This window comes from Psittacula echo (genome assembly GCF_963264785.1).
Source record: "Psittacula echo genome assembly, chromosome: 1".
Classification (NCBI taxonomy): domain Eukaryota; kingdom Metazoa; phylum Chordata; class Aves; order Psittaciformes; family Psittacidae; genus Psittacula; species Psittacula echo.
The window spans coordinates 154,890,839-155,021,138 of NC_137735.1; the positions used below are offsets into that span (position 1 = coordinate 154,890,839).

The 130,300-nt window shown below is 39.8% G+C and overlaps 3 protein-coding genes across 13 annotated transcripts in view; 2 read left to right on the plus strand and 1 right to left on the minus strand.

The window, feature by feature from the left end:
- The window catches only part of PRICKLE1 (prickle planar cell polarity protein 1), a gene marked incomplete at both ends in the record, with an annotated part of 8,117 nt that extends 2,073 nt beyond the window's left edge, over nucleotides 1-6,044 (plus strand). The window contains 6 exons of the mRNA XM_080620956.1: nucleotides 319-432; nucleotides 1,264-1,401; nucleotides 1,634-1,837; nucleotides 2,379-2,565; nucleotides 2,707-3,570; nucleotides 5,188-6,044. Of these exons, the coding sequence (XP_080477082.1) occupies nucleotides 319-432; nucleotides 1,264-1,401; nucleotides 1,634-1,837; nucleotides 2,379-2,565; nucleotides 2,707-3,570; nucleotides 5,188-6,044 (2,364 nt within the window). The remainder of the gene's footprint in view (nucleotides 1-318; nucleotides 433-1,263; nucleotides 1,402-1,633; nucleotides 1,838-2,378; nucleotides 2,566-2,706; nucleotides 3,571-5,187) is intronic.
- A 12,177-nt stretch (nucleotides 6,045-18,221) lies between these two features.
- On the minus strand, nucleotides 18,222-87,210 carry PPHLN1 (periphilin 1). Of its 8 annotated transcripts, none has more exons than XM_080614457.1 (11): nucleotides 86,185-86,798; nucleotides 85,002-85,072; nucleotides 81,902-81,949; nucleotides 80,698-80,789; nucleotides 77,109-77,288; nucleotides 76,111-76,172; nucleotides 58,155-58,411; nucleotides 55,703-55,785; nucleotides 51,430-51,546; nucleotides 48,702-48,842; nucleotides 18,232-18,846 (listed from the first exon to the last, which is right to left on the minus strand). In XM_080614457.1, coding segments are annotated over exons 3-11 (1,143 nt in total). In that variant the 5' UTR covers nucleotides 81,903-81,949; nucleotides 85,002-85,072; nucleotides 86,185-86,798; the 3' UTR covers nucleotides 18,232-18,636. The 8 variants fall into 8 exon arrangements, with proteins under 8 accessions (XP_080470588.1, XP_080470586.1, XP_080470583.1 ...); XM_080614456.1 differs by lacking the exon at nucleotides 85,002-85,072 and having other exon boundaries at nucleotides 18,233-18,846; nucleotides 86,185-86,301; nucleotides 86,589-86,798; XM_080614460.1 differs by lacking the exon at nucleotides 85,002-85,072 and having other exon boundaries at nucleotides 18,229-18,846; nucleotides 77,118-77,288; nucleotides 86,185-87,210.
- Nucleotides 87,211-87,333: 123 nt separating this feature from the next.
- Nucleotides 87,334-101,917, plus strand: ZCRB1 (zinc finger CCHC-type and RNA binding motif containing 1). 4 transcript variants are annotated; one of them, XM_080622942.1, is made up of 8 exons: nucleotides 87,334-87,472; nucleotides 92,153-92,240; nucleotides 92,415-92,443; nucleotides 97,924-98,035; nucleotides 98,123-98,230; nucleotides 99,678-99,787; nucleotides 99,884-99,959; nucleotides 101,249-101,917. In XM_080622942.1, the coding sequence occupies exons 2-8, from the start codon at nucleotides 92,157-92,159 to the stop codon at nucleotides 101,378-101,380; spliced, it is 651 nt and encodes a 216-aa protein (XP_080479068.1). In that variant the 5' UTR covers nucleotides 87,334-87,472; nucleotides 92,153-92,156; the 3' UTR covers nucleotides 101,381-101,917. The 4 variants fall into 4 exon arrangements, with proteins under 4 accessions (XP_080479068.1, XP_080479071.1, XP_080479069.1 ...); XM_080622943.1 differs by lacking the exon at nucleotides 92,153-92,240 and having other exon boundaries at nucleotides 87,428-87,472; XM_080622944.1 differs by lacking the exon at nucleotides 92,415-92,443 and having other exon boundaries at nucleotides 87,435-87,472.
- Nucleotides 101,918-130,300: the final 28,383 nt, after the last annotated feature.

Below are 130,300 nucleotides of genomic sequence, written 5' to 3' on the forward strand. Positions count from 1 at the left end.
TTGACCAGCCCTGAAGGGGGTGGGAATAATGAGAACATTAAATGTGCATAATTTATGATCCCCCCCAATTGTCGCTGCAAATTGCATTCCAGAAAAGCAATTCAGCAGCTGGGTGCTAGTTTTATCAGAGACAATTCAGGTTTGCTGAGCTGGTTCATCTGGGTCTCGTATTTTCAGCACAAACCCTGTCAGAGGTCTAATGTAGCGTAACTTTCTTCCTTCTTCAATGAGACCTGAGATAAAACAGTAGCTGAAGGAGCTTGCAGTGCTTGGGTGATGTGTGTCCCTCAGACTGAACTCTGTGTTCCTCCCGGTCAGGTCCAGCTGTATTTCGCCTGCTTGCCAGAGGAGAAGGTCCCTTATGTTAACAGCCCTGGAGAGAAACACCGAATTAAACAACTTCTGTATCAGCTGCCACCCCATGATAATGAGGTAAATACTGAATTTAGGACGCACTGTCAGGGCTCAGGTCTCCCTGGCGGTTTTTATGTGCAGAATTACCTACCTGTGTATTTTATTACAAGCTTAAACTGTGGCCTGCAGTGGCATCTGACCTATAAAGCAGCACGGTGTGTACACTGAGCCCATTGTTTAGCTGTCCGGTTGGCTTGTGTGCAGATAAGAGCTGTCTGGAAGGACACTGCCTTTGCTTGTTAGGGAGGCTGGTGTCACTGCAATAAACTTAACACAAGTTGGGTTTATAGTGTTTGCAGCCACCCACCAATTACCAGGAACCTACAAATTCCTGGAATTGCATTGTAGCACACAAAAAGGATGCTTTGTGATAGTAAAAGGTTTGCATCTCAGATATGCAGTGCAATTTGGAGTAGAAGTAGAAATAACAAACAAGCTCTTTGTAAGGAAAAGGGGCGGGGGTGTCAATACTTAAGATCTTGTGTGTACTGCAGTACTTAGTTGTGGGCACTTAACCATAAATCTAAAGGACAATATTGTGGCTGATTTAGGTTCATTCCATGATTTTAGGGTAGCAGCAGGTTTTGGGTTGGCTTTTTAAAATCTCAGTTCCTGCCTGGGCAACTTCTTAGTTCAATATGGGAGATTTTTTCCCTGTAGTACAAAATCTCTCTGTACTTTGTGTTGTGCCGTATTAGCTGAATACTAAGATGATAGAGAAGACAAGTTGCAGAAGTTTAGTGATGATTGTCAGCATGCCTGATGAATTTCTTGCATATAGGCACTTAGTGATCTGTTACTTTAAAAGCTCAGTATCTAAAATAAGTTCTTCTGTGTTTTCACTGGAAGGTGAGATACTGCCAGTCTTTAAGTGAAGAAGAAAAGAAGGAACTGCAGATGTTCAGTTCTCAGCGCAAAAAGGAGGCACTCGGCCGAGGCACTATTAAACTACTCTCAAGAGCGGTGATGCATGCAGTGTGTGAACAGGTAATACCGCTGGTGCCACAAGCCAGCTAGCAGGCTGAATAATGTAAAACTACAGTATCTCAATATTAAATGTAAGCTTGTCTCTCTCTGAACACTAGAACCCTGCCTCATACTAACGACACGTGAAAAACTGGCATATGCTGAAAAATGTTTGGTGTTTTGACTTAGTTTAAATGCTAAAAGCTGATAGTGTGGGATGGGAAGTGTGTTCACTTTCTGGTTTTGTTCCTAGTGTGGTACAAAAGTAAACGGCGGTGAAGTTGCAGTTTTTGCCTCGAGAGCAGGGCCTGGTGTGTGCTGGCATCCCTCGTGTTTTGTGTGCTTCACATGTAATGAGCTGCTCGTTGACCTTATCTACTTCTACCAAGACGGCAAAATTCACTGCGGCAGACACCATGCTGAACTCCTCAAACCACGATGTTCAGCCTGCGATGAGGTAAAGAATTCACATTTTATAGCCAATCTGTGCTCCTGTTGTTCAGTCGACAGATTGCATCACTTGGGCAGTTACTGACTTCAGATCCATTCGTGCAAGAAGTCAGGACTCTGTTGCATAGATGTGCTTGAAGGCTGAGGGGTGTTTAATTTCTTGTCAAATAGGCAATATTATAAGTGATGTGATGGTATTTAGTAAGCATGTATCTGTTTGTATCTGTAGTAGATACAATTGGAAGAAGGATCTGTACAAATGCTCCCAAATACCATCCTGATAGCAACGTCTCCTGAAGGTCTTATGTTCTGTTTATTTGTTTTTGCTTTAAAAAGTAAAGTTGGGGTTTTTTTGTTTTTGTTATAGAAAAGGTCAGAATGCCGTAGTTGCTGTGAGAGGTTGTTGCTTCTATCTTTGTATTCAAAAGACAGCTAAATAAAACTAAATTTGGCATACGAATTGCACAATTAGGATGTTTTTCATGTGCTAACTCCCAAGGTGAGGTTTTGGCCGCTAAACTAAAAGTTTACTTTTTATCTCTGAAAAGATCATATTTGCTGATGAGTGCACAGAAGCTGAAGGTCGCCACTGGCACATGAAGCACTTCTGTTGCCTCGAATGTGAAACAATCCTTGGTGGGCAGAGATACATCATGAAGGATGGGCGACCATTCTGCTGTAACTGTTTTGAATCTCTCTACGCGGAATACTGTGAGACGTGTGGGGAGCACATTGGTAAGTATGTCCCTTATAAACATTAGACTTACAAATTAAGGGAAAGCTAATTTATGAAATTACTTCACATTCCAGAAGCGGGGATTCTGCAAGTCATGGTTTTCAGAGAAACCCAAAGGATTGTTTTTATTCCTTTTCCAGGTGTTGATCATGCTCAGATGACCTACGATGGACAGCACTGGCATGCCACAGAGACTTGCTTTTCTTGTGCTCAGTGCAAGACCTCTTTGCTTGGCTGCCCATTTCTTCCAAAGCAAGGGCAGATTTACTGTTCAAAAACCTGCAGCTTGGGAGAAGATGTTCATGCCTCCGACTCTTCAGATTCTGCGTTTCAGTCTGCTCGATCCAGAGATTCCAGGAGGAGCGTCCGCATGGGAAAAAGCAGCCGTTCAGCCGACCAGTGCCGCCAGTCTCTCCTCCTGTCGCCAGCCCTCAATTACAAGTTCCCTGGCCTTTCAGACAACGCTGATGATACGCTTTCTCGTAAGCTGGATGATTTAAGCCTTTCAAGGGAAGAGGCAAGCTTTGTTAATGAAGACTTCTGGAAAGGAAGAGTAGAGCAGGAAACACCTGAAGACCCTGAAGAATGGGCTGAACATGAAGACTACATGACTCAACTTCTCCTGAAGTTTGGTGATAAAGGCCTCTTCCAGCAGCCCACTGAAGTAGACATTAGATCAAGTGAACACTGGATTTCTGATAGCATGGTCAAGAGCAAGCTGGACTTGAAAAAAAATAATCCAAGCCTGGCAAGTAAGAAGTATCAGTCAGACATGTACTGGGCCCAGTCACAAGATGGCTTGGGTGACTCTGCGTACGGCAGCCACCCAGGCCCTGCCAGCAGCAGGAAAATCCAGGAGCTAGACATGGAACACGGGGCATCGGGATACAAACACGACCAAACGCCGTGGTATGGAGGTTCACTCGAATGTTTGTCAGACCTGAAGCAGCAAGAACAAAGTGTTCGAGACTCAATGGATTCTTTGGCTTTGTCCAATATAACAGGTAATGGGGGGAAGTGGTTTTGAGTTAGAGGTCAGCCAAAGCAGAGTATTTTGAGCTAAGACTTTTCAGATCTGTGATTTGTAAAAAGCCTTACATGCCTTACTTTACATGCAAGAGATGCATGTAAAGTAGGCAACTGCTTTTATCATACACATATCCTTTGACAAGATACATTTCTTCTACTTACATTCTATTTAAATTCTTCTTCTTTCCCCTTGAATCCTCTTTGCTTATTAAAAGAAATCCATAATGTTAAACGGACTAAGAATGGTCTTGAACTATGCATTTGTTATATACAAATCAGGCTTTAAGCAAAGGAAATTGACTTTTTTTTCCATACCTTAAGTGCAAGAAGTTGCATTATAATACTAGGATGATATTAATCTGCAGAACACTTCTGGTAATTTCCTTGCTTGTAAAACTATGGAGAAAATCAGAAAGGATGGTAAACTTCTTAGCTGTAGGAAATGAGGTTTATGAGATTATCTTTCTCCATTGACTAAAGAGAAATTGATAATCCACTTTTGTGAACCTCCCTGTCAAATGCGATTGAAATTAGCCAAAGGGATAAAAGTCAGATATGCAAGTGTCTCTGTGTGTATGTATGCATGAGTGTGTGTATTAACTTCCCTTTCTTATTGCCCTACAAAAAGCCCTGAGAGTTAGGTATGAGGGACTCATTTAAAAGTTGTCCTGTCCTCTTCTCCATTCCTATCCTCCTACAACCTGAAGTATTGTAGCTACTTGTGTAGCTCAGGCCTGACCACAAACTGCATTGCCCGAGTAGTAACAAAGGAACTCACATGGGGAGTTTGGTTCAGGGGGCACAGGAGGAGGAGGAACTAGAGATGTTGCAAAGCAGTTTAGCAGTACAAGAAACATGAAATATTTTAGCCTTAAAAATGGCAAGCATGGACTGTAAAGCTAAGTAATTCTTTCTTCTCAGAGGCTTAGCTGTATATGTGTTAGAGCTGTTTAAACTCATTAAACTTCTTTCATTCTTGATATCCTAATGTTAGTGAATTCTTTAGTAATCAGAACTAATCGTAGAATCATAGAATAGTTAGGGTTGGAAAGGACCTTAAGATCATCTAGTTCCAACCCTTCTGCCATGGGCAGGGACACCTCACACTAAACCATGTCACCCAAGGCTCTGTCCAACCTGGCCTTGAACACTGCCAAGGATGGAGCATTCACAACCTCCCTGGGCAACCCATTCCAGTGCCTCACCACCCTCACAGTAAAGAATTTCTTCCTTAGATCCAATCTAAACTTCCCCTGTTTAAGTTTGAACCTGTTACCCCTTGTCCTGTCACTACAGTCCCTAATGAAGAGTCCATCCTCAGCATCGTTGTAGGCCCCCTTCAGGTACTGGAAGGCTGCTCTGAGGTCTCCACACAGCCTTCTCTTCTCCAGGCTGAACAGCCCCAACTTTCTCAGTCTACTTCAGTGTTTTAAGGCAAAACAAAGCTTACTGCTTTATGAAGCTAATCCTTTTGGTAATAGTTCCAAAACCCACTAATAAAATCTGCTTTAGTGATAATATTTGGTTATAATATTTATCTCTTCAATAGTGTTTTCATTTTCCTTTTCCTCTTTTCTCCATTCCCACCGCAGGGGCTTCAATGGATGGAGAAGGCAAACCACGGCCATCTTTGTACTCTTTGCAAACTTTCCAAGAACTGGAGGTAGAGGACTGTGAGAAGATGAGCAACATGGGAACTCTGAATTCTTCAATGCTCCACCGGAGCACAGAGTCCTTGAAGAGCCTGAGCTCAGAGCTGTGTCAGGAAAAGGTCTTGCCAGAGGAAAAGCCAGTGCATATGCCCGTACTGAGAAGATCTAAATCCCAGTCTAGACCTCAGCAAGTCAAGTTTTCAGATGATGTTATTGATAATGGAAGTTACGAGAACCTTGAAATACGTCAGCCTCCAATGAGTGAAAGGACTCGTAGGCGCGTTTACCACTTCGAAGAGCGCGGAAACCGACCTTCTCATCATCGTAGAAGAAGTAGGAAGTCTCGTTCAGACAATGCACTTAACTTGGCCGCAGAAAGAAGATGCTCTCCAAGAGAGAGATTTCGTTATTACTCCCCTCAGGATCATGAAAAATTTATTCAGAACAGAAGCTCTCGTGAGCTTCGGGCATATATTCAGAATGAGGAGCTGTATGGGCAGTATGCACATAGTAGGTCTGATTATGCACTGCGGAATCAGGTGGTGGATAAATTCTTTGGATTGTACGGTGAGGATGATGATTCCTGGTGCTCAACTTCATCATCCTCATCTGATTCTGAAGAGGAAGGATATTTTCTAGGACAGCCAATTCCACAACCACGATCACTGAGGTATCCGTACTATACAGATGACCTTTCTGGTCCAACTACTGCATTGTCTAGTTCTCAGTTTGGACAAAGGACAACCAAATCAAAGAAGAAGAGGGGACACAAAGGAAAAAATTGCATCATCTCTTAATTTGTTTTAACAGTTGGGAAGACCAGTTAGCTCTGTAGCTACAGTTTGAACCACATCTTTTTATATTCCTAATGTACTTAGGCAAGTTGCTAAGGTAATTAATGCTTTGCCAGCGTAAATGATAACCCTGCCAGAGTTTACATTGTACAAGTAACGTTCAGAAATGTCACCACGCCAAATGATGATCTGCTCAGATATTGCTAGGTTTACATACTATGTTTCAGATGTCAAAATACTGTTACTGCAGTTCTTGATACAGACTTTTTGTAGGCATTTTATTTTATGCTCGCTGTTCACTTATGTTGAATTATCAGAGAGGGGGAATTCAGCAAAGATCAATCAATAAAGTTGTCAGTCCTGTGCTGTAGCTATACCCACACAGGGTGATCTTTGACTTCTTCTCACTGTCAAGAAAAAGAAGGCTCTGTACTGTGCCCTTTCTTCATTGATAAAGTTCACTGTTCCTCCTTCGGGTTCTGTTACAAAAACTGGATTTTATGGTTGATTTTCATTTGGGAAAATTCTCCGTTTCCAAAGAGTCCACTATTAAGGAGGCAAAACCAGAATTTGGGAGCGGAAATGCTTGAGGCCTTGATATATCCTAAAGCAGCAGTAAATGGTTTATACTTTTAACTTCCATGTTTTCCTTCCACGGTTGTTTAAGAATTCCATCCCTCTGTAAGGGCTTGGGGGGGGTTGTGCCTGTTGAAAGGAAGATGTTAATTCAGCTGCTGGAATTGGACTTAGCTGCCAATGAATGGTGATGTCTTTTATGCCATGCCCCCCCTAACTCACAGTAGTGAAGGAGACAGGTACAACTGCTGGAGTCCTTTGCTCAGGCATGGAACCCCATTTAAGTCAATGAATCTACTTATGTAACAAATATTTTCCTAAGGACTTAAAGGATTAGGCTCCGGAATTGTGTCTTTTCAAACGCATCATCCAGGTTTTAAAATGTATTAGCTGCAATTCTAAATCGAAAACATTGATATTTATAATGTAGTATTTCATAGGCTTAAATGTATTCATAATTTAACAGTGCAAATACTAATGTACATATTGTACAGTTAAGATTTTAAAAGCTGAATATTTTTATATCCCTGAATTTGAAGAAGTTTGTTACAATATCAAACTAGATTTGTTAGGGGTTTAACAGCAGCATTATGGATGAAATATTGCTTGTATTTTAGTCAGGGGTTTTAATTTGAAAAATATGGAAAAACGTTTAGTGCAAAACAGCTTAATTTTGTCTACTAGGTATTAAAAGCTCTGTATGCATGGTGGGGCTATGTAAATACTCTCTATGGCCCTCTTAATCTTGCAAGTGTTATTTATGGGTCAAGCAAAATGTAAACTATATAAATGTAAAAACCACACAAGCCTGGAATATATCAGTACAACAAATGTGCACCTCCTGTGGATGTGGAGTTTTTTTATTGTCATTGTTCCCTTCCTTTCCCCAAAATAGTTCCTGAGGAGGACAGATGCTGGGTGGTTCTAAAAGGCAGGCTAGCAAAAAACTGTGAAGTAGTAGGTACCCTCAAAAGTTGCTTTGAACTCCTGGATGGAGTAGGAGCTATTTAAAGTTCTAATGCACTTCCACTGTTTTAAATGAAAGACAGAGATTTGCTAGTTGAATTCATGGAGACATCCACCAGTTAAGGTAGTAAATGCTAAGGCCATTGGCTTTCTGACCACCTGATGAAGAAAGGTAATTAATGAAATAATAGATTTTTTTACCAAAAAAACCCTGGCAAATTTAACTAAGCCTGCCCTTGTTGAGGATGTAGAAGTTTGGAAATAAAACCAGCTACAAGTAAGGGAGGGAATGGCCATGTGAGTATTGGCTTACACCAGAGAAAATGAAGTTAACTAGCAGTTGCTTGCTTGTGTTTCTCAGCATAAAATAAGCAAAGGTCTTTTACTCCCAGAGGTGGTATTCACCATGTAAGTCACTTTTCTAGCACAAACAAGTCTTGTGTATAAGAAAGCTGATCGTAGTATCATACTCCATCGCATGGGCCAGTGGGTGGCTGATGGGATGCTTCCAGGTGGCAGGCTGCTGCGGTGGCTTGGGCAACATTTGCTTTCCTTGCAGCCAAACGCCTGTTGTGCTTAAGTATATTACAACCACCAGCCTGCCAGGACTTACAGCACTCGAGGAGGGATGCTGACTTGTTAACACTTAGACCATACCAGGACCGTATGGTCCATAACACAGGACCATAGAATCACGGAATGGTTTGGGTTGGAAGGGACCTTAAAGCTCATCCAGTTCCAACCCCCATGCCATAGGCAGGGACATGTTCCACTAGGCCAGGTTGCTCAAAGCCCTGTCGAACCATTGCAGGGATGGGGCAGCCACAGCTTCTCTGGGCATCTTGTGCCAGTGTCTCGCAATCCTCATAATGAAGAATTTCGTACCAATGTCTAATCTAAATCTCCCTTCTGTCAGTTTAAAGACATTTCCTGCTTGTCCTGTCACTACAAACCCTTATCAAACATCCCTCTCCAGCTTTCTTATAGTCCCCTCTAGGTATTGAAAGGATGCTCAAACAATGCCTGGGACCTTCCATTCTTTCCTGCATTTCCAAATATGGGTAACCAAGATCCTCAGAAACAAAATACAGTGCTCCTACTGCTGTGTCCTTTTTGTAGCGTACAGCTGTCTCATGGAGAAATACCTCTACCAGTAGTTGTTACACCTAATCCTGAGATACAGCGTATGTAACCTCCCAAAGTGCACTGTGATTTACTAAATGATAAAAGTTCTTCATAGATGTTTAGTTCCTTCTTAATACTTTCTGCTTAAAACAAAACACTGTTCAACACCCACCTCTTAAGTGTATCTGAACTTTCACGTTCCCTCCCTCTAAGCCTCAAAATAGATGAGCTGAAAGATGTATCTCTCCCCTATGACCTTATACAAATCCCAAAGATGATAACTTAAGGCTAGAGGTGTTACTGCTGGGGCACTGTGAACTCTGCTCCTGAAAGGGCTTTGGGTACTTCAAAATGAGTGATGTAAACAGCAAGGTCTCCCACCACCACTGTTTATTGTTAGCTCTCAGCTGGAAGCTTCGGCAGTGGGTAAGGGCTTCTCCTTGTCCTCTATTTTACCCAGAAAAAAGTGAGAGGCACATTTCTCTGTGCACGAGGTGATAAATCCCCTGTGCTTGGTGCTGCTCTCCCTCACACAGCCGCAATGCCTCCAGCCTGAAGCATGAGCGCCGACCAGACTCAGTCAAGTGAGCACACTCACAGTGCAGTGCCGTGGGGAGCAGTGCTCTGGTGTTGGTGGGTTCTAGCAGATAAGCAGCTTGTTCACAGCCAGTTCAGGTACCTCTGCAGGGTGGCACATCCATCTCCCTTATGTAGGCTGGGCTGCAGGACCACAAGCCACTAAGTACATTGGAAAACATTCAGAAAGCTTTGTTTTGCTGAGGCATGGACTTAAGAGACGTTCAGGTGCAGGGGAAGACTAACAGGTAATTGTAACCACGTATAACGAACCAGAGGCAAACTTGTATTTTTATCCACTGTAAAAGTCACACTAAGTTTAAAGCTGCCTGTATGACTTGGTTTAGTTTTTTCAGCTTGACGTAAATGATTTCTACTCCATTATTTTTGACCACTTCTCATGAGAAATGTTTCTAATTGGTTCTTCGACTTCAAATATACAGACAGTGGTATAGGATGTAGGGTCTGCTACCAGCACAGACTCTCAGTCACCAAAGCTGTAAATTCCGTTTTGTATTATTAGAAGTAGTATCTGTATTCCAAGTGGAGCTTACACCCTCATATGCACCTAAGCACTGCACAGCTGCTCACTCAGTACCCGGCAGTGGGATGGGGGAGAGAACTGGAAGGGTAGAAGTGAAGTGAGAAAACTCTTGGATTGAGGTAAAGGCAGTTTAATAGGGAAAGCAAAACACCCTGAACAACAACAACAAAACACACACACAACCCAAACACAAAAAAAATCCTGAAATGATTAAAACCTTCAGCCAGCTGATACACAGCCTTGAACAGCAGCCCCAGCAAACTGCCCCCATCCCTTTCCCGCAGCTTTTTATGCTGAGGATGACATCATATGTATTTAGGGGGCCTATAATGATGCTGGGGAGGGATGCTTCATTAGGGACTGCAGTGACAGGACAAGGGGTAACGGGTTGAAACTTAAACAGGGGAAGTTTAGATTGGATATAAGGAAGAAATTCTTTGCTGTAAGGCTGGTGAGGCACTGGAATGGGTTGCCCAGGGAGGTTGTGAATGCTCCATCCCTGGCAGTGTTCAAGGCCAGGTTGGATGAGGCCTTGGGTGACATGGTTTAGTGTGGGGTGTCCCTGCCCATGGCAGGGGGGTTGGAACTGGATGATCTCAAGGTCCTTTCCAACCCTAACTATTCTATGATTCTATATGGTCTGGAACATCCCTTTGGTCAGTCGGGATCAGCTGTCCCAGCTGTGCCCCCTCCCAACTCCTTGTGCACCTCAGCCTACTTGCTGGTGGGGTGAGGAGCGGAAAAAGCCTTGACTCTCTGTAAGCCCTGCTCTGCAATGGCTGAAACATCAAGGCTGCCCATGAGAGCAAGGACAAGTTTTTACACTGATATGAAATCAATCCGAAGTATGTGTTTGTTTCTACAGGAATCAAGGCTAGAAGCCATGTTCCTTGCTCAAGTTAAGGGACTGGCATCAACAGAAAGCATACATCACACAAAAGGTTAAGGAAAAGCCATCACCCGTCACCCATGAATGTGAATGAAACCTTTCACAGAAACAGCGCTTATAGAAAATCCAAATGACTCCTTAGTTCCTGAGTAAGATTTAATCCATTAAACCACCCCCCCCAAAAGTCAGCTTAAGGACAACCTAACAGACCTTTGAAAGCTCTTACTGACCTGCTAGCTGGTTTTAAAACCCCAAGAATACTGGCTGGCAGGTTGGGCTCAGACAGTAAATGGGGTTACATCTGGCTCAGCAGCCAGTCACCAGTTGAGTTCAGGAGAAACCTGAGTTTAATGTTCTAACAAATGATATAAATGAGACACAGGAGCCGAATGTACATTAAGTTTGCTGACAATACTGAACAAGCAGGAGCTGTGGACTCCCTCAAGGGCAGAGGGGGCCTTACAGAGAGATCTGGATTAGAGCTGTGCAATCACCAACCATATGAAATTTAACAAGAGCAAGCGCCAGATTCACCACCTGGGATGGGATGATCCTGTGGTACATACAAATCCAGGGACGAGAGGAGGGAGAGCAGCCCTGTGGAAAAAGACCTGGGGGTTTGGGTTGAGGGCAAGTTGACTACGGGTTAATAGTGTGCCCTGGCAACCAAAAAGGCCAACCATGTCCTGGGGTATACCATGCACAGCATGGCTGGACAGTCAAGGGAGGTGACTGTGCCACTTCACACTGCACCAGTGCAGCCCCACCTTGAGTACTGTGTACAGTTTGGGGTGCCTCAGTATAAGGACATCAAACTATCATAGTGTGTCCAGAGGACGGTGACCAAGTTGGTAAAAAGCCTCAAGGGCAAAACTTACAAGAGGCTGAGGTTACTTCACTTGTTCAGCCTGGAGAAGAGAAGGCTGAGAGGTGCCCTCATTGCAGTCTACAGCTCCCTCAGGGGGGGCAGTGGAGGGGAGGTGCTGATCTCCTCTCTGGAGGCCAGCGGTAGGATACAAGGATATGGAATGAGGCTGCATCAGGGGAAGTTCAGGTAGGACGTTAGGAAATGGCTCTTCACTGGGAGGGCGGCTGATCACTGGAACCGGCCCCCCAGGGAAGTGGTCACAGCCCCAAGCCTGTCAGAGCTCAAGGGGTGTCTGGATGATGCTCTTAGTCATATGGTTTAGTTTTAGGTAGTCCTGTGAGGAGCAGCGAGTTGGACTTGGTGATCCTTATGGCACCCTTCCAACTCAAGACATTATTCGATTCTGCAATTGTAAACTTAGGTCTTTACAGAAGGACACTTGAAAATCAAACACTTCTATCATAATAAATTTAATGAGGCTTCTAACAAAGGAGACTCCTAACAAACTGTACAGTTATAATGAACACTTTTAACCAAAAATATATTAAACATCATTTCAGGATTTTTCCACTCGCATTTCTAACCCAAAGCAGAAACTTTGACGCAACAGCCTGGAGGCTCTCAGTCCTGTAGACAAGCAGTGAAGTGCTTCTGCCTCAGAGAAGACTTTGCCTGTGGTTTCATGACAGAACTTGGCAAACCAGGTTGCTGCCAGAAGGGGCAGGTCATATCTGACTCCTGTGCCACAGCAGGTTGCCTCTCTTCCCTTCTCTCCCTCCCTAGATTAGCATCCTGTAGGATCCCGGAGCTGATTCCCACTCACTGCGCAGCCCACACAATGCCGGGTGCCAACAAGGTGAGTTGCAGGTCGTCTCCTTCGAGCAATGTGAGCTCTTGTAGAAACCAACAAAAGCCAACTGGGAAACCACACCCTGACGACACTGAAGCTAATCGGGCACCTCAGGAATCTGATGCAACACATTTTGAATATACCCTATCAAGATTTGCATGTGTGAGATGCTGTGACACAGACAGTACCTTGCACATGCAAAATCGTTGCTATTTCCCTTACTCTTCTGCACACCATTCTGGTGAAACCTTGGAAGCTCTCTTGATAAAGGGGCTGAATTCAATGACTTTTTCATTTCAAAATAATGTGCACTTTGGAAGTCTTTTTATAGAGTTTCACATGTTTCTAAATGTAAATGTATACAAAACAATCATGCTTATACTTACATCTTTGTGTTTGTGACACAAATTATCCCCTTCCTAAAACATTCATGAAAACAGAATGCTATTACATGTAAAGCTGTAAAGAATTCAACAGTCAGGATATTACCAATGAGTCTTAAGTATTTTTCACCTCTGAAAAGTAATCATGTAGCACTGGCAGCCTCCCGACCCTCCCCAACCTCTCAACCAACTATAATCACTCTATCAGGTCAATAGCGATGCCAGACATTATCCAGAACCACCTAGGTTTGAAATGATGATGAATCTGGGGCCTTACACTTCACCTTGACATTATAGAATCATAGAAGAGTTAGGGTTGGAAAGGACCTTGAGATCATCCAGTTCCAACCCCCCTGCCATGGGCAGGGACACCCCACACTAAACCATATCACCCAAGGCCTCATCCAACCTGGCCTTGAACACCGCCAAGGATGGAGCATTCACAACCTCCCTGGGCAACCCATTCCAGTGCCTCACCACCCTCTCAGTAAAGAATTTCTTCCTTAGATCCAATCTAAACTTCCCCTGTTTAAGTTTGAACCCGTTACCCCTTGTCCTATCACTACAGTCCCTGATGAATAGTCCATCCCCAGCATCCTTGTAGGCCCCCTTCAGAAACTGGAAGGCTGCTATGAGGTCTCCACGCAGCCTTCTCTTCTCCAGGCTCAACAGCCCCAACTTTCTCAGCCTGTCTCCATACAGGAGGTGCTCCAGTCCCCTGATCATCCTCGTGGCCCTCCTCTGGACTTGTTCCAACAGTTCCATGTCCTTTTTATGTTGAGGACACCAGAACTGCACACAATACTCCAAGTGAGGTCTCACGAGAGCAGAGTAGAGGGGCAGGATCACCTCCTTCGACCTGCTGGTCACGCTCCTTTTGATGCAGCCCAGGATACAGTTGGCTTTCTGGGCTGCGAGCGCACACTGAAGCCAGCTCATGTTCAGTTTTTCATAGACCAACACCCCCAAGTCCTTCTCCGCAGGGCTGCTCTGAATCTCTTCTCTGCCCAACCTGTAGCTGTGCCTGCGATTGCTGCGATCCAGGTGTAGGACCTTGCACTTGGCATGGTTAAACTTCATAAGGTTGGCATCAGCCCACCTCACAAGCGTGTCGAGGTCCCTCTGGATGGCATCCCTTCCCTCCAGCGTATCAACTGAACCACACAGCTTGGTGTCATCGGCAAACTTGCTGAGGGCACACTCAATCCCACTGTCCATGTCACCGACAAAGATGTTGAACAAGAGCAGTCCCAACACCGATCCCTGAGGGACACCACTCGTTACCGGTCTCCAGCCGGACGAGCCATTGACCACAACTCTTTGTGTGCGGCCATCCAGCCAGTTCTTTATCCACTGAGTGGTCCACCCATCAAATTGATGTCTCTCCAATTTAGAGACAAGGATGTCATGTGGGACAGTGTCGAACGCTTTGCGCAAGTCCAGGTAGATGACATCAACTGCTCTGCCCCTGTCCATCAATTCCGTAGCCCCATCATAGAAGGCCACCAAATTGGTCAGGCAGGATTTCCCCTTAGTGAAGCCATGCTGGCTGTCACCAACCACCTCCTTGTTTTTCATGTGCCTCAGCATGCCTTCCAGGAGAATCTGCTCCAAGAGTTTGCCAGGCACAGAGGTGAGACTGACTGGTCTGTCATTCCCCGGGTCATCCATTTTCCCCTTCTTGAAAATGAGGGTTATATTTCCCTTATTCCAGTTGTCAGGAACTTCACCTGACTGCCATGATTTTTCAAATATGATGGCCAGTGGCTTAGCAACTTCATTCACCAGCTCCTTCAGGACCTGCGGATGGATGTCGTCAGGTCCCATGGACTTGTGTGCGTTTAGGTTTTTAAGATGGTCTCAAACCAGATCCTCTCCTACAGTGGGCCTAGGGTCCTCATTCTCACAGTCCCTACATCCGCCTTCCAAGACTTGGGTGGTGCAGTCAGAGCCTTTGCCAGTGAAGACTGAGGCAAAGAAGCCATTAAGAACCTCAGCCTTCTCCAAATCCGGGGTAGCCAGTTCTGATAGCTTCCAGAGGGGGCCTACTTTGTCCCTAGTCTGTCTTTTATTCACTACGTGCCTATAGAATCCCTTCCTGTTATCATTCACATCCCTATTCAAGCTTAATTCTAGCTGTGCCTTAGCTTTCCTAACCTGGTCCCTAGCTTCCTGGACAACATCCCTGTTTTCTTCCCAGGCCGCCTGTCCTTGCTTCCACCTTTTATAAGCCTCTTTTTTCCCTCAAAGTTTCCTCAGCACCTCCTTATGTATCCAAGGAGGTCTCCTGGCCCTCCTGCTGCACTTCCTTCTAGTTGGGACACAACACTCCTGAGCTTGGAGCAGGTGATCCTTGAATATCAACCAACAGTCTTGGGCCCCCCCTGCCCTCTAGGGCTATATCCCATGGAACCTTACTCAGCAGGTTCCTGAAGAGGCCAAAGTCTGCTCTCTTGAAGTGCAGGGCAGTGAGCTTGCTGCACGCTCTTCTCACCGTCCTGAGGATCAAGAACTCAACCATCTCAGGATCGCTCCAAGCAAGGCTGCCCTGGAACATCACATTTCCAACCAGCCCTTCCCTGTTGGTGAGCACGAGGTCAAGCACGGCAGCTCTCCTTGTCGGTTCCTCTATAACTTGCAGAAGGAAGTTGTCTTCCACACAATCGAGGAACCTCCTGGATTGCTTGTGCCGGGCCGTACCGTCCCTCCGACGAGCATGAGGCTGTTCCTATCTGCCTATAGAGCACTTCATCCACAGAGTCCCCCTGATCAGGCGGGCTGTGACAGATCCTCACAGTAATGTCTCCCATCGCCGTTCTCCCTTTAACCCTGACCCACAAACTCTCTGTCGACTGCTCACCCATCCCCAGACACAGTTCCATACTCTCCAGCTTATCCCTAACATAAATAGCAACTCCCCCTCCCCGCCTGCCAGGCCTGTCTTTTCTGTAGAGCCTGTAACCTTCCATTCCAACACTCCAGTCATAGGAGCCATCCCACCGTGTTTCTGTGATGCCTACTATATCATACTCCCATAGTCGTGCACACATCTCTAATTCCTCTTGTTTGTTTCCCATGCTATGGGCGTTTGTATAGAGGCATCTGAGCTGAGCTCCAAATGAAGCCGGCTCATTGGCTGGAGCGGCTGGAATATCTCTGCATCGCTCCAAGCATTTACTGTAGGTGCTGGCAACTGACTGGGTGTGTTGGGATGGAACGATGCCCCCCTCCCCCAACACATCTAGTTTAGAGAAACCTTGACCAGCCTGGCAAGCCTGCTACCAAAACCACTCTTCCTCTTCTTTGTCAGATCAGCTCTACCAGCCCCCAGTAGACCTGGCCTACTAACTTGGGTCCCTTTTTCAAAACACCCAAACCCCTCAATATGGCATATATGGAATATATTATATAATATATAATATTATTATAATAATCAATATTATATCTTTGGATTATATCTAATCCAAAGCAACCTGGAGTTCCTAAAGAAACGATCCTGCTCACTTTCCTTATCCCCCTGAATTCCTGCTCCTTCTTGATGCCAGAAATAAAGATTACACACAGCCTCCTGATTGTGAAAACTGATGGATGAGAAGTGGTGAGAAGGCTCAAGGAGGGAGACAAGAGACAGTAGGAGAAGGGACCCTTCCCTGCTCAGTGGTTACCTGCAGTTATACTCTGTAAGGTGCAGTCAAAAACATAACAAAGGAAACATTATTAGCAAATAGTAACAAAAAAATGGAATTCATCCTACATAAAACTCAAACACAAGCAGGAGATACACAGGTGGAAGCAGCGACAGGCCACCTGGGATGAATATAGGGATGTTGTCAGAGTATGCAGAAATGCGACAAGGAGAGCCAAGGCTCTTTTGGAATAATATCTGGCTAAGGATGTCAAGGACAACAAGAAAGGCTTCTTCAAATACATCAGTAAAAAGAAAGCCTGCTACTAAATAGAGCAGGGATGCCCCTGGTGACAGAGGACACAGAGACACTGAATGCCTTCTTCATTTCAGTCTTCAATGCCAAGGTCAGCCCCTGGGAGTCCTTGACTCAGGAGACGAGGCGGAAGGTCTGGAGAAAGTAAGTCCTTCCCTTGATTGAGAAGGATTGGAGATCATTTAGACAAACATGACATCTACAAGTCCATGGGCTCTGACAGAATGCACCCGTGAGTGCTGAGGGAGCTGGCAAACCTTATTGCTAGGCTACTCTCAATCATCTTTGAAAGGTAATGGAGATCAGGAGAGGTGCCTGAGGACTGGAAGAAAGCAAATGTCACCCCAGTCTTCAATAATGGCAAGAAGGAGAAGCCTGGGAGCTACAGGCCAGTCAGCCTCACCTCAGTTCCTGGTAAGGTGATGGAACGGCTCATCCTGAAGGCCATATGGAAGGCATGTATGTGGAAGGCATGTGGAAGACGAGGCAGCTATCAGGAGTAGTCAGCATGGATTCACCAAAGGAAAATTGGAACTAGCCCCAGGCACCAGTAGAGGCTGGGAGCTGACCTGATGGAAAGCAGCACTGCAGAGAAGGACCTGGGGGTCCTGGTGCACAAGTTGCTCATGAGCCAGCCATATACCTCTGTGGCCAAGAAGGCCAATGGTATCCTGGGCTGCATCAGGAAAAGCACTGCCAGCAGGTCAAGTGGGGTAATCTTCCCTCTACTCACCTTGATTATTGTGTCCAGTTCTGGGTTTACCCAGTACAAAAGAGACACAGAGCTCCAGGAGCAAGTCCAGTGAAGGGCTACAGGAATGATGAAGGGTCTGGAGCGCTCTCATATGAGGGAAGGCTGAGGGAGCTGTTCAGCCTAGAGAAGACTCAGGGGATCAGATCAGTGCGTGTAAGTATCTGAAGGGAGGGTGTCAAGAGGATAAGGCCAGACTCTTCTTGGTGATGCCAAGTGATAGAATGAGAGGCAATGGGCATAAACTAGACCCCAGGAAATTCCATCTGAGTATGAAAATCTTCTTTACTGAGCATTGGAGTAGGGTGCCCGGAAAGGTTGTGGAGTCTCCTTCCCTGGGGATATTCAAGAGCCATCTGGACACAATCCTGAGCAATGTGCTCTAGGTGACCCTGCCTGAGCAGGGGCGTTGCATTAGATGACCCCCAGTGGTCCCTTCCAACCTCAAGCACCCATGGCTCCTTGAATACTGCTCACTACAAATGACTCATGACATGGAAAACACCAACATTTAAACAGCACTTGCAGAACCTGCAACAAGAACACAAGTACAGCACTTACACCAAGTAGCTAGAGTTGCTCTGGCAGTCAGAGACTAGAGATAAACCCCAGTGCAATTTTACAGAATGAATCTGAAGTTTAAAATTAAACTTTTATATATAATTTAAATCATAGTTGCTACCAATTTTGCAAGTCTTCTCTTCCTATAGTATGTATGAAAACAAGACTTCTTTCTGTGTAAGCTGAAGAATGAAGAACTGCTTTTTTGTTACTTTAATAAAAAATACAGTGTTTGAAGTTACACTTATAAACATCAAAATGTAAGTGTACATACATCGGACTGAACAGTTGTTCCTAGGTAACTGTGTAAAGGCTTCAAAAATAGTTTGACTTTACAGCATTTTTGAAAGGACACCCTTTCAAAGGAATATATGTCAACAAGTACAGGTAGGAAGAATACAATTGTGGAGACCACAGTGAACGTGATATAGCCACCTGAGCTACTACAAAGGAGCGCAGGCCTTGGGTTCAAATCCCCAGCAAGATCTCCTCTTTCCCAGCAACAAAGCAGATTTATGTATTATGGCATACACAATGAAGAGGATCTAAAAGCATATTTCTGTCCTTAGTATGAGCCTTCTTTGAAGGATTCTGATAGATCTTGATTGGCAGCATCGTACTGAGCAATGAAATGTTTGAGTTCTTCTATACACCGTTCACCTATTTCATGCAAATTCTGCCTCAGGGCAAACTGAATGGACTTCTCCAATGACGGATCTTTATCAATTAGCATCTTCACTACCATGCCAAAGGTTTCACAGTCTTGTCGGTAGATCTAGAAAGAAGACATTTTTGAAAAGAATTAAATGGAACACTTTTTACATTAGCACACCAAAAGCCCTCATTGAGTTAGGTGCTACTGCAGACACAAACCAAACAAAGAATATTGGATTTAAAGGAGTTTCAGCTGTAAGATGTTTTTGCCTTTTCCTCTCTTATGGTCCGCAGTAATACAAATTTAAGTAGTTCAGAACTATCTGGATACAAGAAATCACTCTTCTTGGAAAAAAATGCCTTAAAAAGAAAAATGAAGTTCCTCTTGCAACAATATTTAATACATAATGGCAGAGTGAAGTGCAAATGCTAAACCACATCTTCATTGCAAATATGGATAAAATTAATCGTGGCATGTCCAGCAATCCCAGTCTTCATACAAAGCATCAATAACTTAGATTGTAATCTTTCCTAATACTTTAAATACAATTTGTGTTTAAATAATTTCACCAAATTACGTTTGTTTGGTGGATATTTGTTCCTTGTAGAAGCTCTTAACAAATATGATTTTAATTACTTTGACTGCATTGGTGATTCAACCACTAAGGGTAAGAGCAATCCTGGCAGTGGTTTATATGAACCTGTCTGATCTTATACTGCAGGGAACGAAGAGTTGTGAGTCAGTTACGTACCACAGTTGAGGAGAAGTAACTTCTCATTATCACTGCAACTGTTTTTCAGACCAACATCCAACGATGCTTTTAGGTAGTTTTCAAAGTGAGTCAGTGGCCTTGCAACTTTATTGTACTTTTTTCAGATTCCAGCCAAGGTTATTAATCTAAACACCCACCAAAAAAGGAACTTGTCAAAGTCTTCCAGCTGCCAGATGCGGTTCTTTTTCACACCTCTTTGGCCAATTTCCATTTAGAAAATACACTGGCTTTCTGAGTGCAGATAAGTAAGTTTTATATCGCTGTACTTTCTTTTTTGCTGGAGGGGGGGGAGCTAAAATGTTGATATTCCTCAAAGTGTGATTATCTTTTAGCATTGCGTTCTTGGGTTAGAACTTCTTTTTTAGAGAGACGCATGACCTTCTCCTTCCACATTTATCTCTATTGCGGACACACAAATGATACAATTGTATATACGCAATTCCCCATTAGCAAAAAAGAAAGAAAAAGACAAAAGAGCCCTCCCCCAACCAAACACCACCACACTGTTTTATTCATAAGGATCAGTCCAAGGGCAGCTCAAGCATATTCATTCCAGAGGAACAGTAAAATAAACAAACGAACGAACAAACATTCTGCACACAAACTATTCTCAGAAACATGATGATTTAACATGATACCCTTAATAATGACAGTTCTCAAATTGATGGTATATTCTGTAACAACAGTTTAAAATGAGACCCACTTTTCAAATGCTGGTTGACAAATAAAAGAAAACCTTTTGAAAGGAACTAATTTTCAATGGAGATTAAGAAGCCAAAAAGAAGACTGCAGTCCAAAACAAACCACAGCTAAACATCTTAAGTGTGGAAACAGTGCGCACATGGCATTCTTTCTGAGGGGTTTGTTTCCTCCTTTGTATGCTTTGTTCTTCGGTAGTAAAATATCAGCACAAACCCCAGACTCTCAGAGTTCATGTTCCACAGCAAGTAAACCACGATACATGCTAAGAGAACTTCAAACAGAGCAAATTTGAGTTACCTTTTTTCTGACTCTTTCCAAAGAAAAAGCTCAGGAAGAATTGCTGTCTCTGATTAGCCATATGACAGACAGATGGTATTTCACTCTGGATAACTCATGCCTTTCAAGTACTTGCAGCATGCTTCCTAGCACCTTCACAGAATGATCTCTGAAAGTTTTTTCTCCTCAGAGCCATTATGTTTGGGGGGAAATAGTTAAAAACCTTTTTCTTCTCCTCTTCATTTTTTTTTCCTTATTGCAAGTCTATTTGTCCTAGTCTATCACCTTTGAAGTGGTCAGACCAAGGATGTGTGAATGATCTTCCACAGGTAGGTGAACCTGGTAACTGTCAGTCTTCAGAGGACGCTGTGCAATGAATGAATGAATGTGCAATGTGCAATGAATGAATGTGCAATGAATGAAACCCTGACACTAATAGAGAACACAGACACATTATCCCGTCTTCTGCACCAGAAGGCACCCATAACTACAGCTGAAGGAAATGCTCTACTTTTAATTGGTCTTCAAATTAATAGCAAACTGTGATATCTGCTATTTCTCTTGCACACCACCAAGAACTAACCCAGATGAAATTCTCTGACCCTTAGCATATAAATATTAGCTCAGTCTACACACATTTGTCCTTAAAACTTTCCCAAAAGAAGGCATGGAAGAGAATCAGGAGAGCCATTGTTGTCGCTGTGTCTGGAGTCAGAAGTCACTTTGCTGTCACAACAATCTGGAAACCAAACACCTTCATGTATAAGACAAACACTTTCAATTCTTTGTGACAAAAGACTTAAGAAAACCCCCAAAATAGAACTGACCTAAAACAGGGGAAGAGGGCGAAGGTGGGGCAGGAAGGCAGTTCTAACAACAGAGAACAAAGGAAACAGCTCAGCTCCTCTAACAATAATTGAGCAATTTTCCCTCAACAAGCTTTCTACCCCAGCTGCTATTTCTAATCCTCCCCGTGCAATCTGCCTCCTTCTCAATTGTGCTGATAAACCTATTTGTATAGCTGCGACATAAATTGCATCATTGAGATGATCCCTTTTTAAATTACTTCCCCCCCAATTAATGTGATTCAGTGATTCAATTCTAAAACCAGATGCATCAGCACAACTGAAAGAACTGCGAGCCACAGTTGCGAAGCGGTAATAACTTCATAAACCAGTTTGTATCTGAAGTCAGTGCACAACTACCAGCTCTCAAACAGAAGTTACTACGCTTTGCAGAAGGGAGTAGAGATTATAAATACAAGAATATCAATTACAGAAGATATTAGCAGCTCAATGGTACAATCAGCTATTTTTAAAAGTGGTGTAAGCACTCAAAGTTCTTGTAAAAGAGGATGGTGGCACGGCATACTAAAATCCATCCTCTCCACAGAAGAGAGAAGAAAGATGTTTCTGGAAAATAAGCCGAGAATGTAATGTTTGAGGAAGAAAGAAAACTGCAGAAAAGACTCCAAACAAGCAAAACATCTCTCTGCAGGAGAAGAATATTTAAAGAACTTGTGACCCAACAAAGTCTGAAATTAACCCTACATTTAAAATTCCAGCTGATATTGATTTTGAGCTCGGGCTATGGAAAGCTTATCTGTAAACATCTGGAACTAAAAGCTGAAAACGGTTCCATGTGTGGGGAAAGAAGAAATAACATTTTTATATTGAAAACCAAGAAAGGGAATGATACCAATGACATGATTATTCTGTCTGATATATACGGCAGTTAATCCTGAAAACAGCTAAAGCCATGGGGTGAGCATTTACCAAGGCCCTAGCATACTTTTATTCTCTGACCTAAACTACAGCACCAGCATAATGGAAAGAACGTGTAACACTTTCGTAAGCAGATGAAGGAGAAACAGAAACAGCTGTTCTATTCCCAAATATATAAAGGTACTTATATTTATTTTACATACACACACACTATGTAGTCTTGATTTTTCTGAGAATGAGAAGTATATAAGCAGAACTCAAGTTCTCTTTGAAGAGTTTTCCAAACTGTGAGGTCAGAGGATCCCAAATATGCCTACTTTTATATTACTGTCACGGCATTTTAGCTCTTTTATTCTTACACGATAATCGCATACAGGCTGCAGCTTAGATCAACCCTTCACATGCCAGTTTCTGTATAGCACTTAGGCCTTGTCTAGATTCAAGTCTGAAGTTGTGGTGCACCTGTGACACATTAGTGAACACTCCTTATATATTTGGGAAAACTAAACCAAAATCTGCGCTTAGATCTATTTAAATATAGATCTAGCTAAAGCGATGGAGATGTTGGTCTCCAAGGTTGGAGGTGATGAGGCCCTAGAACTCGCCAGGCAGAATGAAACTTTCGAGAATTTCTTAATCTGTGTCTGTGCAAAGTTTCACAATTAACCTCAAAGTACCATCAACAGTGACTTAAATTAATTACAGCATATGACACTGACATGACAGAGATGAAGGATACTACACGTTCTCTTCTTCTAGCTCAGCTCTGGGGCATTAACCTCTGATGGAGAAGAGGGGCAGAAGCAAGCTCATGAGGACTGCTCACGTCTTAGACTGCTATGTACCTTCTGCAATGATAATGCAAAAATGGTTCCAACTTAAACCAAAGAAAATATACTGAATGTCTCAGATGACAGGTGGAAAACACTACCACCAAATCTTTGTTGTAAATCTGAACTCTGGGTGTGGATGAAATTATACCTAATTTGATGAGATGTCTGCTATTCACTGACAAAGTCCACATCATTTCCTTTCGCTGCTTAGCACAGCTCCATCTTCTTCTCCAAAACTTTTCTGGACCTGCCTTTGTATTTTGCCCAGCAGAGCTGCGGGATGACATAAATAGCAATGAGAAAACCTCCACAGAACTTAAGATATCTTCCCCTGCAAGTGAATACAGTCTGCAAAAGAGTCAGAAACTCTGTTATCTTCGTCTCAAAGTCTTGCATATCTGGCCAAAAAGCAGCTTCATTTCAACAGCAAGAGTAGACACAACATTCAAAGGAGATGAGGCCAGGAAAAAACATAATAAAATGGAGATATTCGTAACCCTTATTTCAACCCATACACCAAGCCTTCCCTGCTTAGCTCTACAGTCTGTGCAAAGAAAGGCTTTTTAACTTCTCAAGGTGATTCAGGACAGCTAAAACTACAGCTTCTGCTCTAAACAGCCTTTGAAGAAGATGGAAACCAGAGAGAAGTTCCCTGGTAACTGAAAAGACCCTCAGGAAAACTGGTCCAACCAGGCTATGAGTTAGCCTCTTTACCTGCCATGTCCACAGCTGGCAGAAAGTACAAATGAGTTGCAAGTGGAAGATGCAAATTTCTCCTCTCTGCCTCAAAAGACTCAACTGAATTGTTACTTCTCATTTATGGGAGAACTGCTGTAATGAACATGCTTTATTCTAAATATAAGTAGGCAACATTAACTGTCTTCTCCACTATGGCTTTGGATGAGTATGACTGTGGCACTTACTTTTAATCCTCATGGCTTGAACAGGAAACATCCGGAGACTTGCACATGCAACACTCAGGCAGCTTTATGCAAGAGGGACAAATTAATTTCAGTGCAGAAGGTGGTACTACTGCCCACAAACACAAGCAGGACCGCCAGGCACAGTGAGGACCATGTCCATTAAGTGGATGTGATGATTTAGCAAATGAAATTGATGTGTGTGATTTAGTCTGTAATTTCCAACCTCCTGCACTCCTCCTTCATCACAACCTTTCCTGCATTTTTGAGTATTTTTATCATTCCATACATTTACAGATTCATCTAACACTCTCTCACCTCCACCAGGACCCCTCCTTCACAGCAACACGATGCAACTCCAGATTCTCTGAGCAGCTCTGCACCATATGTACACAGCCCACCATCAGTGCTTGTGAGTCAGTGCTCATCCTCAGAGATGCCTGTTCTCAGCTCCTCATCCAGAAGGCCAAAGATCCTCAAGGCTCAGTTCACATGGGGAAAGGAGGTAGGGTTGTGGCTCAGAAACAGCATTAAATAGCCTGCAACCCTTAGATACTAACTCACCCTTGAGAAGACCCGACATGCCCAGCAATCACAATCTTGTATCTGTGATTCATGCACGTATTCATTTAATATATTATCTTCCAGAAAACAGAAACTTTTCAGTTACTAAGGGCACATTTCCCACAAGTATCAAATACCCCATGCAAGGAGGAAAGAAACCACATAACCACATGCTCGCCAGTAGCTGTCTGATTGAACTTGCAGAGCATAAGTATAGCACAAGCTTGCAAGCTGTACCACATCCCCTCCAGACACCCCATTAATGAAAAAGCAAACTGCCTGAAATCTCTCTTGCTTCAGTGATGCCCGAAGGCTCCTCTACACCAGACCCAGGTAACAGCTTTTGCTCCCCTAGCTAAGCCAGGACAGCAAGGCTGGTATAGCCCTCTGGTGGTATAAGTCACTTTCTCATTTCCCCTCCTCAGCAGACCTAAAGCAAGCCTGACAAAGCACTCTTCTGTTAACACAGCCACATTTATGTCAGGTTTTCCCGACAAGGGCAGACAGACAATGGGGTCTGATTTTTCCTGTACTCCTAACTATGAGCAATACTGAAAGATTTTGTAATGCAGACCTAGCTCAAAGCTCACTGCATATGCAATAAGATTTGTTTTATAATTGTGCATGTAAACTTAGGCAAATTGGGGAACTACAAACCAATTACTTCAATATCACAGTATTTTCTTTGCCAAAGACATCTTTTACAAGGAATTATTACCTCTCCCCAAATCACTTATTTTTAATTTATTTACATACCGTCTTGGATTGTTCTCAACCATGCAAATTAGGCTTTATTAACTTACCCGAAATTTCATCTCCTCAAGTACAATAAGCTAATCCTCTACTGAAGGAGTACAGAGAAATTTTCATTACTGCAGTGGCAATGTAATTGTATTGTTATGTTTATGAGCACAGTATATAAATTTATAGCTTCACAGTGCAAAGTATGCTCAGAACTGTCATTAAACCACTTGCAGACAATTCTCATGATCAAGATATTTAAAATTGGTTTTCAGCCAAGAAGGACTATTTTTCACGGCTACAAAAAGCTAAATGAATGTACAACGGATTTAATGCTTGGTTGCAATAGCGGTATATAATTTTTAATTATAAAACATCAACAAACCTATTCTATTCCTTTCTTAAAAACACGCTAACAATTTTGCCTTGAATCTATGCAATAGTTTCTGCACCCATTAATCAATCTGTTTATAGACCAATTAGATATTCATTGAATTGCAAATTGGGGGAAACAAGTTATTTCATCTACTATGTAGTAACGAACAACTTCATGTTAATCTGACACTTACTGAAGATACGCAAAATATTAAAGTTATGTGCACTCAGTTTCCCTTTCCAGTGAAAGTTTCAAGCACCAGATAAGCCTGATCTAAGCCCATGATTTCCGGCAGCTAAATACCTGACTGAAAGGTCTGCTGGAAGTCTCTCATATGGAACAGATGCTGATACAGTCATCATATTAAAAGCAGTGTGAACTCAGAGCTGAGCTCTGCTTTGCCCTCAAGGACCAAGACTAGCAATGTGGATGATGGTGCCTGAGCACAGTGCTGCAGGGAATAGCTGCAGTGGCTGGGAGGTAGCCCCTGGGAGATGCAGCTAGGGCCACCCAGCTCTGAGCTCCTCAGGGCCAACCACTGCTCCCCACATAGGGCCACAGTGTTTCTGTTCAGCTGGTCTACAGCACTCGTTTCTAGGACACAATATCTTCTGCCTGCTTTTTTATTTATTCCTTTGATTAAACTAATCTGAAAGAGGAAGATGCAGTCTAAAACAATGCCACTGCAAGGCTTCCTGATTAATTTTAAAGTAGGATTCTAGTATGAAAAGAGATGGGAGGTCATCTGTAAAACTGGGGATGGGTGTCTATGTCTACAGTAACAAACTCTTTGCTAAATTTAAATGTGCAATTTAAGGCTGAAAACCCTGAAGAGTTGGCTTCGGTCCTGAGACACAAATCTGGCCTTTTCCATACAGTCATAGAATGGTTTGGGTTGGAAGGGACGTAAAAATCATCTAGTGTACATCCATCGAGCATCACATCCCTTCTATGTAATACACTGGGAAGTAAACATGCAGACCAAATTATTTACTTCCACGAAACCATTATCTGCAGTTTAAGCTCAAGACATCATCTGCATCCTCATTTGCTTCACATCATGCCCCTGGTGACACCTCTGCAATTACAGTGAAGCCATGGGGGCTGCACAGGGTGGAGTCCATTGCAGCTCAGGAGAAGCCTATGACTGACTCAGGCATGCCGTGACTGCAGCAGTGTTGGAACAAAGCCAGGCTGCCTCATCTTCCCCATGTCAGCCTCATCCTCCTATGGCTTCTATTGTGCTGGGCTCTGCCCCATAGCAATTATACCTCTAATCATCACCTCGGGATAGAAGCACCATCCCTGCTGGACTCCTTTTTTCCCTCCCTTCACCATCCAAACAACAAATTACACATTTTGGTGCATTTACTCAATGTTTATAAAGCAATCTAAAGATGGAACATTCAAGCTTTTGTAGGACTCTATTGAGCAGAGTAAAAGTAATAAAAAGAAAAAGCAGTTAAAGAGAAGTCCTCAACAACTGTAGCAAGTGTTTACAGCTCCAGTTACACAGCAAGGACAAATCTGTAAAGCAAGGCTACAAGGTTCTGAACAATCATAGCAAAAGCCAACCAAGTTAATACTATTTAGGAAACTGTTCACATGAACTATTGAACTATCTCAGCAATCTTTTAAAGCCACAGTGACTAGGGAAAGCATCACATACAAAGCATTCAGGACAGTGCAAGATAAACCTTAAACTGCCATCCATGACTTGTCCTGTCTTGACAATTAAACTGGCATCTGGAAAGTTCAACAACACTTTTCATTTATGAAAACTTACATTTTCCAAATAGTTCCCTAATGCTTTAAAATGATAACAAGTTTTCAATATGACACAAGAAGTTTACTTTAAATATATTGCTAAGAAATCCATATATTTACTTGAACTGCTTTTAATACTACAGTGGAGGACTTTAAGTGAATGTTTAAATGAACAAGAATTGATATGCAACAAAAATGTACATGACGATACACTTCATTTAATGTTATGTTTTGGCAAGAGCAAGTGCATTATTACTTCTTCAAGAAATGTCTTGTTCAGTCAAGCAGAAGTAGCTCCCATGTGGGAGAGCAAAGACTATTATGTTACATGGTTTTACTGGAGATAATTCTTTACTAAACCAATCAGACCACATAATAACAGCATTCTAACACCAACTACAGGCCCTTGGAGACCAGTTTGTGTGTGGCCTAGATTTCATAGGCTTCTTTACAACAGATGTGTTGGATGAGGGTAGTGTTACTTCATATATTAACTTCTGTGTTCCTTAGGTAGAACAGCAGTATTAGTTTAAGTTCTCCCTCTTACGTATTCTTCTTAGAGAAAGCGTGTGCTTTCTGCAAGCAGATGATAAATCTGAATTCAAATAATCCATTGCAGTTGCAAGTCACCAGTTTCTAAACCTCACTAGAAGTACTGACGATCTCTCAGAGACACATCAATGACATGTTTTCAGCTCACATACAAGAATACCCAGCCGTATGTTTAAAATGCCCGGCTACAAACAGCTGTAAAGCTAAGTCCAAAAATTATCTGAAAGAGCAACAAGTTACACATCTGTTAGTTTTTCTTTGTTCTATAATGACCCTCTAGTATAGAAACTGCATTTTCACAGGGCCATAAATGAAAACAGAATCCTAAAAGCTCTCCTCTGTGTCAGATGCTAAAAAAAATCCCATTACTTGAAATGCACCAGTTCAGGATTAAGCAGGAAATAATCAGCTTTATGCCAAAGGAAGGACCTCACCCTGCGACTTTTTTATTTATAAAACACAGAATTGATGGAAAGCTATTTCCTAAATCTGCTCCATGGTAAACTTATTGCTCCATCCAAAACAGGAAGGGTGAAGTTTATCTACAAAAGACTCTGTCTATGGTAATTCTCTTGTTAAAAATGCTTCAATAGCTTTCAGTTATGTCCACTGACCACAAAGGAAAGCGATATTCATTTAAGCTTCATCAGAATGGGCTGTGTATTAACAGCAACAATTACATGATAAACTAACCTTCCTTGTACAGAAAGTACAGTAGTTTAAAAGCCACATACATGGACTGTGCTGCAGTCAAGATCAGCAATGATGCATTTGCTTTCACCAGAAAGTGACTTGTGGTGATTTAGTTTTCCCTGAACAAAAGTCGTCACAGTTTCAATTTCAACAAGTATCTTCAGCTACAAATACTCTCAGACTCAACATTCTGCACTGAGGGCTCAGTTTTGTTAATGGGCAAGACAGAATTTTACCCTGAGAAGTGGATCACCTGCATTTTCTTCAATGGCACAATATAAACAAGCAGCAAGAGAAAACAAAACAAAACAAATCTTCCTTTTCCAATTGAGAGCAACTCCCAGCAGATCAGCTGCATGATTAACCGGCGGCATCATTGTTATTATAAACTCAAAGTTAGTGGATTGATAAGTTTAAGAACCAGTCCTTAAATGAGAAGACTCTCACCATCACTGCTTAAAGAGCAACTTCTTTTCGTTTTCCTCCTTTAATGGTTCAAAAAAATGCTGAAGTCAAAGGTTTTTTTTAATCACACGTGCAGCATAAGGAACATACAACACAAAATAAGTAAACTACTGTAATGGACAACTTCTCAGAAAGGAAAAGCAACAGCTGCAAGAAGAAAAAACAATTACTTCGATTACCAAGGTTTTATTACTTAGGTTATGTTAAAACTTAAGGTTTCTGAAAGTTTAGAATTACTTCACACATTATACTAGCCTCACAAATCAGTTTTATTAGTGCATCAATAATGGATCCAATTGTTTTCATGTCCAAGTCATGGTCCTGTCTCTACCCTCTAAACAGTCACTCTCATCATTTACTTTAAGTACTCATTTCAAATATAAAATCAAATAAAAGAAAAAGCAAATTAAGGCCATGTTTTTGAAGAATTCTATAAGCTCTCCCCAGCTTGTGGATGGGTATCTTTTTCCACATGCAGCTGTGATGGCTGAAAATGCTATTCCCCCTTCCCAGCTGTCACCATCCCCATGCCAGAAACCCTCACCCACTTGTTTGTGTGAGCCAGCAATATACAGGACTACTCCTAAAATTCATTTTTAGGCACAATCAGCATAATAAGGTCACACAGTAGCACATCAGTTGGGCTGCAGGGAGGAATCACCTATTCTGGGTGAGAAGGTGACAAGAAACTGTGGATAACCTCCAAAGAGGACATTTATCTACAGCCTTACTAATGTGTCCAGTCTCTTTGAACTCATCTGGGACCACTCTCAGAACTGCTACCTAACCCAGGCAGGCAAAACACACAGGATCTGTGTTTTAATGTTTCTGTATCTTCAGTCAAATACGAAACATATAAAGAAACAGAACATAAACCTAACACAATGGCTGGAGGTGGAATAGGTCAGAAAAGCCATATGATGAAGCTTCATTTCTTACTGCAAATATATTCATTCCTTCTGTATTTTTAGCATTTAACACCCAAACTATCTCTCCCTCTGAATCTGTTCCCACAATTCTAGCTATTTCCATTTCAATTTGGGAGCAGAAATCTGATCCAAAATTGGTAAAAATAGAAAGCATGTCTGTCCCCAAAGAGAAAGCCACAAGGAGTAGAGATTGTCTTTCATGGCTAGTAAATCATATGTCTTAGGGCAGCGATTACCAGTTGTGGTTCCAAGAGAACGTAGCAAGAGTTCTGCGTTTACTCAGTGCACATACCACTAACTGTATCCCACAGTACTTGGAATTAATTATTCAGTCAGTTTGGGTTACAGCTCATAAGTAATACTGAAGAATCCCAGCGTTTAGCTGGTTCAAAAAAGCTTGGGAGTCACTGTTGTTTTTCATGGTGAACTATTTTTCCATGTGATAAACAAGCCTATTTTGCGTTTAAAAAGATCTTCTACAACTAAGGACATTGGCTTTCCAGTTCTTCGTTACAAGCCTTCATTAAAGAGATAGTTAAGCAGCGCTGCAGCATTTCAGCACAAGAACTGTTACCTATCAAACTCATTAAAGGAATGCCTGCCCTGTTCACTCCAGTGTCACTGAACATTTTCCAGAAGTTGTCTGATGGGGGGAACTGACAGAGGACAGATTTGGAACAAACTTGGCAAGATATGTGAACACACTCATGACTTTCTGAAGTGTTTGCTTGTCTTCACTTTCTGGCATCCACTGAAAAGCTTTGATTCTTTTTGAGTCTGGCTTCAGTCAGTCCTTATAAAAGGTATTATGACCATTATAAGAAAACTGGGATCATCAAATACTGTTTTGTGTGCCGTTTTTTGAAATCTTTAGCTCTGTCTTCTTCAGATATCTTAGAGCAGCTTTATGCAATCCTTGACTTCTACAAATTGTGCTACCAGCATGATGCAACAAATCACAGAATCATAGAACAGTTAGGGTTGGAAAGGACCGTAAGATCATCTAGTTCCAACTCTCCTGCTATGGGCAGGGACACCTCACACTAAACCATGCCACCCAAGGCCCTGTCCAACCTGGCCTTGAGCATTGCCAGGGACGGAGCATTTATCACTTCTTTGGGCAAACCATTCCAGTGCCTCACCACCCTCACAGTAAGGAACTTCTTCCTTACATCTAACCTGAACTTCCCCTGTTTTAGTTTAAACCCATTACCCCTTGTCCTATTGCTAGAGTCCCTAATGAAGTGTCCCTTTCCAGCATCCTTGTAGGCCCCCTTCAGATACTGGAAGGCTGCTATGAGGTCTCCACGCAGCCTTCTCTTCTCCAGGCTGAACAGCCCCAACTTTCTCAGCCTGTCTCCATACAGGAGGTGCTCCACTCCCCTGATAATCCTCATGGCCCTCCTCTGGACTTGCTCTAACAGCTCCATGTCCTTCTTATGTTGAGGACAGCAGAACTGCACGCAGTGCTCCAAGTGGGATCTCAAGAGAGCAGAGTAGAGGGTCAGGATAGAATCATAGAATGGTTTGGGTTGGAAGGGACCGTAAGATCATACAGTTCCAACCCCCCTGCCATGGGCAGGGACATCTCGCACTAAACTGTGTCACCCAAGACTCCATTCAACCTGGCCTTGAACACTGCCAGAGATGGAGCATTCACAGCTTCCTTGGGCAAACCATTCCAGTGCCTCACCACTTCCTTCAACCTGCTGGCCATGCTTCTTTTGATGCAGCCCAGTATACCAAGAGATACTTCTAGTACTGAGGAGACAAAATTTACAATCATAGAATCATTTAGGTTGAAAAAGACTTTCAAGATCACCGAGTCCAGCTGTTACCCTAGCATTACCACTATAGACCATGTTTCTAACTGCCACATCTACATGTCTTAAATACCTCCAAGGATGGTGACTCAACCACTTCTCTGGGCAGCCTGTTCCAGTGACTGACAACCCTTTCAGTGAAGAAATTATACCTGCTATCCAATCTAAACCTCCCCTGGTGCAACTTAAGGCCATTTCCTCTTGTCCTGTCATTTGTTACTTGGGAGAAGAGACTGACACCCACCTTAGCACAGCCTCCTTTCACGTAGCTGTAAGATGAGCAACAAGATCTCCTCAGAGCCTCCTTTACTCCTGGCTGAACAACCCCAGTTCCCTCAGATGTCCCTCATCAGACTTCTGCTCTAGACCCCTCAACAGCTTCATTGCCCTTCGCTGGACCTGCTCCAGTATCTCCATGTCTTCTTGTAGTGAGGCCCCAAACTGAACACAGTATTTGAGGTGCTGCCTCATCAGTGCCGAGTACAGGAGGATGATCACTTCCCCAGTCCTGCTTCCTATGCTATTTCTGATGCAAGCATACTAGAGGTCTAGACTCAGCCCTCTTAAATTTCATGAAATATCTTATTTACTCTAACTGTAAATGAGAGAGGATGATTATGGTACCAGTATTTATTTATTAGTAGCAATAGTAAAGCATCATGTAAATTAACAAGTCAATGAAAAAAATATAGCTAGAACATATTAGTGGCTGCCCAGCAATTCTGTCAATGGCCTGCAGTTAAAGATTTGTTGAGTATCACCAGCAGCATAATGAATTGTGGTCACTTCAGAGATACAGCAAGTTCTGCCTCTGGCCAACACTCCAGCGAGTAGAACTTCACTCTGGCAAAGCACACTGACAACTAAAGGTATGGAGGAGTTGACCCTTCCACTAAACTACTCTCCATAAGATTTTAAATTACCACCAACATCTTGATAAACTTGAAGATATCCTCAAATGAATAATTAGGATATCTGTTAATATCTGCAAGCATACCTTGCCATATTAATCTTATCTTATAGGCTATTGTTTAAATGGCTAAAATAATTCACTTTAGGGCAGACACCAAAACAATAATTTCAAGTCAGACAGCTAAAACTGAGGAAAAGAATACACTAATAAGGAGGTAATACAAAAGATCTAAAGCAGATTATGAAACTGGAAACCACAGAACTGTGTAAGAATGTATTTATTGAATAAAATGTACTGTTACAATATAAATAAACATTTTTATGCTGCATCTCTGAGCAGAATAATAGCTGTTGCTGATAAAGTCTACTGATGCTGGATTGATACTGTGTGTTTTGGATAAGAACAGCAAGGAAAGAGAGCAGTGAAGTCTCTTTTGATAAGCAGAACTAAACAGTTTACTGCCTAAGATAAAAATAGGTTGCTAAAGGTCAAACAGTAATGCAATAGCCAAAAGAAACAGTACCATGCCATTTACCTTTTAACCTCACTTCACAGAAGATTACCACGTGCTCTCAAAGATACAGAAGAGACAAGGGTTATTCGTACAAACATATCCTGAAAAATAAGACATTCCTTCCTTCATGCAGCCTTCCAGAACTTTGATTTTTTTAACAAAACAGTTCATGCTAACAAAGATCCGGCTGAGCTACGCTCTCTGGAAAGAGAATTAAATGAGGCAAAAAAGATTTAATTACTTAGAATAGAGCAAGCCAAATTAAATAAGATAGAAAAACCCCAAACAAAACCACAATTAAAATGAATGACATTTTCTCATTTCATTTAGAAATTCCAGCAGGCTTTTTTTTTTTTTTTGGGGGGGGGAGGGAGCGGGGGGGCACAGGGGAGAGGCTTCATGTTTGGTTTGGTTTGTTTTAAATCACATGAGGGTATAAACATTGCAAAATTTCTATTTTCAAATCAGTAGGTAGGACATCTTGCTATTTCCAGGATTAGTATCCACGAAGAATTGATTTACACTCTAAACAAAGGATTATTTCATTTATTTATTTCAGAGAACCATGGACTGGGTAGAATGAGAACAATGACTGTTTCATTAAAACAAAAAAAAAAGAGAAAACGTTGTCTTCTGCAGAGTAAGTTAGTAGCTTACGCTCTTATACTCTTAATGAAGAAAATGCGACTGACGCTTTTCATTTGTTGGCTGCAATCCACTGAAACCAGATCTTAGAACTATTGTTTAGCTTTAATATAGAATTGACTATTGACTCACTTCATCTTACATCAACTTAGTATTAACCTCTCTTTCACTTGTCCATATTTCCTCTTTATTCTCCTTAGTTCTCCATTGCTCAGCAAACTACACTGTGGACAAAGCCAAATCACTCTTCCTGCTCCAAAGACCCTGCAGTTGGGCAATATGTACATAATAAAGGAACCACAACCACCTCTGACTACTTTCCCTTCTGCCACCAAAATTTTATCCAAGTCCTCCCCACTCCCTTGGCAAGTCTTCGCTCAAGCTCTCACATTAGCCTAGCTCTCTGAAAAAATCAGAAATTCATTAAAAAAGATCAACTGAATTATGTGAGCACCTCATGACATAAACGCATTGACATTTCATGCATTTCTATCAAATACAGAAACACAGGCAGAAGGCCTCTTTCATAACTAGATGGAAACATCATTTAAAGAACAAAACCAAACACTGCCCACTGTATACATTACGTACACATGCACATGCACACACTTCAGAGCTTGAATACATGCATAATACAGCAGCTTAAGGAATACAGTAAAAAGCTACTTATTTACCAGTTACACATGCATACTGAGCAATTTGTCTTGAAATAAATTGCAAGGATATCTATGAAAGCTTGTATCCTTGTATGTATAAAACCTTACCTGAGCCTAGGCATTGCACATTCAGTTAACATGCTAAATGACCTTGCCTCTTTTAAAATCTTACAATTGATCCACAACAGACAAGAACAAGCTCAGCACCTTATCCCTAAGAGTTTTCTGTCTATCCTAATATAACTCTTCAATCTTAATCTTCAGTAATATGCATACACGTTTAAGAATACTTAGTCTTACAGGACGGAAACAGTCAAACAGCAACAGACGGAAGAGAAACTGAAGCCTGGGATAAAGAAATAAGACATGAGCCCTGTTACTATAAAGGCACTAGACTTTCAAGTTATATCCCGAATATTTTTTAACAAAAGCTTTAAAAGTGATTGAATCCTGCTTTTCCTAAAGTACCACTTTTGCGATAATGATTAAAAAAAATGACCAGTTTGGTCCATAAGCAGCATAAAGAGAGGCTTGTGCTGCAAAGCAGAGGTTACATTCTTGAAAGTCCCCAATGTATAGCACAGGTCTAAGACAAGCAAGGAATTACCTTACATTTCCACCGCACTGTAAGAAATACATACATGCAAAAATTATGTTTCTCTCATTAATGGAAAAATGTATCTGCGTCGATATAAATGAATAAGGAGAGAATAATTTCTACAGTAGATGAGATACTTCTCTTCAGAATCACTGCTCTGGCTGCTTACTCTGACATGAGTAACACCTACACAAATTAAAAGGCTCCAGAGCCAACTCATTATAATGATACATGCTTTTCTTGGTAGCAAAAAGCCCATCCTGCTTAAAATTGAAAGAAACACTCCTAAACCAGTTTCTTTGATAGCTTATCTGGGCCATAGGAGACCATATAATTACCTTAAACTCGATATTTTTTTGCCCACCCCTGTTCCCCAAACACTGGCTGACAAACGATGTAGAAAATTCACACACCAAGAATGCAAATTGTATTTAACTGATTTTTTAAAAGTCTGTCTTATCAAATTACATATAAATTTGCAATTTTAGATTAATCACATCTGGATTAGGTATGTTAACGACCCAATACTACAACCATTTTACTGTAATTTACTAGTGTACAGATGATAATTGTCACATTTGGAATGCAGATGCAATTCCCCATCCAAAAGGAGACTGCAAGAATAACAAGGCCAATAATTTTGTAGTATGTATTATGAAACACTTTGCTCTGTTATTAAAAGCACCAATCACTTATACATAGGCTTAAAAAACCAATAGCCTAAACCAAATCAAGGGTGAGTCAGAGAGCTCTTGAAAGCTCAGTTAAACATTTAGGTATCCTATTACTAAAAAATCAAAGGGAAAAAAAAGCATTAACTGACCTTAGTGAAACAGGAAACAGAATCTGAGAGTTTATCTTTCTTCTGATTTTAGCAAAAACATAGTTGCAAGAAAACATCCTTCAATAGCAACGTAAGGAAAATTATACAGTGAGCTGTAGTTATGCCTAAGAGTAGATTTGAGGAAAAAAAATATGAAACTATGAGAAGTGTTTAAAAATTAATCAGGGTAGTTTTGAGTTATGGCTAGACCTATCTGGGTAAGAAGACTAATAATTTCATTTAACACTCATTTTTACATTAAGAAATTATTCACATTGGTTTTATTTGTAGTTGATGAGAAACACAGTAAACTGAACCAAATGGACAACAGAACGATCAGCAGTGACTGACGTGTATCAAATTCTTCAGTAAGTGAATTCAGGTACTCGATGCAGGAACGCTGTGTTTCCTGCCTTACCATCGTAGCTTCTGCAGATGCCTTGAGGGCATCCAGAGGGGAAGACACCAAGCTGGAAGCACCTGACTGCTCCCCCGACTTGTTTCTGGCACCAGAAATAGCAACCAGTTTTCTTGCATGATGTAGCGTCTCCACCCTCCAGCCAGGGAGAAACTCCACTGCATTTGCCCATGGGCTTTAGAGCTTCTGTGGAATTAATTCCCATCTCCACCCATGTTCCTCTTGATCCCCATCTCATTCTTTTCCCCACCCTCTTGGCTGCAGTTCCTGATCTTGGCACAAATCATCCTTGTTCTTTTTTTTTCAACTGCAAATCCAGTCCCACCCTTGTTTGTTGCTTCCCACACTCCCAATTCCCAACCTTACCTCTCCTGTCACCACAAATGCTTTCATCTCTTCCAGATTCCCTCCACCCTCCAATTCAGAGGTCACCTCGCTCCTCAGCTAGACATAGTTCCATTCCGTGATCATTCCTCCGTGATGTCTAACGAGATGCAATCACATTATGGTATTTCTCCACTGCAACTCGTAAAGTTTCTGCTACTGCCTGTTTTCATAATACTTGTTAATCTTGGTTTAAGCTCGAACTGAATTTAGCTGAAACCTGACAATAGAATCAAAAGATGCACAGCACAGATACTGTCTGATTGCATAAGCTAGTTTCTCCAGGAAGCCAAGCTGAAAAAGAAGTAATAAAATGGGCAAATTTCCAGTTGAAGATGATCACTGAAAGGCTTGTGTCAGCATACCCTAATCTATTTCTGATTTTGTGTTTAAAAATGCTTATACGGAGATTTTTTTATGTAGGTAGCACATGACCGAAGAAGTTAATACATAAATTATCTTCTATACTAAGGTTGTGCTTGTGGGGTGTAATTATGGTCACGTAAATACACACAGTCCTCACACAGGTACAGCATTTCATGTTGTAATGAAACCAAGTATTTAAGCTATCTGGGGAGCAGGAGAGGGGGAAAGATCACTAGCAAGCCAATTAAACCATGGTGAAACAGTATCAAACCCATCTATTAAAGGCTCTTTGTGTCATTCACAGCAATACTCAAAGTTCAGTAGTTCAGAAAATTAACATATAAACAGTCCTTCTCAAGAAGCTTAAGAAGTTGAAGAACCAGGAACAACATGACCCACTTGTTTTTGTCAGTATTCAACTTCTCTGATTTTGTAAGTCTGGATATAAGACTCTATTAGTCTTTCAAAGTGAAAGTGCCAAGGTAAGAGAGGCACACTATAACCTTCATCCTGTGGGGAATCTTGGCCCTTGCTTTTCTGCCATATTTTGTGAAGTCTTTGTGAAACGCCATTGTGATACCCATACTAGTGTATACCTAGACAACCACTGAGGACTGAAAGTCACAACATCAATGCAAATGAGTCAAAACAGGAAAGTGATCCTTGTGGGTTGGTGACAAATGACCATGTGCATTAGTCATTTACACACCAAGATAAAAATCTAATGTTTTTATAATCTTAACTTACAGAAGAAGCACATGCATAAGCAACTTATGCAACGAAAGATCTTTTCCCATAGCAAGTTCCCAACTCTTGATACTTTTTGGAACTAAAAGATTACCTTGTATTTTAAATGTTGGAGCAAATGAATTCTCTCTATGCCAAGCTTTTAAGACACAAACCTATATAAATACTATATGCAATCAAAATAATTGGAGCAAACCCCATGTAACAGTCCTCTGTAAACTGTAGCTTTCTAATTTCAAATTATTTCCTTGCTTTCCAAATGCTACCCAATTTCTGGCAGTCAAAGCACTATCGTTCACAGAAAAGAACAAGCTATTAAAAACAAGTGTAGCCTACCCATCTTAAAAGCATACTGAGTTTAGCTTGCTCAGTGAAACAACTGCCAGAAGAAAGTAGACATTAGGCTAGGTACTGAGATATAGAATATAAACGTAAGAACCAGATGACAAATGCAACCTCTCACCAAAGCATCTTTGGTCACAGATGATCCCATACTTATGTAAGAACCAGTGTTGCATACAAATTGGATTACAAATGGATTAGAGGATTAAACTACATGCACCGGCAAAACGACCATCTACAAAACCAGTTTCTGTTACATTAAGATCAACCCAACAGTCTGAAAAAGATACATGAAAAAAACATAAAATCGTAGATACACACTTCAGCAGATTTTCCCTACCTACAGGTTGTCAGTGTGATACTCTTCTGTCACTGTCTACTCCAACCTCCTGAAAGCTCTTATCAGTGCAGGAGCTCCCACGCCAAACATCAAATCCCTCCTGTCACCTACCTTCCTGCCACTAAATTTCATTTCCCACTTACCAGGGGTTTTCGCATGTTCGCTCAGTTACCACCTTCCCATCATCACATATGGTTTTATGAAATCTTTATGACACTGTTCTCTGTTTGCCCTACACACATCCTGCTTTAAGCACCACTTGGATTCCTGTTTCAAGACTTTCAGAAGATCAACGCTCAGATAGCATTGGGAACACTGATAGAACTGATGTGAAATCAGTGCTGGGGGGGAATAGACAGCAGTCCTTTGAGCTAGGGCTATTTCTGAGGCAATTTAATTTTCTAGATCTAATTATTAGGTATATGGGACTGATCCTATTCTCATTCTGCTTCAATTCAGGAAGCAGCAGGTTTCACCAGGAGCAATGCTGAAACAGTACTCAGAAATTCAAAAGATGCCGTGTTCAAGAGACAAGTTATAAGAAAGAAAAATACTAAAAGGTTAAAACTTTAAGCCTCAATGCATTGCACCAGCTAAGAGAATTTTATCTTCCAACCTTAAAACAGTTACAAAATAAAATCGAACAACACTGCTAAAACCACCTCTCAAGTCCACCAATGCTATTCTGTTAAAGCAAGAATTAGCTGGAGACAGAGTTGGAGAGGTGGCTCTCTTTATTCTCTAAATCAAATTCAAGTTATTAAAACCACCACCACCAAAACCCCACCACAAACAACAAAACCACACACACAATAAGCCTCACTCCCACAGAAACTACTGCCTTTATCAAGACTCAGACAATTCATCATTTCTGGTTTTGTCCTTCAGCTTTCTCAGGAGGTTTGCCATTGTCAGCTCTGCTTATCCTTCCAAGCATCTCAGCTTCTGACAGTTCTTTCAGTAGGCAAATTCTCATAATTAGTTCCTAATTATATATCAAGGCCCACACATTTTTAGAGTTTCTTCTCTTCGTAACGCCTCTTCCAATCCTGTTGACATTCATCATCTCTTGAAACTGATCTTCCTTCTTCCCAGCCTACTCAGTGTTATAGTTTCCAAGTCTTCTTTCATCCTGTTGTTAAGTTCTTTTGGTTTCTCACAACAGACCAAGAAATGATAAATCAAACAATCACTGCTAGCTGCTGATTGAAAAAATACTGCTTAACAGACAGCTCCTTAGATCTCCACTTTATCTGATCAAGAAGTGGATTTTTGTCTTTCAGATTTGAACAGGTGGGCACGGAATCAGGTACAACCTTCTTTCACATTCTCTCTGGTTTCAACTAAGTCCACCAATTTGATCAAGTACCTAACTACGAACCCCCTCTCATTTAAGTCTTCCGGAGATCTGCCATAAAATTATAAAATCTATAAACAATCCCCTTGAAGACTGTCTCAAAGCAAACAGCCCTCTGCAATCTTGCAATCCACAGCACTGCTTGATAACATAAACGTAACCACTACATCAAACACTAGATCAATGGCTACCTTTGTCAAAAGACCGAGTCCCCAGCATTCACAAATTTCAACAGAATGTGTTCAGCACAGGCCTAAAAATGCTTACATTAAAAAACATACAGCAAAATAAATTGTCAAACACAATATCTTCCATAGAAAGGTAGTGATAGAAATCTAAAGGTGAATTCTACCTAAAGCATTCAAATCTCTCTAAGAAATAACCAACTGTTACTGGATACATGCATATATTTCTGGTGTTAAGTTCTCCTAAAAATACTGCCCTATGAGCCCTGTGAGCGTTACATATTAAATAACACTTTTTATCAGCTTCCCAATGAAAAAAGCTGCTGGCAAAAAGCTGCAATGTGGTAATACACTTCCTTATTAAACCATACCTTCAGGTGCTGAAGTAAAATAAGTTACACTGATTTTGCATATGCAGTTTGTAATTATGAACGTTGCAGTGCATACCGAATAACCCATTAATGTCCATGGAAAGGGAAGAGAACATAGCTAAAAAAATGGAAAGTGAAGGACTGCAACTTCTAAAGCATGGTGACCCAAACATATGAAAAGGAAAGTAGCTAAAGGTTTTACATCCTTTCACAAATATCCTGCTTTAAATTAATGTATCTGTAGGAAGAATCAATGATGCTGTGAAGACATCAACCAAAAGCTTCTATGTTTTCCATCTCGCAGTTTCATAAACATGAAAACGCAGATTTCTAACAAACAGCTCAGCTTTAGAAAAATGAAAGATCCTAGCACAAAAATACTTAAGTGTGAACTATAACAATGCAAATAAGCATAACAACTTAACTGATTTGATTTTGCAATGGCAAAAAATAAGGTCTAGAGTAAATAAAGATTATAGAAAAATCAGCAATGGAAGGAAAAGTGTTTTAAGAATGTGTAAAAAGTAATAAATGACTTGTATATAAGGAGATGGGTACTGATATGAGGAAACTAATAAACTACAAAAGGATCAAACAAGATCATAGGCAGATGATACCATTAAGGAATCATCATCAATTTTTCTGAGAAGCCTAAGGCAAAACACCAAAACCTGAGACAAATGCTTTCTCGTTTAGGAAAAAATAAATTAACACACTTAATTACATCTTACTTTTAAATAAAATAAGCCTCAGCTCAGAGGAGGCATGATACATACCATGCTACCAACCAAATTAGTCTGACGATGATGATGAGTCCATCATTAAGCCCTTGCTACTGTGTATTAAGTACACAAGGTTTGAAGGAGAACAGAAAAGCTAGGAGGCAAGCAGAATCTACAGCTTCCCCGTCTTTACTCTCATCTGGCCAGTTACTCTTGTCTGGTCTCCTCCTTTCAGAAACAAAGCTTGTCTGACCTCATCCATAATCAGAAATAATCCTTTAATGTGTTTTCTAGCTACTGTTCCAGTTCTTTCAGCATCATTTAACTTACTTACCTCTTAACTCATATTTTAATTAGGGGATTTTTTTCTAACCTAGACAATTTTACCTGAAATGAGCAACCAACAAGCTAACCTAAGGAACAGCAACCTGTTTCCCTGGCTCAGCTGAAGTCAAAAGAAAAGGTACATCCAAGGCCAGCTTTGACACAGCCTCCTTCACTCCTACCTGGATTCCCATTAGTGCAGTTTATTCACTTACTTATTTTCTTACAACTGCTAAAACTTAAATGTTTACTCTAACATTAATATCCAGAATTTACAAAGCTAGCAATGGACACAGAGGGGATTGGGAACAGCGAGGAAGGCATGCAGTATACTTCTATATATTACAGAAATCGTAACTATCATGCCAGAAATGCCTTATCTTTTTATGATCTGATATTAAACCCAAAAATTTTTAATTAGGTAAAGTTTCACTTTGTGAGTTGTCAGTTTTCTCTCCAAGCAGCACCTCCAGAGAACAGAGTCTTATTAAAAAGTGTTAAATACAGACAAAAACCAGTTATTGCTGTATAGATGTTACCAGAACAAGAGATCTGAGAACAGAACTCTACAGAGCATGAGAACAAAAACCAGTTCTTCTGAAACTACAAACACTGAAACTGCTAAAACCTAACTGTTTTGCTTACTTAACTGCTAGGCCAAAGATTTAAGTAATTTACTTAAAAAAGAAAAGGAATTAGACAGCAGATCTGGAAACAGAATCTGGACAGACCGTTCACTCAGCCACACACCTGTTTTTCCTTCTTTCTCTGTACCGTATCTATGAAGTTGCAAACGCAAGCTTTAGAAAAATCTGTGATTTTCAGCATCTTCCACAGGAAGGCTGTCCAATTAGGGTAACAGTTCATTAATACTACTGAGGCCTGTTAACAGGTACTATTTACAAAGTCAAGTAAGCAAGCAATTAATGAGAAAGTTTAAGTATTTAAAATGCTATTCTGCTGAATATTTAAAAATATTGTTGAACTGAAAGCAACCAGTCAGCCAGTAATTCCATCGAGAAAAAAAGCCTTCGCGAATGTAGTAATTCCTACACTTTCTTCTTGGATGCCAGAGCTCTGTGGTCATAGACAAATTGAGGTCGGAGTGTCAAATCTCATTCAGAAACTGAGAGGTTTATTTCTTCCAAAATCAGGGAAGATACTGAGCTCATTTGGTAAAATTTGTCTATAGAAAATAATAGATTTTCAGAGGTAACCCGCGTCACTTCAACTTTCATATGCAGTGTTTAAGAAACTGGACACATAATAATGGACTAATTAACACACTGTTGCAGACTTGATGTCTAGACAAGATAAGACATTTCAAGAATCCCTGCTACTCACCCTCATAAAGGAACAACAAAGAGATAGCCTTTTGTGTAACACCAATGCTGAATTGCTCCAATTGTGAATTTAACACCAGGGACATATTTGTCATCACTTCCGAAAGAAAACACACTTCAGCACATTACATGCTCAAAGCATAAGCTGATCCTTAACTATCTAAAACCAGAAACTAAACAACTCCAAAGCAATATTTTAATGTATACTAAATGTTATTAAACACAAAAATAATAAAAAAAAAGTGCATGAAATTATTCCAACAGCAACCTATGGACATCCATTGACTTTGATATGCCAATGCAAAGTTCTTGCTACACTATTTTCAAGTACCAAGGCCGATCTTTTAAACACCTACTTAATGGGCTCTGACCCCATCGCACTCAGACAACATACAAAAAGAGGGAAAGGCATGTTCAAAGGCATAAGGAAACCCAAACAAACAGAAAGCTAATTACTTCACTATTTTTGTTTCTAAAAACTCTCCAAAGTTTCTGATTGCTTATACACAGAGCATCAAAGACCACATCAGGATCTAGACCCTACTTCAGGGGATATATTAAAGCATGAGACACACATTAATGCTGCAGAATTTTCATTCAATGCAAAGAGGTACAAAGATAGAAAAGAAGATGCACCGGGATGGCAGGGATCACTTTTCCCAGTACCTGCCTTGTGGAAGTCCCAGGAAAGATCCTGTTCTACAAACCACAAAGTGGCACAGCTAGAGGGTGCCAGGAACTCACCCATTCTCTGAGGGCAGCTATGAGCAGCTGGAGCTGGTCTCAATAGGCAGGTGAGGCCACCCAAAAGTTGGGGACCACAGCAAGGAGCTGGGAGTCCATAGTTCAAGACTGAAGACAGGAAATTGCCAAGAAGAGCAGGGAGCAGAAATCTTGTCATTGGTGGAAAGCAAGCATGTTCTGGAGAACAGCGTGAAGGACTGTGACGGCAGCTGAGCTCAGAGACAGAGCAGTGAAACACCAAAACAGGCTGTCCAGAGAAACAGTGGAGTCTCCCTCACTGGAAATACTCAGGACTCAACTTGACAGAGCCCTGAATGACCAGATCTAAGGCCCTGTTTCAGGAGAAGACTGGCTCAGGTGAGGTCCCATCAAACCTAGACATTTCCATGATACTGTCACTACACCTGTCATTTCAAAGACGAGACCAGAGACTTCCAGTCCCAGTTTAGCAATGGTCTCAAGCTCCCATGCATCTTCAACCATATACTTCCCAAGTAATATTGCCAGACTTCAAATTAAGCATATGCTTCTGAGTTTTTCTAGTTTGGGAGTCACACAGATAATTTTGGCTCTGTTCAAACAGTGTCTGGATTTTCCCAAGTGCCCATGAGCACTTCTATTCTCCTCTCTTTATGTCAGCTTCAGTTAATACTTGCAAAGCAACTGCAGACTCTTAAAAGGTAGTCACTAATAGCAAGTAGCAACCAGCAACTGTTTGATAATATTTGTCCTGCCACAGCACACAAAGAACTTTATTTCTTTTCAAATTACATGATTTTAAGTGAACGCTTGCAGTAGGTCTCCCATCAAACAAATAACGTACAAATATTTTGTTGATAAGACAGAGTGATTGCTTACAATCACATTCCATTTAAAATTCTGAATTTGGCCAGTGGTTATTGCATTAGGGGGAAAGGCAGAGGGAACTTCACAAACAGTGATATGAATCATTAAGTAAGATGCAGAGATGCACTTACTTAAACAGAACAACCTCGGTGAATATTTCATTCAATTGCTTAAGGGATATTTTTTTTGCTGTTTTTTCTTTAACAGAAATAACAGAAATATATCACAAGCTGCCCCCTCTTCTGCCCAGGGCATCAGGATGCCTGTTTGCTGTACAGCAATGAAGTTGCTCATAGCATCACTGTACGTGTTCTATCAGTACGGGGTTTTACCTGAAATAGTACCATGCTATGAAGTACATATTTGGGTAATTTTGTTCTTTTTCCTGGTTGAACTTAGGATATGGATATGGAGAAGACTAAGAAAAGAGAGCATTATCAGGAATTGGGAACAGCAAGATTACCTGGGAATCAGGATGAGAATAAGTACAAACTGAAAAGCAAACATCAGAAGATCTGGTGCTCCAAGAGAAAGCTGAAAAAAATTCAGAGACAAAACCCCAAGAGGTCTGGTGGGTCAATCCTCCTAATCAAGTCTCACTTTCTCAAACTGAGCTCACCAATGCTTAGACACATACCCAGTTATTTCTACCCTGATTTATTTAGTCAGTTATTTTAAACACTTCAATAGCTGTCCAGTGAAGACTGAAAACCAATCTTTTGGGAATCTTGCTCTGCACATGGATTGCAGCTTCACCATTTTGCAGCTCAACTCTGCAGTATTTTATTAATCCAAAAAATTACATACCAGAAAGAATACATCAAAACTACTTTTTATTTTAAACACCTGAATGAAAAAAAGACCACAGAACAAAAGATTTTTCTGCTGTTATTTGAGTCCTCAAGACAAATAATCAGAAATGTATCATGAAAAAACTTTCATAAAAATGCATTCTATATTTCAAGTCAGTCTTCATATTCCTAAAGCATATTATAGCCTACAGGTCAGTTTTAAGATTCAAATGTTACATCTATATAAGCAATGCAGCATGACTACTGATATCAAATTTGCATGGTAAAGACTGATTTCACTGTGCAAAAATCAGAAACATACTTTCAGTTAAACAGCAGCAAACTCAGTATAAATTATATTGAGAAGTTAATCCAAAGAACCTTCTATGAGCCATACGACCATAGGACTACGTCTTAGGACCATAGGACTTCAGGTTTAGTTTCCATTCCACTCTTTGCTCCCTCTCTCATTCCTTGTCAAAGGCAGAGAACCCAAGCCACACAGAATTAAACTAGATTTACTTTCAGATGCTGACAACTCAAAGTCAAGGGAACGGTGTATAAATTTATCCAGGGAGACAGCTTCCATATAGAGTAGGAAGATTCACAGTATTTCACAATTATGAAAATCATTGTAATTTTCACAACTGTCAAAAACTTTCTGGATTTTTTTTAATTGCTGAAGCATGAGTTACTTTTAATCATTTATCTGAAAAACACAAGTCATTTTACAGCCTAAATTTAAATGATTAAATACATATCTTCTCTAGCTCTCAACAAATTCACAGTACTTGATTTCATAAAAAAAACACAAATCTTGTTCAGTTGAATAAAATGTATTGAAGATGTTTCCAGTATCATTCTAAAATCTTATTTTAATTCTTTAGAAGCTGACAGCTTTAATATTCAAATCAACAACAGGAGAAACTGGTTCTGTGAAATTAAATACAAATCTTTTTAAGTTATTCCTCAAGCCTCTCTGAGCTAAGTTCCTAAAACTATTCTGTTTTACAGAACATAGTCTAGATTTCTTTAGTGGTAAGTGCAAACTCTACCAAACATAACAACACTAGATCATATTGAAAACAGCATTTGGGTTTTATGCCCAAGTTTTCATCTGTTTTCACTACAAGCCTGTCCTTAGGACCTAAGGGAAACAAACCAATCACAGATTCACCAGCATCAGGTGAATCAGGCAAATAATCACAATTGTTATTTATTTTAAATATGGTCCTTGTCATGGTTTAAGCCAGTCGGCAAGTCAGCCGCGCAGTTTCTACACACACACACACCCCCCCCCCGACGGATGGGGAGGAGAATCGAAAGAATGTAACTCCCACAGGTTGAGATAAGAACAGTCCAGTAACTAAGGTATAACACAAATCACTGCCGCTACCACCAATAATAATAATGATAAGAGAAATAACAAGGGAAGAGAATACGATACCACCCGCCGGAAATGAGCCCGACAGAGAAGCTAGACGTGCCCTTCCGGGTAACTCCTAGTTACATCCCCGGGCATGACGTGCTGTGGTATGGAATACCTCTTTGGCTAGTTTGGGTCAGGTGTCCTGTCCCTGCTTCTCCTCTTCCCTGGCAGAGCATGAGACTCACAAAGTCCTTGGTCAGGGTAAACATTCTGACCAGCAACTGAAAACATCGGCTTTATCAGTATTATTCCCAGGCCGAAAGTCAAAACCACAGCACTGCACTAAGGAGAAAAACTGACTGCTGCTGCTGAACCCAGGACAGTATCCACCCCTTATTCCATACCATTCATGTCCATTTTCCATATACCCTCACTCTCATCTCAGTGCACTGTTATCTTAGTGCATGGACCAATTCCTATAAAGCTGCTGAATCCATTCGATCCATGATGTTGGGTTCCATCTCTTGTGACAGTCTTTCAGGGCAGGAGAGGCTGTGTGCAGTGTTGGATCAATCTTTAGTTTTTTCAGTTTGTCATTTTTAAATAGTCCTAAATTCATGCATCTGGCAGAGCTGATTTAGGCCATGCACAACCCGGTGATCAGACACATCAGGATAAACAAACTGCATCACAACCCTCATAGCTCTGGTTAACTCCAATACAGCCAGACCCAGCACACAGGCAAAGCCATGCTTACCAGGAACACAGTTATGCAAAGCCAACATTCACAAAAAGAAAACAGAAAACCAAATTGAGTATAAAGTTGTTTTTCACGTGTCAAGAAAAAAGGAAAAACAGTGTTACAGCATAGGAAAGGGGCGCACAGGCAGCAGAACAAAGGCCACCAGGCATAAAATGGAAAACGGAGAACCAGAATAAGCTTATTTCAATCAAGACTAGAGACCCGTTTTCTTGAAGATGTTATTACGAGATTATCATGAGGTGGAAAAATGATCTATAATTCCCTTCCACCCACTCCAGGCATACACTGAAAACACTGTAAATCAGAGCAAGTTTGAAGAAAGTAATCTCTTTCTCCCACTCAAATTATAAACTTTAAACACAATTTCCAGAGTTGGGTATAACTGCATTTATGTCAGACAGATCACATCAGAAAAATCTCCCAACTCTCCATTTAAAGGAACAAAAATATGGAAAAAACCCACTTTGATTGTTTATGACAAATGAAATTGAAGACAACTGTACTTAAATTCCTTACTGTGAGGTGACATATTAAAGACTAATGCATGAGCAAATTTCCTTTAAACCTCCTCAAAAACTCAACATAACAAGAGGAACAGAAATCTTGTTTTGTATTAAAACAATCCCCAAGTACTCAACACAACAGAGAAAAGAACACAAATTTTCAGGACAATATCCCTCCTTCACTGAGATGTAAAACATGGTAGTCAAAGCAGAACTTAAAGGTTCTTAATCTTCAGGGAACAACAAAGACACTAAGATTCAAAGCTATTTTAAAAAAAAACAAACACAAAAATCCAACAAAACAAGCCTTCCCCCCCAAAAAAAAAACACGACAAAAAAGACCAACCAAAAAACCCCCAAACCCAACAGGCAGCTTCTAGTATTCAATCCCAAACTGTACATATTTAAGGAAATTACAGTGTAAAAGTAATTTGTGACAATTTGGTCTCACATAAAGCCTTACTTTTTAATTACATTTGAAATTATTTGTATTATATGTGATTTTAAAACTATTATTCAAAAAAGAAGTAATTTTCTTGGCCTGTAAAAGAGCGGGTGTTGCATGTAACTTATAGAAAACTACCATTAATTCCCACATGCAGAGAATGCTTCAGAATGAAATAGATGGAGATGTTACCATCACATCATCTCAAGAAATCAGATTACATTCATATTATGCTCCAAGAAGGAGGAAAAAAATAAAACAACATATTTCTAGCTGATTAAACCATTACACAGGTACTGTGTCAGTGACAAAATGCCAAGAGGACTCACCTGTTCAATCTCCTTTGTCTTAGTTGCAATTGCTTTTGAGCGACCAAGAAGCTGACCGTCCTCATATAATTCTGTACTATCTATTATATTTGTCTCTGCTTCCTCTGTTTGTTCGTTGTATAACGGAGCTGAAGACCCAGCCTTAAAAAAATACAAGCAAAATAAAAACCTCAAAGTGCAAGAGCAAAACTAAACACCCCAATACAGTCATTCAGCTACTCAGTTTGCTTATCAAGACTACCAGTGAAGCATTATTGCTACAATCTAACACATACAGAAATATGGATTTTAAACTTGTAGAAAACATGGCATCATAAAAATCCTTTGACTCAGTGTTAACTGTATAAAGACAATGATGTCAGATAACCTTTACCTGCCCTTCCATCTAGAAGGAAGGCTGCCCTAATTTGTACATGTGATATTTAGAACACCAGCTAGCAAGAAAAATCCACAAAGTGGGATTAGCTCTCTAGGAAAGGATAAAAGTAACAAAATCAAAGGTAAATAGGCATCAATAAAATCAAAATGCTGCCAGAAATAACTCTTGCAGCACTCAGGACCACAGGTTTACTATCAAATAGACATAGATACCTATTGTAAAGGAAAAGCCAACAAGCACTTAGAGCATTCCTGATAAGATGGGAAATCTTACTGAAGTACCAGAATTGTATAAGCTTCCCTCTAAACAGAAATTAAGACAGTATCCCTGCCCAAAAGCAAAAAAAATTCCACTCCAAGGAGTCTATAAAGAAGATAGAAAGGAGAAAAAATTAGCATAGCCTACTGAAATCCAATATTATGCAGGAGAATTTTAGAGTAGTAATTTGGTTTTGGGGTTTTTTTATCAGATTTGAGAATTGAAGATGCATAAAAATATTATCTACAATTCCAAAATAAAGAGACAAAAATCCTAAGACATAAACTAACACGAAAGAGAAAATCATTAGACCTAAAGGAAAAAAAGCTTAAGTGGTCCTAAGAGCATCTGCTCAGAACTTAGCAGCAATACAAACCATTAAGACTGAATCCCAAATCTTATTGCAGCAAATCATGAAATGCCTGAGATTGATTGAAGGCTGCTAAAAAGTTCAATGCAATGCAAACTTTAGCTACTAAGAACTATATAAGATAAACCGGAAAAAGACAAAGTGTTGCAATTCATACATGACAGCCCACTACTAATCAAGGTGAGAAGTATCCTTTCTTCTAGGACTCAGAATGATATACTTCACTCCTTCATTAGCATTCCTACAGTGCACTTTCTGAGTCAATAAATCATCTCAGACTCTGCCATAACCAACTGCAATTGCTTCATTTTGAAAATTGCTTTAGTTGGAATCTTTCTGCCACTCCAATTTTCTCTGAGGCAGTGGAAGCTTTAAAGGACTCTTTTCCATATGGCCTACTCTGTTCTTTCCTCCCTTACATTACCTTCCCCTCACCAAGAACAGAGTGACATTTCTCTTCACTGTTACTCTTCTGAACCTCTCAGAAATGTCCACGCATATGTTCTCCATATGGTATTCATGTTTGAACACTTTGCTGCTGCTGCTTCTTCTTCACTCCAAGCCCTCACCTTCCCTCCACCCCACACCTCCTTTTTTATCAGATTTATTTGTCGTGGAGGGAAATGAACAGTTTATTTATCCAACTGGATCTTCTTGTACAGTATCAAGAAGCTGCTGGTGCACTCAGATACAACATCAATGAACAGGACTTCAAAGTTCATATGAACATGGACCCAGTGAGCTGATTTCTCTAATCCAGCCCTTAAGTTCCACAAGTGTGAAACACAGAGGAAATCTGATGCTTCCCAGGATGCTTTTGTCTTCCCTCAAATTATTTGCCAACAAATCTAAAATACACATTAATTATGATGTTTAAGACATGTAATTTCATAGAGTAGGTACTATTTTGTTTTTGTAAGAGTGCCTGAAGCAAAGTTAAAGTTGAAGATAAAATGATCACAGAATTAAAACAGACTGGTTTACAAAAAGACATTACATGACATTTGGTTTGTTTTAAATGACAAATACATCATCCACTAACATAGCAGAATCCGTGACATTCTATCCAAGAACAGCATAACAAAACAAAGACTGAAAAGGGCTATAATCACAGTTCAATATAGCAAGGGGTAGAAGAGGGGCAAGAACAAATGGGTATTAACCAGCAATTCATTAATGCTGATTACTGATAAAAGTTCTGGGGAAAATATATCTATCCACTGCAGTACCGAAACAAAAGGTTCATTTTTAATATAGAGCAGAACTACTTTCTGGAAAAGAATAAATGACACGGTAGACTGACATGACATGGAACTGAACTCAGTATACCAAAGGTTCTCTACTAGTCTTATGTTTCATAGGTACACTTGTATTTTGACTCAGAAGTCCCTCACTAATTTTAAGGAGTTCAGTAAGCATACAGATTTACACTAGTGCAAGAGCTCCTTAGAGAATCCCTGGGAGAGCTGGAGCCTTATTTTGTCAGTTGTAACTCAACATGAATTTAAATTATACTAACAAAACCTACTTTGTTTTTGTGTACTCTTAAATAAATAAATCATGGGGCTTTACTCTCCCTCTCACTCACTTTCAACAAACATTTAATAGCATAGGCAGACAAATTCAGGGGTAAATTACAAAACGTGCCTTTCAGGAGAGAACAGAAAAACAAGAGGCTATTGTAACAATTTAAAATAAATTGATTAATAATCCTGTCTTACTTCACACTCTATTTCAGGTACACTGCTTTCATCGGCCTTCTCTGACATTTCAGCTGCCCACTTGCTTGCAGCTTCTGCAAGCTCCTTTTCCGATGGTCTGCTGCTCTTATCCGAGGCCTGTACAGGAACATTATAGTCATGGTTTCACATGAAATATACTTACACATGGCAAAACATCTTCCAAACCAATATAAACAGTTATTCAGATCCCCCCAAAATTTTGAAAGAGGAAATAAGGAAGATGGAGAGAGCAGAGAAAAAAAGAAAAAAAAGACAGAAAAACCAAAAAGATAAATCAATGAAGTTCAGTAAAATGTTAAAAAAAGCACCATACTTTCAGAATCAGTTTTATTAAATTCGTGGGACAGAGAAGCAGAAAAATTATTTGAGACCAATTGAATTTAAGGAGACATGGATCAAATGGACACTAAGAAGTCATATACAAGTGTGGAGGGATCTAATATTTCAAGGTGTTTTTCAGGCATGAAAGGTTGCAACTAATTTAAACTATTAAATACTGTGTAGGGTGTAAAACCTGAGCTAATTAGGGATGAAGTATTTTAAACATACTCTGAATTATCAGAGCTGCTTCCATTAAAATTCATTATTTTTTATTGGGGGAAACATTGATCATTTATAATAGAGTCAGTCATGGCTTTATAGCCTTTTAATCCACCTTTTCAGACTGAAATACTGCTATAAATAATATTTTAAAATTAATTTCTCTCAATTTGGCTTTTACTAACAGAGCAACAGATGACAAATAACCATGTACCAAAACCAGTTCAGGAACAGCCAGCTTTATAAATCTTGTTACCACTATGTCAGTATTTCCTCTGAATCAACAAACATCCATCCAAGAATCTACACAATTCTAGTATTAAAACCTGCAACAGTAAGATGGATATCTAAAAGAAGATACAAAAAACCTCCTGCCTGAAAAATGTCCCAATTTCTACCCAATATCAGTTCCATCCCAGCAAACAGGCGGACAAAAAAAACCAAACAAAAAACACCAACACTCTCCCCTCTCATCACTAGCTCATTCTAAATTACAGAAATGGCCAGCAGAAGCAAATCTTGTGAACCGTTATAAGACTGCTTCATCTTCAAACCTTTTATACTTACCTCAAGTAGAATATTACCCAAACATCTCTTTGTGCAGTAGTATGGCACTAGTATATGATTCACAGAATCCTTCCAGGATTCAGTGTCATAAGAACACCACATTAATCCAGTTCCAGAAAAGAAGTGCAACACAATGTTCAAATAGGAATCCCTCTTTTCTACTACTGTAAACTACAAAATTATAACCAGCAAAGTCAGGAGGTGATGAAGTTCAATGTGCAGGGCAACAAAAAGGGTTCTTAAAAGAAAAAGGTAATATAATTCATAGAATAATTTGCCCAGCTCACCTTTCCAAACTACACTATTAATCTCACACTAGTCTCACTAGAAACTACCTGCTGCCAAGGTTTTCTTCTCCCTTCAACGTTCTCATTTCCCATAGTATGCCTTTTACCTTTAACCTCACCTATCTGTAGCTGCCAAAAAACTCTTGTATTGTGGTTCTATTATGAATCTCTTCCTTTCCTCAAATATGTCTCTGGCAAATACTAACAAAAATACAAAAAAGACCAATATCTTTGTCACTGACACTCAGTTTTGCACAAAATAAAGGTAAATAAAATCTCACACGACCTACAGTATTTCCACAGCCATAAACAGAAACTAACCACTCTAGTATCTGCTGGAATGCAGCAAAAAATCTGTGTAATTTAATCTCAATAAATTTAATTCTGTAAGTTGCATGTCAATAATACATATTATTAAAAAATCCTGAGTATGTTTTATGTAATAAAGTAACGGTATTTCCGCAGGTACACTACAAGTGAACAACACAAACATATTTCTCAGAGAACAATATCTGCAGCTAGTTAAGCTGCAAACTTACAAGAAATGAACAACCTATCCTATATCTTCTGAAACCCAACCAAACTTCCCCCCACCTCAAAACAGGGGTATCTTTTTTCCTTTTTCTGTTACCTTATGCATAACATAAGAACAGCAAAAACCTGTCAGTTTTCTGCTATCTTCGCTGCCAAGCTTTCCTTGTCTCACACATCTGCCTTTTGCTCTAATTAGGTGGATACAGCCTTCAAGGCCTGCAGTCCAGACAGCTATTAAACTAAAAAAAACACAAAAGATTTCATGCCATAGTCAATTAAACAGGTGGTTAAGATCAGATAGCACCCGCATGTGTTAATTCACATGCATGAATATGTAAAAAAATTAATTATAAGACAGATAAGAATATCTTTTCAGATTTGCATATAGTTACTACAGTGAAAAGAGATATTGCTACAGAGGCATATAGCTTTGTAAGTATTTCAAAGCTAAATTATAACTTGGAGCATTGGAAGTTATCTCCTTTAATCTATAAAATATATAACTCATTTCTCAAGTCTAAGAAGATTATAAGATTCTGGCCCTAGAGATGTTCATGTTTTGCCAAGACTACTTCTGTTGGTATAACTGAACCACTAATGTAACTGAACTGGTTAGTGTAATTCAGCCATCATCCCAAAAGTCTCCTCTGACACAGGCCAGTACGTTACAGGCAGATTTGGAGACTTCAAGAGAAAAGCAGTAAAAGGTCACTGAAGTACTTCCATTTCTGCAGCTGATGCATACCCAATAAATATTTATGTTGTATGGGAAAATGATTTCCATCAAACAGAAAGTTTCATTTTGTGTAGCTGACATCAAGTGGATATCCACTGCCAGCAGATATACGCAAAGTGCTGGCAAAACCCCACAATATAGAATAGATCAAGACTGACTGAAGCAGAAAGGAAAACATTTAAAGAATACTTCACAGTTTAAGCACACACTGCACATTAATACAAGTGCAAGAGATTTTGCAATACCTCCTTGTTCTCAAAGGTTTGTATTAAGCAAGGATTTGGTACTAAGCTGTAGCATGCTGAGTCTGTAAACAAAATAGGTGAACTAATTATGAAGTTTATTTTATAATCCAAATCATCGCAACTTGTAACAGCTTTTATCTTGCTTTCCTTATTTACATCACTGAAAATATATCGCTTGCCTCCCCCCTTAAGGACATTGGCAATTAGCTAATGCCTAGCACAGCAGTTCTAAAAGAGCTGCATAAGGGATAAGTATTTGGAATGACAGCACAACCAAAGCCTGTTTTTTTCCCCACCTAATGATTTCCTTCAGTCTCACCTTCTCACAACAAAAAGTACCTGTCTTTCCTCTGATTTCTTTTTTGTTTAAGCAATCCACCACTTTTATTAAAAAGACCTCAAGAACCAGGCTGGTACATCATGCTACTTAAGAGTGAATACTACTTTCTTTTGGGCGCTGGACTAGTTGGTCTCCTTAAGTCCCTTCTAACCCTAACGATTCTGTGACTCTAATAGGGCCTTATTTACTTAGGCCAATTTAATGCACTGTTTCTTTCTCAGTAAAGTATTACTCAACTATGTAGAGAAAACACTCCAATGGAAGTGTTCATTTTAACCTCAGATATAATTTACAGGCAAGCAGTCTGTGATGTGAAAATGTTTTTGCTGCCACAACAATCTTGAATGCTGCCTGTTCATCAGTGTTTATTAGCCTGTCCGTTTAACTAATTAGCAAGATCACATAGTTGGTGCTCAGCTCACAGATTTGATGGGAAATTAAACAGCATCATTTAGAACATAAAATTACATTTATCAAACTACCTTGCAATGTGGCTCCCTTCCCAAGTAAATGCTATCATTCTTGCCACATCCTCAAACAACCCTGCTTCCAAGTCAATTCTGCTATCACATTAGCTTCCCACATTGTTTCCAAATCCAGTAACAGCTTAAGAATCACTGAATGATGGAGTTCAGTGCGAGTATAGGTTTGTCCAATTCATTTGTTGCTCCTAAGACTGCTTCCCCATTTTTGTCCTTGCTATTCCTTTTCTAGCACACTCCAGACTTCGGAAAAAGACAATTTTAAATACCTACAAAATTCCCTTTCTCTTAAAATGAGACAGTGAATACAGTACAAAAAGGTCTGTCAGTGTTATCATTAGACAGACAGCACTATCAACACCTTCCTGTCAGATAAGGGAAACCTATCCTCTGCAGAGCAATTCAGGATGCTCCTTTCCTTAACAGCTACATACATTATCTCCTTCCAACTGAGGAAAAAAATTCCAAATCCAGTGTATAATCTGAAACCATGGTGAGAAATACTTGAAAAGAAAATTCACCTTTGATGAGGGTACTGCTATGGAGCCTGAAGGTGATGCATCTCTTGATGTTTTCAGTGATTGACCTGATGCCCTCTCTTTACCTACAATTAAGAAAAAAAATAACAACTGTGAAATTATATTAAAACGTATGTTGCAAATATAATTACTGGCTTAGAAAAATTGCAGTGAAATTCGCTCAGGTCAGACACGAAATCTACAGGCTCCACCGTCTGATAAATATTGGTAACACTTCTCTTTACAAAGAGGGAAGAGATATAACTGTATTATTTAATATATTTAGAAAAACCCGCTGTCCTTTTTCCAACATTAACTGACAGGCTGTGTCAACATGACTTGGTAAGATGACGTGGTTTTACTTTTTAATATCCCTGTGATAATATAAACACATGAAATATTAGACACCAGTCAATCACTCCAGGAAACCAGGTTGGTAGGAACTGGTTTAGCAGGCCACAGTGTGGTGACAAGTCCTGCCACGGCAAACAGTCCTATACTGTATCAGCCACAGACTAGATGCTCTTTGTATTATCAGTGTTTTTCTTATAAGAGTCAAAATAGAAAAAAATGGCAATTCAAATTCACTGTGCTAATCAATCTGGGCATAGCCTTGCCACAGACTGGCCACAGCCTGTAGCAGCAGAACTGGTTGCAGTGTGAACTACTAGTTTTCAACCTGTGGTCCATGGATTACATCAAAGGGATCTGCAAAAGGTAAACACGAAAAGCACATATGCTGTCAGTAGGTCTAACTTAACTAGACTATTCACACTTACTGGGAAAATGCATGATTGTTCACAAATGGAAAATAGTGCAGACTTCCCTTGGCTTCCATCAAATAAGTATCAATACAATTAAGAATGGGATAAAGAGTTTATCAAATACTTAAAGATAAAAATTATAATGTATCCTATATTAATATTATATAAATATAAATTATTTTAATAGAACTATGAACAAATGTGGCTTTAATTTAATGAGTCAAAGAAATAAAGAGCAAATATGGCATCTCAAAAAGCTGAAATACTTTCCTTTTTTACTTAATGCCATAAAATATGACTGCATCGTGCTGTGTATTTAAAAATACCACTACCTACACAAAACACGTAATGGAAAGTCCATACAAAATGCATACTTGTTAACAATAGGAAATGTTTAAATAGTATTTGAAAATTGGTCTTCTACTCTTTCCCTGCATTTTCATACTACATGTATAGCACAGACTTAATACAAAATTTTAGGAAAACCCTGAAATTTTATACGGTTTCTCAAAACATTTTTTCCCATTCCTGATAATTATGATCTGTGTATCTACAAAACTTCTACAAATTTAGTTGAATATCTTATTTTTCCCTTCCTCTCCTACACTTTAAGGAATTCGCACTCACTGAGTATTGCTCCAAAGTGTTAAAAGAATTGCAGTGATGAGCTAGAAGGATCATTTATATTCTACAAGGAGTGAAACGATTCCTCAGTATTTAAACAATGTTAACTAAACTCCACCAGATCTCTTCTGGCAGTAAGTGCTACATAATGGTCCAGTATGCCACTCTGCAAACTCACAATATGCCTACCAGTGAATAAAAAAATATCTAATTAAACTTTTCAAAAGCTGCCAAAATGAACAGTGGGTTTGGAGAGTTCACTAGAAAGCATTTGCAGAGAAGGAAATCAAATCAGATTAATTTACATAAACTGTACAAACAGCAGTGGCTAAGATTGCAGTATACTAAAAAAGGGCAATTTTGCCTTTCTTTTTTTCCCTAATTATTTAAATAGGAAAATCTTAAATATTTTCAAAACAGATGATTCATTAGGCTTCAGGGAAAGATTAACAGCCAAGCTTTTAAAAGGCAGAACATACACAGTACAGACTTAACTGCATTTCACATTTTTTTGAGGAAAGCAAGATTTGAGAGAATCTGACAGGAGATGAAATTGTTAAAAAGCCCTCAAGCCCCTAATATCACAGATCTGAGAACACTTTCAGGAAATGTAACAAGTAGCAGTATATGTACTTTAGTTTCTCCAATTTTTTAATCCTTCTTTTCCCCTGGCTGCAGGAAGAAAAGTCTTCATTTGCTATAGATGACAGTAAAGTTTCTTGTAAGGGAATTCAATAAAGCACATAAGGCACGGAAGCAGTTGAGGCTAAACAGAAAATAACATAGGATACCAGAAAAAGCCGTGCTGCTCAAACTCCTACAGTCAGTCTAGAGCTGCTACTGAAACAACACCTACAACCTCTCACATAAAATACATAAGGGAACAGAGACTGCAGTGAAACAACCAAAAAGCAGACACAACTGGTACAAAGTGTCTAGTTTTCTCATTATAAATACAGCATGTAAAGAATCACAGACGTGCACACATCTCTAATTCTGTATAAGAAAAAGGGCTTATGCAGTGAGTTGCAGTTTCACTTCAGTTCTCATCATTAATCCAGCATTACCTTGCTGAGAAGAAGTATTTCTTTTATGTAAAGATGACATATTTCTGCTGTGCTGGGACTGGTGGAAAGGATAAGATTTGCTTCTTTCAGGAGAGTAGCTCCTGCTGCTGACACTAGAGCCAGATCTGCTGTGTGGAGAATCCCTTCGGCTCCCTGGTGATTCCCTGAAGAGAGGAGAGTCCCTCTTATGAGGCGATCGTTCTCTCATGTAATGAGAAGGATAGAGGCTTTTTCTTCTGAAGCCATCTCTGACACCCCTTCAAAGACAACAGAAAAATAAAAGTCACTTGGTTATCCTTCCAACGTTTGTGGAACAGCACTAGATAATACAATGCCAACATTTTATATTTGGTAAATACTAATAGATTAGCTGTCATCTGCAGAACATGTCTGAAATCTTCAGTGTTGCTAGAATAACAGGCAATGAATGAAAACCAAGTAGGAAAATAGGAAAAATTTGTATATGTATGTAATTATTTTCAGATTTCATTCACCTGCTTCATTGCTAGAAGCTAATTACTTTCTATTTCTCAATAATACAGCTAAAATGTAAGAGAAAAAGACATTAAAGAAATTGGGACTTTCACATTTTATTTCTTCAGATTCACTCAATTTCACCTGGAAATTAAACCTTCATTTACAAGAACTAAAAATGCATATGCAAATAATTGCTCACACTCTTTGGCTGTTTTTCAACTCTGTTTTTCCCTTACCCTTATTTTCAAGGGAGTATGAATTAACACACCTTGCTATGGGAAACACCATTGAGGGATTTCAATTTATATCCAGCAGAGACAAAAAGAAAACTGTAGAATATCTATCCTCATGCCTGTGTATCCACCCAAAGTCAAACCATGAATGAAACCATGAAAATTTACACCTACTAAAGAGTCTATGTCTTCCACAACACACAATACACATTTTGAACTTTACTGTAAAACGCCACAGACTCAGTTATTATATGAAACCCAACTGATTTGAAACCATAATCTAGTCAACACCAAAACTTTCTACTACATGTATATATTGTTACTCCAGACCATACCGCAAATGTCCTGGTTACCTGCAAATTATATTAATTTACATATATATGTGAAGGTCAGAAAAACAGCATAAAATTGAACTTTTCCTAAAGAATCTCAAAGCTAACATGCAAGCAAACTTGGTCAGAAGACACACTGCCAAGAGAAGCAAGTAATTCTCAGCTCTTCCACAGCACTGCTAAATAAAGACTTCATGGCATTTATAGTAAGCCAGAATGTACCTTTTTTCACTGCCTTTCTCTCCTATTTCTCACCACAGTCCAATATTTTATATAAGGCAATGTCTCACAACGATGAGCAAAGATCTGGTGGTCTCATTTAGCACAATGTAGCTATAGCTAATTTTATGTTGGTGGAGAAAAGGAAAATAGCCCTCTAGCGCACAATTCCCATAGCATGTTGCAGGCCCACATTTATGACGGGTAACAAAGGACTCTAGCATGTAAAAAGTGTTTTGTACTGCTGAAACTACACAGGTAGCACCACAGTAATGCAGACACTATTACACTGATGTGTTTTATACAGTGCTGATTCACTTTTTGCATGGAAAGCACAACTGCCTGAAACAAAGCCAGGTTTTACAGCTAAACAGTTATTTCACCGTTAACAGATCACAGGCTTTTTACAAGTATGCTATCTTACAGAAAAGCATATTTTACAAAACTACATACCAAAACTGATACAACGTTACACAGATTTATACTTAACAGGGGTGCTAAAAATCAACATTCATTTCCTTTCTAAACACCTTTTCTTCTTCTATTGCGACACATTCTTCTTCCCAAGCAAGCCAGCAAAAGAAACAATTAAGGAATTGCTAAATAATACTCTATTTAACAGCGTCTATACAGTAGCCATTGTATGCTTACATCAAATAATGAATCACCCCAGAATACACAGAAGGATAATCCTCCTGTTTTCTTCAAAGGCCTAAGAGCAACGTGCTCACCTTTGGACACTACTCTTTAGGAAATGTGTAGATTAACACGAGACTTTCCAGAAAGAATAACTGAAGTTATCAGAGTCTGAGAAAACGCATTTAATGACAGAACACTCAAACCTCTTTGTCCCCTTAAATTTAGCACAGAGAAATCTAAAGAAGCCAGGCCAGTTCGCTAACCTATGAGACACAGCTGAAAATAGGGAACTACCGCTTTATCTGCATTACATGTATAAACATTTTATGTAGCAATAGAGAAAGAGTTCAGACTTTAAGAATAATTGAAAGATTTACTCACCACTGAACTAGTTTGTCTAGTTAAGTAGGGTTTTTTTAATTTATTAAAGAACATACTGATCAAATATTTATCCAGAATGAGTTATGTACAGCACATTTTTTCTTCAATTTCCTTCTAAACATCTCTTTTTAAATAATCCTATTTATTTTTAAAGCACAAGCTTTCTGGCAGACCAGTACACACCACTTTTACACCCAAAACTAGTTTTCATGACCGAGTTATGAAGCCCTAGTACACAGGGAAGTTTATTATGGAAACGTGTACAGCGCCCCAGCCAATGCACACATAATAAATGCTCTAATATCCACATAAGAATTTAGAAAATACCACTGAAACACACTTTTAAACAGGAAAACATTTAAAAGCCTCATTCTACAATGACATTATGCACAAAAAAGTAGACTCTAACTTTCATTTTCTAAATTTTCATTTCATCACTCCATGTTAATTCTTAACTGGACCCTATCTCTTACTAAACACTCAAACCATTAACTATATTTAATCTTGTTCAAACAGCATAGCAACAGCACAGCATTTCTGATGCTTTCCATTAATATAACAAACGACACTGAACAGAACAAAATAAGCATTGTTTTACTTTTTTTTTTTTTTCCTTAAATACTTAAGCTAACATACACCTGCAATTTGGTAATGAAGGCCCCAATTCAGCAAAGCAGTTAAGCACATGCTTCAGATTCCAACACATACTCAAAAGGTTTACTGAGTAGGGACAATATTTAATAGAGATGCAAAATTTTGTGCTCAGCTCTAACATTAAAATAGAACTACTGCCCTTAATAAAAATACAGGATTAATTGCTTTCATATAGGATCCCTCTTCTCTTTATATTTCATATTCATATCTCGCACTTAGTCCCAAAAGCGCAATATAATTCTCTCGGCAGTATTGTAACAGGAAGCATTAGAATGTTTAACCTCCACAAATCTTGACCATTAAGTTCTCACTGAAGCTGATAATCTTGGATGAGCTCCTGAAATTTTATAACTAACCAGCCATATCCTGATATACCATCCACAAAGGGCAGCTGAGGGAAGAACACAAGCCTAACAGTTATCACTGCTAACCAAGTTCCAGTTTCTTGGAGGGAAAAACACAAATACAGAACAAAGGTACAGCCTTCTGCATAGCAGGAGACCAAGGGAATACAACACAGATTTACAGTTGCCAAAGGATCAGAGACACCATCTTTCCTAAGCTACCAGTACCACACCAAGTACTTCTGTTCTCACCCCTCCCTGCCATTTTAAGGCCTGCAAACCATTAAGTAGCAATGCTGGGGGGAAACTGAGAGTGGAAGCCTTCTCATTTACAAAAGGGAGTGGTACAGCTTAAGCTACGTCAAACAAAGACTAACACAAACCAGTATAACAGTTTGCGTTTTAAGAATACATAAAGGCAAAATTAAACTACTTGGCAGATGTGAAATGCCTGACAATGGAGGTGTACTTGGGAACATGAAAGCACATCATATGCAATACCGGAAGAAATTTTGTTTGCAAGAGGAATCTCAGTTTACTCTCATTGAATTCATGCTACTGGGCAATGGGGTACAATACTATATGCTTAGCATTCTCTTGGACTTCTACATCCCAATACAGACATCCATCTTTTCAGTTAAAACATTAATCTACGATGTGGTCCAGCCACAGAGGACATAACTCACACTTCTGATACTGCATCGAACAGATTAGCAACTCTACAGTGTACCGCTGTGGAGCAGAAACTGTAGGTTCTTTCAGTAACTCACAAGTGAGCACAGTTTATCACCTAGATAAATAGTCAACAGAGAAGTAAGTTTATGTGACCCCTTCCACCTGAGAAAGATTATTACTGGTGTCAAAGGGGTTAGACATTCCATTTATAGGCTTGGGCTTGATTACTAGCCTTGCCTAAAAGTAACTCACACTATTTTATAAATAGAGGAAATTATATATATCTCCCAAGACATGAGACTTCAGTGCAAAGAGAGGAAAAAGAGAAGATTTGAACCATGCTTCTTAACTCAATACACTTCCCCTGTCTCACAACACACAGGCAAGGGGAAGGAGGAGGAAGAGTGAAAGAAAAATAAAGCCTCTTGCCTGCCTGTCAGGACACTGCAGGGGCTGACAGAGCTAGCAACATGATTCAGATGATGTGGAAAACTTTAATAAAGTGTACTACACCCTGACCTCAAAGTTTCTCAAATGATTTGCTGTCTTAAACATCCGAAAAGCAAATACAAAAAGTCAAGAAACACCTCTCCTTTTAATATCTTCAAAGTAAATGTAGGTGGTTGAAGATTACAGCCACCATCCTCTCTCCCAGAACTCATTCCATTCCCTTTCTTTCCAAGTACCCAGTATGTCCGTGCAACAAACCAACAATTTACTCTTTAGTTCTGCTTCACAGACTTACGATAATCTCGTTATTGTTCAAAGACCTTTATGATGATTTATCATAAGCTAAAACAATACAGTGAGTTACACCACTGGAGATAAAACTAATTGCATCTAGTTCCATTGGCTTTCATTTGAATGTTTGAAATGATGACAGATTTCTTACAACTGGTTTTCAACATTTTATGACTAAGCAAGTACCTGTAGTACTGGTAAATGGTATCTGCATTTGTTTTAAACGAAATTAATGTAATTAGGGCTAGACAACGCAATCTTATTAGGAGCTTTCTGCATGAAGGCAAAAGGAAATAAGCATTGCAAAATACTGGTAACTCATGTAGAGAAGGGTAGCACAACACACCAAATGTACAACAAAAATTAAAAACACATAAATGCCTCATGATATTTATGTTGCACGTAGTACCGCTTAAATCATCATCTGCAAACACCAAAACTCCCCACTGATGCTATTTGTCCAGCTCACTCAATATAAAAGCTACTAAACTCACCTCCCCATCCACCTCGGGATATTATGACAGATCAGGGAATAAAATCTAAGACAACTTGAATATCATACATTAGAAAAGAATGCCTCTATGTCCTTTAACTGAATAGTAAAGCTATGCACTTCAATTGAAACCAGAAATCAGATTACACTGCTCTTTATCCTTAGTAAAGAGTACCTTCTTTCCTACTGTCATCAATAATGTACTTTATTAGACTTGCAGGAATATAAACCTGCAAAATGAAAGTATATTTAAACTCAAGCTCTTTATTATCTGACACAGAGAAACTAAGGTCAAGCATACAGGTAAGGACAGAAGATCAAGAAACAAATAAAAGAGTTAGAGGCCAGGAAAACACAGATTTAAGTTCCAAAGAATTAAGCAAAACCAGCTTGCTACAACGGTATGAAGAATAAAGACAAAATATATTAATTAGAAAAATGAAGAGCAAATTAGACAAAACAATTGCATTCAAATGCATGTGATCTTGGCTTCTTTTTGAAAGCAAGTCCCTGCAATTTCTCTACAACAGAAAATAAATCATAGGTCTAAAGCTCCAGAATACGTATTTGCTTAAAGTGATGGACTAAGTTACAGTTTCTGTTAACAGCTACAACAATTACAACAGCAGAGAATTTAACTGATAAAATATTTACTGACATACACTGCTGTTGGGCCAGATCTGAAACGCTCAACTTTCTGAGCAGCGTATCATCTCAGAAGTCAAGCAGTTCAGATAACTAGCTTGAAGAATAGGATTCTCAATGTAGCAGCAACTGAATCCGTTCCTAAACAGACTTAATTCAAAATGGAAACCGTTCAAATCTTGTATCTCAATATACAAGCTTAAAATTAGAAGGAAGACAGGAAGCACAATGCTGCATCTTCACATACCCATACCCCCCTGCCCCAATACCATAACAGACCAGAGATAACTCATCATCCCTACTGTTCTAGAGAAAGTTCTAACTGGACAGACCTTCCTAAACAGGTGCTTGCACATTTAATGTCATCCTGCCTCAGGCACTGAGACCAGCACATGGGAAAGAACTTTTTCAAGTTTCCCTGTGGTACCACGGAATGTGGGGTTGGTGGCGTGAGAGATGAAAAAAATTCCCAAGTATCACCCAAAGCGGACGTAAAGGTACCAAGAACAAGCATTTGTGGACAGTAACATACTATGAAACACAAGTAACAAGTAGCAAAACTTCATAAAGAAGTTTATTTATTAAAAGACCTTCTAAATCAGTGTGGGAAATGACATGAAACTGTGGAGAAAAATACGTGCTGTTTATAGAGTCACACAACTTTAAATTGCCAAATGTCTAAACAAAAGAAGGTGGAGGAGGAGAGTTGGGGGGGAAGGTGGTGGATTTGGTGGGGTTGTTTTGTCCGGTTTGGGGGGTTGTTTGTGGATTTTATTTGGGGCTTTTGGGTTTGTTTTGATTTTTGCTTCACAGTCAGCGCTTGCCAAGCAATTCAATGTAGGCAAGCATTTGTCTAATGAAAGAAGGAAGTATTTTTGCACTGTATTTTTAGGTGCACGAGTGGATTTTATGTTCAGCAAGCTATAATGCTTTTTCCCAAAGGCTATCTTTCAAATTTTTAAATAGAAGATCCCAGAAACCATGAAATATGAGCTCTTCAGGCTTCTCATCTGTATGCCGCGGAATGCTGTTAGTTCACTTCCATTAAGAGAAAACAACAAGTAGTGTACTGTAGTAGTAGCATATACTTGATTTGATCAACCCTTGTCGCTGACTTTCTAACACTATCAATAAAAATCTGCAAAACGAAAGAGTGAGTTGTGGAACAGGTTTGTAAGCACTAATATCTTATATTGACACACAATATATTCAGTTTTCTTCTTTTTCCAAATCCCGTAATGAGATCTATAAATCAGAAAAACACTCCATCTTTCTCTGTATCAGAAAAACTCTCCACAAATAGCTATATTTTTATTCTTAAACAGAGATATAAGCAATCAGGTCAGTAAGTTTCATTTGCTTATACTTCAAAGTTTTGTAATAGTTACACAAACTTCCACATTTAAATAAAAGTTAGCAAACTACCTCTCCTTCTGGATTTCTCAAGACATTTTATATATATGAAGAAAAAAAATCATGGTTTTTTTTTTCCTGTATTTGAGCTTATTCCTTCCTGTCAAGTAAGTCGTTTGCTCAAAATCAGAAAGCCCCAAGACAGACATTTCCCATTTCCTCCTATAAATTATTCAGCCATGTAACTTTATCTTTTTTTTTCCAGTTTGCTTTCTCCCTTCACTTCAATTACAGTTTACAATCACTATAATATACACTAATATTGCTTGTTTTTAATGCCATTTCCTATATATTACAAGTATCACTTTCCTGAATCTATGTGACACAGAGACAAGCCATGCTACTCAGGCAATTATTTATTAAAAATCCTTTTGCAACTATGGTATGCCTTCAGATATTTTAGTGATTTAATAACAGGTAACTTCAAGGCGTAGCTTCACGAGAAATCAACTGATCTAAACTGATGCTGCTACAATCCTAACCCTCTCAACCTTCCTTGAATCCATATTTCCTGTCCATGGCAATGGCATTTATCTGGCATTGATATTTTCTCTCAGGCAACCAAACTGGTAGATAATTATTTAATTGATTGCAGTGGGTTAGCAAGCAGGAGCAGCTCACTGAAGAGTACAAACACCCGAAACAGTAACAGGGAGAGGGAAAGACCTGAAACTAGCTTAGCTAGGTTTAAACTGCTGTGGAAATACAGTTTTTACTGTAGTAATATCTATCCCCTTACTGCATTCACAACATTTATTTATTATTAAAAAAATAGGTCCCTTGACAGAATTTTATAGTAAAGTCACCATCATTAAGACTCAAAGAAGTAGTATTTTTTCCCTAAAAATAATATACATACATAACTAAGCAACATTGAAAGCACAATATTCTGGCTGTAAGTAATAAAGGCAGATTCAAAGATACATTTTTAAACAGAACACTATTTAGCAGAAATAAGTTTTAGTAAGGAATAAAACAGTAACTGAAGAGTACTTGAAGAAGATGATGCATTGCTTATCACTTCAATCTCCTCTGTTAACATAATCTTAGATAATCCTTGCTCAAAATTCTTCCAAAAAAATGCAACTAGTAAGATCAAGTTGTAGAATACATACTAAGCTTACTACCTCATGAAACCTGAGTTGGTTTGCCCCTCTATTCCCCCTGGTGAGACCCCACCTGGAGTACTGCTTTCAGTGCTGGAGTCCTCAGCACAAGAAAAACACGGACCTGTTGGAGCACGTCCAGCAGAGGGACAGGAAAACGCTCAGAGGGCTGGAGCACCTCTTCTCTGAGGACAGACTGAGAGAGCTGGGGTTGTTCAGCCTAGAGAAGGGAAGACTCTAGGGAGACCCTACTGCAACTTTCAATACCTAAATGGGGCTTATAAGAAAGTGACAAGACTTTTTAGCAGGGCCTGCTGCAATAGGACTAGGGGCAATGGTTTTAAACTGAAAGAGGGGAGATTCAGGCTCAATATAAGGAATTAGGTTTTTTTTATGATGAGGGTGGTGAAACACTGGAGCAGGTTGCCCAGAGAGGTGGCAGATTCCCCATCCGTGCAACCATTCAAAGCCAGGCTGGATGTAGTTCTGGGCAACCCGATCTAGTTGAAGACGTCCCTGCTCATTGCACAGGGGTTGGACTAGATGGCCTTTAAAAGGTCCTTTCCAACCCAAACTATTCTGTAAGTCAACACATTAGAATACCTCTTCAATTCCGCTTCCAAATTGCATAAACACACTCTTAAACATTATTTCCAAAAAATAATTAGGCATACTAGACTAGGTATAAGGTAGGACTTCTTTTAACCCATGGAACTGTTATAAGTCAGATTTCAGAAGAGAAAGGCACTTCCTCAGTATATTGACAACTCCGTTACATGTCATGGCATCAATATTCAGTTCCACTTGGACGAAAGCATTTGTTACCAAGTCACAAACTAATACTATAAAGCTTTGTATACAAGGAAAAGAACCTTTGTGAGGATATGCAAATATGTATCAGGAATAAATGTCAAGACTAACATTAAGAATCATTTGTTAGCATGCAAAAATAGCATCACCTTTCAAAAATAATACCAATGGCATGAATTATGCAATTGCTGTATTGATTAACTTTTCCTCAGATGTAGATAATAGCACACTCAAATGCAGCAGTAGGTAGAAATGGCATATCAAAAATCTTCTCTTTGTAGCAAAATGCTTAACAAAAGGATGCCTATACTGAAAATAACACCAAATTTGTCCCTCTCTACTGTATCCTATCATTCCCACCCTCCCGCAATGGGAATTAAATTCCCTGAAATGTTTAGTGCATTCAAAATACAACAAACAAGTCCTTGGAACTTAAGCTTCTAGAAGAATTAGGTTCCATGAAGAATTTATTTTCCTAAGGGAAATTATGTACAAGTCCTCTGTGACAATATTCCCCACTCTGAGAAAGCCATGACTACATTCATTAAGCCAATTTATTGGTTGGTGGTTGAGATGATTTAGTTAGATGCCATCTTAACAGTAGTTGTCTGGATAGAAGGGAGACTCCCCTCTCTTTCCCTCCCCAGTGTCTCTCAGTACCTAGCTGGTTTTCAACGTATTTGTTAGGAAACTTTTCCAGATTAATCAAGTGATACCCATGGGAGTTTACCTCATTATTTCCCAATACAGCATTAACTTGCTAGTTTGATACCATCTATATCCTGATTATAATGTTAGCCATAAGATGGGATCAGACAAGCTTGCTTTTTAAAGTCTTCGTTAAAGTGAGATGTTAGCCAAGACCTTACAGTGTAAAGGTATGTAATCTTATCTTCAGGCATGCTGCCCTATCATATATTGTAAACAGAGAATTTCCTTACAGTTTATTAGCATAAACATCTTTTCTCAAAATGTGATTTAGTTTTAAGCAACAAACCGATATTATAAAATACAACTGAGTTCGTACACACTACTGAATTTTTCCTTACACGCATACCGTAACATACTAACAGCTGTAGTAAACAATTCTCGCACAATAACCATTGTTAAAAAATATAATGATGACACCAATCTCATTTGACAATTTACAACCTTACAAAAACTGAAGTGGGAAATAGTTATACACTCTAACAGCCACAAAACCTTAAAACATAACATAGCTTTGGATCAAAAGCAAGTTGAATAAAGACACGAGAGCAGTTGAGAACTGCGATGATGAGAACTTCCAGGTTTTTAGTTACCAAATCTGCTGTCTTCATTGTAATTCTAGTCAAATAAATACCTACAAACCAATTTACTACCTAGCTGTTTCTTATTCAACAATAATTCAGACTGGGTTTTTAAGATGATCAAAACATTCTTTAGGAAGATTCTAACTACCTGTCTTTAGTCAACCTTTAGAGTCACAACATAGAGAACATACTTAAACATAACTGAAATATTTCAAGTATAAGCACAATATCATACACACAGAATCAGACTGAAATTACCTATTTGCAATCATCCTTTTCAAAAACAAGCATACCCAATTTTCTCTTACGGCTCTTAGGAGTTAAAAATCAAGGTTTAGAACCAATTTACACTTCATATAAAGGGTAAGCTCTACTGCATGAGGCTGTATATTTACAGGCTCAGCAGGAAAAAAAAAATCAGGTAGTGGGAAGTTCTGGTAATTTGACAATTTCCATATATAAGAAACTTTGAAATGTTTTCATTAGAAAAACAAAGCCTTCACGACATCATTCCGAAATGAAACAGAATGGCCAGAACTCTCTGTAATCAACGACAATCAAAGGAGTCTCCCACCAGCTTAGACTCCTGCAGGAGGTTCCAGGGTCCTGGCTGAATGGCAGAAATATTGGCACTGACCTCAGAAGCTCATCAGGAGAAATGAACAAGAGAAAAAGAAATCAAATGATCAATACATCCATACTCAATACATAAATTTATTACTTTAAACTCCTTCCCCTCAACCAGAGATGGAAACTGCAATCAAATCAGAGTTCTGCAAGACTATGCAGAATGAACAAAATTATCAGCAAGTAATTTTTGAAAGCAAACATGGTTTAGAATTGCAATGAGAAATTCTGCAAAGAAACAGAAAATAGGCCTTCAATAAAGGTCACAATCAATCGTTATGCAAATTAAAATATTTTAAAATTAAAAGCAATCATTTAACAACTACAACTACCTGCCAGTGAAAGCAACATTCATCTTACAGAATAATCCCACAATTAGCTGAAACATGCAAAAAAATACAGTTGAAAATAAGAGACATTTTTACCTCCTCCCCATATTTTTACAGTACATTGTGGGGGCCAAAAAAAGTTTAAAAAAATCTACAATTGAAAGCTTCGGCACCAACATCTCCTTTTCTCCCCATTCTCTCAAGTGACAAACATTTCAGAAGTGTAGTGACAGCAGTCTTGCTTTGAATGAAGCTTCTGTATAATTCCAGATGCAAACACAGCGGGTCCCACCAACATTAGTAACAGCAGAAACTCAGTTTGACATAATATTTTTGGTAAGAAAACAGCCAGTGCTCACACATTTTAAGCCTCTGGGTTCTAAGTTAAACAGAGGAAAGAGATTCATCATGGCAACAAACTTAGACTTACCTGAATTGAAACCTTTTTACTGTCAACTGCCTTGACCTGCAACAGTGGACAGTTCTGACCTGTTCTTAACTATACACAGTCATCAGCACAGGGCAGTTTTAAAATGCTAAGTGGTATCTGCATGAGAAGATTCGAGTTCTTAGACTCCACTCAAAATAAAAAGCCATGGTCTAAAGGAACCCAAAGCATTCGTAATACTATTAGACGTATAAAATTTTGTCCAAGCAACAAAACTCAAATTATAAAACATAAATCTCAGTTTGCAAACAAACTGGTTGTCCCAAGCACAAAAGAGCTAGAGGTGGTGAGCAGAAAACAGCTCTCAAAAAAAATGTTGCAACTACTGAATCAGTAAGACTGCTGCATAAGACATGAAGCGTATCAAGAAGTCATTACTTAGTGTAAACCGGAATCAACTTTTAAGTTATCTATTACCTATTATCTTGTTCCAAAAAGTTTTAAGTCTTCCCTTTACCCCCCCTAAACATCATAAGCCAAGGTAAACTAATTTACCTAGCAGACTAATACAATGGGTCTTCTGAACTAAAGATTTCAGTAGACAAGTCTTTGCCTGGAGTTGTAGACAGGTATAATGAATCTACCACAATGACCTACTATAAGGAAACAGTAATTTCGTATATGAATAAACAAGTTACTTTAGCAGTTCGTGTGAATACCTGAGAGGTTCAATGTTCTGGCAGTGATTTTATTTATTTATTAAAAGGAAAAGGCATGTGCTAATGAATATGATTAGAACTCTGCTTATCAATCTCTGTCAAAAGCAAGACCATTTACTTTGGGTGACTGCCATATTTATTTCCCTCCACACAGGTTTTTTAATAAAGAATGAGCTTCTTGTATGGTGTCCCTTAAGACCTGTGAAATACTGCAACAGAACAGCAGACTTACGTACATTTTTAGCACCATCTCATAAATCCCTTTGGCTACATTTCTCTTCTGTAAGCAAGACAAAGACCAGTTTACATTGTAAGAGAGTTTAAATCCAAAGCCTGAAGACCTCCCACAATATAATATTCTGCTTTAAATGAGCATAAAATATTTAAACAGGTTCACTGTTTCATTCGTTAAAGAAAAAACAGGGAGAAAAAAAACCCAAGAAACAAACTATCCCCTGTAATTCAAAAGTGATTGCACAGTGATAACGTAAAGATAACTGCCTTGGCCTATGACACATCTGAACTCTCAATATTAAATCCTGCTTTACTGAAAGAAGAAGTTAAGGGTCACTGACTCTATCTGGAGACTCTTTCATCAATGGTTTTTGTTCAAAATAACCATTCTTGCCAAATAGCAATTTTCTTCTAAATTTAAAATCTTCAGACCACTCATCTAGAAACATCCTGTCATCACGTATTGCACCTGCAAGGGTTAATCACCAAATGGAAGGGTACTTAAAGCAGAGATCAGAAAGCCACAACTGCCTGGCTTTAATGCCCCACCTTGCTACCAATTTTCTCCATGGTCTTTGGTAAACACAATCTCAGTGTGAAAGTTCATGCATCTACAAAAACTGGGGTATATTTAGCTTTAGGACCCTAAAGATGTAACTGCAAGATAATGTTCAGAATGCCATATAAAATGTGCCATTGATTTAAAAGATTTCCAAAACAAACTATAACTCACTGATCAATCTTAGCTGTTCACAGACCACCAATTGTTTAAAATTAAATTTCAACATTTTTGTCAGTTTTATTTCTAGAATCAAAATTACTTTATTATTTCTACTTATTACAAAATATTTCCTGTGCACTCCACAGATGAGCAGAATTTGTTTTATATATACAAATGCAGTATTAAAAGACTTGACTAAGACTACTTCTTAATTTCATGAAGGACATAGGGAAAAAAACCAACCATCCCCAATAAAAAAAAACCACACATAGTAGCAGTAAGTTTTCTTCATTAAAAAAACTCATTTTTTATCAACAACTTGAGAGAAGAAATAAGAAATGTCCTACATGAGCCACTTCTCAGGAGTCTATGTTATATGAACCAACTTTACTACTGATGCAGAGCACTTTGTCTACAAACACGGCAATCCTTATTTTTACAAAAATCTGGACCTCAGATAAATTTAAGGATCAAATTTAATGTCTGTATAGCTTGGATTTACAAGTGCGTTATTTTGTAACTTCCCTTTGAAGATGAGTCTTGCTCATCTCAAGTTGCCAAGTTTCACATATTTCACATCTTACGAACAAAGTTTGGCTGAAAAAAAAAAAAAAAAAAGAATGAAGTAATGCTCGGTGCACGCAAAACGATTAAAATTTGGCATGACTAAAGCGAACAGCAGCTAACAATCTTCTAAAGCATTTCACACTGTTCATCCTACTTTGTAAAAAAGAACTTGTGTGAAAAATCCACTGCTACGACGCCCGTACAGAAGTACCACAAAATTGGAGTTCTTCAACATGTAACAGCCCAGGTCTCCATAACTTTTCAAAAAATCTGATATGCATAACATAATTTGAGTGCTTCGACTAAATAAGTTTGATGTATCACTAAAGACAAATAGTAACACATCCCCGGAAGTGATCAGCATTAGAAAAGATAAATGTACAAAGAATGTATTATTTGATCTCTACTCCTCTCATAATTTCAAAGTTTCACAATTCTTATAGCATCAGTAAGCAAAGCATCAAAACTGTCATAATGTGTGCAGAAAATCCTCTGTTCTCTAAACTAAGAGCTTCCGCTTTGATGTACAATTCTTTATGTATGCCAAATACGCTCAAAGCAAGAAGCACTTCAAGCCACACTATAACTGTTATACAGGTTACACAATTACCATCAGAATCCCTTACATCAGAATGAGAGAAAAAGGGCTGGAAACTCATTTTGAAATCTATGCCCTGCACATCTTCTGAATTATTTTATTTTTTTACAAATAAAATATATTACCATCCGATAAAATATATTACCATCCAGAAGCCATGGTCACGACGACAGCTGTTCCCTGAGCATAGCATTAAACAGGGCTAACAACTCACAAAAACGGAATGGTCCAGAAAAGAGCAGAAGGATCAGTAATACTCTGCTCAGTGATAGACTACTGGCAAAGAACAGCAGCTTAGAAACTAGAGCACAACTCCCTAAGAATCACAGAATAGTTTGGGTTAGAAAGGACCTTAAGATCATCTAGTTCCAATCCCCTTGCCATGTGCAGGGATACCTCCCACTAGACCAGGTTGCTCAAGGCCCTCTCCAACAGCATTTGTTTAACCGAAAGCAGGCAAGAAAAGAAAGACAACTAAGCTAAGTGGTAGATCTTCAGCAATCCTCCTGTCACTCTCAGAGAACTGCTGCTGGTCAGTGGGCACATAGCAGCTCAAGCCACAGCTACACAACTGCTAAGTAAGTATTTTTAAGGAAAAGACAAGCAGCTTAAAAAAATCCACAAAAGAAACAGCAGCAACATAAAACAAGATCAAACAAACAAAAAAAATCCACAGTGTTTAAAAATCCCTAACAGCCGCTTTATTCAACATAGGAAACTTTCACACATCCCCAATTCTGTATCATTTAAGGGTTTTTGATATCTGGAGATAAGCAGTTTTGGGAGAAACTCAAGTGATGTTTATTCAGCATTCCAAAGAATGACAGGGGGAACAAAAATGGAAAGAGTGAGATATGAGAAACTACTTTTTGACAGTTGCCAAAAATCGAAGCAGGAAAGTGTGAAGGATTAATGCTAAAGAGGAGCTGCTGAACATCTTATTGAAAACAACTTACAGCACGTTTAGCTGCTGAATCAGTTTTTGAAAATACTCAAGAAAACGGATTATTTATGTCAATAAAAGAGCTATTCTTTTTAGAATTTATAGCCACGGTACTGCCTACGAAAACCCATTAACTTTACAAATCTCCCGAGTGTCTTTAACTTCACAAATCTAACTTTGCACTATGTTTCAGCCATGTTCCATGCAATTTTTTAAAATGTTCTTCTGGTTAAATAATCTTATATCTCCTTTTACGACTTAAAAAAAAAAAAAGATAAATTTATATATACTCCAGAAAAACTTAACCCAAATAACTTTCATCATATCCAAAGAGAAAGCATTTTCACATGTAACCATTTTTAATCTCATGTTTTATACTGCAAATGTATTTGAAATAGAAAGTAATCAGTATTTTCACCACCAGAGACAACATGTACCAATTACCGTACTTCAGTTTCCTCTGTTGAGATCCCTTACACAGCTCAATAGCGAGCAATATGCACAAAATCATAATTAAGTTTATTACAAAGCATGTAATGCTACAAGTGCTTAGCAGTTTGATCACTGGATTTTACATCCAAGGCTATTCACTATTCCTGCACTCTTCGGTACAATCAGACTTCTGACATACTAATGAATATTTATATAAGAAATCAGTAGGGCTTCATTCAATTGCAAATACATTCCCATACTCTCATCTGAACCAAGTACCTTTACAGGTTCTTCCACAGTGTTATTACTGCAGTTATTGCAGCCTCAGAATACTTACATATTCTGAAATATCAAGACTCAGATAGGACTATCACTGGTCACACAATACATTTTTAAAGCCTTCAGGAAAACAAGCTGACATTTTATCCTCACATTTTAAATGGAAAAAATCAGAACGCATTTCAGGCAATCGTTTTGACCACTGGGTGCCACTCTTGTTCTGTGTAAAAGAAACGACCTGGTACCGTCTTCACCATCGTCTGCACCCCACCCCACCCCCCCCCCAGTTTTAACTAATTCTGATTCTTCTGAAGTGGAAGGAAAAGATGAAAGAATTTTGACACTACTTTTCAAAATCCTTTACTATTGTTTCCAGCTGCAAGAATGCAATTTTGAGAGAAGCTTAGTGGACAGAGAACCTTATGGTATATGAAGGATTTTTTTAACGGTGAGGTTATGTAATAACCTTGCTATGCTATGTCTAAATCATCACATTCACAGGAATAGGTATCTGCTGCAATTGCTTAGTGCTGCATTGTCATTGCAACTAACAGCTTCATATTGAGTCTGCAAGGCCTCAAGACTGAGGCTGTAAGCAAGCATAAGTTAAGTTTGCTGTCCAAGCTTTTCCTGACCTGCCTGAAGTCTTTTATTTTTTAACTTGGTACAGGTTTAACAGTAATTTTTCTAACTGACCATGTGTCTATAACTAACTTGGTTTACTTTTGTTGATCTCTGTACGGTACAACCAGTTTTACATAAACAAAGAGTTATTCTATGTAGAATGAGGTATTTATGATGAACACCATGAGTCAGTACATAGAAATACAGGCCTGGTATAATAAACACCTTGAGAAGTGGAAACACAGGATACAGCATACGAAAGTACGGCCATTCATAGACTAAGCTGTTAATATTTCAGTTATATTAACAATAAATTCTTGTTTGAATATTTAAGGTGAGTTTCATCCTTGCCCATAAATTTTGAGTGTAACATTTCTGTGCACTTCATTTATCACATCAAACGATCATTGCAGGCATGCATACATTAGAGCCATGCTGTTTAATACCATTCCTTACATTTAATAGATGAGAACGTGAGGTACAGACTAAGGAGTGCTCACAGGACTTAATAAAATGTATGATGGAAGTATCTACTCATCAGTCCAGCTGAGAAAATGAGAAGGTCAGAAAAAGGCTATGGTAAACTTCACAATCCCATTATCCACTCCACCAGCCTTTAAAAAGGTTCAGGTATCCTTCCACTGTACTGGGGCCCCAAGGTACTGCAGTCACAGAAGCAAATACTAGACCAAAAAATTCTCTGAAGTCACGTAAAAACTGTGTCTGATCAGGGAGATGCACTACATTATTTAAAGACCCAGGCTAACAACCTAAAGATGCTATTATTATGCCTCCTTATCCTATCCTTACTAAACAAATACTAAAATAGAGACTTTCACGTCGTACCATTTATTTAATCTGCAGTTCAAACAACACAACTAGAAACCACTTTTCCACTATCAGCTTTTACTTCAACAGATGACCTTTCCCACATCCCTGCCATTTTACTCTTCTGCTCTACAAGCTGTTTTGATAACAAACAAAAATTACCTAAATAGTCCCGGTCTATGCAGAACAGTACTGTAAAGTCTTACAAAATACCTGTATTCAGGCTGCCGACTTAGAGGATGATCATCCCTTGGCCACCTGTATCCTGATTCATCCTGGAAAATATACATGCAAAACAACTGTGTGACATGTATCTTAATATCAGATGTCAGGTACAGTTGGTTGCCAAATGGTACTTATTTACTGCAAAACCAAAGCATTTAATGAGCTAAAAGAAAGTATTAGTCATTCACAATAAAGCTCCTCTCTACCCCATTCCTCCTATTTTCTTTCTTTATCGATACTTGAAGAGAACACCTTTGCAATACTGTACGAAACAAAAACTACAAAAATTTCCAACTGCATACACAGAAGTATATAGACATATGAATATGTAGAATCATATACATATTTTTAAATAAAAATTTCCCCACTGACATGTAAATTATCACTCATAGTTTGAAATTACAGAATTTCAAAAAGCTGAATTGGAGGAAGCAACAGAAATGATCTGTCAAAGGGACCATAAATTTTGTACTTAACTGTAGCTACTGGGGATAAAAAAAATGCATTCAGCATCATGCCAGAATTATTAAACGTGAACAACTGGGTGAATTAGAAGGACAGGTACACAATATTCAGCAAGTTGCATGTGCAAGCACTTGTTAAATAGAAAGACTTTCCAATCATTCTTTTATTCGTCCAGGTAACTTTGCACTGCATTACTGAGAGGAATTCCAGACACTTCTGTTTTCCCACTTCAGGCTCTGAGCTTCTCACAGAGTGAGACAAAGGCTCTTTTCTAAGTCAATAAAGTAGCTAGGAATCACAAGAAGCAGCAAACAGGTATTACCATGCAATCACAAGAATTTTAGAAGCACAGTAACTGCAAAAAAGCACTAAGTGTCAAAACCTGGATGTTTTTTCTATTAATTCTATTACAGTTTATGATAACAGCAGTAACATCAATGCTCTGTCTGAAACTATTTTAATTGTTCAATATTCAAGCATTAACAAGAAGACAAATATCATAAACATGCAAGAAGAATCACCTTACGTACACCTCGATGTGGAGGGCCACTTCTTCGATCATGGCCAAAACTGCGACCCTCTTCATAGTCTCTGTACTCAGCGTGACCGTAATCATTATACCGACTGTAATTCCCTTCGCCAGGTCTTTCAAGCAGTGGTGGCTTCTTGGGTGCAACGTTTACTACTCTATGGTAATTATCCTAAACCACAAACCAAACAAAATCATATTGCTTTTAACGGCTGGAAATCTGTAGTGAATACGCAAAGTAAAAACACAATGTTATTTCCAAATATGGCATTATAATAATCTTGAAGCTGAAACAGCACAGGGGAGCAAACAACATAAGAATCATGCCAGTCTGGTGGTGGCATAATTTACTAAATCTAATTGGAGAGCATTCAGATGTAATCCTAAAGCATTAAAAGTTCAATTACAGAGGGAAAATTTTTAACATGATTTAAATTTCTTTTCAAAGTTTAAAGTAGTAGCATCAGCTAATTTATTTTTGTAATCATTAGCTACATACATTCCTCAGAGCCTTTTACATTAACTTAGGAATTCAATAGAAATTAAACCTGTAATGCCTGCAAAACAAAGAACCCATTTAAAAGTACTAACAATTTTCTTAATGTCAATAACATCCTCCACACTATGGAGACTATAGAGAAGACAGTCCTTGCTTCACATCTAGGTGCTAATCTGAGTAGATAAGCACTTTCTCAATGCAATGCAGTAGGCGATATGGTTCAAGTGACAAAGTTTTAAAACTCAAGTTTTCTTTTAATGCAAGTTTTGTATAGCTTTCTGCTAGAATGCAAAATTAATTTATTGTATTTCCTTCAAATAAGATGTCATGCACCATTTACCAATTAAATAAATTATACAATGCTTAGGGTTGGCCCTATCATCCAGTTCCAACCCCTCTGCCATGGACAGGGATGCCTCACACTAGACCGTGTTGCTCAAGGCTCTGTCCAACCTGGCCTTGAACACTGCCAGGGACAGAGCATTTACCACTTCTTTGGGCAACCTCTTCCAGTGCCTCGCCACCCTCACAGTAAAGAGCTTCTTCCTTAGATCTAACCTGAACTTCCCCTCTGTAAGTTTAATTAAACGTAAATTGCACAGTTGCAAAAGAAACAAATTCAATTTTCTAGAACCAAATACTATACAAGCCAACTGCAAATAAAACGCAAACAAAAACATGAATGCAAGATCTTATGTTTAATGTCTTCTTCCTCTAGCAAGATGATTTTTCTATGGGCCTTAAAAACTCAAGCTATAAATGCAGATACATGAATTAACGTGCAATTTGTATGGGGGGAAAGATACTTAAACTATTTTTTCTTTTTTTAACAGTAGAAGTCAAAATCTAATGCACCAAAGGTTTTTGTCGAAAAAAAACATAAAATTCACAAACTACTAAATAGCATCATGCAAAAATTAGTTAGCTCTGAGTTCAGAGACCATCCCAACAAATTCACTAGAGGGCAATCCAAAGCCAGCCTACAGACATACTGACGCAAAGTAGAGATTACATACACATTCATACGCAGCCACACTGCTTCATCTACCCTTGCCTCACTGAACATCCTCCACGTGTATACTTTTTCTGAGTTTGGTGTCTTACAGAGACATGCTCTGAAGCTAAAATAAAGATGCTCCATGCTTAAACATTACCCAGAAGTCCCCATCACATAACTATACTGACATACAGGCTAGTTACATGAAACCTCAAGGTGTACCCACTTACGGTTACTTGTGCTAAGTGCTTGCAATTTCATGCTGTTTAGCAGGATCTGAAAGCATGTGTTTCAACTACAATTTATACTTGATATATAATTAGCACCCAGATTAGATGAGGACAACTCTCTTGCTCTCTCAAGTAAGAGATACTTCGTTCTGTACCATTGTAATGCCCCAACTAACCTATCAGCAAATGCTAAGCACATTCATACATTGAATAAATTAATTCCACTTTACTTGTCTAGTCAAAATTAAGTCAGAGCTCTATACATGCACACAGATAAAATGGCACAGGCTTACAAGGACAGAAACTGCCTGCCAACTATTTTGAATCAGCAGAGCTGTATGAGAAGGAGCTTCATATCCACCTTTCAGTAAAGCAGAGTGACACCATGTCTTGGTTTGCCCATCTACTGAGGGTATAGTTTTGGTGCAGATGGACAGCATTGATTGTGATAAATGAGTGTATTCAGTTAGTCCCTCCATCCCCAGTTTCAAATGCATGTAATATAAAGTTAGCATTGAAATATCAAGTTAATTCTCCCATCAAAATGAGCTCATAACATCTTTCAAATTGTGAATTTTCATAACGTATATGCCATCATTGTTCCCTGGACAGCTTGAAAGACTGCAAGAATTTAGGAATGCCATTGTTGCAATGGTTAGATTATCAATGTTAGTCAAGTCAAACATTGACTAAAAAAAAAAATCTGTGAAAATATATTCTGCCTTTCCTTGTGTCCTATTGCTGATGATAAATAATTTGGAAAAGCAGCTAAATCTCCTATGCAAACTTATCTGATTCCCAGTTTGCTGAAAATGCAGAAATGTTGCTGCTGCCTATAAAGAGAGATAAAACCATCACAGAGTAGCTAAACACTAATACAGTACTCAATAGAGAAGACTACGTAATTAGTTACCACATTATCAACACTGGCATGCTTCCAAAACAACAAGCTGAATGTATGGTAGAGGGAACACAGAAAGTATGCTAAATCAGCTGTGATAGTATTCCAACATTCAGAATTAAAAGAAAAGCCAGAAAACAGGCAGAGGTACCTGAAATTTTACTTTGCCAAATGTACATTGCACAGCATGCAAACAGAAATACCAAAAAGTATTCTTAATGATCTATTTAAGGTGTAACAGCTCAAAAAAAAAATAAATCACTCAACCCTGGCACAGTGATTTTCTAAAAGCATTCAAAAGTTATTCTACAGCACAGCAAGCACAGCTTCTGTAGTTGCTTTTACAAGCATAACATACAGTGGAAGTCTCCATGCCTATAAAGTAGATTTCCATCAACTCTCTTCTTGATAAGCATTTCCCTTACAATGCTCCAAAACACAACTTCTTTAGCAAGGGTATATTTTCAACATTTTTTATAAACATTTCCTTCTATACTTTAAGCATCATGATAAAAACTGCATCGATGACAACAACAATACCGAAAGTAGGCATTCTGCCATCTCGCAGCACTTCAAAGATGCATTAACATAAATAAAAAATCTAGGGAAAAATACAACACAGTATGGCCTTTGGTTCTCCAGAAGTTATTAAAAATCCTGTGTTTAATAACAGAAAGAATTACACATATCAAAAAGTCAATACATATGTTCTAAAACATTTTCAACAGATTTGAAAAAACAATAATCCCCAAAACCAAACAGATAAGTTTAATTTTGTAGGCAACCTATTATCTCTGCAAATGCATTTGCTAGACTGTTGGCTTAAATGAATGAAAAAAGAACGGATCTTGGGGTATACTAGGAATTTAAATATGTACATAAATCCAGCCCTTATGGTACAAGTCATGGCATACAGGTATAGTATAATATTAAATAAAAATGCTACAGACTTACATTAGGATGCATCCTTGGAGGCAGACGTTCTCTTGGAACTCTTTCATAGTCATATCTCCCTTCAGACCACATTTCATCTCTTCGATATGCCACTAAAGGCAATAAAAATTCAATTAGCCAAAACCAGACTCATAACAATCAGAAGAAAAGATAGTAAGCATAGAAATAAAGGGTCCTGGACTTCTCCCAGTATAATGTATTATTCACAAGCCCTGTACATAAACTTATTTTTCTAATTAACACTTTTAAAAGTGAGTCTATCTATTTACAGAAACTAATGAACTCACAGTACATGCAAGAACAACCAAAAAACTGGAAATTAGTGTGGTATAATCAGGATAATTACAGGACTTAGGTACTATAAACAGATCTATTGAAATATATGCACATTGCAAATACCAGGTGTACATATAAATTCATACACACATACCTTATAGCAATTTTGATATTGCTCTGCTAAAAATAGAGGACTTCTTTTTAGAAAGAGTTCAACTCCTATTTATTAGATTGAAGAATATCTACATTTTTATATAATATAATAACTTCAAATTATTTCATCATCTCAACCATCTGGAAAGAGGTTAAAACACAACACATCACCCAGTTAGTACAAAGCTCCATGTTTTAAATACGTAAATGAAATGCATTCTTCACATGCAGATTTTTCCTGGTTTAAATTGGGAGCCAGCAGAACACAAAAATTCCTCTTTCCAAAGAAAGGTGACTTTCAAAATCAAGATTAGTAACTAAGTACAGGTGGAAAAGAACCATTGCCGTAAGAGATTCTAGTCATGCTCTGTTAGACAACAAACTTGAAGATCTGAAATCTTTCTGATTATGAAAAAGGTGACAAATTATATACTATAAATCACTGAAAATAGGAAAGAAATTGCTAGAACTGTATTTTTTGACATTTCCCTTCACAAAGGTAGTTCTAGCTATTAAAAATGATCAGTAAGAAAAAGAAACAGCAGTGCACATTCAGAAAAAGAAATAACATTATCTACTTTCACAGAAAAAAACTTCACCGGATATTAACTTATGAGGTTATATAAAAATATTATTACAGATGTTAAGAACCAACATGACACAAGGGTTTATTTACTGTCAACAGAAGTAGCACTACCTCAGATATGTATTTTTGTGAGGGGGCAAAAAAACCCAAAAACCAAACCAAACAAAACCAAAACCCTCACATACTTACTTTTCTGTCAGTTTTAGCAACTCTGCTTCTGAATATCCATTCAATTATCTACAAACAATAAGAAATGGAAGTTAGCAAAATATGCATATATATTTATAAGTGCATTTTTTTCTTTTAAGTAAACCAGGCATTTAAAATCAAAATCTTTCAACTGCCCCCCATGATCTGTCTGAATTAGTACAGAGTAACCCACTACACTCAACAAGGAATATGAACTATTCAGCTGAACTCCCAGTATCAAAAACCTTGCCATGACAAACTGTTATAGAAACAATACTTTCCTAATAAATTCCAGAGTTTTCTCTCCCTTTTATCATCTTTTAGTTACTACCTCAAGTCTCAGTTTTCCTTCCATTTGTTAGCAAAAGCTTTCAGAAACTACTATACCTGCTTTCTTAAAAACACTCAGAAAAATATTTAATATATTCACTTGATATGAATTTAGCTATCTTTGAATACCATTAAGAACAAAAAATAAGACTCAGCTGCATGTGACGAGAGGCTAATGAAAAGTTTGACTTAAGAGAAGCTCTTCCTTTGGTAATAGTAAATCCTGATGAAGTAGCTCTTTCCTCAACCGTTCTAAGCCTTCATGACCAGAGATTTTGACCCTACCAGTGGCACAAATGAACCAGAGTATCTTCTTAAAACATTGTTCCATTTTATAACAGTCTTGACCTAAGTATGTTCCATAACCAAGACACTGCACTAGTCTGATGTAGCCACAGGTCTATAAATCAAAAACTGACTAAACCAGTTGAGTTTGGTTGTTCCTGGTTTTGGTAAGATAAAAGCTAGAGGGTCTGCTGTCCCTGCTCTCTCCAGTAATTCTGAAACCACTGCTATATTTGTTGGTCAGGCATATCCATCAGGAGCACCTTCCTGCCATTTTCACAGTAAATGCCTCAACTTTTTTTCATTTAGCTTTTGTGAAAGCCTTAAAAATTCACATCAAGGGCTACACGTGCATTAACTGTTCTTAGGCCAACCCTGTGCCCTCCTTCCCATATCACCAGAAATTACGTGGGATATGGGGTGGTATCACCCATATCACTCTACCCGCTCCCACACTGTCCCCACAGTCCTCTTCTTTGTACCTGGAACAGCACCTGGAACCTCCTGTGTGTTACATGTACCAGGGACAGGGGACAGAATTAACTGAAGCAAGACAAATCATTACACTGGCACAGCATCATGTGCTTCTTCTCAAAACCTTTGCCACTGGTCCCTCATGCCCAAGCCTTGCCCCAAGGTGGACCATTGCTTCTGTCCGTTCCTGCTCAGGGCTGGAGAGCACCTGAGCCTCCCCCGGAGCCCACCCGGTTCTCATATGCCCACAGACAGTGGTACTTGAGGGCCAGCCTCACTCAGTTCTTCGACCAACAGCAAATATCCAAAGCTGGATTCAGATAAGGTTTTTAAGCAGGGTGGTTTTTTTTGGCATTTTTGATATATACAGTAGTGTCCATACCCTGCTGCCTGAAGCAGCTCCTTAAAATAGTTAATTGAACTCAATATTCAAAAAGCAACATGCTTCAGTGAAGTGCCACTGAAGTGAGTGCAAGCTTCCACATCCTGCTGCTCTGTCAGTCAAGCCACTTCCAACATCCCAACACAAACCACCAGCAGCAGGCACCAGGCACTGACATTCAGGTACACGCTCTGTTATGTTATCAGGCAGCAAGGCTGGAAAAAAGCATTGCAAATACTCTCATTTTTATCACTGTTGACACACCTCGCTGAAACTAGCACATATTATCACCGGTATTTTGACAAAACAAAAGCATAAACTGGAGAAAAAGTAGAGATACACTATCAGAAAAGTCAACAGACTGAATTAAAAAGAATCACAATTGCATATAGACAAGTAGTAAGCATGGAGGTGGAAAAAGAGAATACTTTGCACTGAGGGGAGTGAAATGAAGAAAATTAACCAGAGAGAATCAACCATAAAGCACATTGCTCAAAATGCCGGTAAGGAAAAAAAGTAGGAGGAAACTAAACAACATGGACCAATGACATAAAGTAAGGATACATTTGAAAATACCAAAAGAAAGAAAAAAACAGAGGAACATGCATTTCGCAGGACCTTGAGCACATTTAATCTGTTTCTAAGGAAAAAAAAAAAAAATCAATTTCTTAAATGGTGTGACCTAACCCAGCCTTAGTAACAATGAAAAGACTGAACTCCTAGGATTAGTATGAGAAGATACCATTAACAAGGTTTCAAGAGATCAAGCCTCAAGTTTACTATGCTGTAATCACATCCATCTGTTCCCACAGTAAAAAGTTGTTTTACGATAAAGATTAAAAAACATTAAGTTTTTGTTTCACACCTAACACCACTGTCACTCATATTAACTATTTTATATTAGTATACACAGCAAAGATAATTGATATTTCTTTAATATAGTGACATACAATCACTTGCTATATCAATTTAAACAACCTCTTTCTGTTTTTGATCAGAGATGATGGTTTTCCCTAAAGCAAGGTCTTTATTTTCCTCAAATAAAGACACCCCAGCATATGCAGAAGCCAATCTATTAACACAGCACAAGCTACTCTGCAGTGGCCAGCTGCCAAGAATGGCTTTGCTCTGATTATCTCAGCAATATATCTTGTTCTGTGCTCTATAACTGATGTAATACAAAAGTGGTTTCTTCATCAAGCAGATTACATGGGTCACTCAAACTTTAGATTTTTTTGCACAACTGGATCTTCTTTACCTATCAATCATTTTTTACTTTTGTTTCCTAAATAATATATGCTAAAGAAAAATCTGACACATTTGCAAAAGCACCCCAGTATTCTGCAATGTTTTGTTCACAATTCTTGTCTGTTTACACTTACTCAAGACATCAGTTTTCATCGTGGCTAGAAATAGCTACTTCTCCAGGATTCGCAATTTTTCAGTGTGTGCTATCAGCCTTCTGCAGATCTACATTTTTGTTTCAAAAACATTCAGCTTTCTAATCCAGATGTTCACATCTTGCCATGTGTGAACAAAGCATAAAACCGATGCTGTGCTCTAAACACAGAGGCAGGCAGTCACCATATCTCTGATGCTACTGGGATATATCTGGCTTTATATTGTTACCTTGACAAATGTAGGCCAGCTGTGTCTCCCCTCTGCTTTGAAAAGCTCAGATGCTTTTGTATGAGTAACGCCTAGGAGAGATGCTCAGAGAATTGCAACTGCTTAGAAATATCACGGACAATTTTGCAACAGTTGCTGCTTTGAGGACAAAGACAGGCAGAAAACACTTTTTCTTCCAACAATTAGAATCTCTGTTTAATAATGCTGCAAAGATATCCCAGTATCTCTTACCCAGACAGGAAGCAAGACACAAAACTGAGTCTGGAGGAACAAACAGGTAACTTTTTCCTCCCCCCCACACTTGGGACAGGCAGAAAACACTGAATAGACATACTCCTCTATCGGTAAGATGAAAAAGCAGAAAAGCAAAGGGAGAAATCCACCATGACAGTACATAAAATACTCTGAGGGGGGCACCGAAAAAAACAAGAATACAAAGAGAATCCATCTCCTTCTAATAACAAATGTTAGGCTGTAAGATTTTCAAAAGCAATTAGAAGCATTACTGCAACAAATCTAGGTATGAAATAGCTTGAAGAAAGAGGCTTTTTTTCCAATCTTTCCTGACCTGTTCACAATAATTTGACTTAAAATCAGACCAAAAAAAAAAAAAAAAAAAAAAGGAAAAACAGGAAAAAAATATTTAAAGAAGCACTGAACACAAAAGTCAAATTAACTCCCACCTCAAAAGGGGAAAAAAGCCACAAATGTGTAAACTGAGTGAAATTATCAGCAGCAGCAGCACTCTGATGAGGATTTACAATCCCACTGGTTCAGTGTTCTTACCACATCATTCTAATATATCACTGGGAGCAAAAGAAATGAAGGCAATCAGTTGGAGGTTATATTAATACAATGACTGATGTATTAGTGCTTATCTTTACCTGAACACCTGCAGTTACCAACGTCCCATCCTTCATCAGTGTCAATGGTACCAAAAGAATATTCTACCAGGCTCAAATAGGACTGCTACGCTAGCAATGTCAATGCAAATAACTGCATGGATCACTGCCTCCAATGTGACTTTCCATCTTGCAGCACAAACATATTGACAACAAAATATGTCAGCTCACCATTCTGTTGCCATGACAGACCAAAACTGCAATGCTTTCTACATTTACTCTTGGAAGTACCAACCAACTCTGAATATTTCACCCAAATAATAGTATTGGACTCTACTCACTGCTTGCACAGGTTCGGTGAGTTTCCACGTCCCTTTGCGTCGTTCTGACAGAGACTTTGTTCCCTTGAAGTCCAAGACACCTCAGATAAAGAATTATTAAGACTACCCATGAAAACACTAATGCAGGGCAAAGAGAAATGTGGATGAGAATGAAGAACCACGGAAAGCACACCGATAGTGTTTAAATACTAATAAAGGCTTTAAATCTACTACAGACACCCTGTTGTTAAGCTAAGTTTAAAGACTTATTCTAGCAGTTCTAAGGAAATCAGCTGAGTGACACACTTATGTCTTGTTTATCCTTCTAGAAGTATAAAGACACTGATGCTGCACCCTCATACCCACAAGACACCTCACTGGAAGCATTTACAACGTGGTTTATACAGCCTCCAAACATTCCTCACCAGTTATTAAAGTTTAAATTAACTCTCGGGCGTACACACAAGCAGGATCATCTTTCCCTTCAAAACAAAACCACAAATTAAACTGAAAACCAAAATCACTTGTGGATTTAAAAAAATGTGAAAAGATAACGTTTACAAAAGCCATTCCTGTTGGCATGCAGCGACCCCCGCCCACGGGCGGTTTTCCCTCATGGTTCCACACCCACCACCCCCCCCCCCCGCCCCGTCCCGCCACTTCCACGTTCCCAGCCTTCCCAGAAACACAGGGGAATAAGGAACCAGGGCGGGCAGCCGGACGCAGCTCCCGAAGTCCTTTCGGGCCGCCCCCCCAGCCCCAGGAGCGGCCTTACCGACGCTTCCGCAACCACCCGAGCACGTGTCCGCAGCGCGACTGCGGGGAACAGGGAGGAACAGGCCCCCGGGCGCCCCGCAACGCCTCACAGGACAGCCGGGCGGCAAACCGCTGCCAGGGACCGGGGGCCCACGTTGAGCACAGCAAAGTGTCACGTTCACTCCGCGAAAGAGGGAGGTCAGGCAGCAGCTCCGCAGCAACGAGCACGGACCGCGACCCCAGCACCCCGCTCACCCGCCTCTCCCTCCCGCGGCGCGGCACGCAGCTCCCTTCGCTAGCGCCGCACCTCTCCCGCCACTTCCGGCGCTCCCCGCACGTCATCGGGAACACCCTTATTCCTTCCACCATTGCCATCATCTATTGGGTGGGTGTTGCGCTGGGCGTTGCTCGTCAGCGGAAGAGTACCGTCGTGCTGAGAGAGCGGTTGGAGCGGCGACGGTGGTGTGGGAGGGTGCGTCGCGTCCTGTCATCGTCTCGTCCGGTATCGCGTCGCACCATGGGCGCCCGCGCGGGCTGAGCCCCGCCGTGACGGGTAGGCCGGGGCGGGAGCTGCGCCGGGGGCCGCGACCCCTTGAGGGGAACGGGGGGGGAAGCCGGTGCGCGGGGGAGCCCCGGCCCGCTCTCGCCGTGGTTCGGTGGTGGCCGGAGCGAGGGCCCAGTGGGTGGCTGGAGCGGTTGTTTGCAGCCGAGGAGGTTGTGCGGTTGTGGCGTTCTGCGCGGGCCTATGAGGATGCCGGAGAGGGATTCTTCATCAGGGACTGCATCAATAGGACGAGGGGTAATGGGTTCAAACTGAAACAGGGGAAGTTCAGGTTAGATATAAGGAGGAAGCTCTTTGCTGTGAGGGTGGCGAGACACTGGAATGGGTTGCCCAGGGAAGTTGCGAATGCGCCATCCGTGGCAGTGTTCAAGGCCAAGTTGGACAGAGCCTTGGGTGACATGGTTTAGTGTGAGGTGTCCCTGCCCATGGTAGGGGGTTGGAACTGGATGAGCTTAGGGTCCTTTACAGCCCTAACCGTTCTATGGTTCTATTTGCCCTGTACTATCTAAGTGACTATGTAAAGAAAAAACAGATTGTGCTCTGATAGCTTACTACATGCCCCTTGTGTAGGACAGAGTTGTAGCAAATGGTTAATACCCTTCTCTGGGACCAAAGAGAACATTAGTTTGAACTCCCCGTTTACCACAGATTTTTGATACAAGCTTGAGCCAAGTTCCCACCACAACTAATGGTTGTTGATGTGGGTCTAAACTCTGTTGATACTCTTAAATTGGGGGAAAAAACCCATGGTTTTGATTTTAGGGCTCAAAATAGAACTCAAATTAGTCAGCCTGAGAGAGCACGATGGTTTGTGAGTCACTTTAATTGGCTAAATCACAAATATGACCTTGCTGCTGTGCACTTAAAAACACACACAAACAGAAGTTCATGCTTAAGTTGGAGTGTTGATATTAAGTCATGAAAGTATCAGTAAATTCACTTGATGCTTCAGAGGCATCTGAACTATTTTGTTGGTCCTTCTGTGTTCTGGGACAGAGTAGAAAAGCCAGTTACTGAAAGTTGTCATTGTCTTTTGTGATGCTTTCAACATGAGTGACAGATACTGCATTAAGCATATTGGATTCAAACAAAACATGCTCATGTACCCAAAATATTTTCCAGGAGTCTAAATCATTACTGACAGATGGCTCTTGTTAAAAAATGGCTTCTTTGAGTTGTTAAAAGAAAAAAAAAAAAAGATGACTTCAAGAAGTCTTTGTAATGAGAGACAACTCTATCCTGAAAGTTAATATGTGAAAATGATAAATGAAGAAAACATTAATACTATAGAGAGACTATTACATCAGTGGGAGTTGTGCTTAACCCCATGGAGCTAATGTATAGGCTTCCAGCTCATGCTTTAAAGTTAAGCAACCAGGTATACCCTGAAGATCAGAGAGGCGCCATAATAGCATTCACTATAAAACAAAAATGTTTTGATTTGTTGGAGAGCTCTAGCAGGGTATAGAAGCCCAGTTGTGCGTGACTCTCTAGTGAGTCACCTGCAGCAAGTAGAAAGCTCAGATTTTTGGGGGGGGGCAGAGGAAAGCGGATATTTTTTTCAGCCTGGGAAGTGAAAACCTATAGAGCAGAGAGACTAGTGAGCAAGCAGAAAGAATGTGATGAAAATGTTAAAATTGTATTGGGCAGTTCTGTGAAGTTAGAAAGTTCCTGAAGTATAAAGTGTCTGAGCCTTGTAATGATGAGGCTGCAGATGAGATGTGTCCCAACTAGACAGTTAGCTTAAAGCTGAAACTAGCAAGTTTTCAGCTTTTATTCCCCTCTTGGCCTCCCCCTCAGCTGGAAAACAGACCAGTCAATATGAAGCTGGTCTGGCAAGGTTGGCATCCATACATAAAGGGAAGCAGGAGCTATTGTTCATATGGTGTTGGCACTTGGTATCCCCAGAGGGGCTTCATGGTGTTTTAAAAGACTAATGGATTGGTTATGGCACAGTAAAAATTAGCATGTGATGTTTTCAGTTTTCTGGTGGTGGGAAGAATTGTGCCAGTGGTTGAATCTAAAATTACATTTATACTACTATATTCACAACAGTTAACCAGAAATCTGCATGTTTACATGCTCAAGCTGTTTGAGAGATTGCTTTTGGTAGAATATTGTTTTTGAATGTTCTGCAGAAGAGCTAGTAAGGAAGACCAGGCTTTTAAGTAGACAGGTGAATGACCCAAATGTTACCATTGGGCAAAGCTGCCAGTATCTGCTGGGTTAAATAAGATTTTTATAAACTACCCCAATGACCCCTTAGTATTTGGAAGAGAAAGTCCTCCTGCAGATCTGTGGAAATATTCTTTCCTGGAGTACTAAATGTAAACCTTTGCCATCTCAAACATGACCATGGTGATAGCCTTACAGTTACTGTACTTGCTCTTTTATTAAAATTGTGCCTGCTTGGCAAGTCAGACATTACAAGTAAGAAATCTTGGCACAGTAGTCCTAAACAATAAAAATTGCTAAGAATATTTGGGCAGTCAAAGGCAGCAAGGCTGTTCACTTGTATGTGTCCAGGGGACTAGAAACAAAGCTTGGCCTCAGCTGTCTGGCAGCCAGCTGTCCAGGGTGCCACACTCTCAGCTTGCTTCTGAAGAAAGTAGTGTGCAGCTGAAAATGGCAGTTCTGTATCTTGCATTCATTAATAATTTCCTATCAAATAAGCTGTTAGACCTGTAGTAATCTTCATGTGACATATCACATTCTCTTCAGAGAGTTGTACTGTGATGGTGTGGAATATGTAAGCTGATTGCTCTCCAGTCATGCCATTCTCACTGGCATCTGTTCATTAATAAGGTGCTTGCTTCATCTCCTGTTACAAGGTGCCCTAGCTTCTCTTGTCTTTTAGGCAGAGTAAAATTGCTGTCTACGGCCACATGAGGTTCACCTCTGCTGTTTTCTCTTCTGCTATTTCAATATATTAGCCATTTGCAATATACCACAATGAAGGGCTATGGAAGCTCTTACTGAATCTTTTATATCCACTGTACATCTGGATAACTGCACTTCAGGCCATCTATTCATGTGGCATGTTGCCAAGTCAGTCTGGTTAGGCTTGTCAAGGATACTAATGCCAAGCAGCAAGGAATCTGGGATAATGAATCTACTCTGCGTAACACCAGGTGCAATGTGTGGCCTTTTACTGCAAATTTATTCTATTTTCATTTGCTTAACCTTTATGTTGCCATTTCTGCTCATGCCAAAAACCCAGTCTCTGAACATGGAAAACCTCAAAATTCAGTCACTTGGAAACTGCCACTCAAATGAATTGCAATACAGTAAGCGTGTCAGGAAAGAGAAGCAAAACATTTGGGTAATCAGTGTCTACTGGGAATATCAGGTCTTCAGATGACTGAATCATGAAATACCAGAAAATAACCGCAGCCAGATTAGAGTGTGATACTAGTTATTTTGTTGGCACTTGGCCAGGCAGTCTGTTCAGACTCACTACCAAAACATCCCCCTAAGAAACTGTGTACTGTGACAGATGTTGATTTTTAATACTTTAGTTTCTTTTATCTCTTCATCAGCTTTTGTCTTCATTTTTTTAAACGAGGTGATCTTGCTGGAGAAATGGCTTGTTCCTCAGGAATTGGCTAGAGGAGCCAAGAAGCAGAAATAAGGCTGTAGGAAACTGGATAACGAGATAATAGTTGGACTGCATAGGGAACGTGTTTGGTGTGCTCCCTCCTAAGGACTGTGCTTTATTCTGATCTTGAATTTTGCTTCTTGAATTGAGCCATGACTGCAAAATGGGTCAAAGGGAAAAGAAATGTTTTGCACAGACTTTAGCACCACTTCAAATTTTGGGAAATGTCCAAACATGAGGAAAAACATAGGCTGTTCTTTTTCAAGTTATTTCAGTTACTCTTCACCTAGCATTAGATGATGTGTATGCAGTTATAACAGTGTTTTGAGTTGATTCATTGTTTCCAGACACACTTAGTTTCAAGAGGTTGAAAGACATTGGAAATGAAAATGGCTTTGCGATTTTCCTGATTCCTTGTTGTAGAGCAGCTGCTTGATCAGGAGGAGGAGGTGGGGGGGAGAATGTCTCTAGGGGACATGCTATGATCAGCTCTGGACGCTTGCAGTTCCTGAGCAAGAGATACAAGAGGAAATGTGTGCTGCTTTAGCATCTTTAGATACATTTTAAAGTCAAGTATCTTCCCCACTCCTACCCTCAATAATTAGGTCTGACTTAGGGAAGCTCCCTCTTCCCCCCCCCCCATTGTGATTTATTCTTTCGTGCATGCAGCTGAACTGAAACTTGTATAAAGAATCAGATCATGAAGGTACTTGAACAAAGGTCAATTATTTCCTATATTTGCCATAATGTTTGGTAAATGGACCTAAACTTTTATTTACTGCACAAATCAGCAGAGATTTATTTTAAGTGCAAATATGTCTGTTTTGTCATGACTTACAAATTGACTCACATGCAGCAAAAATATACTTCGGATCCAGGAGAAGAGGAAGGAATGTACTAATTTCATGTAAAACGATGAAAAGGGAATAGAATCTATGCTTTCCTGCAACTTTATAATGGATGACTGTCTGGGCTAGGTTTGAAAAACAATTTGGAAGTTCTGCAACTGTGGGGTTTTTTTATTGCTTTCTCTGTTGAATATAATGTAAGTCCTCTCTCTCTCCTTTCATCAGAAAAATGAGTGGTGGGTTGGCACCAAGCAAAAGCACAGTGTATGTGTCCAATTTACCCTTTGCTTTGACAAACAACGATCTGTACAGGGTAAGTTTTTTTAAGAGCTGCATTGATCAGATTAAAGTTGTTGACAACAATTTTGAGTGTAAATACGATACTGATATATAGCTTTTACTTAGAAAAGTTTGTCTTGATAAATTTATTACTAAGGAAATGCAATTATCTATTGCTAAACCTTTTTATTTTTTTTTTGTATTTCAGATATTTTCAAAGTATGGGAAAGTTGTCAAGTAAGTGACCTGACATGGCCTGCTATTTTTGTAGCTTTCATTTTAAGTATTTAATGTCTTTGCTTCACTTGACAGCCTTGTGCTTTTTAAAATTTAAGAATGAATGTGGAACTGTATTGAAGTGCTATCAATTTTTAATGAAGTATAAATTTAATTTAACAACTGTAAGTTCTTGCGCTTACATGCATGGTGTAAAAATATTGTGATGGGACAGGTTTCCTACGCACCTCTTATGAGCAAGAGGAATGTTGTTATATACCAATGCTCTTTTCTTTTCAATAGTTGAAGCAATATTCTTCTCGTGTTATTTCCTTTCCACCAAACACTGCCTGGGACACAAGAGGATTAGTGTAAAAGTGGGAGCTTCTACTTATGTGAACTAGACATCACAATTCCCACAAACAGTTCCCACAATTACCATATACAGCTGCTCTATTTGCAGTTCTAGAAGGACTTGTTATTGTGACTGCTCAGTATTATACTGAAGATTAGGTGTAAGGCTGCATAGTAACAGCTTTTAATATGTGAGGTATTCATGAACAGTACGTGGGAATACCTGCCTCTGTGTTCAAGTGGTAGACATGATTGTCACAAAAAGAATTTGCTGGTTTGCTTTGTTTCTTGTTTTTTTTTTATTTTCTAAGTGGTCATAATAGCCAGACTCAAGACCTCAGTTTTTAACCCTGCACCAGCAAGTATCTACTCTTAACTTGTAGTAGCTGATGTAATAATCTGTGAGATACAGAGGGTAGGAGTCTGCTACTGTCCTGGCTTTTGAGCTTGTTTGATAGGAGAATCAGAATTGTATGAGGTGTTGGCTGTATGATGCGTTGCTTATTACAAAGATGTTATAGCAGCATTCTCTTTTTAAGACTTCCTAGTCTTTTATTTGCCTTTTTTTACTGTCATAGACAACAGAAATTGTGTTTTCCTGCACTGCAACCTGTGTGAAAATAGCTCATTTAGAACTTGCAATTCTTGCTGCCCTGTAACTGTTTTCCCCCATCTATATATTGTTTTGCAAAGAAATCACTTACTGGTACTTACTTTTTCTTGTAATTTTGTCTAGTCACTGCCAGAAGTTAAACCAAATGCAGAAAGTCACAGAATATCAAGTGTAAAATACTACCATGGGGTTTTTTATCTAGCAAAATTTGTTTTGTGTTCACCCCTTTGCAACCCGACCTGACTATAAACAGTGTCAATACTGTGGGAGTCTACTGGTATTCCATTTCACTGTGAAACTGAGGCTAACAAAGATCAATTTTTCCTATTTGTAACTAGTCATTAATTCCCAAGAAAAACCTTTTCAAACATTAGCCTGATTTCTGTAGAGTCTTTGTTCAGGGATTTTAAAACACTTTACAGAAAGCTTTGTGATGCCATCAAGGTCAGCTTTAACTTAATTAAATAAGCTTTAATAGACTTTTTGGTTTTTTTCGTTGACTTAGGAAAAACACTCTGGACTTTTTTTCTGTACTCCCATTTCTCACCCCAGGATACCCTGGCTATGATGATTTTAGCTTGCTTTGTTCACTGAGAAATCAGACTTTCTAGGGCTTCAAAAAATTGCTTCTTAAAGATTTGTCATGCTTAGAATCACAGAATAGTTAGGGTTGGAAAAGACCTTAAGATCATCTAGTTCCAATTCCCCTGCCATGGGCAGGGACACCTCACACTAAACCATGTCACCCAAGGCTCTGTCCAACCTGGCCTTGAACACCGCCAAGGATGGAGCATTCGCAACTTCCTTGGGCAACCCTTTCCAATGCCTCACCACCCTTACAGTAAAGAACTTCCTCCTTATATCCAGTCTAAACTTCCCCTGTTTAAGTTTGAACCCATTACCCCTTGTCCTGTCACTACAGTCCCTAATGAAGAGTCTCTGTCCGGCATCCTTATAGGCCCCCTTCAGATACTGAAAGGCTGCTATGAGGTCTCCACGCAGCCTTCTCTTCTCCAGGCTGAACAGTCCCAACTTTCTCAGCCTGTCTTCATACAGGAGGTGCTCCAGTCCCCTGATCATCCTCGTGGCCCTCCTCTGGACTTGTTCCAACAGTTCCATGTCTTTTTTTATGTTGAGGACACCAGAACTGCACACAAGTGAGGTCTCAGGAGAGCAGAGTAGAGGGGCAGGATCACTTCCTTGGACCTGCTGGTCATGCTCCTTTTGATGCAGCTCAGGATATGGTTGGCTTTCTGGTCTGTGAACGCACACTGAAGCCAGTTCATGTTAAGTTTCTCATCAACCAACACCCCCAAGTCCTTCTCCGCATCTCTTCTCTGCCCAACCTGTAGCTGTGCCTGCGATTGCTGCGACCCAGGTGTAGGACCTTGCACTTGGCATGGTTAAACTTCATAAGATTGGCATCAGCCCACCTCACAAGCATGTCGAGGTCCGTCTGGATGGCATCCCTTCCCTCCAGCGTATCAACTGAACCACACAGCTTGGTGTCATCAGCAAACTTGCTGAGGGCACACTCAATCCCACTGTCCATGTCACCAACAAAGATGTTGAACAAGAGCAGTCCCAACACCAATCCCTGAGGGACACCACTCGTTACCGGTCTCCAGCCGGACATGGAGCCATTGACCACAACCCTTTGCGTGTGGCCATCCAGTCAGTTCTTTATCCACCGAGTGGTCCACCCATCAAATTGATGTCTCTCCAATTTAGAGACAAGAATGTCGTGTGGGACAGTGTCGAACGCTTTGCACAAGTCCAGGTAGATAACATCAACTGCTCTGCCCTGTCCATCAGTTCCGTAGCCCCATCACAGAAGGCCACCAAATTGGTCAGGCAGGATTTCCCCTTAGTGAAGCCATGCTGGCTGTCACCAACCACCTCCTTGTTTTTCATGTGCCTTAGCATGCCTTCCAGGAGAATCTGCTCCAAGAGTTTGCCAGGCACAGAGGTGAGGGTCATCCATTTTCCCCTTCTTAAAAATGGGGGTTATATTTCCCTTTTTCCAGTCATTGGGAACTTCACCTGACTGCCATGATTTTTCAAATATGATGGCCGGTGGCTTAGCAACTTCATTCACCAGCTCCTTCAGGACCCGCAGATGGATTTCATCAGGTCACATGGACTTGTGTACATTCAGGTTCTTAAGATAGTCTCGAACCAGATCCTCTCCTACAGTGGGTCTAAAGTATTCATTCTCACAGTCTCTGCATCTGCCTTCCAAGACTTGGTCAGAGCATTTGCCAGTGAAGACTGAGGCAAAGAAGCCATTAAGAACCTCAGCCTTCTCCAAATCCGGGGTAGCCAGTTCTGATAGCTTCCAGAGGGGGCCTACTTTGTCCCTAGTCTGTCTTTTATTCACTACGTGCCTATAGAATCCCTTCCTGTTATCATTCACATCCCTATTCAAGCTTAATTCTAGCTGTGCCTTAGCTTTCCTAACCTGGTCCCTAGCTTCCTGGACAACATCCCTGTATTCTTCCCAGGCTGCCTGTCCCTGCTTCCACCTTTTATAAGCCTCTTTTTTCCTTTGAATTTTCCTGAGCAGCTCCTTACCCATCCAAGGAGGTCTCCTGGCCCTCCTGCTGCACTTCCTTCTAGTCAGGACACAACACTGAGCTTGTAGCAGGTGATCCTTGAATATCAACCAACAGTCTTGGCCCCCCTGTCCTCTACGGCTATATCACATGGAACCTTACTAAGCAGGTTCCTGAAGAGGAAACGCTTGTTTCTTTCTATGCTTGTGTTATTAACTGGTACATTCAATATCCCAGTTAGAAGCCTGACAGTCATATTAGGGCTCATTTGTAAATCTTGGTAGAGTAACTTGAAGAAAGAATTGATAGTATTGTTGTAAAGTCAGTTTTACTGACTCTTCAACTCGGTGCATTCAGTTAGATACATCCTTGTCCAACAAGCTTTGGTAAAAAGCCTGTACCAAGCTCTGTCTTTCTGTGCGTGTATTTGGGGGAAAATTGAGCTTCTGTATCGAGCTTTTATTTAATACACTTTTTACTATGTAGGTCATCTATTGCTTATGCAGGTTCCCTGGTAGGCCTTCTGCATTGGAGTGGAGTTTGTTTGTTTGGGTTTTTTAAAATTGCTCCATTACTACTTACAAATTTGGCTTGTTTTATGGATGAACCTTATTCTGTCCATGGTGGGCACAAGGAATAGCTTATTCCCTACTTTTTTAACATGTACTTTTTTTTGTTTGTTTTTTGTTTGTTTCCTAGGGCTAAAGACAATTGCTATTAAGATTGAAAGAATTGAAATAATTCCCACCCCTTTACCCCTTCACCTCTTGTCATTCTTTGTCTGCTGTTTTTACTGGGTTAAGAGGTTTCTTGAGTTTCTTGATGTGCCACTGGAGCTGTTGATTCCCATGCTAGGGTGAAGATTTGACTTTGTATGTTACGTAAAGTAACACATGCATCTACAATCTGCTTGGATTCCACTTAGAGATATTTGTAGAACAATACTGTATGTATTTATCATTTCCTATCATGAACCTGTTTAACTGGTTAGACTTACATGTACATAAATTCCTCAGTTTGGATGCAGTTCGAGACACTGTGTTTTTCAGCAATGATAACAATGGTAACATTACTCCTCAATTTCACCTTCAGTATGTGTAGCTCTCTACAGTTAGGTTGTCTGCAAGTCTATAGAGTATGTTCTCTGGTTTTCAAGTCATCCAAGGGAATAAATTTTTAAAAATCATCTCCGCTCTATCTGTACAGAATCATTAGGGTTGGAAGGGACCTCTGGGGATCATCCAGTCGAATCCCCCTGCCAAGGCAGGGCCACCTAGAGCAGGTTACACAGGAATGTGTCCAGGCAGGTTTTGAATGTCTCCAGAGAGGGAGACTCCACAACCTCCCTGGGCAGCCTGTTCCAGTGCTCTGCCACCCTCAATGTAAATAAGTTCTTCCTCATGTTGAAGTGAAACTTCTTGTGTTTTAGTTTATGGCTACTGCTCCTTGTCCTGTTGCTGGGCACCACTGAAAAGAGCCTGGCACCATCCTTCTGGCACCCACCTTTGAGAGACTTATATGTGTTGATGAGATCCCCTCTCTCTTCTCTTTTCTGGACTAAACCTTTTCAGCTCCTGCAATCTCTCCTCATAAGCAAAGCTCCAAACCCCTGATCATCCTTGTGACCGACCCTCTGCTAGATCCTTTCCAGTGGCTTCTTATTTTTCTTGTGCTGCGGAGCCCAGAACTGGGCACTACTCCAGATGTGGCCTCATCAGGGTTGAGTAGAGGGGGAGGATCACTTCCCTCAACCTGCTGGCCACACTCTTCTGGACATACCCCGGGACACTATTGGCCCTGCTGGCCACATGGCCGGTTTAGCTGTTCCTTTGAATTTCTATTTAAGTGAGCCTTTCTATTGTTAAATATGCTTTTTCTTTTTTGCTATATAACAAAGCTAAGATCCCACCTATATCCTTAAGGAACAAATGTCTCTGAAGTAATTTCAGTGTATCAATAATGTGGTTATATGTTTTCAGAGTTACTATTATGAAAGAGAAGGACACTAGGAAGAGTAAAGGAGTTGCCTTTATTTTGTTTTTGGATAAAGAATCTGCACAGAACTGTTCTCGGGCACTTAATAACAAACAGGTAAATTGTGGACAGTTGTTCTGGCAGGAGGGTTGGGTTTACAGTTCCAAAATACTTACTGATTTTTTTTTTCCTAATTTGCTGTAGTTGTTTGGAAGAGTAATAAAAGCAAGTATCGCCATCGATAATGGAAGAGCAGCAGAATTCATTCGCAGGCGTAACTACTTTGATAAGTCTAAATGTTACGAATGTGGGGTGAGTAAAGCCAAAAATTAAGTAATATACTCCATCTTTTGACACTGTTGTGGTTTAACCCCAGCCAGCAAATAAGCGCCACGCTCGTTCATTTCCACTCCTCAGCAGGATAGGGGGAAGAGAATTGGAAGGGTAGAAGTGAGAAAACTTGTGGGTTAAGAGAAGAACAGATTAATAATTGCAATAAAATAGTAGTAATAATAAATTGCAATGAAAATAAAAATAAAAAATAAACCTCAAGAAAGGTAAGTAATGCAAATAAAAACAATTGCTCATTGCCAGCCAATCAATGCCCAGTCAGCTCCCCTCCACCAAACTTCCCCCTAGTTTTATTGCTGAGCATGACATCATATAATATAGAATCTCCCTTTGGTCAATTGGGGTCAGCTTTCCTGGCTGTATCCCGTCCCAGCTTCTTGTGCATCCCCAGCCTACTTGCTGGTGGGGTGGGCTGAGGAGCAGAAAAGGCCTTGACTCTGTGTAAGCACTGCTCAGCTAAACCATCCCTGTTATGAACACTCTTTCCAGCACAAATGCAAGACACAGCCCTATACTAAGTACTATGAAGAGATTAACTGTACCCCAGCCAAAACCGGCACAGGCTCTTGGCTTTTTTCTTCAGTTTGGCCATTGCTGTTAAATCCTGCCAATGCTGTTAATTTTTTTTTTTTTTTTGTCTGTAGACATTACCAAGTAAGGGAGCAATTTTGCCATTTCCAAGAATGATAGCACCCCTTTTGTCTTTTATTTGAGGTTTTGAAGGGGGAGAGGGAGTTTGTATATGTAATTGCTGCTTAACCTGTTGATCAGCATACTGATCTGAGTATCAGTATGATGCTGTTTGGGAAGGAAAACCTCCTAATCTTTGCTTCAAAATACCTGCTTTTGTTATACTTTTGGAAATTCATGGTATCACTGGCAGTAAAATAAATACTGAAAACAATTGATTTTATACAGAAGTAGCGTATTTTAAGTTTCAGGCAAGCCCTCACTTTCCCTAAACATAATAGCGTAGGAGATTGAGATTTGGGTAGTATTTAATGTCAAATACAGCCTTGATTTATATTCATAACACCTTTTAGAGCAGAAATGTTGACTCGCTCCTGTTTCTTAAACTGTTAATGCTGAGGTTTATATCTTGACTTGAACATAAGTGGTGCTGTAGTGTATTCAGCTATTGCAATAGCAAGAAAAAAATCTACTTTGCTTATAGCTTGTTCTCAATTTGCAGTTAAACATGCATATCGCCACTAATCTCTTCGTTTCCATGGCAAGCTTATAGAGAAGAGTTCGTCTTCTGTGTGCTAATTCAGCATTCCATTTATCTTACTAATTGCTTCCATTTTTTTCCCCTGTGAACTGTCTTACATTAACTTTCCTCATGATATGTTTTAACAGATAGTTGTTTGTAATGGTTTCTGTTAAGCAATATTTCTTTTTCTCCAAGGAAGCAGGACACTTAAGTTATGCATGTCCTAAAAATATGCTAGGAGAGCGGGAGCCACCGAAAAAAAAAGAAAAGAAGAAAAGAAAGAAGATAGTTGAGCCAGAAGAAGCGTATGTATATTTATTGACACATTACTACTTTTTTTAGGAAGCTTTTTCATACTGAACATTTAAAGAGCTATATATTTTTCTCTTTGCACAACAAAGTGAGGAGGAGGAAGAAAGCGAAGAGGAAGGAGAAGACCCTGCTCTAGATAGTCTCAGCCAAGCCATAGCTTTTCAGGTACAAAATTGAAGCATTGCATATTTATTGTTATTTAGATGCAATTCTACTTCTTTTTTGAGCTGCTTTGCGAAGCTCTTAGATAAAGCCCTAGGACTGTCTGCTCTGTAACCCAGGGCACTCGGTGGTTTCTTTTTTCTTTTCACTTACTGTTTTCATTATTGATGTGTTTGTGCGTTGCAGGTTTCTTTTCTTTTTTTTGTCCTTCAAGCTCTTTTGCTGCTTAGTTTACTCGTGTCATCTCCACTGTGATGTTCTGTTAGGTTTTTGGTCCACAAATCCCACTTTACTCTGTTAACTGAGCATCCAGAAAAACAGTCATGTATAAATGACTAGGTATATTCTCTATCTTCACTCACTACCTTGTCCTTCAACAACATCTATTTCTGGAGCATTTCCTTTGCCTTACGCAGTCCATTGTGGTCTCTGATGGACTTCTTTTCTCAAAACATACTTAATGTATTTTTTTGTTATGTAGATAGATAGTTTGACAGCTGTCAGACTATCTTCTTCAATACGTCTTTACAAGCTTTTGCTTCTCGACACAGACCAAGGCTGACCTGATCTTCAGATTTCTTGGCTCCCTGGTTCTCAGCTGTCTCCTTGTATGCCCTTGTCCCTCCAAAAAAACCTTCAAGAGTTTTTAAGATAGCTTTGTTCTGAATATGAGTGTAATGAGTGCAGAACATTTAAATTACATAGTCCAAAAAAATCCCCAGTGCAAATGTGCATAGTTATCCTCCCATGACTGGAAAACTCCACGATGGAAGTAAAGCCTATAAACAAGCCAAGAAACTTTCTCATTTCTCTTGCCATCCAAAGTTTTTAACTGGAATAGCATATTTCCCAGTAAAAATAGGAAGCATCTAGTTGAATAAACCTTTACATCCCTGAAGACATTCATTTCCTGAATGAATGATTGCGAAAGATAACAGAAGACTTGCTAGTGGAACAAAGCTGATTTAATCATGTCTGTTTAAAATGTGATGGATTCTTTGCTTCAGATCTCAGCTGCTCTATAGTTCTGTATGTTTGCCATGGGCAAAGGTCCTCTCTTTAAAAATGGAGAGTGCTCCATGTGGCCTGCAGTGGTGCAAAATTCTTCCTGTTTGCAGATGAGAACTACTTTCATGAATGTTTTCTAGTGCATTCATTCCACAGTTTACCTGGAAATGGAGATAAACTCTTTGAATTCTTCAATAAATTAAATTATAATTAGCATTATTATTTATGCAATGCATTGTACTTTTTCTTAATCCTACCTAATACTTTTCCTTCTTTCATTGTAGCAAGCCAAAATTGAGGAAGAACAACAAAGATGGACGCAGACTGCAGGGGAATCTTCAATTTCAGATGAATCAAAACGTCCACGGATTAAGAAAAGTGCTTATTTCAGTGATGAGGAAGAACTTAGTGATTGAAATAATGCTTGTTTATATGCCTATGTAATATATATATAGTGTACATTTTGTAAAGTGCTACGAAGTTTTCTGTAATACAGGTTTGTCTTGGTGTTGAAGGAACTTACTGAACCATGTCCCCCAAACCTCCCTCTCTTTCTTTTTCAAAACTTCACCTTTCAAGGCAGCATCTTAAGAAAATTATGTGTTTCTACAGTTAAATCCAGAAAAATATCTGGGAGAATGCTTTTTGCGGTTAGTATCTAGACCCAACCCCTGCAAGTGAAATACTTCATAAGAGAATTTCCTAGATTTTTTTCCTAAAAGGAGTTGCTCTTAGCATCACTGTTATCACCACCACTGAATTTTTAGGTATTGGTCTGTTTATTGTATGTTTGGAAGCAGTCCTTTAGTAGCATATGAATCTTGCACTAGTTCCTGGGCACAGGGTTGATTTTCAGCCTTAAGCATTGTACTAGTCTTTTAACTCTTTATGCACTAATATAATAAATTAATGTCACATCAGTTCAGTCTGTGAACTCATTTTAGGCAAACAATACATCTGTCTGTTTACAAAAAGATATTAAGATGTTGAACTTCTGCCTTAAACACAGTTTTAGGGACTTGCTCCACACTTCATAGTATTATATGGACTGTCTACAGTGTAGGCTTCATAGGAGATGCAAGTTGAAAGTGATGTGGCAATTAGTTCAGTCTTGAAACATACGTAATATTTTTTAAGAGTGATAGTTCTGTTGCTTTTTCATTGAAAATGAGAATAGCCATATGTTTTAGAGATAGGAATGTACATGTATGCTTATGTGCTCAAATATGATCTTGAAAGTCTCTTGCTGTCATAAGGGCTTATACTGCATTCTTTCTCCTGACTGCAGTTTGAGTGCTTAACATGATAATTATGGTTATGCACAGGGTTTTAAATATACTTGTCTCTAACATGGACCACAGTTTTGTCTTCTCAGGCATCTGAACCTGCTGGCAAAATCCAAAGGGCACAAAGTTTCCCACGTACTTGAAAATCAGCTTTCATGTATACTTGGAACTGTCGGGGTCTCTAAGCAAAGCGTGTTGGTGCCTATTTTGCACCTAAAGCTGTTCAGATCTTTTATATGGGGTCTGCATCCTTAAATCTCTGTAGTGTTCTCGTCACGTTCTAAAAAGCCTCGTAGACACGTTAGGAGAACAGTACAAAGCCCTGCAGCAGTGATCACTCCCAAAACCACAGACACATGGTGGTAGTGGTAACCCTTTTACATTGATCACTTCGTGTAGTCAAACTTTTAACTTTTAGGAGGCACAATATAAAACATGTTCACACTTTCACACTTCAAAGAAGAGACCAGCTGGCCTCTGTTTCTATTTTCAGCTCTTCATGTTGCTCATCAGGATTTTATTTTCTTCCAAATATAGAAAATGTAAATTCAAATGTAGCATTACGTAGTCTTGATATACTTTCAAATATATAGCTAGGTGCAAAGTAAAGACACTCTCTAATACAAAGCAGTCATATTAAGAAGATTATTCTGGGGTCTTCTGTTGCTACTTTCACAAGAATTCAGAAACAAGAATAAGGTAATAAAGGAAAAGATTTTTCTGTACAAACTACTCAAGCCACAGAATGGGAAGAAATTACTGAGCATTATACATACAAAGGGCTTGGGCTTGGTAATCCAAAGAATGTTGTTAAGACTTTGTGATTTACTGCTGAGTTTCAGAAGGATCTCTTCATACTGAAGAGCTGAGTGCCAATGTGCCAGGTGTACAGTGATTTCCATTTTTTAACTCTAAGTTACATCTTGTGTGTAATAATGAACACTGAGGACTTCTAAACTCTGATAAGGAAGAAGACCTTGCTGCCATTGTGCTTCTTTGCAAATGCTAGGTTAGGGCTTAATGGCAGTAAAGTAAATAAATAAATGAAGGGCAAAACAAATAAAATCTACTTAAAATCAGGGTTTGTTCTCTTCTCCAATACCATCTTCAGTGCTGGTTAAAAAAAACCCACAAAAGAACTAAAATGTGACAGAGAAGCAGCTTGACATTGTCCATGACTTTGGTTTGGGAATGGTTGGTAGCTTACAAGCGTTACGATTTAAATGAAGTGATCAGGCAGCAAATTTCAATGACATTATGCTGTGTAATGTAGTAGTGGAGCTCACTGCTATGTGACTTCTTTTCAGGGTCAAAGGGTCAAAAGTATTAGACTTGTATGTGGAATGTGATAGTAATAGTATTAGTTTAAATACAGTCTCCACTCAGAAATACCTAAATTAGTGACTACTTCTAACTGTAAAATATACAGACATATTAACAGTCTAGGAATGTTTTATTCTTACACACTTTATTGTTTCATATTTGCTACTGGTGTCTTGTCAGAAAGAATAAAAACAAAACTGACCTTTGTTCTGACCTAATACAGTACTTCTTTAAGGGTTCCATGAGCTGAAGCATGCTGATATATCTTTCTACTCTGCTGCTTCTGCCTCACTGCTTTACCTGTAGGATTTGCTTCTGTCAGCATGAAGCACATGGTAGCTCAGTCCACACTATTACAACTGACCCAGTGGTTTTCCTCTATAATCTTTTGTTCCAAGTGTAAAGCCACTTGAGGCAAGTGACACTGGAAAAGAAACAGATAAAAATGAGCCTGCTTCTGTGAACAACTGGCATCTAGAATTCTTCACCTTACATCATCTTCCATTAAGTTTTCTTAACTCTGAACTTCTATTGATTAGCGCTACTTCCAGTTTTTGGCTTGGACTCAGGGTGTAAAGAAGAAAGCACCTGGTGCCTAACACAGGACCTAAAGAGACTTTGGAGGAGTAGGATATTTTGCACTTTGGTCTCCTGTAGCATTTTTCAGTTTCTATTCTTTGTTGGCAGGATAACAAAGTGTATGTAGGTGAGTAATTCTGAACACTAGCATTAGATAACCATTAAGTTGGATAGCATGAGTACCAGTTCTGCTTGCTTAAATCCAAAATTGTTGTCTGCAGCACTCCCTGATGTAGCTGCTTCATCCTGGAGAAAGGCCAAAACTTGTCAGGTTTTGGAGCAGTGGCTGGATGTTTGCACTTTGGGAGCTGGTTTCTGGGATACCTGAGAGCACTACCCAGAGAGGCAGTACAAAGAAGGGAGTTTTAGGTGGGTAAGGGTGAATATCCATGTTGGTAGCACTGTTCCAGAGCTCACCATGTGTAGGTGTTGCCCAGCACCAGCTTCCTGTCCTGGCACCTTAGGCTTAGGAGCAGGGGCTGGATGTTTGCACTTTGGGAGCTGGTTTCTTTGAAGCCAAGGAATTTGCTCTTGTTCATGCCCAACCCCAACCCCTCCAAGCAGCATGGCTTCAGGTTTCCATGTGAGTCCGATCACTGCTGAGAAGCTCGTCAGTGTGAACTGGGCTCCTAATTTAGATCAGGCCAATAGGATGCAATTAGTTTTCAAAACCTGAGCAACAGAGTGGTGCTTTTGTCATTTTAGCGTATTAAAGCACCGGCTCAGGAAGCAGAAAACAGCTTTGGTGGCTGCAGGCCAGACAGATGAGGCTATGTAGCCATGTTATCAAAAGAGAGAAGGATAAGACTCCTTGTAGAACACCTTCCTGTTAACAATAACCACAGGAGTTTAGGGAGGATTTAGAAAAACCACAGGAGTTTGGGGAGGGGAGTTGTGTTGCTTGGCAGCAGACAGGTTGGTACTTTGAGGACCTAGCTTAGACTAGCCATTTGAATGTTAGTTTTTTAAGTATATATAATGTAGCTCTGATTATAGAGAAATGACATTAAGTGGCAGACTGATTTTTATTAAATCATGTCAAAAATGTGGATCTTGCTGCAAACATCCACTTAATAGATTTTCTCTTCTTTTTTTTTTTTCTTCAAAACAGCTTGGAAATTGTCAAAATAATGCTTTCTGTGTCGTAGGACCTTTTGTCTCCAAAGCCACTAGATGGCCTTTATCTGTCCTTGGGCAAAAAAAGGGGTTATAGAAGGGGAGTAAGGATGATTATTTTAACTGATTATAAATGGTGTTACTCATACTGTGCCTGCGCAGCACTTGTTAAACAATTGTAGCTATGAGACACTGGAGTAATTTTAGTCAATGTTTAGCAGGCTTGGCATATTCAGGTTACTACCCTCAGCAGAGCAATAGAAGGGGCTGTAAGTACAAAGAGCTATGTGTAGCTAAATAGGTGATGTCTGGAACAAATTGTAAACACTTTATCTTTGGCTTCTGGGTCACCGTGTTCTTTAGGATAGCCCTTTTTTAACCTGCAGAGATGACTTGTAGCATGGGAAGATGAATTGTGTATGCTGCTTGGCTGCAGTCTTTTGAGGCGCAAAATGTTATATTGCTTAGAAAATGTAGGTGTGAAATGTGATTTATTAAGTGCTACTGTGAGCATTTAGAAGTAATGAGCATAGAGACCTCTTTGTTTCAGCTTTATATTCGGTATTTGCAGTGTCTATATGATATGATAACATGTATCACAATTCCACCATTGCTCTTCTATAAAAATATTACAAATAACACTCTTCTGTATGCGTTATCTTAAAGTCACTGGTGTTGAATAGCTGATTGCTTCTTTTTAGTATAGGTTGCAAAACTGTTTTTAGGTGTCCTGAAAATGTTCATACTAAACGGCTTTGTTTATCTTAACAGGGTGAGCTTGCTTCTGTAGCTGTTGATGGCAATATTAAAAATTACTACACTGTTCCTCTGTAGAGAAAAAGGTGTAAAGTGGGGGGTTTAGTCACTCTCAACGTAGATGACCTTGTTTCTTGTATCTGTCCTGGTGTCTGTAAAATGTATCCTAGAAGGGATAAGAGGAGGACATTTGGTATGTAAAAAAAGGCAATATTTTTTAAGTTGAAGAATTGCACAGGTTTGTGAAATAACATTTTGTCAGTGCTAGGCTAACCCTGACCCTGCTGGGCATTCAGACGGATGAGATGTGTGCTTATACAGGTATTTGATGGATATGATAGGTAATGCAGCAAGTAAATAGTTACAGAAATTGTGGCAGTGAAAATGTGGTCGAAGTATGTGTGAAAAACCTAACCAACCCAGTGAGGCAATGTAGGTCAGAGTGGCTTGAAGAAAAACCACAGTTACTAATATGAGAACTTCCTTGTCTGATTAATAGGATGCTCCAGAGAATCAAATGCAGCTCTGAGATTATGAGTTCATCAAAGGCAACAGACACGAGCCTACATTAAGATGAGCTGATCCATGAAAACTCAGTTTTATCAATATGCAGAGAAAGGAAATTAGAAGGCTTCTAAATTTAGACACTGCATCAAGCTTGGCGCAGTACAATAAAAACTACCACTTGGTTGCAGGAGTAAAGATGCGTTATTGTAACTGCGTATGTGGTGGCAGAGGGTGTAGACATGTTCTGCCCAATGAACAAATGTGGCTATGGAAGAAGGACTGTGGGATATTGAGGACTGTGTGGGTAGGCTGTGAAGTTCCAAGGCAATGAATTGTATTTTTAGAGTGAATGGAATAGAACTGCTTGTACTATGTTGTGTTTAATTGAAGAGTGTCTTGTATCTGAAAACTATGAACCTTTTGGTAGTACAATTTTGTACTGATGTGCAAATGTTCAAGAAAGGGAGAGGAACTAAAGGAGGCTACCTTTCTACAAAGGACCTCACTTGGGATGCCCTTGATGTGCAAATTTGATTAGGTGGCAAAGAGCCATCTGTCCATGAAGCCTGGAGCCATGAGGGTGCGTATAAAATGAAATGACTTAGTAACATATGGCAGTTAGGAAAGATGAGAACATGCAGTACTTGGATGTGATGGTTTTGAGTTCATGAACCATGCATCTGGAATGAGTGAGTGTGGTCCTTGAAATTACATTATTTCAAAGAAAGTTTCTGAAAACTCAACAGCTAGATTTATTTTGATCTGCTGCAGCATAATGTTTTTAAGAGGTGTTTTTACTGTGGGAGGCTTTCACAGGAAAAGCTGAACAGAGCAAACTCAGTTAATTAAAATCTGGAGCACAGTTCTGCAGCAAGGGTGGATGCTCTGCGAGGCCCATGCCTGTGGCATCCCAGAGAATGCAGGGCTCTGGGGCATTATTCATGTTCATATTTAATTTAGCTGAAGCTGCTGGAGAATGGCCAGAATCCTCTTCATTTGCTGCACAATTTAGGTCAAGCCCATGATGGAATACTCAAGTCCAGGACAAAGTAGTTCATGCAAAACTTTTACCTTTCTTCCACTCGATGACATTTGTACTAGGATGGCAGGGTTTGTAGTATACTGCACTCATGTTGTATGCCCACTAAATATTAAGAGTAAATGCTACAATATGTTATTACTCCTGCCAACTTACTGCAAATTTGGTGTAGTGTTCTTCCTTGGGATTTCATATGTATGCAGTCATTACTTAGACCTTTGAAATGGCAAACTGGTTGATAGGAAGGTACTGCATTCCCTTGATCTGAATGTGGTAAGAGCACTGCACATAGATGACTCTGCTTTTTAAGGATGGGACAATCAGTAATTATTGTAAAGCATTCTCTGGATGCAACTTCCCTGCTCCTAGGGGCTGGGAGCCAGAGGAGAAGGGAAGGAGGCAGGGGTGGCAAAGAAATGAGTAGGCCAAATGTCCATCCAGAATAACTGTATATCAATTATGCTACACATTTTCGGTTCCTTTCCACAGATTCCCCTCTTAACCGTACTTCAGATCAGAATTTATGAAGATGAAAATGATGCGGCTCTGTGGAGTACATAGGTGCAAATTCTAACTGCAAAGATTTTATTTCAGTCACTTAGAAGTATAACATGAATTATATTAATGCAAATGGGACTTGCCACATCTTCACATTGAGTTATCTTCCTGTTTTAACTGGCTTCTCCTGAGGAACAATGACACCTGCCTGTTAGTAGCACTATTTATTGTAAACTACTTTTTACATAGGTGTTATATTTAAATAGATTCCGACATGAGAGGCTTGAATGCAGACAGCACAGGGGCTTTGTGAAAATGAAGAGGATGCATTATACCTGGGAGGAGAGGAAGGAGAGCTTCACAAGTAGGGAGAAAAAAAAGAAGAAGAAAAGAAAATTGTCAGGTGAGGCTGAGAATATTGGTAGATCAGAGACCAGCATCAGAATAAGGGGCCAAAGGGAGCAAGAAAGGTCAAATAAACCAACATACACAATGGTCTGTAACATTTATTCCCCTCTGTTTAAAGAAGGCTTTTACAGGAAATGAGCGATTTTGCAGTGAAGGTTTGTTTTTCACATTCAACTCTGACCTCAGTTATCTGATTTTCCCAGGTGCTGAACTTCACAGCAATATGGAAAGGTGAGTGCAGCTCAGCTGTTTTTGACAAATACAGCCAGGAATGACTTCCCAATCCATCCTTTGTGTCACCAGTTATTGCTGAAGAGTTCTTTAGCCAATAAATGACTCCTAAGACCTAACGATGCTCCTGAAAACCAGTGTCTCTTAAACTCACTGCCCTGCTCTCCTGTCCCTCCTTCCCCCATGGGATTGTTATTGTTCAGAGCTTTCTCCAGATGACAGATTCCTCCCATCTCTACTCACCTCACCATTGATATGATTTATGCTGAGGTTTTTTTCCTCATTCATAACTTTCTGACTGTTCTTCTCCCTGTGATGAAGGTTTCCTCCCTGCATTTCTGACTCTCTCAGATGGGGAGATTTCTGTTCTGCGGGGTTTTATGTGCTCTATCCAGTCTGCAGACCAGCTCCAGGGTGTCTCATTGGAATTGCACTTCACCTGCAAGATGCTTTTTAAAAAGAAGAAAAGTGCTTTCCAGCTCTGCCATTCATTTAGTTATTCTGTACAATTGATTTTCCACATTCATTATCATTGGCTAAATTTAATACCTAAAGGCCTAGGTTTACAACTGAATGAGGCTTTACTCATTCAGGTTCTTTTTCCTTCAGTAAACTGCTAACAATATGAGGGGTTCTGTTATCTTCTGTCACATTCCACCCATCTATTTTTAATTAAGCAGAAAACCATAGAATGTTTAAGAATGGCCGCGACCCTTGCAAGCTGAAATGAGCAACTCATAATAAAAGCTCAATCTTATGTTTTGGTCTAAAATTACTCGTATTAATAATGAATAAGGCACAAGAAATTGATTCAGAAAATTTGCTGCTTGGAAACTTTCCTCTGCCATCTCTGTTCCTCTCTCTTCTTGCAATAGAATGGTTACAGTTCCTTGACACAGTATGAATGAGTTAAATTGAATTCACCAAGATGATTAAAATATATATGGTCATCATTAACTGAATTATAGCAAAAACAGCAATGAATCACACGGGCTAATGTTTGCTGCCATGTTTGATGACAGATGTATCATACTTAGGCTTCAGCTGATGAAAGAGGCCAACAAACTATATTTCAAATGTCTAGACATATTCCTTTGGAGAATACTCAAGTATGAGTTCCATACACGCCTCCAGTCTGAGTGATAAGTACATTATTCATTGACAGCTGGCTTTAAAAGATGTATTTTGTGCCACAGTGTTATGATAGGCAGTATTTTTTGCTGTCATTATCTTTAAAGGTTTATTAGCTCTTCCATTATTTTTTTTCTTTCTCCTTTTCCTCCCCATTTTCATGGGTTTAAGAGTTCACTGTGGAAATCTGCTGATGTTTGGCAGAAAATACTCACTTTAGAATCTTATCTTTATCTCTCAATAGAAAACAGTGTGGTGGAGAATCTCTGTAATACTTTTATATGACTTTAAAGATACTGTCTTATGCTTATGCCGTTCATTTATTGTACTTTCACTTAGAAATAAAAATTAGCTGATCGTCCCTTTTAATAAGAATAAGCCAACCAGCAGATGGTTATTCCATATTTTGATTCATATTTCTGTAGAACCATACTCAGGCTGTTCCCAAATGTTCGTATTTCTCACTGGTACCATGACAGCTGAATATTGGGTTAGAAAAACTGCATTTCAACTCAAATTTCAATCACAGGAGGGAACTGAGAGACTGGGAGGAGCCTCAGTAGGCTGCTATCATTTACATGGCGTTAGTAGTTTGTTATGAAGCAGGAAAGTTATATGAAGTAAAGAAGCCACCTTGCTGAGGAGAAATTCTTCACTCTCACTGGTTTCTAAACTTATTTTTCTGATCCAGAGAAAGTTTTACTCAGTAAAAGCCCTGTTGATCCCATTAATTTTCAAATAGTGTCACAACAGAACTGTAGCAATAAGGGATGAGAACTTGGAGCTCCTGGGAAATAGTCAAAAGCAAAAAAAAGGTAATTTCTTCAAGAAGCTGTGATAAAGGCATTACTGCAAACAATCTGAAAGTGGAATAAAATAAGGAGTGAGATAAGAGCCCAACTTAACCAAACCATGAAATCTTCAACAGTGTTAAAACAGAGAAAGAAAAGGGGAAGCTAGGTCAGTTTGCAAGCACAATTAGCACAAATATACAGAGTCAAAATCAAAAGATCAGTCAATCAAACCAGAAACAGTACTGAGGGTTGTACATGTAACAGGGAAAGAGGATTATGTTCATAGGAAGGGTAAAACCCTTCAACAGGCAGGAGTCCTCAGCCGCAGCTGAAAAGGCCAAGAGGTGTTTCAGCCCTCACTAACAAAGTCAACTGTAATGCTGGCAACCATCTATCAGAGTGGGAAAGAAAGGGTATGGGGTGCTTAGGTTAGTTAGACATTATTAAAATGGCTGAGCCTCCTGGAGTACCCAGAGGCCCTGGGCAATTTTAGGAGTTGTCTTTGAGAATTTGCATGTACAAGCAAACATTCAGATGCTGGTGTTAAAAAATGGGAGCTGTGGAATTTTAGACCCACGGTTTAAAAAAAGCCTGGAACAAGATTACTGAGCAAAGGGGTGAGGGGTAAAACTCAGTATAAACTGTGATCAATCTGATGTCTTTCTGTACAAGGGTGTAGATTTTACATGTAAAAGAGAGGTGGTAGATATCGTTTATCTTGACTTCATTAAGATCTGTGGTATTTTGACATAGTAACAACAAGGTCTAACTGCTACTACTGTAACCTCAGTAGTTTACAGACAAGCTGATGAGATGTACTGAATGGGGTGCTGCAGAGATCTGTCATGAATCTGATACTGTTCAATACTCATTTTAAACCTTGGATGGTGGAATGGAAAATATGCTTATAAAACTTGTGAATAACAAGCATAACATAGGACACCAGCTGTCTTGGCTTTCCATCTAATACTGCTGAATATTGAATGGTAACAAGAATAGCTCTTCTTTCCTGACTGTTCCTGAGCTAATCAGTTACCTCCCATGACCTCTGCAAGCACCTTCTGCTCAGTCCTCGCTTCTCCCCATGGTTCTTCCACACTGACATAGGTTTCTGCCCCTCTGCTCATCACAGTGACTTCACCAGCTGAACTGACCTGTGCTCAAGGCTTATGTGGCTTTGCCCTGTGGGGACAATGATTGGTAAATAGGCAGAATATGTTATTAAAAGCTTTCTGGATAAAAATGGGACTGAAACCCCTAAATCCGGATTCACACACCTGACCGTTTTCCTGGCTGATCTGAGTTTTCAGTAGATTCCGTATCTCTTTCCCAGAGAATGGTAGATCTGGTGATGTTTGGTTCGCAGGCACTTTAATATTCCGGGAAGAGACCTTTTAAAGCTGAGTGTGGTGGTTTTTTTCTTCTGTTTTGGGGAGGGGGGCTCTTTTAGGAGGTTTGCATTTTCATTGTTTTGGGGTTTTTTTTATCTTCAAAGGCCCTGTCTAGCAAAACAAGACTTGCTTTTCCTTGGAGGCAAGTTATAAGATCTTCAAAGCTAATAACTGTCCTCTGTCTTTCAAGGCTCTGTTGAAGCCTGGGGCCATAGACTGTATTTCCCACAGCCCCCAACAAGCTCCATTATGCCTCTGTCTGTGATGTTCCTCTAAGTATCAATAACCTCCCATCACTAACAAGGTCAAGTACCACATTTATAAAACACTTCAGTGTTCTTGGACTGTTCTTTGGCAGTCTGGCTTTTATACTTTACAGGAGGAGAACGGTGCTCTGGTGAAGTGGAAAGGGGAGACATCCATTGCCAATATAGTAAATGTCGAAGCTGAAATAAAACTGTTCGGGGCTCATTTGAGTTCACCCCCTCCAGTCTGTCAGCATGGTTTATCAGCATGTGGGGGAAAGAATGAGAAACAGACTCTTGAGCACAAATAAGTGACAAAACTGAAAAAAAGGGCTCTTCCAATGTGTTCTTACACTTCAAGGCTTTTTGTAATTGGAAAGAGAGCCTTGAGTGGGATTATAGTTTGGAAAGCAATTTCCATTAGACTCCAAGAGACAGTAAACTTGGGTGAGGTGCCATGTTGGTCATGCTCATTACATTTCTTATCTAATTGTGTGATGCTATCAAGCCCTACTCACTGGAAACGCAGCCACTGTCATTATGTATAGAATCATGGTGCCAAATAACAATGTGCTTAGATGAGAAGAGTCAATGCTCTGACAGTTTTGCAGCCTTCCTTGTATGTTTGCAGGGCAGCAAGATGAAAATTTCCAGGTCCTGCTTTGATAGATCACAGCTTATAATTATAGTCACGTTGCATGGAAACGTGGGCACACTGCTGGCTAGATTAGAGAAAGAGACAGACAAGATCGAAGCCTCCCTGTTATTTTTTTCCCTCTTCGAGTGTGCTAACATGTGCCTACTTTAGGAATTTTGATGAGAATGTTTTCATACTTTTTCTCCTTTCCTCATTTTTATAGCTCTGCAGGTTTTGGTGGTTCTGCTTTGTTTCACTTCTAATAAATTCTTCTTCTGTTTGACCTTTATCAGTTTCCACTGTTCATTTGGCTGTACTGTATTCCTTTCCTCCCTCTGCCACAATCTGAGCTCTGCACCCCCTCCAATGCTGTCTCCACCTCCTTCCCTGGAGGCAGCCCCTGTCATTATCACCTCTCCTTCACTCCTCTCTTCCCTGACATAAGCGAGAAGCTCGATGACAGACAGTTTCCTGCATAAGAGGAGGCTGTTCGTCGCCAGCTTTTATTTATTTAATAACCCCCTTCCACAACGGTGCTTTGCAGTTTACTGTAGAGGATACAGGGAGGAAAATCCAACAGTGATTTATAGAGTGGAGAGGCAGAGCTGTGAGTACACCTGCGGTCCCTGGGTCCTGCACTGTGCAAGCAGATGTGGCAGCGGTGTGAGAACCCCATATTGCAGCTACATAATACAAGATACCGATCACTCCAAAAGGTGAAGTGTTCCCAAAAGGGTCCAAGGTGCTGATGAGTCTCATGACAGATCGCATTGTTTTCTTTTCTCACCAAGGTTTTCTCTCCTCCAGTCTTTTCTTGGTCAGTTCTTTGTCCACTTATAACTGTTTTGTCCAAGAGATAAGGTGATTCCTCAAAGTACCCATTCTCAGCCCTGCCCATCCTTTTCCTGCAGCTACCACAGCTGGATTTCTACAGCGCTTACCTTGGACCTTGCCTTAAACCATGGGTTTCCATTACTATAGTCACCAGCAGTGGCCCTATCACCCATGTAGAGCCCATCAAAGGCCATAGAAATGTCATTTGTTTTCAGTCTTGTCAATCAGCTGTGTTCCAAAAGTGATCTGAGAAGAGACCTGCTGAGGCTCTGGAAAGGAGCTTATGTGCAGCAAAAATTGGCCAGGGATAAGGAATACAGTGCCGGTGCCTTGTGCAGGTTTAAGGAGAGGCATCAAAAGGACTTGGACTAGTGAGGCATCTAATAAAAGCTTTGAACAGGGCTTATAAAAAGTCTAATAATATTAATACATGGTCTAGTGCCAGGGGATGTCTTGTTTGTAGCAGAATGAACTTGGCCGTTGTTGATGTGGGAGTGAGGATGCAGTTCCCAAGTACAGCAGGGATTTAGTGGTACAGCCCCAAGCCTCCCTTGTATAAGAGCCACTTCCCCTCCTCTGAAGATGGGCATCCATCTACCCTGATTGGGGTATTGTGAGAGCAGCAATGGGGGGGGGACAGTAGGTAAACAAGACTTCCTCAATTCCAAGGTACCCTTGGGAGGTTAACAGGGGTGCAAACTGAGAGGGACAACCCCCTTTGCGGGTGCTTTGCCTCCTTTCCATGGCAAGTCTTACCTTCTGAGCACACTGACAAGCAGTTTTCCAGCAGGGCTGTCCAGTCTTCTCATTTATCCCACATCCTGACCTTTCCACAGCATGGATGCTCACTGTTCTGACCCAACCCACCTCAGAGGCTTTGATCAAGACCATGTTACATCCCCATCTCTCGGTGGTTGGGAAACTGCTTCTAAGCATTTAGTTTTTGCTTGCTCCCTCTCCCAAAACCTTTCCCACTGAACAGAGACACGAGTTTTGAAGTGATGGCATTCACACATTGATACCATATGATGATACATTCACACATCTCACAGGAACCCAGCACTGTTTGTTACAATCAGAAAGTGTTCTGGCAATGGATGGACATAGAAGCAGCCTAGTCGCCCATCCTTTGCCAGTTTTTAATGATCAGATATATTTGACTTAAGCAATACCAGAAATTAGGTGGGTGGTTTTTGGTGAAACCTGGTCATACTGAGGTACCTGTGTGACCCAGTGTTTGCTTGTGAATTGCTTCATTTACTTATGTGTTTAATTCCACCCAGAACATAGTTTAGTTACCTAATAGGTTTCATTATTTAGGTTTAGGTTTGATTACTAACTCAAAAGTAAGAACTACAGAGTTTACTTCTTATGGAGCTACCAAGCTCCTTACAGAACTTCCATTTCCTTTGGATTTCATAGTAAAACCCATTTGTTTTCCAAATACCAACCTCAGTTTAGAATCAGCCAGGCCTTTTCAAGGTGCTAAGCAAATGCACCTAGACAATGCAGACACAATAATTGCCCACAGGAAGATCAACTGAAATCCTGCCTCCCAAGCTATGTTGCTCTTATCCCTAACCTCCTAGGAGAGAAGGAGAGAGGTACTGCAATTTCACCCAGGTATCCTATTCCATACCTGAAATTACCCATGGCAGCAAGAAATACAAGGGGGAAAACGCTGAATATGCACTTCTAAGAGAAGGATGCCCTGAAGCAACAGAAACACAAAGCAGCTCTCACAGGAGGAGAACAGGATTAATGATCTTGATTGTTTTATAATGGCCTCTGGTATGTTTTTTCCTGTTACGAGGTAAAAAAAGATGTTTGCTACACAAGAGAAAAAAAAGCTTACCTAGCGCTAAAAGGCAAGGGCATGAAGTATAAATAACTTAGAAAGTGAAAGAATGAGCATGGAAAGAGTCCTGCATGGTTTCATTCAGGTATGTGTTAGTGACACTGTAAGAAAAACTTAGTTGGAAGGAACTTTTACATGCATCTCATTTCTGAAGTGCATAAACTGTGACTCCAGCTCCGGAGAGGGGTAAGCCAGTGAAAGCCAAATTTACAAACCCAAAAGAAGTGGGAAGTAGCTCGTGTTACCTCATGATATTGGTTTGGAACTAGATGATCTTTAAGGTCTCTTCCAACCCAAACCATTCTATGACTCTGTTTTCCCCAGTAGAGAGATTGTGGTCAGCAGGTTCTTCTCCAAGAGTGGTCCATGCTGCACTCAATCTGGTATAGCTGTGGGCTGCCAAAGATGGCAGTCTTTCTGTTTTCATGTCCCCACTCCTATCTGCGTCCCTGTTCTCTTGCTCGCATCACACCAAGGGATTATGCACCTTCAGGGTGAATCAGCTCCCCTGATCCAACAGAAAATGAACAGGTTTTGGTGGGATAGTTTGCTCTGGCTGACTGAAGGCAACTGAGCTGGAGGGAGATAGGAAGGATGGGGAAGAAACCGATGAGTGTGTGGGGCAGTGACCTCTTTACCTCCATCAGCTTGAGCCAGAGCAACATTTCTGACTGCACTTTTACACAGCTTCAGAACTGGAAAGGCGCACAGTGAGAGCTGTTTTCTGTCAATATGCCGCTGGACCAACAGCAAAGATCCGAGGGAGGAGGAGGTGACAGTAAATGATGGAAGAGGCAGAATTCAGAGGGTTTGAATGTTAAAGCATACGGGACATTTGGAGAATGGGAAACCACCATCTCAGCTCTTTTTGGAGAAAGGAAGGAGCCAGACTTGTGCATTTTCCATGATCTAGTGACTGAGGAGAGTTTTTAGGGAGAAAATTAAAATCTCACTGAGCTTCAACCAAGAAATAGTAATTGTTTTCTCATTTGCTGCCGTTCAGATATTTGCCACTGATCACAGTCTAGCAGATGATGTGCTATGAAAGGTGGAGGCAGCATAAAATGCCTTGCTGAATAATTGATCACCACCCCTCCAGGCTACGTCCATGGATGAATGCATATGCCAGTTAGGAGGACTGTGTCCCCAGTTAATGCTCTTAATTTACAAACCACTTGATCTGAATTACAATAGCATCTTTAAAGGCATCTTATTTATGTCAGAAGGGTTTTCATATTTTACAGTGTTTCTTTTTTGTGTGTTGTTCTGATTAAATGCAGGCACCTTTTGGCTCTTTTATTGTATGGACATAAAGAAACGGATGTGTTTTTAAAAGAACAGCGGTGTAAATCTTGATCACACCAAATCAATGGGAAACCTCTTGTTCACCTTCCTGCTGTACTTTTTCATCCAATGTGCATTGCTACCAACATGTTACAATTCCCCCATTGTCTTAATAGGAATAGGGGACCAAATAAAAGCCGATACCAGGTCCCTGTATTTCATCCACAACACGAAACAGTAAAGAGGCAGAGGGCTAGACAACAGGGATGCTGAACTCAATATATGTCAGAGATTTCCCTCCTTGAAGCCTTTTCCACAGATTTCTTTGCCTTCCACAAGAATCACAGGAGTATCATGAATTTTACCTGAAAATTGCTCTAATTCCTAAACATCCAAATTTTTAATGTGGCTCATGTTATGCACGTATTGTTTTCTGCTATTTACTTCTGGAAGAAGGGAACAAAAGAGGTGGGGGGGAAGGCTGAAGGAATGAAGAGAGTTGGATAAAAGGCAGCATTAGCACCAAATGGTGCCACTGTACTTGAGCTCTCCTCTCAACTTTCTGCCTCTCCCCAGCTTCCTCAGTGCTACTTCTGAAATGCACAGTCTGGCTTCCAGGGGCCTTAGGCTGTTCTCCTGTCTGTTCGCCTCTGGGAGGATTAATGGTTATTTGGAGGCAGCCGCCTGGCTTTTCTCTCCATGTGATTGTTCATGCGGTCATACCCAAACTCGGTCATATTTGTTTTACATTTGCTGTGATAAGCTGATTTACTATTTCCTATATAAATTGTTTAACATGACCTTGTAGGGCCAAAGTTAACATAAATTGTCAAAGGAGATCAAATCAAGCCTCACTAGTAATTATTTTATTTTCCAGTCTTTTTTGGGTCATTTTTACTTTTCTTTCAGGTGAGAGCCTGGTACAAAGTACATACAGGTGTGTCCACGTATCATGCATATTATATGTGACCCTCTACATTACATGAATATTAATTTGGATATAGGGTCCAAGGTGAAGCTTTTGAATGTTAGAAAGTGGCAAGTTTAAGATCCCCTTATAACTCCTTTTTCATCTGTATTCTGCACTGAACCAGACAGAGATCCCATGGAGGAGCAATACGTGCTGATACTGCGTAACGCACTTTGCGCAGGGGACCAATTCAAGGTCATATAGTCAGCTGGCATCTTCTCACTTTTGGGTAGCTGACTTTGCTACCCACATAATGTTCTTTTTAAGTAGCTTCCTTGCTTCTTTTCTAAGAAAAAAATAAAAATTCAAGTTAATTTTAAAGAAGATACAACCATATTATGTGTGGCCCAGGCCCACGGACAGATGCTCTTTTTCAGATCCAGATGTGCTAGGGTGAAGAGTTATCCCCCTTGCGGCTAACAGTCACACACCCCTTCCCCAGGGAAAACTCCTGTACCCGCAGGTTGAGCCTGCCATCTGCCTCCAAGGTCGGAATGAAATCACACCAGGTTAAACAGGGTGAGAAGAGGGCTTTGCTTATGTGCCTCATTCGGACTGAAATGATCAGAGGAAAGTCAAGGGTCCCAGGGTGAGAGTTTGTAACTCTCTCAGCGGACCTTAAGAAATGGTACCTGAGGACATGGTTTAGTGTGAGGTGTCCCTGCCCATGGCAGGGGGGTTGGAACCAGATGATCTTAAGGTCCTTTCCAACCCTAACCATTCTATGGTTCTAACTGGTGCTCCTGACAGCGAAGGCTGTGAGTGTGCTGGTGTGCTGTTTGCACACAGGTATTTGCAGAGTGCTCTTCTGCCTACACCCGAGCAGCCCAAACAGGAGAAGGGCAGTGGTCATTTTTTATAGCTGCGTAAGCTATGTAAGCTATGCAAGATGTTTTTGTGACAGAGGAAAAGCAATGTGTAAAATGTCACAAACTTTGTATAAACTGTGCGACTTCTCAAAAAAAGAGAATAATTTTTCAAGGCAAGAGAGGACAAAACCCTGTGCAACCCAGTCTGACTTCAAGCTGAGCCTGCTTTGAGCAGGACGTTGGAGTAGAGACCTCCTGAGATCCTTTCCAACCTGAATTATCCTGTTCCTATGATTTTCTTAAGCGCAAAATGACCAGCTACAGGTTTGCTGTCACCAGTGCTATAAACTGAATGCGAATCATTAGCGCTTGGGAGAACTGCTGTAAGGGTTCCTGTTAGAGCTGAGACAATCGGGTGCTTTGCTGCCGCAGAAGGGTGGTTTCCACTCTGCCAGTCTTTCTGCTTTCTTGTCACTGCTCACATGGCCCCACAGTGCGCTGGATCCACTGTCTGAGCTGGCAGAAAGCTAGGTTAGTGAGCTGACCTGCTTCACCCATGGGTCAGACACTGCCAGAGGCAAGGAAACGGGAAAATGTGGCCACATGGCCAGGATTAACCCTGAAAAGCAAGGCTTTAGCTTCTCCCTTCAGCAGCTCTGAGATAGTACAGTTTTATTCTTGTAAGTTAATGTAGATGTGTCTAATCACTGTCTGGGGCAGTTTTTCCGCTATCATGTTTAATTATTTAATATAGGACCTGATCCTTCAGGACTGCAACCCCACGATGCAGGCTGGTCTCTGTGCCTCTGTCTTGCAGTGTACAGGGCAAGGGTTTAGACTCTGAATTGCCAGGAACCAAGCTCTGTATCTGTGTCTGCTATTAAATAAGTGATGATCTACAAAGAGCTTTTTGCTTCCCAGTTTGTTGCCTGCTTGGAGACTTTTCTGTCTTCTGATCATAGGTCAGATTCACGTCCTTTTTGATGTTAGGAAAAATTTCCAGTGCAAACTCCAATGCTGCTTATTGCTCAGGTTACTTATTTTTATACTGCTGACTTGTGATGTGTGCAATGAAGCCTGATTCACTGCAGCCTAGAAAGAATGGTCCAGCTCTCTCCTCCTTGCCTCTGGTCACAAGCTCTTGCTGCTCCCAATCCAACAGCTGTGGGCTGAGCTGGACCAGCTCACACAGATCAGAGCAGAACAATGAACTCCGCAGAGAACCCAGCAGAGCAGCCTCAGTCAGACTGGCAAGCTGATCCATCTCCTCAGGCCCTGCTTCATCCCTATGGCAGCCAAAGCAGGGATGGATGGACTCTGGGCAGAGAAGGGGTGTGCGTCCCTGGGGGACAGCTTACAATCACCTTGTAAAAAGGGACCGAGAACCTGCAAGATCAGTCACCTTCTGCTCTTCAGAAGTATTTGCATTGGAGTTTTTCTTCATTACGTTTTACATGTAACAGAGTTCCACGAGAAATTCCCCTTGAAGCTGCAGAATCAGTAGAAGACACCCTACCATATTTCTGTTTTACCCTCAAACAGCTGTAGCAGAAAAGGATGATTACTTAAAAATGGTTATTTCTTCTGGCATAGAACAAGAGCAGGCCAGAAAATAGATGCTTCATCAGTTAAATATTTACAATAGCAAAGTGAAGTGGTGGTTTCCTTTCTAGATTTCGGCAACAAATGCAAACCTGTGCAATGATTTGGTTTACATGAAGTCACTGTGAAAGAACAACAGAAATTTTAAGAAGCTGTCAGTGGCTTATCTCACAGCTGGCACCTATTAATACAGTGAGTAATTTCTGCAAACCCAGACAGGCTCCAAAATTAACACTATCCATTAAGAAAGCCCACGGAGTGCTACAATTATGTCAGAATGCTTTGGCTGGCAATAAACAAATCATTCCTGATGTTGTATTAGCATCCATTAACATAGGTTTCTAACCAGAAAAGCTGTATTTTTGGTCTATTTACAATACAACTCAATCCATACATAGGTTATCATCCAGAAAAATATCAATTTCTCTATTATTTCCACATCAGCAATTTTTTTGTAGGAACTAGCCAGTTTGACATTGCACTTTTCTCTAGTAACGTTCCCGTGTTAATGTGTGATTTCACCCAGCCTCCTCAGACTGCTCAGAAGTGGCACAATTACTTCAAACTCAGCAGTGCAGCAATAAATTACAAATTGTCCTCTAGCTTGCTTTTTGCACTCCCACAGAAAACTTCTTCCCTGCTGTTGTTCTCAAAAGACTTGAGATTCCATCTGCTTATTTTATTTCCCAGGTGGAAAATAAAGAGAAAAAACCCAAACAAGATAAAAGTGAAAAGTCTGCATCCATTTAAACCTCTTTAGAATCAACAGTGAATGCTCAGAGTTAAGCAGAGTCACTGAAGATTTATAGTGACAGGCAGACACGAACTCAAAACTTTAGTCCAAGTGAGCTAGGCACACATGTAGACACCCTGGAAACAGGTCTAAACAAGAAGAAACTTATGCCCACTGTTTATTTCAGTATAAACACAGAATGCTAGCTTGAAATGGATTATCATCTACAAGGATGCTGGAGAGGGACTCTTCACTAGGGACTGTAGTGACAGGACAAGGGGTAACGGGTTCAAACTTAAACAGGGGAAGTTTAGATTGGATATAAGGAAGAAATTCTTTACTGTGAGGGTGGTGAGGCACTGGAATGGGTTGCCCAGGGAGGTTGTGAGTGCTCCATCCTTGGCGGTGTTCAAGGCCAGGTTGGACAGAGCCTTGGGTGATATGGTTTAGTGTGGGGTGTCCCTGCCCATGGCAGGGGGGTTGGAACTAAATGATCTTAAGGTCCTTTCCAACCCTAACTATTCTATGATTCTATGATTCTATGAAATAAAGTCTGTGAATCAATTCAGGGAGTAAATTTGACCCTGTTAACTACCAAAAAATGTTTCCTCAGGTGGGACACTGGAGGAGTATTGAATACTAAGCTCCAGTGCTCAGTTGCTAGTTAAGAGGGAAGCCAGTCTGGAGTAAGGAGAATATTGCCATAATTCTGGGATTTAGGTGTTGCAAGGCCAGCCTCCAAAATCAAATAGCACTAAAAACTCATCTAACTTGGCTCATTTGCTGAAAGCACCAAGAGGTTCCAACAACTGCAAGTTTTCAGACATACAAAAACTAGAAGCAAAAACTTGTTCTGAGAGTATAATTTAATCTTTCTACAGGGACCTCAATGCAAACATTTGCAGAAGTTGCTGGTATCCTGGAGTAATCGGGCTCCTCAGCTGAAGAATGTTTTGCCTTTTTTCCCCAATACAGCAACGCAGTTATCTTAATACAGCTGAAAAATATGGCGCATCTCTGCTTTTTACAAATGCTCTGACTCTTCCCATCTCTATTAGCTTTCAAACAGAGACTGACTGTGCAGTCATATTTGCCTGTGCAAAATATTTCATACGCAGCAGAACCCCCCTGCTATTACACAGCTTGTTACCTGCTGTATAATGCTCAGTTGCTTCTTAAAATAAATGTGTATCTAATAAAGCAACATCAGTAGCTGATAGGGGTTTTTTCCAAGAAAATAAAAAATTACACTGACTTCCTTTGTATCTGACATTCTTGACTTTTGGAAGGCTCCTGGTATCCGAATCTGACCCCTCTTCCTCGCCAATTAAAAAGTGAATAAACCAGCAGACAACAAAAGAAATATTTCACCCAGACAATCTTCTGGAACTGACTGTCTCTTGCTTTTAACTCCCTGGCTTTCCCACTGTCCAGGTACAGCTGCAGCACACTCATATTGTCACCGGCATCCCTACTGTTCATCTTTGTATGGGTAACATTAGCTTTACAATGCTTCCCATCTTTGATAGCACTGGAAGCAGACGTTTCAAGGTTGCTTCTGAACTTGGAGGTTTTGTATAGCAACACCATTCACCAGCACATCGAAGACACCGTGATTGGACTGGCCAGAAATAATTCTTCCAAGCTCTTTACTAAGGAAGCTGCAGCATGCTGTGAGAGATCATCCTCACTATTCCTACTACCCCAACCCTTTCTACACCTTCTGAACATCAGAGAATGCTTGTATAATGTGTAATATCATCACCATAGGTGATTTTGGGGGGTTTTTTGGTCTTATTTCCAGACCTCAGATGTACTGCAAGGAACATAGAGTACTGACATGTTTGTGGTATGTGTCTTCTTATAGAGATCCGAGTGAATGATTCAATACTCAAAACTTCTTTTCTTTGTAGATACCAAGGTTCAAGATATTCTTGTATGGATCATAGGATGTAGATTTCACAGGATGCATCAGTTAGTCTTTGGATACAGCAGTTTTTGTGACAACTTACAATGTTTCAGTTAATTTTTAACTTAAAAATTAAAACCAACCAAACAAAAAAAACCCCAAACCAAACCCAGTAGTTTTAGAAATCTGCCATTTGGCAGTCTTTTATGCCACATTTCTGTTCAACCATGGGAAAACAGGAGCATTCAAACTTTCGTAGAGTTAAAGCTCCCGAAATCTCACATGTAGGCTTCAGCTGGAGAGCATACACTGGCCGTGTGTTACTAAAGACTGGTATAGAAACTGCTGTAGGCAATAGCCATGTGCAGAGCTATACCTCAACATACAACACTGGAGATAACAAAGCCAAGCATCATCCTTCCTCACTCACAGATTTGCATGGTTCAGTTTAATTGAGCAAAAGCAGTCGGGGACACCGGCATCATTTGTTGATAGCTCTCCCTGACAGCACGCACAATTACCACCAAGTCCCCATCACTCTTGTGAAGGATCTCTGTGCCTGACTGCAAGTCAATTAATGATCAGGTTTATAAGGTCTCCTTGGCTGGTGCTGGTTCCCCCAATAATGCAAAGCAGCTGTAGGCCTGGCCTAGCTCCTGACTGTATTTGCTTTACATTGCCATGTAGCAGCACAAAGCAACCAGTGCCTGCTGATAAATCTGTCTCAGAACTTCAGATACTTTTTCAGCTGAACCAAGGTTCCTCATATATATCTTTAGGTTTTGGCCAATATTATGCTACTGTTCTTGTGTCTTCTTATTGAGTTTCTTTCTGGGTTTTATTGCTAAATATTCCCATGTAAAACCTTTTAAAAAAATGTTCACAGATCAATGTTAAATTGGCACTGCTATAGAGAATATATATCACTAATTTAACTGAAAGTACTGCCAGGAAAGATATGAACTGCACCTAGTGATGGCTACTCACATCAAAATCTAGATCCCCTTTTTCACACATTTGGTTGTATTTGCAAATGATGAACTGAATGTCAGGTCCTGACTGAATGTTACCAAAGAGACTAAAAGTAAATACATATTCACGCACTGAAGTCTGATGGCTATTTTACTTTTGTGTGTTGATATCTCAATTTTAAGAACACTTTGAATTATAAATTGATTAGTCTGTTTTATTTCTATACTACTTTATCCTTTGATCTATAGATTACAACACTCATTAAGAGATATGAATCTGCTGTGTATTTAGGAACAAAGAGAAAAACTCTTAGATTGCATTAGTCTTTTTCATTGGTGTTGATAAAGCAGGTGGTTTGCTGTCAATTACAAAGTGTTTAGTTTACCTAACCCGATATTCAGACTACCAATTAGTCATGCATATCAAGGTAATCTGTTAATTGAAGACTTCTTTATGTTCATGCCTTGTCCTAGTCAAGTCAACTAAAAAAATCCCGGTGTTTGCTCTGTTATGAGTATGTTCAATTGAACTTCAAACTATGTTGTATTCCTCTTTGAAGCTATATCATCCTTTGATTACTGCAGCATCTAAAACGAAAATTGGAAGGGTGATACTTATTGTGGTACCCAACAAATTCTATAGCTTCAAAGATTATAGATTAAGTAGATTAGTTTTGGAAGATTAACCTATCAATAATGCTAGCATTAATGAAAATAATACCCTTCTACCCTATAATGGTCTTTCTTCTAGGTCTAGTCTGCCTGTCTTCTTCCTCATATCTAAGAAAAAGGTTTCAAACATCAAGAATTACATATTGCAAGTTCCATTTAAATCATTTATCATTGCTCCTTTGATTGCTTGTTTTTGAAGCATTTCACATTTTCTCTGCCTGGTGAGAGTGTTACAATGCCCTTTATTCTTTTAGACTAATCCAAAGTGTTCGTTCGCTACACTTGAGTGTTCTGCTCTGTCAGAATGATATCTTATCCTGGCAAATGTCCAGCTGGCATTTCATTTGAATTTAAACAATAGAAACCATTATGATTTTGAACTCCTTTTACTCAATTTTCATCATATAAAACCATGCTTGTATCCCAGTGCAAATACACGACCTTTCCGCAACACTCTTTGAAATTAAGGGATAGTTAGCTTTTGGACATGCCATCAAATTATGAACTGTAATCTATCTCAAAGCTACAACTTGCATAAAGCTCAGCTGGGCAGACCAGAGAGATTATGATTCATACTTTAATTTTATGTGCCAGGTGCCATTGCAGTGTTATTCTGGCCAGTGTCCCGGGCAAACTCCTAAGAAGACAGAACACAGCTCTTTGAATACATGCAGGTTTTAGACTTTGAAGCCCCATGACCTCTCTTGTACATGACCTCCTGAGGTTACCAAGCGAACACAAAGTCAATCAGTCATTTCCTGACACTGTCTTATTGAGGTGTTTTTTTCCTATGTCTCCTCTACAGTTTGTGATCTAGTTACACAGGACAGATTCTTATCTGGAGTTAAGTGTACAGGTCAAAAAGCTTACATAAAGGTATGATGGTTAACCCAAACGGAGTATCTGCCTTGTTTTACTGCACATTAATGAGAGACATGGCTAAAGAATTTCTGCTACCTCTCCCTTCTTAACTGTGGAATAGCTTTTTTCCAACAAATAAATCTAATCATAGGATTATTTTTTTTTCTTTCAAAGAACTGAATTACAGATAGAACTACTGAATTTATTTGAAGTTTTCTTATATGTGCAGCTAACAAATATTCTGTTGTTGCTATACAAAGCTAGTAACTCACATTATTAATTAGTTTATCTGCTTAAGTACTTCCCCAAGGATAAGGGAAATGGTAAAGCCTTTACTGTATGTTCTCCTGGTATCATAAAAAAGACATTTAACACTTCATTCTTCGCAATATTTATCAATGGTTATATGAAAATAGTAGTAATTAAATAGACCTAGTGAGAACAAATTTGGACATTAAAGCTGTCTAGAATGCTATAGAGTTTGCCATTAATTAAAAATGGAAGCTTCTAGATAGCCTTTTCATAAATCCAGTCTTCAGGAAAGTGTAATTCTTCTCCAAGCCATCTAATTTAATAGAGTATTACAAAGAATTTATTCTTCTGTTAGAGGTATATTAAGGCATAGCATGTCCTTATATATTTTGCAAGTCGTAACTAACAACCGAGGCAGAGATCTGTCGGTATGTTTGAAAGCATAAATCAGAAGCTGTCACACAAAGCTGACTTAAAGCTTGTGCTTACACTGCCTTGATCCCAGGGTTTCTTTGAAGATTTCTTTGTAAGGCTGCAAGAGAGCATTCCGGGGGTTAGTCAAATGCACGTAATGGCTACAGATGATGATAACTCCAGTGCAGAATTAAGTAGCAAAATTTGTAATGTCTCAAACTCCCTTTTGTGTAACTACATTTCCTTTTTCTTTTTAGCAGGCAGAGAGGAGCAGTTTAGCTTGCGAGCAGAGCTTTGGCACCAGTGGTGTGTGTGCCTTTGCAGCATTGGCTGTGCAGCCTCCCCATCATTGACAGGCGAGACTGCAGCAGTCAGACCATGCAGAGCAGCTGCTTTGTGGAGAAGTGTCTGACCTCAGTGTTGAACTTCCAGTGACGGTGATCATCTTGATAATTGCAATATTCTTTTTCACAGCACTCTTTTATTTTTTTAAGGTTTAAATCACCTTAAAAATAGCAGCACTGCAGGATCAGAGGCTTTTATTTGATCAGTTCTTCTTGAATTCTGAACAATTTGGAGACTCTTCTACTTGAGCAATTACCTAACAGGAGGAATCAACACTGATCCATGTCGACTGACAGGTTCCTCTGGGAGATTTCTGCTTCTCCCAGCCCCAGACCACCTGTCAGTGCAATGGGCTCACTACAGACAGTGCTCTGAGCCTACAGGCAAAGCCTGAGGGTACACTCCGGTTTAATTAAAAGAACTTTGTTACTATTTCACATCTATATATTTATTTATTTTGAAAAATATGCTCTCTAAAGGACTTCTACCAAATATTGAGTCTCTACACAGTCCAGTCCTGCACTTGGCAGCAATACAAATCCAACCAAAAAGATGGCGAGAGAGACAAAGGGGTGGTAAGATGCAGTGTGTGGTTATTTAGGGATGCTGGCATTGCAATAACCTTAATGCGATGGCAGGGAAATTATCTTCTCCTCAGGGGACAGGCTTCCTAGCCCAGCCTTGGTTCTGAACCCACAGAGCGATGTGTTCTATTAACTGGATCTGATCCCTGTCCCTTTTTTTATTCCTTTTTGTTGTTAGATGCTAGACTTTATATTCATTTAATTAAAAGGAGAAAAAAAAAGGAAAAATGGAAGTGTAACACTGGGGCTGGAAACAGAGGATACTTAGGTGGATTACTTCATGAAGAATATAATCTTTGCCAAACTGAGACAAAGCTAGTGATTCCAAGCAAAAAAGAAAAGTGAGATCTCATACCAGCACTCCTGAGTGCTGACCTTTACTAAATCCATCATTCTCTTCCTTACCTAGAGTAACATGGAAACTAGGAAAAGGGGACTTGAAAGGTTTCTCATGAAAATCTCTTACCTCAGAGTATTTCATAATGAAAACGTAGTGAGCTGACATGGAATACCTTTTAAGTTAAATTTGCAGCTGTTTTGAATATTTATGTACCCATGTCTCTGTGTGGGTATGTGTGCATATATAGCTGTGAGCAGCTATATAAAAAGCATATTACATACAGAGAAGGCATTCTTCTTAAGGACTCATTACCTTTGTATGCTTTTTTCTGGCAGAAGGTTGGTTTATTCATTCGCTACTTCTATTACATCTGAAAAAAGCAGGACATCTGCAATCTCCTTTTTTTTCTCCTGATGTCACAGTGCTGCACATTCACCCTTTCCCCTTCGTTTGATAATGCCTGTAAGTCAAATTCTGATCTCAAAGTAAATCTAGAGGAATTTATGAAAGAGATTTAAAGTGAGAAAAATTGAATGGCACTTTTGATCCAAAGGTGGCTTATGGCTCTTGTGAATCCAGTCGTTGCAGTAGGTGTTTGCATGCTGACTGACACAACGTCGGAGTACTGAGCTGAAGCTGGAATTGCTTAGGGGCTTTAGTTCCAGGATTTCATTTTTTGCTCTGACAGCTTTTTAAAAACGCTGTGTAGGACCAGGCAGCGATGTGACTTTCAGCCATATCCCCTAATCAGATTCAGAATGCTTTAAATGTTGCTGTAAAGTGTGAAGTCTCCTCTGGGCTGCTGTTCTTCCTTTGGCACTATTTCCACTGGAAGCCTGCCACCTGCCCAACACAAAAATAGGAAACTCAACCTCTGGCCAGATTTTAATGCTTTAAAACAACTCCTAAAAGAGAGAGCATCAGTGAAGGTGAAAGGCGAGCAAGAGAAGAGTGAGACATGACAGAAAGGGAACTTAGAGGATGGAGCAGGCAGAATTACTAGTACAGAAAAACAGCTAAAAAGATAAATCTCAGATGTTGAGGAAAACAAAACAGGGAGGAGGTTGAAAGAACACATAAAGATGAGAATGAAAAAGGGAAAAAAAACCCCAACAACCCAACCAGGAAAATGACAAGTACCAGAGGGGGAAAGAGGGAGTAAAGTAGGAGGAATAAAGGCAGATGAGGAAATCAGGGAGCAGACCTGAACAGACAGCATTGAGAATGGGCTATGTTTGTTTTTTTCTCTCATATAGCCCTGAGGGAGCTTGGCTTGCTAATCAAGGTATGTATGTGTTCACCCCTGCAACCGACTAGATCTTATGCTGATGTCAGCAAGAACTGGCAGCTGAAGACAGAGATGGTTTCTGTTCAAAGGAGCCTCTGCAGTGCATACCCATTCCTCTTCAGGGTGCTCGAGCTTCATCCAAATTAACCCCCCTTGGGACAGGATGTACTGTATACTACTTCAAGTCACCCTGATGAGAGCAGCCAGGGAAAGATTTAGCCCCAAATTTAAATAGGTGATACAGGCAGCTTCACTCCGGTTCCTTTAACCCCAGAGATCCAAATCTACAAAGGCTAGTGAGCCTGCTGCCTTTATAGATGGTTCAAAGCAAGGCCCCAGCTTTACCCCTTTGAACCATTTGCCCTGGAGAAGCCAACCTTTCACCATTTGTTAGGACAGAAACTTCCACCGGCTCCTCAAGTCCAGACACAGGGTGTGTGAACAGCTTTGCTGTGTCTGAAGCCATCTCCTGGCATAGCTTCAATTCAGCATTCACAAGCACCTCTCTGTAGCACAGGCACCTCTTTTAGCACACCTCTCCTGTGAGAGGTATGGTAGAAGAATTAAGTATCAGTAGTATTTATTAACAATTTTTAGTGACCTATCTGAAATGAATTACCATCTTCAGTCTAAAAGACTGGTATGTGCACAACCATGCCTGGGAATCACAGCAAAACGACCAGAAATATTTAATGAGTGCTGAGAATGGTCTTTTATTCCTAGCAGTGATCCTTCACACCTCAGATTACCTCTGAGAGAGGCTGAATGGAACAAGTAGGGAAACTTCTAAGAGTTTTCTGTAATGAAGGAGAGAGATTATAGAGCTGAACATTCTTCATCTTTGAAATTCACTAAAAAGTCTGCAAGGATAAAGGCTGTGCCCAAACCAGGATAGTGAATGTGAAATAGGCAGTAACTGAAAGAATTATTCGATAGTTACCAAGCATCTGAATATTAAGTGGCTTGATAATTTCATTCCAGTCCACAGAGGACAAATATAAAACATTACCACTATGGTAAATTTTTTCTTGATCCTACACACACGAATACTGCTCACATGCTATAACCTGTGAGTGCTCTGTGTATAATCCTCTGGTTTATGTGTTTGGAGCCAAATTCACACAAAGAGTCAAACTATGGCCCTAGAAAGACTCCTGGACTTATTCACCACTGTGATACTCCAGGTTCACGACAGCACATCCCTGCTGATGCCAGGGGTATTCTAACTGTGTGAAACCTGAAGGATGTGGCGGTGAACCAAGTCTTGTGAATACAATAGTTCCCTAAAAATTATTTGATGTGTTTAGGTCAGGCTTGTACACCCAATAAAGTACAAACTCTTTTAAAACACGTTTTGGGCTCTTTCAGGTTGCAACGTAATCTATATACGGTCCCTCTCAGCCCCCAGCCCTTTCTAAAGCAGAATTTCCCTCTCCTGCCTCCACACATTAAGAGAAGCATGGACTGCATCATCAAAACTGATGTGTTTGTGATGGCTTGGGCTGACCCCAAGGCTGAGCAAACACATGCTGGACGAGCAGTTCTCACTGTTACCAACCTCACTGTCTTTATTAGAGGGTTTGCAAGTATCTTTTACTTTTCAAAGCTCTGATTTTTTTTGTTTGTTTGTTTGGTTTGGTTTGGGTTTTTCTGCAGTGCAGTAGCATAC

Excerpts from the sequence above, each read along its gene's own strand:
- ZCRB1 (XM_080622942.1), top strand. The coding sequence starts at position 92,157 with ATGAGTGGTGGGTTGGCACCAAGCAAAAGCACAGTGTATGTGTCCAAT. Across the intron at positions 92,444-97,923 it reads AAGTATGGGAAAGTTGTCAA|AGTTACTATTATGAAAGAGA; the intron begins GTAAGTGACCTG and ends ATATGTTTTCAG. Across the intron at positions 99,788-99,883 it reads ATAGTTGAGCCAGAAGAAGC|TGAGGAGGAGGAAGAAAGCG; the intron begins GTATGTATATTT and ends TGCACAACAAAG.
- PPHLN1 (XM_080614459.1), bottom strand. Across the intron at positions 77,289-80,697 it reads CTCCAAGGATGCATCCTAAT|GATAATTACCATAGAGTAGT; the intron begins GTAAGTCTGTAG and ends TTTGTGGTTTAG. Across the intron at positions 58,412-76,110 it reads AGTCGGCAGCCTGAATACAG|GGGTGTCAGAGATGGCTTCA; the intron begins GTATTTTGTAAG and ends TTGTCTTTGAAG.